This window comes from Aristolochia californica, unplaced genomic scaffold, assembly GCF_029961685.1.
Source record: "Aristolochia californica isolate CCGP_79_NKW_82.1479 unplaced genomic scaffold, dmAriCali1.0.hap1 SCAF_13, whole genome shotgun sequence".
NCBI lineage: Eukaryota > Viridiplantae > Streptophyta > Magnoliopsida > Piperales > Aristolochiaceae > Aristolochia > Aristolochia californica.
This window is the reverse complement of record NW_027181804.1, coordinates 27873171-27998910: the sequence shown is the minus strand read 5'-3', so window position 1 is coordinate 27998910 and position 125740 is coordinate 27873171. Positions and strand designations below refer to the sequence as shown.

The 125740-nt window shown below is 38.8% G+C and overlaps 14 protein-coding genes across 32 annotated transcripts; 9 read left to right on the top strand and 5 right to left on the bottom strand.

Annotated features, from left to right (window-relative positions):
* Positions 1-3040: 3040 nt before the first annotated feature.
* On the top strand, positions 3041-9903 carry LOC137948690 (phytochrome-interacting ankyrin-repeat protein 1-like). The gene is made up of 3 exons (XM_068794827.1): positions 3041-3735; positions 8611-8782; positions 9414-9903. Exons 1-3 carry the CDS (start codon positions 3616-3618, stop codon positions 9626-9628), a joined length of 507 nt encoding a protein of 168 aa, XP_068650928.1. The 5' UTR covers positions 3041-3615; the 3' UTR covers positions 9629-9903.
* Positions 9891-11790, bottom strand: LOC137948689 (F-box/kelch-repeat protein SKIP25-like). Its single transcript, XM_068794826.1, has one exon. It carries the CDS (start codon positions 11478-11480, stop codon positions 10356-10358), a length of 1125 nt encoding a protein of 374 aa, XP_068650927.1. The 5' UTR covers positions 11481-11790; the 3' UTR covers positions 9891-10355.
* An 8237-nt stretch (positions 11791-20027) lies between these two features.
* LOC137947989 (ATP-dependent DNA helicase Q-like 2) lies at positions 20028-29963 on the top strand. Its single transcript, XM_068793869.1, has 21 exons — positions 20028-20045; positions 20199-20314; positions 21037-21257; positions 22421-22567; positions 22665-22880; positions 23233-23337; positions 23425-23529; positions 23620-23742; positions 24356-24444; positions 24813-24849; positions 24926-24959; positions 25136-25188; positions 25279-25356; positions 25447-25512; positions 25973-26039; positions 26128-26181; positions 26937-27044; positions 28224-28306; positions 28447-28525; positions 28730-28947; positions 29073-29963. The coding sequence occupies exons 2-21, from the start codon at positions 20254-20256 to the stop codon at positions 29379-29381; spliced, it is 2253 nt and encodes a 750-aa protein (XP_068649970.1). The 5' UTR covers positions 20028-20045; positions 20199-20253; the 3' UTR covers positions 29382-29963.
* A 45-nt stretch (positions 29964-30008) lies between these two features.
* On the top strand, positions 30009-34041 carry LOC137948735 (uncharacterized). Its single transcript, XM_068794893.1, has 5 exons — positions 30009-30245; positions 30330-30379; positions 30480-30585; positions 30726-30784; positions 33727-34041. Exons 1-5 carry the CDS (start codon positions 30144-30146, stop codon positions 33776-33778), a joined length of 369 nt encoding a protein of 122 aa, XP_068650994.1. The 5' UTR covers positions 30009-30143; the 3' UTR covers positions 33779-34041.
* Positions 33765-38865, top strand: LOC137948734 (serine--tRNA ligase, chloroplastic/mitochondrial). 4 transcript variants are annotated; one of them, XM_068794890.1, is made up of 11 exons: positions 33765-33777; positions 34637-34849; positions 34937-35085; positions 35737-35830; positions 35914-36062; positions 36150-36242; positions 36485-36664; positions 36906-37072; positions 37225-37359; positions 37440-37533; positions 38384-38865. In XM_068794890.1, the coding sequence occupies exons 2-11, from the start codon at positions 34699-34701 to the stop codon at positions 38669-38671; spliced, it is 1500 nt and encodes a 499-aa protein (XP_068650991.1). In that variant the 5' UTR covers positions 33765-33777; positions 34637-34698; the 3' UTR covers positions 38672-38865. The 4 variants fall into 4 exon arrangements, with proteins under 4 accessions (XP_068650991.1, XP_068650990.1, XP_068650992.1 ...); XM_068794889.1 differs by lacking the exon at positions 33765-33777 and having other exon boundaries at positions 34624-34849; XM_068794891.1 differs by lacking the exons at positions 33765-33777; positions 34637-34849 and having other exon boundaries at positions 34999-35085; positions 35730-35830.
* Positions 38866-39921: 1056 nt separating this feature from the next.
* LOC137948612 (thylakoid lumenal 29 kDa protein, chloroplastic) lies at positions 39922-43229 on the bottom strand. The gene is made up of 11 exons (XM_068794709.1): positions 43095-43229; positions 42818-42916; positions 42377-42461; positions 42230-42264; positions 42040-42105; positions 41927-41967; positions 41675-41805; positions 41247-41353; positions 41032-41169; positions 40429-40563; positions 39922-40326 (listed from the first exon to the last, which is right to left on the bottom strand). Exons 1-11 carry the CDS (start codon positions 43191-43193, stop codon positions 40216-40218), a joined length of 1047 nt encoding a protein of 348 aa, XP_068650810.1. The 5' UTR covers positions 43194-43229; the 3' UTR covers positions 39922-40215.
* Positions 43230-43457: 228 nt separating this feature from the next.
* On the top strand, positions 43458-46935 carry LOC137948320 (protein LPA3). Of its 4 annotated transcripts, none has more exons than XM_068794368.1 (10): positions 43458-43520; positions 43932-44087; positions 44775-44822; positions 44916-44955; positions 45048-45148; positions 45234-45426; positions 45500-45598; positions 45799-45916; positions 46204-46357; positions 46592-46935. In XM_068794368.1, the coding sequence occupies exons 1-9, from the start codon at positions 43473-43475 to the stop codon at positions 46322-46324; spliced, it is 924 nt and encodes a 307-aa protein (XP_068650469.1). In that variant the 5' UTR covers positions 43458-43472; the 3' UTR covers positions 46325-46357; positions 46592-46935. The 4 variants fall into 4 exon arrangements, with proteins under 4 accessions (XP_068650469.1, XP_068650468.1, XP_068650467.1 ...); XM_068794367.1 differs by having other exon boundaries at positions 46487-46935; XM_068794366.1 differs by having other exon boundaries at positions 46204-46935.
* On the top strand, positions 46343-53886 carry LOC137948319 (autophagy-related protein 23-like). Of its 5 annotated transcripts, none has more exons than XM_068794362.1 (5): positions 46343-46357; positions 46942-47140; positions 50961-51206; positions 51334-51438; positions 52926-53885. In XM_068794362.1, exons 3-5 carry the CDS (start codon positions 51017-51019, stop codon positions 53675-53677), a joined length of 1047 nt encoding a protein of 348 aa, XP_068650463.1. In that variant the 5' UTR covers positions 46343-46357; positions 46942-47140; positions 50961-51016; the 3' UTR covers positions 53678-53885. The 5 variants fall into 5 exon arrangements, with proteins under 5 accessions (XP_068650463.1, XP_068650464.1, XP_068650466.1 ...); XM_068794365.1 differs by lacking the exons at positions 46343-46357; positions 46942-47140 and adding an exon at positions 49333-49682 and having other exon boundaries at positions 52926-53507; positions 53591-53674; XM_068794363.1 differs by lacking the exons at positions 46343-46357; positions 46942-47140 and adding an exon at positions 48512-48586.
* Positions 53887-54492: 606 nt separating this feature from the next.
* On the bottom strand, positions 54493-56404 carry LOC137948203 (protein CDI-like). 2 transcript variants are annotated; one of them, XM_068794201.1, is made up of 2 exons: positions 56115-56404; positions 54493-55697 (listed from the first exon to the last, which is right to left on the bottom strand). In XM_068794201.1, exon 2 carries the CDS (start codon positions 55631-55633, stop codon positions 54803-54805), a length of 831 nt encoding a protein of 276 aa, XP_068650302.1. In that variant the 5' UTR covers positions 55634-55697; positions 56115-56404; the 3' UTR covers positions 54493-54802. The 2 variants fall into 2 exon arrangements, with proteins under 2 accessions (XP_068650302.1, XP_068650303.1); XM_068794202.1 differs by having other exon boundaries at positions 56119-56404.
* A 1441-nt stretch (positions 56405-57845) lies between these two features.
* On the bottom strand, positions 57846-69323 carry LOC137948802 (cytochrome b-c1 complex subunit Rieske-4, mitochondrial-like). Its single transcript, XM_068794972.1, has 2 exons — positions 69000-69323; positions 57846-58743 (listed from the first exon to the last, which is right to left on the bottom strand). The coding sequence occupies exons 1-2, from the start codon at positions 69172-69174 to the stop codon at positions 58103-58105; spliced, it is 816 nt and encodes a 271-aa protein (XP_068651073.1). The 5' UTR covers positions 69175-69323; the 3' UTR covers positions 57846-58102.
* Positions 69324-70012: 689 nt separating this feature from the next.
* Positions 70013-95744, bottom strand: LOC137947848 (protein ENHANCED DISEASE RESISTANCE 2-like). Of its 3 annotated transcripts, none has more exons than XM_068793652.1 (23): positions 95290-95744; positions 94769-94974; positions 94455-94529; positions 93790-93843; positions 93142-93207; positions 92698-92804; positions 90353-90423; positions 88925-89068; positions 88804-88844; positions 88611-88711; positions 87890-87985; positions 87656-87720; positions 87490-87561; positions 87211-87366; positions 86358-86593; positions 86237-86276; positions 86008-86162; positions 71463-71564; positions 71265-71309; positions 70993-71133; positions 70811-70906; positions 70625-70726; positions 70013-70520 (listed from the first exon to the last, which is right to left on the bottom strand). In XM_068793652.1, exons 2-23 carry the CDS (start codon positions 94904-94906, stop codon positions 70413-70415), a joined length of 2211 nt encoding a protein of 736 aa, XP_068649753.1. In that variant the 5' UTR covers positions 94907-94974; positions 95290-95744; the 3' UTR covers positions 70013-70412. The 3 variants fall into 3 exon arrangements, with proteins under 3 accessions (XP_068649753.1, XP_068649754.1, XP_068649755.1); XM_068793653.1 differs by having other exon boundaries at positions 88925-89041; XM_068793654.1 differs by lacking the exons at positions 92698-92804; positions 93142-93207; positions 93790-93843; ... (1 more) ...; positions 94769-94974; positions 95290-95744 and adding an exon at positions 91046-91108.
* A 10128-nt stretch (positions 95745-105872) lies between these two features.
* On the top strand, positions 105873-110932 carry LOC137948941 (protein CYCLOPS-like). 3 transcript variants are annotated; one of them, XM_068795165.1, is made up of 13 exons: positions 105873-106032; positions 106241-106340; positions 106430-106769; positions 107386-107429; positions 107565-107702; positions 108043-108091; positions 108191-108243; positions 108404-109071; positions 109173-109219; positions 109329-109374; positions 109513-109561; positions 109828-109956; positions 110468-110932. In XM_068795165.1, exons 3-13 carry the CDS (start codon positions 106449-106451, stop codon positions 110589-110591), a joined length of 1668 nt encoding a protein of 555 aa, XP_068651266.1. In that variant the 5' UTR covers positions 105873-106032; positions 106241-106340; positions 106430-106448; the 3' UTR covers positions 110592-110932. The 3 variants fall into 3 exon arrangements, with proteins under 3 accessions (XP_068651266.1, XP_068651265.1, XP_068651268.1); XM_068795164.1 differs by having other exon boundaries at positions 106241-106354; XM_068795167.1 differs by lacking the exon at positions 105873-106032 and having other exon boundaries at positions 106236-106354.
* Positions 110933-112494: 1562 nt separating this feature from the next.
* Positions 112495-117745, top strand: LOC137948860 (uncharacterized). Its single transcript, XM_068795043.1, has 6 exons — positions 112495-112959; positions 113426-113556; positions 114622-114744; positions 116331-116353; positions 117181-117437; positions 117548-117745. The coding sequence occupies exons 1-6, from the start codon at positions 112776-112778 to the stop codon at positions 117706-117708; spliced, it is 879 nt and encodes a 292-aa protein (XP_068651144.1). The 5' UTR covers positions 112495-112775; the 3' UTR covers positions 117709-117745.
* A 92-nt stretch (positions 117746-117837) lies between these two features.
* Positions 117838-124211, top strand: LOC137948622 (uncharacterized). Of its 4 annotated transcripts, none has more exons than XM_068794722.1 (5): positions 117838-120294; positions 120390-120934; positions 121318-121409; positions 122009-122425; positions 123147-124210. In XM_068794722.1, the coding sequence occupies exon 1, from the start codon at positions 119078-119080 to the stop codon at positions 119507-119509; it is 432 nt and encodes a 143-aa protein (XP_068650823.1). In that variant the 5' UTR covers positions 117838-119077; the 3' UTR covers positions 119510-120294; positions 120390-120934; positions 121318-121409; positions 122009-122425; positions 123147-124210. The 4 variants fall into 4 exon arrangements, with proteins under 4 accessions (XP_068650823.1, XP_068650822.1, XP_068650824.1 ...); XM_068794721.1 differs by having other exon boundaries at positions 117838-120603; positions 120714-120934; positions 123147-124209; XM_068794723.1 differs by having other exon boundaries at positions 117838-120934; positions 121328-121409; positions 123147-124211.
* The last annotated feature ends 1529 nt before the right edge of the window (positions 124212-125740 follow it).

Below are 125740 nucleotides of genomic sequence, written 5' to 3'. Positions count from 1 at the left end.
ACGACTATACTAGTTTAAGGTTTAAGGTTTAAGATTTATGTAAGAGATTGGTGTATCGGTTTTTTATATATATCGAAAAACTAGATACCATCACTTTAGAATCAATTGTATCTTCCAAGGGAAATTTTGGTATATATTTATCTTTACACAATAGACATCGAGATATTCCTACTCCTTATTTATACCCGATTGCCCCTACGAACTTGGGGAAATTCGAATTCAAAACCTCTATTTAGAGAACCCCAATGAGACCATTGAAGGGTGAAGTTAAAGGATGACAGTGGCTAGCCAATACACCCAACAAACCGATCTATTAGGTGCAGAAAGCTACCACCTACAATAGTAAACGAAACCACTTTAATACCTACCCCGCCCATTATTGACCGCCTCTCACAGGATTCAAACGCGGGACGTGGCATACCCAACTCTGATACCATTACAGCGGCTAGCCAATACAACCCAATAGACTGATCTGTTAGGTGCGGAAAGTTACCGCCTACAAGAGTGGACAAAACTACTCTGACAAATGATTCTAAAATGGTATTTTTGTAATTAGATTAAAAAATAATTCTTACATAAATATTTGGAAACATTGTTACACAATGAGAGTTCACCTAATGCTTGAACTTGGTTTCAGATCCAATGTCACACTCTAGGTATCACCTTGTAGGTAAAATCTTGAAATCCGATAAACTTCGGAATATACTAATCAAACCAATAATCAAGTTTATGAATTTTAATGCACACATCGAATTTATCAAAAATATGTTTAAACAATGACAGAGATAGAGTGATATGCTCCTTAAGAATATATTTAAGAGTAAAATGGTAATTATAATTACATCAATATTATAATTTAGAATTTACTTAAATCTGGAAATACAAACGATTTTTCTCATATTATTAGAAAATACAAATAAATAAATAAATATCTTATTGGAATGGAGGGTAATTGTGGAAAATCGCCTCCGTGGGATCTCTACCGTTATTGGATAAAACGCGTTGCGATGCGTGATTCCCGTCGGCTGTGTGAACTGTGAATACGACCCGCTCGTCCCGCTTTTGACTTTGCGAGCGAAGCTGCGATTGCGTGCTCGTGGGTAAAGATGCCCCTCCCGGTGTGAACGTTCTGCTGCTTCCGTTTTTCGTCGAGGTGGTGAAAGCGGTTTGAACGACGGAACGTCGGCCACGATTTTGGTTTCTAGACGTTTAACAGCCGCGCTCGGCTGGCCCAGGGTTTGTCCTTCCAAATCTTCCCTCCTCTCCTCTTCTCTAACCAATGAATAAATATAAAATAATTAATATATATAATAAAATAAAATAATAAAACTTGTTTATAATATGAAAAATTAAAAAATAATATATATATAAAACATGTTGAATCTTTTGAGTTTGTTTCAATATGAGATGGAATTATCATTGGCGTTTATGTAGGGTATCGTATAAATTGATAACTCGGTTAGACTCGATGTTTAATAATAATAAAATAAACATCATAAAAATATATATTAAATCCTCCATAATTCTCTTTATCATAAAAGTCTCACATATATCATATAATTGAAATAAGAAGAATAAAGAGAGTGTACTTTTCATCTTTAAGAATATATAAAACTTGAAGTGCACAAGATAACCTTTGATAATTCGTTTACAAGTGATTAAGTTTGCTCCCGTTCAACCAGACTGGGTGTGCAAATAGCATTAGCCTTACTTGTAAGACCATGGAGGAATTCATAGATTTCCAAAAGGTGTGACACTAATGACTATTCATAAGGATATATCATTTTAAGAGAGATACATCTTCTAAGGAGAGATACATCTCCTTATTCCCAATGGATGTGTCCACTAAGTTAATGCACCCAATTAATCTACCTCTACAGGGGGGATGTGCTGGCCATTATTCCCTGTACTGAACATCCAATGACAAAACATCTAGAAGTGGGCCCCACGCCTATAAAATCATGGTAATTTTATTTCATAAATAATATATTTGAAACCATAATTCCAACATATCTTATATTCAAACGCGATTTAAAATATCTCATGACTATAATTGAAAATATTAGAGGAAATGACTTTTTCATTGAAGGCACTTCTTTTTTCCCTAAAAAGAATTGGAAGGGGCCAATAGTATTCTTTTGAGTGTACTTTGAAGTGTAAGGGGAGAGATTGCTTTGAAATATAAGTTGTATATAAAAAATGGAAAAAATTTAAATTATTTTCACTTAATTTAAGGTATCATGTAATTTTTTTACCCTTTAACTTTAATTTTTTTAATATATTAATTTAAATTACTTATGAACAAGCAGAGAGACCACTTCTTACCCTTTCGCCATCTTGATTTCAAAAGAGGGAGGGTCGAAGGGAGGGCGGAGGGACTTGCCCTCTCCCTTACTATAAGGGTTTGTTTGGAATCCTATGGTTTTAAAAATAATCATTATCTTATTTTTACTAACTATTTTTTAAATAATAATAGTCAAATTTTTATTTTTTATTTTATTTTCTAGGGTTTCCTACCCTAAGGGTAGTCATTGGAGAAGGGGAGGGATTCTACTCCTTTCCCTTAGGAGAAAACCTAGAAACAGACAGGCTTCTTGGTAGGGGTGGGCATCGATTCGGGTTTGATGGGGCAGAGAAAAAACCCATCAGTTTTAGGATGAAGAAAGATTTTTCGAACTTAACCTGTGGAGATGAGACGGAGATATAAAATAGGATAAGGATCGGTTAGGAGTGGGTCGGGTTTACGAGGATGGGGCGGGTTTATTGGGGATGGAGAGGGGATCAGTGGGATTTAAATTGGATTAATGGGAACAGGAGGGAGAGGGTTGTGGTGACAAAGTTTGATATTTGGAGTTTTTTTGTGGTTCGGATTTTGGGGTCGGGTTCATATTCGAGTTTGGATCAGGTTCGGGTTTTAAGAAACCCGACCCGCTCAATCCTCGACGGTGAATACACGTGTGGGAAACCGCGTGTGGCCTAGTTTTGGTATCGTACCTTTTAAGCCAATCTCGCCACTCGAGCCACCACCTCTCGTGTCTCGCTACCGAATTCCAAGCCGCCAAGGGTTTTCTGTTTCTCGCTTTGATTTGCGATTTTCTTCTCCATGAGCTCGCGGAAGTCCCTTCGCTTTTTCGCAGATAATCCAACCTTCAAGCTCGTTTTAATCTGATTTCCAGGGGTTTATCCTTCCCTTTCCTTCTCTTGTTTCCCTTTAAAATCTACTGGTATTTGTACTTTCCATTATGATACTCTCTTCTTTCTTCCGGCTTTTTGTGATTGTTGCACCGATCTCTTCTTTCCAAAATCTTCGTGTGTTGGGCCCTGGTTTGAATCCTTTCGCTCCGTACGGCATGGCGAATCATTCTTTCGCTTCTCCGTAATTGTTTTTGACGTTTTAGAACCCTGGGAGCATGTAAACCCTAAAACCTCTTTCCCCGATTTCACTCTTGTGTTTGCTTTCTGTTATTTGACAATTTCTGTTGTCAAGCCCAAGCTGGAAGCCGCTCTCCAGTATTCACTAGTTGATATTTTGTGTTTGGGTTTTCTGGTATCTTTGGGTATACGCTGAAGTTTGCTGTTTGTCAAGTCTTTAATTGGATAACATTTAACGGCGAAATGGCTCGGTTAAGGAGACAATGGTCGAGCAAACGATCATTCAAGGTTTATGATTCTGACACGGACGACAGAGGCTGGACTCTGCTTCACATCGGTGCTCGGAAAGGTGATCTGAAGGAGGTAGGATGCCGTGTTTATTATCTTCATTATTTACTTTTTAGATTGGAGCAATAACTTTAAATTTTCAAGAAAAGGATAATACACATCCCATCATTTGATGGAATGTTTTATTTTCTTTTCTTTGCTCAGCTGTAGTCATAGGTTCCATATATAGATATATGAATGTCATATATAAATATGTTTGGTTCTAATCTAATAACTGGCTTTTTTGCTGTTTAACTAAATGTGAACTTGCTTGATGGGATGTGTATTATCCTTTTCTTTGCTCTGCTGTAGTCATAGGTTCCATATATAGATATATGAATGTCATATATAAATATGTTTGGTTCTAATCTAATAACTGGCTTTTTTGCTGTTTAACTAAATGTGAACTTGCTTCGCTTGTCTGTCTATTTCTATTTTTCTTCTAATAATGAGGAAAGGTCTTCTAAGTGGTCAAGAGTTGGTGTTCGTAATCTTATGTCATACTATAGCTGCTTTCGAATAAATACCCCTTTTCCTACATTAGATTCAGCGTTGGAGTTTGTGTTGTCCCCTTGTGTAAAAATGACGAGTGGTTCTGAGTATAAATAAATTGTTCGTAAAGATTGAAATTAAACTTTCATTTTGATTGACAAATATGAAACTAGTAATGTGATATGCCTGTGGACTCAACCTAGGACATGAATGTTGGTTGGGCTGACTTAGATCTCGGTAGTGCACAAGTTTGGGCAGAATGTCAATTCGTTGGATAAGTGTGTAAAATGCATTAGAGCACGTGGACAGTTTCTTATGTAAAAAACGTGAATCACTTTTCAACATAAACGAAGTGAATGGCCCCCTTTATGAATTAAAAGAGAGTAATGAAAGTTCACCACCTTTATCAATTAAAAGAATGAAAGTGAAATTCCACCCACCTCAAATGGTGGAATTTCACTTTCTTTAAAGAATATCTAAGATGGCCATGTAAGATGAAATCATCCTTCATCTCGACAATAGATGTAATAGAGAATATTTAATTGTTCCCACTTGTTCTTTTACACTTTCCATCTGCACATGAACACAAAAAACACACCGCCTCAAGGGAAAGTAGATTACCTTGGAATTAACTTTTACTTTCTCTTCTCCACACCCCTATATGAGACCAGTTTAGGCTTTATCTTTTCATGTTCCATGTATTAGTTAGGTATTTGACATTTGTTATTAGAACAGCTATGTCTTTTGTTTGAATATAGGACAATGTGGCCTGTGAAAAGTGTTACATGGCGAGAGTCGTTAGGAAGGTGGAAAGGGCTACTTGGCCATTATAGAGTGAACTGTTGGGTGCAGGAGAGGGTAACTTATAGAAATGGCTAATTGGTGCCACTATGAAAGTCATCACCTGCATTGACATTAGCATGAAAGTGTGATGTAACGGTCTTTTTTTGTGCCTGAAGGGTCTCATGCGGGGAATAAGCATCGGGTTTGGCCAGTTTAACATGGAGTAGATTTAGGGGATTAATTTTTATGTATTTAATCTGTTTAAGAGCTTTTGGTGTATTGACTAAGTATTTGTCGATCGAGTCTTTGGCACAATGACCGCATGGGGGGTTTCTAGTGTGAGTTCACGGGTTCAAGTCTCTTTGGGACAAATGAGATGTAGTGTGCTTGTGTATTCAACATTCAAAAACAAGATATATAACAGGCAGCATAAGAAAAGCTCTTGCTTGCATGTAACCATGTGGTTGATGGTGAAAATCATACTGTCTTATGGTTAGTAACTTATTAGCTAAGTGTGACATAGCAAAGGTTATGGAGTCGGATCAACGGTCCTTAACATTTTAAGTCAAGCTAATGTCAGTGGCATGTTATCTCGAGTTAGTGCTTTCTGATGTTTGAGTAAGGTTTTTGTTGATTCTCTCATTCTATATCCTTTTATATAGTAGAGGGGGCTCTGAAAGTTTCCAACATTGAACAGATGGTCTAATGGCTTAGCTGACAAACTAGCCAATGAGGGGGTGTGCTAATGGCAATCTCTCATTGTTTTGATGCCCACCCCTCCTCATTGTAGCTTGCATCTTGACCTCATGGAATCATATTTGTTCAAGAAAAAGGTGTCCAACAAGGATCATCTTAGTGTCTGACAGCTTATTAATCTCATCTTTTAACTTGGTAATTCTTTAATTTTCAAAATGAAAAAGAAAAAAAACTTGTAATCTTATTTAATTCTAAATGATATCCTTAAACCCTGTTAAAGGCAAGTGTTTTTTATGGGTTCTGTTATGCATAATCGGCTAATTGATGCTAGACACTGTTAGCTTCAATTTAATACACCCTTTCTGGATTTGAGAAAGACCTATGCATGTTTTAGCCCAAGTGAGAATAGAAAGTATGATCTCTTTGATTAACCACCAACAGAAGAAGGAGCCGTGTTAAAAGTACTGTTGTTGCACTCCTACAAAAACCATGGAACTGTGGCTTAAGAATTTGACCTGTGTATGGCAGATTTGTTAGAAAGTCAGTCTGAAGATGGAGAGCAACAGTGGAGACGAAACTTGTTAAAGACAGCTCACCAAATAGAGAAGCTGAAAGGGTAATACAGCATAATGTGATCAACAGATTCTTCCTCTGTATTTCAGAACTTGCACAGTGAGTTCACAGTTGGGTCCCCTAAGCTCCTTGAGTTAGAAAGCAATTCTCAATTAATTTTTAGTCTAATTATGCTTCCCAGAACCCTTCTCAAAATTCTTAGCTGAATGCTATTCATGAGCCTTCCTAAAATGTGAGATATCTTTTTGGAAATGGCATACATACATTCCATCCTTATATGGTACAGTTACGCTCGTAACTTTTGGAGGGTAGGGTACTTGTTTGATGAAATCAGATTAATCTCCAGAATCAGGCAGGTGGAATGGAGCCATGTACGCGGATCAGCCCGCAGGCTTGCAGACCAATTAGCTAATGAGGGGCTCTCAAGGCCTCTGCTTGTTGTGGGGCCCTCACTTCCACAGTAATTTAGGACTGTTCCCACTCTACCTTGATGTGTCTATGAGATTGTGCTGTGAGCTTGTATTCCAAAGTTCTTATCAATAGAAAGACTCATTATTCTCACAAGAAAAAAAGACTACCTCGTCATTGCAACTCATCACATGTGAGGATTTTCTTGTGGGCAATACTCCAAATGAAATGTAAGATTTTTTTGTGTGGCTAATGACTTCCGTGCAAAGGCTGCCTTGCTTCTGTGAGGAAACACCCACTGACTGTCTTTAGAGAAAAAGCTGTTGAGAATTCACCTATAAATGTCCTTGAGGAACATAATATCGTCATTGCCAGGCTCTTGAAGTAGAATGATTTCAGCCTGTGCAATAGTTCTGCAATATCAGTGGTTTCCTGTGGTATAGCTCGCCTGGATTGGAAGATCCATGTAACTCTAGTTTCTTTCTCTTGCTTTAGCTATCGTATAGTGACATATTTACTTATGGATAGATCGTAGAGGCGTGGAAATTGATTTTTTAAATGTCGAATTGCCAAGCCAGAGGTCTGTCCAGAACTGTGTATTTGCTCTGTATCATACATGGGACCCTATAAAAGGTGAGAAATTTCTTGTACACCTGGTGATTGACTGCCATATGCTCGAACATCTGTTGGCTGGAATCTCGGTAGGCAGCCTGCAATGTGCACTGAAACCATATTTGGGATCTTTCTCCATTGTCATGATTTAGCCACTGCAAAGTGCCATAATCATTTTCCTAGAAAAAAACTTTTTCATTTGGTTCAGTCTTCTATTGCTCAGGTCCCCCCTCTTGTCTGCTTTTACAAACTTTGTTCCACTTGACGAGCAGGTATTGAAATTTCTCCAAAGATCCTCACCTTTAAAGAGGGAAAATGATGATGTAAATTAATGCTTGCTTTTGTCAGAAGCATAAAACATACCTTTATTTGTTAGTAGAAGGCCAAAACCTGTATATTATTAGAGAGATTGTATGAGTTAGTGAAGGATTAGCTTATGAAGTATTCAAATCTGAGTTGGTTTGTGCGTGAAGTTTCGTATATTGAAACCAGTCTTCATCAAATAATCATTGGAATATTTGGTGGGAGAAAATCAAGAGGTTCAAGAGCTGGGTGAGATCCTATTTGTGTCAACGAATTGGAAATTGGAATACACAAAAAAGGTCAAACAGTTAGAGACTAATTCACACTGAAGATTACTATTGACAGGATTTCCTTTAGGAGGTTGCCTTATTTGGGCTCATTATTTAGATTTCCTATTTAAGACTTTACAAAAATTTAACTTACATCTTATATCTACAACGATCCTGTTCTTCTTGTTAGGAGCTTTAAGAAACTTATTCAATATTTGTTATTTTTATACTTACTAAGACATTCCTTTCTCCTTTTTTTTTTCTTTTTTTTTTTTATATGAAGAGAGAAGTCTACTAGAATTTTACTAACCAGAGAAGAAGTGTGACCATGTTGTCACTGAAACTCAATAGTATTGGCTGATAACCAAAAGGATTATCATATTTCCTTTTTGCTGTAGTTGATATATCTTTGAGAAACTTGGATATCAACTATAATCTGTCTTTTTGCTATTGATCTAGGGTCTGAGACATGGTAGGCTATTGTCTTTTCTATAAGACGTGTTTTTATCCATTAGGCTGTGCTTCTTTTGTCCAGACGGTTGTTACCCACTCTAATTCTTTGGAGTCTTTTTCTTCAAATAACTGTGAAATTTCTCTCTTGTTAAAAACACTAACTGAACAATGACTGATAAAAATGGAATATTTTTTCTCACCATGAAAAAAAATATTTTCATAAATTATTAGGTTTTTCTTTTATATGTTGTTTTCTCTGCTCTGTTATTTAACAACGTGAAATATAATGTACAGTTGTTCGTTCCAAAATGCATTATGGCAGGTGAAACGACTCTTGGATGAAGGCATGGATGTGAATGTGCTTGCATGTGGTCCTAAATCTCATGGTGTTACTCCTCTGCATCTTGCTGCTGAAGGAGGCCACCTGAAAGTGATGGACGAGTTACTTGTACGCGGTGCAGACATTGATTCCAGAACAAAGGGTGCCTGTGGCTGTAAGTTGTAGAATCAATACTCTTGTGAGCTAAGTACACTTTTTTAAAGTAATACAAATGGAAAATGCATTTGGCTCCAGCTAGGGCCGGAGATGGGATGAGAGCTGCTGGTAGCTAGTCCTCTCCAATCAGAGAGGCAGGGTGAATGGCCTCCTTAGTCTTTATGGGTTTGGATTTGTTAGTCCATGCATCTTGTAGGAGAGAAAGGGCCCATTCACCCTACCCTTCTAATTGGTTGAGGACTAGTTACCTGTTACTCCAATCCTACATCGGTCACTAGCAGTAGAGATCGAGTTGGACTCTGTTCACTTGGAAGAGAGGGCTCAGATTTTCATTCTTTGTTCATACGCCAGCGTTGTGACTGATCTCTTCAAGTAAATAAAGAAGGTAAATGAGACCTCTGTCCCTAGATACATGGGTTACATTCACCCCTTTCATGTCAGCTCCCCTGCGTGGCAGCGATCCGAACCCTTGATGTCCTTATTCTTTATTGGGAGATTCAAATGACTCTGTATGATTTGCCTAGGCTAGATGACAAGCAGAAAATAGTGGGGTAAAAATAAATTGGACGTCTGCTGCTTGGAACAATCTTGTTAACTTCTCTTCAAATGTGTTCTCTTGAGTGGAGCAGGGACCCCTCTTCACAACGCTGCCAAGGTCCGGAACAAGGAAGCAATCAAATTCTTGGTCGAAAATGGAGCATTTCTGCCGGACGACTTGCATGACAGTCGGTTCAACCCACCTCTCCACTACTGCACTGGCCTCGGGTGGGCTTATGAAATTAAGCGTCTCCAAGAAGAAACTTCATCATCAGGTTTTGAAGGTTCCGACAGCTCTGGTAACTGAATTGCCTCTTTCAATCGTCAATTTACTTCATCAACTATGTGTAAGGTATCCGAGTCCGTTACTGTATTGCAATATGAGCATCTGCTCTGTTCTTAAGAACAACGGTGGGTAGTATAATCTTCTTTTTCTGTTGTAACACCAGTATACTGGTAAAGTATAGAACTTTCAGTACAACTGAACCTGTATTTTAATAGAGATTTTTAACTCTAGATAGTTATTATGGGTACTATATTCCTGAAATATAAGCATTATATGTGTACAGGTTCCTGATTTTTGAATTAGATTAAAGCTGTGAGCAAAAGTATACCTCTGAAAATGTGTCCTAAGTTTTAAGAACAAGTACTGATAAACAAAGGGTTCCCTCATCAGTATTGGCTACCAAAAAATCGGAATTTTCTCCAGAATTTTATCCGAACTTGTGGAGATAGCACCGTCGACAGCGAGAGAGCCGTTTGGATTTTTCCCCGTCTGTAACACAGCAGCGATGGTCAACATCCCTGAGCGCCCAGCCCCCTCACTCTTCTTATCTTTTACTAAAAACAAAATGACTAGGGCAGAGAGACTCATCTGGTATCATCGCCTTTAGCTGAGAGATCAAACTTCTTGATATTGATATTGGAGTTTGCCCAAATCGGAGAACCTCGCTGCTCTCTCATTCGCTTCTTACCCGTTCTTGTACCGGAAAAAAGTAATAATAATAAACAGAGAAGATCGTGGCACAGCGAGATCAATCCTGCGTGTCCGGCCTGCTCATTCTGGGCAGGACGTGAACGGCCACCACGCGGGTCCCGGACGGAGGCTCCACCACCCATATCCTCGGCGGTTGCGCTACCACGTCCACGACGGTGATTCCGGCACCCCCTGCTCGGACGGCGCAGAGCTTGCCGCCGCTGGCCGTCATCTGCGACGCCCCCTTGAAATGCTCCGATTCCATCACCGTCCTCCACTCGTCTGTCTCCCACTTGTACACTTTCAGGGTCCCCTCCGCCTCGTCCACCACGTAAAGTGCTTCCTCTTCCATGGATGCGGCGGGGCCCTTCCACCCACCCAGCATTCCTCTCGGCATCTTTTCCCACTGATCCTTCCCCACATTGTAGATGGCTCCTTCCTTGGCCGCGTTCCCGTTCACGTTCACCATGCAGAGTTTACCCCTGCAGCCCACTGCCTCCACGGCCTCTCTGCTGAATTTACCGTCCTTGAGCTGCGCCACCTCCTCCCAGTGGGGCTTATTCAGATCCCACCTCTCCGCTGACCGCGCCACCTGCGAATTGTATTCCGCCCCCATGCCGCTTGCCACGTAGACGTTTCCGCTGGCCACGCCGGTGGCGCACCATCGCCTCCCGGTCGACATTAAGGGACCGAGACGCCATTGGTTGGAAACGGGGCTGAAGATGACGGGGCGAGGCAGAGCGGGGAGGAGCTGGTGGGTGGTGGCGGCGAGCAGAAGGAGGTGGCCCGAGAGAGAGACGGATTGGATTGGGAGACGGCGATTGAAGAACGATGGGTGGCGGAGGAGGATGAGACCCAGTCGAGGGTCCGGGGCTGGAGAAGGGAGCGGATGCCAGGCGCCCGAAATCGGATCATAGGAGGAGAACCCAAGATGGGTCTCGTTCTCGGCTCTCTCCTCATCGGCCGCCAAGGAAGAAGAAGAAGAAGACAACAGAGCGTATACGGACAGAAAGGGAGGGAACGAAGGGGAATACAGAAGACGCCGCCACGAATGACAAACCGAAAACAGCACCCGCGCAGGAACCTGTGAGAGGCAGAGATAAGCCAGGTGGTCCGGTAGATTCGGCAGCAGCTGCTGCCCCTCTTCCTCCTCGCAAAGCTTCACCCTCTTCGTTCTGCTCATAGCAAACCAGAACTGCACCTTCTCCCCGAAGAACGGACTCACCACCTGCAAACCAGTCACACCTCAAAAACAGCCATACCCTTCAATTTCCACACCATCGATGCTTACTCAGCCCGGACCAACACCAGTCGTTTTCCGAGCAACGACCACTAAAAGCGCTTTCCTAAGCTGTTAAGATTTAAACCCTTCTGTCATCACCTCCCATTTTCGGAATCCACAACCCTTTCATGTCAGATTTCTGACGCGAAAGAAGCAAAAAAACAGGAAAAAAAAATGGAACAGGGACAATGGGAAGTCGGGGAAGAAGACGACCAAAGGGAAGCTGCTCATAAAGATGGCTTTAAATGCAAAAAAAGGTTGTGGGTGGGACTTCAAAGGCGAGCACGGGAAGGAACCCTTAGAATGGGAGGAAATTTGGAAAAGGATGTCATTGAGTGGTTGTGAGTTGCAGCCTTTTGCCTCACGCATCCTCTCGCGCTTCCCCGCCTCTCCTTTCTTCCCTGATATTTCGACACGGCATACCACAGCTTTTTGGTTGCCCTTTTTACCCTTACTCATCCCCCCAACTTTACCTCTAAACTATATTTCACATTTTCAATGATACATAATATATAATTTTTATTTTTAATAATTTTTAGCCTAAGATAATACAATTTAGTTTAATAAATGACACGTGTAAAAATTTAAAAGACCATGAAAAATATATTAATATGATTAATATCATTCATTGAATATAGTAATATATTAAAATCTTCAGGGGCATTCTCGTCAAATCAACGGAAATTTTAGGTAGAGGCAGAGAGCGCCGGTCGGGCATCCGAGAATTTGATTTTCAAGATATGAGAAGAAGGGTGGGCCCGGACAGTTGCTGTTGCCGGTGTAAGTTCTTGTAACTTTCACCAATGCATGAATGCCACGTAGGTGCCGCGTGATAATTGAAAAGGTCATTTTGTCGTATTCTTCTTAAACGACGAACCGTCCCGACACAACCTCCCTCGGCCTCCGTGTCACCATTATCGCCACTTTTCGCGCCGCGCCTCTTCGAGCGGCTCACCGCGTTCGCGATGACGAATTTTGGCTCAGGGTTGTCTCCATCACGGGTAAGTATCCGATATATAAGCAGATACATATCGGATTTTGGGTTAATATATAATATGTTGAAAATCCGATACAGACAAGCCTATTTTTAGATGTCCCGGTTACGTTACATGTGACATGTCTCATATATAATAATATTACCATGAAATAAGATGGATTTTATTGTCTATTAACCTTAGGAATTGTATAATATTACCGTGAAATTAAATGGGTTTTTATTGTAAAACAGAGTAAGCTTAACCCAGGAACGTCTTAATAGCAATCAAGAAGAAAGTCAACACTGATCTCTAATTAAATACAAACGGATTTCGTCCCACCACACGTTTTTAGAAGAGCTTAAATGGCTTATGAACTTACAGAAGAAGAAACTAAAATAAAACAAACAAGGAATAGGTATAATTCTGGATGTCATTCGTTGCTGAAGAACATCTCTATTTATAGGTGTTTTGAAGCACTCAATCGAGGAAGACAGCTACGGAAATGATGGTAGGAAGTTTCTCTTCTCTTCCGACGCTGATGGAGGCCTCTTTCCGCTGCGACGGTCAGTACAGAGTGCGCCTCTGTTTTTCGCTGCATCCATTAATTCCTGTTCACACTTGGGTGTTTTAATTTTCCGTTCGTACATGGGTCTCCCCGACCCCGCTGCCAAGGGGACCAACCCCCTTGGACCCCCGTCAGGGCTGACGCTCAAACCCCGCCTTCATTTTACAGTTTCTTCACAAATAAGCATTGCGGTCACAATTTGACCTCATCAGCGTCTAAGCCGGAACCGCTAACTAATTTACTCACTATCGACATTGGGGCTCCGGCCAGTGAATACATTACATTAACATTAACTTGAGAGAGGTGGGCATTGACACGCAAACATTTATTGTATATTGACTTTATTGAATAAGAATTAAAAATGTTTTTATTTGCATTTTAATCAAATTTTTATTATTATTACACTTAGAATTTTGACTTTCAAGCGATAGCCGGTGTTTGAGTGTTTTGGTATTTATTTCTTTGAACTGTGTCGGGTTTAATTAGATATTTTTTAAATTTCTTATAATATACATTATTTTCTTACGCATACATATGAAAGGTTAAGAATTACGAAACTCCATTGAGACTAAATACTCTTTTTTATTCATATGAAATCTATTTTATTAAATATATAAGATAAGATGAGGTAGTCTCACTAGGGGTGGCCAAAACCCAGACTTGATCCCAAACCCTGACCTTCAGGACTTACTAAATACTCTTTTTTATTCATATAAATTCTATTTTAATAAATATATCAGGTAAGATGAGGTAGTCTCACTAGGGGTGACCAAAACCTGACTTGATACCAAACCCTGACCTTCAGGACTTACTAAATACTCTTTTGTATTCATATAAATTCTAATTTATTAAATATATCAGGTAAGATGAGGTAGTCTCACTAGGGTGACCAAAACCTCAAACCCTGACCTTCAAGACTTACTAAATACTTTTTTTTATTCATATAAATTCTATTTTATTAAATATATCAGGTAAGATGAGGTAGTCTTACTAGCGGTGGCCAAAACCCGACCTTATACCAAACCTTGATCTTCAAGACTTATTAAATACTTTTTTTTATTCGTATAAATTCTATTTTATTAAATATATCAGGTAAGACGAGGTAATCTTACTAGGGGTGGCCAAAACCCAGACCTGATCCCAAACCCTGACCTCAGGACTTACTAAATACTCTTTTTTATTCGTATAAATTCTATTTTATTAAATATATCAGGTAAGACGAGGTAGTCTTACTTAGAGGAGTCTTCAACCTCACATCATGTCGAGACCTAGATATTTTAATGTCATAGTATTAGTAATCCTAGGCAGGGTTGTATCGGATTTCTAATATGTATAGAGACATCAAAATCCAGAACATATCGGCCTGTATCAGTTGATACGTAGTGTATAAGGTGGCCTAAGATCCGATATGTATTAGTGGATATACATTAAATATCGGCAATTAGAGTAACCCTGATCTTACTAATATCACAAGAAATATATCAAATTTTATGGCTTTATTTAGGGATATACACATAATAGAGACCAGCACTATCCCGATCCGGTAAATCGGTATCACACCGAGACAGAAACGCCGTTACGATGTTAAAGTCACATAACGTCAAGCCTAATGTGTGAGCGCATGCTCATGCGATAACGTAGGCAAAAACACGTTAAGAGCGCAAAAAGCGTGTACAGTTGTCTCGAATCCGCTGGATTTCTGAACATTTTAACTTTTCAGCTCACGATCTGTCGGCGTTGTTTCTACGGCTCCCGGCAACGCGGCGACCATATAAATGATCAGAGTTTTCGGCTTTTTGGCTCTTGCCTTTTCTCTTCTATACGTCAGTTAATGTTGATCATGAATGACGTCTCTCGTCTTTCCCACCAAAAAAATTCGTCAACAGAATTCGTTTTGGATTTTGCGCGGCATCTCAATTATAACCAGAAGAAGTGATGGATTGATGCTTTTAGCTGATGAGGCGAACCAGGTAAGTGTTAACTGTTGGATTTTAAGCGGCATTTGCTGATCGCCTTGATGTTTTTATGTGCATGATCTGTGCAGGATTGTTCTGTAATAAAGACAGGCGAAGAACGTTAAGGTAATGTATCAGTTGCGCTGCATTTACTTGAATGAGGTGAATCATGCGAGTATAGTTGGATTTTGAGCTGTATTTAGTGGATTGCCTAAATGTCTACTAGTTTATGTGCTTGATCTATGCAGAATTACTTCGTCAGAAAGACTGGGTGATGAAGAAGGTAATAAATTCATTTCGCGTTGTTCAGCTGTATGCATTTATCGGAATGAGAAGAATCAGGAGAGAGTAACTCCCAGATCTAATTGTTTCTTCAAATGGAAGTGGATTACTGGATTTATTAATTTGTTCTGGAGTTAAGTTGCTATGGGCTTATTTGAAGGAAAAAGGTAGGATTATAATTTTTTTAAGTCCCAGATATCTTTTCTATGTTCGTGAACGAAACTATAATTTATTACGCACAAAAGTTTTTCTGTCTTTCGTGCCAAAAGCGATCATAAATTAGTTTTGGATTTTGAGGACCATGTGGGCGTCTTTCTCCTTCTTTGTTCTTTTATTATTTTTTCTTGGTGTTTCTTCTGAATCTCAGATCACCATAGATCTTTAGGCAATTGTTGAAAGAAGGCATAGATTCGCTCTTTTGCTTACATTTTACTGATGGTCACACTTCAGTTTTTCTTTTCACAAGGCCAAACAATTATTACAGAAAGCAAAATCTTACAAATTTGGTACAGGATTTTGAGCAGCATTCCAATGGATCGACTAGTTTTCTTTCTAATATATGCAGGACTTTGAGCGACGGATACGGTAACTCCGGATCAAATTCGAGCAAAGAAAGAAGATAAATGTTGATTGAGGTGAGATTTAGTTGTAATCTATTTTACAATTTACGTTTACAAATAGGCAGACATGACAGAGATCATACGATGTAACACAGAATAAAGAAACAACAGAAAAATTGGTACTAATCTTCTGCCATAGTAAAAATCTACATATTTTTGTTCTTCTAAATCTCAGAGCAACTTCTGCAATTACTTCTCCAACTCAAAGTGATCTAATAAAATCTAAAACTTTAACCACAATTCTAAATGTGTATTGTAGATAAATGACATACCAAACTAAATTTTAAATTCAAATTAGAACTCTAACGTCACTGTCAGATCTAATTGTTCCTCGAGACGAAAAGGAATTATTTGTCATGGACGCAGCTGCTTATCAGCTCGGTTCAGGAAGCATAGTAGTGTTGTATTAGGAGTTCAGGAAACCTCTGTTATCAGAATCTCTTTCTGGAAGTTTGCTTTTTCCGTGACTTTCCAGCCAAAAAGTAACTTTTTATTTTTTTCATTTTAACAGGCATATGTGTGTGCGTGTGTGTGAAGCGGTGCATTTCCTTATCATTCTTTGTTAAAGAAACTGAGAAGAAAAGGAGCACTGTTAAATCTTATTTGGGGGGGTTAGTGCCCCAAAGTGGATTCTTGAAGATCAAGTCATGTCCAACATGAAGATCATGTCATGTCATGTACATGAAGATCAAGTAAGAATTTGTGTTAGTGTTGACGACTTCATGTGCACTGGAAAACAGTTTCCAGTGTTAGTGCCCCAACATGAGAAAAACATAAAAAACAAGAGAATTTCTAAACCTTTACAGTGCACTTAATTACAACATAATCCTTAAACCCCAAATTAGGTAAAACAACCATTATTACTACACGAATAAGTTATTGAAAGTATAATTAAATATACTAATATATTTATTAATTGAATTAGATATTTTATTGTACATTAATATGGTAATTACACGAGCCAATGAAATACGTATATGATTAATTACAAATAATAAATAAATAACATTATAAATAAAAAAACAAAAGTAATACATTAAGTTATTAATTTATTAATAACATATGATATATTTTAACCTAAAAATGAATAATTTAAGAGAAAAAATTGATCTAATCATAACTTTAACACACTATATATTTGTACATAATATATTTTATGTATTATTAATTAATAATATATTATCACAAAATTTAAAACCATTGGTTTAATTAACTATAACAATCGGATAATTATGCCAAAATAATTTATCAAATATTTATTTTAATAATATTTTAATTATAACTATTAAATCACTATTTTAATATAGTAATTGTAAAATAAAAATAATTATTTTATAAATAAAAATAATTATCTTATAAATAAAAATTATAAAATAATAATTTTTATGAAGATAGTTTAATTTTTCCTAACTTAGGAAAAATTAAACATCTTCGTCTTCCTCAGTAGCGAGCCAGCGGGGCGATGGCGACGGGGCCGGGAAAGGCAAAGGCAATGGCCGACGACGGCGGCGGGGGGCAATGCCGACAGAGGCGGCGCTCCGACGGTACGCCGAGAGGGAGAAGAGAGGGAGGCCGAGAAGCTCTGCAAATGTTTGACCTCCCATGCTTTGCGGGAATGAGAGAGGGCTGCGGAAATGAGAGAGGGAGCAGAGAATGAGAGAGGGCTGCGGAAATGAGAGAGGGAGCAGAGAATGAGAGAGGGTTGCGGGAATGGAGACGAGAGAGGGCTGCGGAAATGAGAGTGGGAGCAGAGAATGAGAGAGGGTTGCGGGAATGGAGACGAGAGAGGACTGCGGGAACGGAGAACGGAGACGAGAGAGGGCTGCGGGAACGGAGACGAGAGAGGGCTGCGGGAAAGGAGACGAGAGAGGGAGCAGAGAAAGAGAGAGGGCTGCCGGAATGCAACGGCAGAGAGGGTGTGCGGCAGAGAGATCCCCGAGAGACAGCCCCGCGAGAGAGTCATGTACATGATTCTCAAAATCGGGCGGAAAGCACTTTCCGCCCTTTACTCTTGAGACATGAACTCTTGATTCATGTATATTCATGTACATGACATGAATTTGGGTGTTCCCTAACGACATAAGGACATGACCTGCGTAATGCGCATGAAGATCATGTCCTGAGTCATGTGCACTAACCCCCCCTTTGTCTTAATCGATCTCATTAATTAGTCAGGAAGACGAGGACGGTCAACACAGGAAGCAATTCCCGAGTGCCGACGCCGGCGAACGCCAGCCAAAAGGCGTCAGCCAGCTCGGGGGACTGGACGGCGAGCTATACGGACGTAAGAAACAGCCAACAAGTTCCAGCTATTAACCCGAGTACTTTTTTACATTATCACTATCCTGACACGAGACAACATTGCGAGTACAAGAACCTGGCAAAGCTGAACTAGATTATGGGACTTGGGCAAGCTCATGCTCCCTGTGACCCACTCCACCGAAACTCCATTGCTTTGCAGAACTGCTGTGATGTAACTTGACTCTGTGCCTCGTCTCCATGAAATTGAAAACAAATCCTGCGGATAGAGATGGGCTGTTTCTGGTAAAGGGTTTTCTGATTTTTCTTTGCTTTGTTTTATACAGATCATATTTTCTGCTTTTAAGTTTTAATGCATTGGTAGCCCATAAATAATATGGTCAAATGCATGATAAAATTTACTTTTTGTTCTTTCCGACTCCATGCAACAACCTTTTGTTCCATCCCATCAGATATGGAAGGCTTGAAGCAAAGATGCCGCTGTCAAGTCACTTATATGTCATTCAACTTCGACCCAGTTTATTACAGACAAGAGCTAGTTCAGTAGGTTAACAGAGCCAAAAGATGAATTTAAGGTTTCACTTTATACGAGGTATGTACCGTCTGCATTTTCCAAAAGGCTTGAAGCAAAGATGCCGCTTTCAAGTCACTTATATGTCATTCAACTTTGACCCAGTTTATTACAGACAAGAGCTAGTTCGGTAGGTTAACAAAGAACCAAAAGATGAAGTTAATCTGCTTTCAACTGCACAACCAGACAGAGAAAAGAGGCAACCAACAGAGTTGATAGAATAATGTAAGTCTTACCTAACCCTCACTACTACTAACAAGCTTGTCTTTTCTCCCTTGTCACAAATACTCCAGTCTTGAAATGCTACAAAAGATACCTCTTTGATCGGTAACTCACTGCTAGATTTGATCTGTCCTTAAAGCTATGACTGTATGGGCTGGACTATAAGGTCCTCTACACAACCCACTGCTTAATCCAGTTGAATTTGAGGTACTCTCAGCCCAATTTAAGTATTTACTCACAATTCTCCCTTGAATCCTTAAGATACGAGTTCTCCTCTCTTCTGTTTCGTCCCCAACTTCCTTGAACCAGTCATGCATGTTATTGGAGATGGGTCCAAACCCACATATCTGAGGATAAGGCCCACATGGTAATATGATGGTAAATAAAGACTCATTTCATAAATATGACATTGATATAATTACATTAAAGTTCTATTCACGTACGAGGAGAAAGGCCCACATGGTAGAAAATCGTAGTTAGTTCATTCTTTAAATTTATTCACTTGTTTGGGTGATTGATTTCTCAACAAGTAACTAAAATGGGTAAAGAAGAGGCAAGAACTTGCCCCGATGGGCTTCGGGTAGCCCTTATGTATAGTGACAGGAAGTGGATCGTCATTCCACTAAAATCAAACGCAAAATTCTTAGTTGGGTTGGACCCTGGTTTATACACAGTCATAGGGAAGAAACCGGTTATATAAACAAAAAAATTTAGATGGTTAAGAAAGTGATATAAGAAAACATATCGACATTTATGTGTCATATTTTGAGGTCTCCATTGATAATTTGATACACCCCTTATTCATATAAAATGCAAATATAATATGGGACTCTATGCTCTTACATGTGTCCTATAATGAATGATAGAGGTATACTATTGCCCTTAACAATGACGAAAACCTCATTTTTTATTTCCTCCCGTACCAATTTAGCTGGTACGTGAAGATCATGTTCAAAGTATGTAATTCATATCCAAAATTTATAGAGAAGAGTTCTCACTGTGTTGTTTTAACCAGGTAAAATCTGGTTTTTGAACAATTATCTTTTCTTTGCCACCAAATTCCCAAAAACCATCATTAGGTTGATGGCTGATTGTCTGGAGAGGAAGTGAACTTCAAATCGGAAACCCTTTTGTGACCCACCTAACGCCTGCTAGTGTTCCCTTGCAGCTGCGGACAATGTCCGTTTCACTTGAAAGGGGTTAACTTCGTTGCTCTTGAGGCAATGGAAATTGATATCTTGGAAGAGTTACAAGTAGTGGAAGCAGAGCTGGAGGATGTTCAAGGTAAAGAAATATGAAAGTTTCAACCGGCTTCTTCTCATCGTAATTTCATCGAACGTCTAGCTCGCCCTGTCCCCTGGTCACTTTGCCTTTCGATTTTCTCTTTCGGATTTATTAATCAGTAGAACGTGAGCTAGACTTTGTTTCGTTAGAGCTTGTTAAGAGGAACTAAACTCTCTACATTTGCTAGTATTATCATAAGGAGTATTTGTTTTTTTGTTTATAATTTATGTAAACACTAAATAGCCTCAAAATTCTCACGTTGAATTTGTTGGTTCGTCTCTTAAGCTGTGGGTTTTTTACTACCTAGTTTCGAACGTAGCAGATGATCGGTAATGTGGTTTGCGGACGCATCGGTTTGTAGCTCTTCATATATAAATCTAACGACACTCATAGTATTTTCAAGGCGACTAAGTAAAACCAGAGTTAAATTTTTATCTGAATGCCTCTTAGAGTCGCAGTTTCTGGTCTTTGAAAGCATTATTGTATTGGAATATTTTGGTCCGCCTGTTCAGCTGCTTAAGTTATCTTTGTTTCCTAAACATATTGATGAACCCTTATCTATTACACAGTATCTAAATATCAATCTATTCAACCTCGACACTAAATTATTTCTTTCATTATCTGCAATGTAAACTAAGGAACTTTGGAAATTCTTGCCACTGCGATTCTCTGGATGTAATTTTTAGTATCTCATTTGATATTTCCTCTTCTTTGTCCTCCAGACCAGATAAAGGCATTGCTCAACAGGCAAGAGCACCTATTAGGCAGACAATCTGAACTCCAAGTACTGTTAGAAGAATGTGAAACATCTGGACCCTTAACCAATACTGGCATTTCAGTTACTCAAGATGACTTTACTGGGGCATTCGAGTGGGATTCTGAGGCTGAGGACATCAGGTTTAATGTTTTTGGCATCAGAAGTTACCGTGCTAATCAGCGAGAGGTTGGAGTTATCATTCATTGTTTGACTTCTTTCTTCTGCATTGCTGTTTTCTTTTGGTTGGGTAGGTATTGAGTGGAATATGATGTGACCATTGTAACTTGCACAATGTGAAGCATTGGGATTGGACTTTGTGTGAGCATCTCTGCTGATGAAATTAAGTTGTCTCCTGTGAAGTGGTTATAGCCTGTTTTATTATTTCTGTTGATTCTTATAGAATCATTAGTTGCTTTTATGTGGAGATTTATTGATGGGGATAGAAAAATTTCATAGTCGCTGATCTATCTAGAATGAATCTGAGTAGAATTTGCATTTAACATCACATTTACTCTATCAGTATCGGTAAGTTAGCTTTTTTATGGATCAAAGGCATTAGATTTGTAAAGTGTGAGTATTAGCTGTTTGGTTGTTTCCTGAACCATTTGGAGAAGACTGTTTTTGATCTATTTACAAAACTTGTTTGAAGACAGGTTTCCTTCTAAGAAGTTTCAACTACTATGACATAATTGCCTTTGGCTGAGTGATACTTGTTGGAAGATGGGCACCAACCCACACGACCAAGGAATACCCACATATCTAAGAGTATCATAAGATGGGTCACACGATCAAGAAAGACCCACAAGATGGGCCCAAACCCATAAGAAGTAGGACCCACCATGATTACCACAAGTTGACATCCTTATCACATAAGTTGGAAAATCAAGAAAGACTCACAAAGACGTCCTTATCTTATGGTCACGTCCTAGAAGAGTTATAGTTTGAGTTAGGTTTGTCTTTTATCTATATCGAGTTATTTAATTATGCTAGGACTTATCTTTAAGTGTTAGAGTTTGGGTATAATTGGGGCAAAGGTAGTTTTATTATAATTGGACTCTACTATATTCCTCTATTATAAATAGAGGTTCATGTACTCTGATTATGAGAAGTTAATGAAGTATTTTTCTTTTCCATAAATTCAACAATACTTCACATTAAAATTTTTGAAATGTTGAGTGATGTAAGGGCGTCATGAGGATAAGAAACCCTTGACTGCAATTTTCTCCTTTGTGCATTTTTTCATGTAAATTGAATTATATTCTTGTCTTTCAGATTTCATTTTCCATGTTGCGTGTTTTGACTTTTAGTTGATATTTCCATAGTTTAATAGTCGTTTTTTCTATGCCCAGATAGTAAATGCTGTCATGAGTGGGAAGGATGTTCTGGTGATCATGGCTGCAGGTGGTGGCAAAAGCCTTTGCTATCAACTTCCTGCTGTTCTTCGTGATGGTGTGGCTCTTGTTGTCAGCCCTTTGCTTTCTCTGATCCAGGACCAGGTGCTTGTATTGAATGCCATGCACCAGTTTTAAAAACTTGTTTATTATCTATATTTACTCCAAGTCGTTCATCTTCTTATATGTGTGATGGCTCCAGGTTATGGGATTGAGTGCTTTAGGCGTACCAGCTTACATGTTGACTTCAACTACTGGCAAGGAAAATGAAAAGTTTATATACAAGGCTCTTGAAGGAGGCAATGAAGAGCTTAAGATTTTGTATGTCACCCCTGAAAAAATATCAAAAAGTAAGAGATTTATGTCTAAGCTTGAAAAGTGCCATCGTGCTGGTCGCCTTTCTCTTATTGCAATAGATGTGAGTTTTTTTCCCTAATGTTCTTCAAGTTTCATTTTAAGAAACATTGGAACAATTAGTTTTTGGGAATTTGAGGACAGTATCGGATGTATGTTGAGTGGGAACAGTCCCACATTGAAAGATGTAAAGAAAAGTTAATGGGTTATAAGGTTGAGCAATAGGTCTCCTAAGTGGTTAGTCATTTTGGAATGGAATTGTGTTCAACCCAAATGTCCCATAATACATAATGGCTGTAGAAGGAAATTTGGTTATTTTTTGAAACATTCTCTTAACTCATTATACTCTTCTTGATTTCATCATTCAAATTGTTTCTAATTTTTAAACAGATGCATTTCTATACTTGCATGTCCAGGAAGCCCATTGCTGTAGTCAGTGGGGTCATGACTTTCGGCCTGATTACAAGAACCTTAGTATCCTGAAGACCCAATTTCAAGATGTTCCATTGATCGCTTTGACTGTAAGTGTCAGTTAACTAAATGAGTTTGTATTGGAGTTTATGAAGTAGCTTCAAATTTTTGTCTTGCTCGTATGCTTGTGTGTCCAGGCAACTGCTACTCAGAAGGTTCAAGCAGATTTGTTGGACATGCTTCATATCCCAAAATGTGTTAAATTTACCAGTACAGTTAACAGGCCTAATCTGTTTTACAAGGTACATTTCTTTTATTTGGTTGCTAATATTTGGTATGGCCATTTTCCTATATCTTCAAAACATCTTATACATCCAACTTTCATATTTCAGGTGCAAGAGAAGTCATCTGTTGGAAAGGTGGTTGTTGATGAAATTGCTGCTTTCATTCGAGGTTCATATCCAAATAATGAGTCTGGGATAGTTTATTGCTTTTCTAGGAAGGAGTGCGAGGAGGTTTGTGCAAAATTTGATGAAAATTGAGCCTTTCTCTTTATATTCCTAGTTCTTTGTTAATTGAGTCTCCTTACATATCTTAACATATTTTTAGTTTGAAGCTGATTGGTGTAGAAGTTATTGATTGATCTAGTAGTGGTAACTCAGTCAGCACTTAGGTTTAGACAAAACTATATTTTTGTCATTTAGCGTGGAAGAATTCATTTATTAATAAAAGAGTGGAGAAAGTCAACCATAGGCTGCAGTGCGAAGCCTACTTTCAATCTCTCTGACTTTTCTTATTGTTTCTTCTAATTTTCCATTATTTTTCATTCTGTTATTCATTTCTTTTACTGTTCTATCAATTTTCTCTTCCTTTTCTTCAATTGTCAACTTTTTACACAGTATCAGGGATTGGTTGCGCAAGTTATTAATTTAAGAAGTAGGGGTAACTTAGTAACAACACTTAAAATTTTTATTAATAAATACATAACTTCTGCAATCAGCAATTCACAGATACATTTTAATCTAATATTTGACTAACTGCTGTCGCTGTATTTGCTTGTTTTAAATTTCCTTCCTCTTTGTATTGAAGTAATTGTTATCTCTCTTTTTGCACTTGTTTGGAAGGTAGGTTGCTAGAGAATTACGTCAAAGAGGAATCTCTGCAGATTATTACCATGCAGATATGGACTCATATGCTCGTGAGAAAGTTCATATACAGTAATCTCTCTCTCTAGCATTCTATCAAATAGTAGTTTACAATGTAATTTCCCCACTGGCACTCTAGTAATCTTGCATTAAAAAGAAATACCCTAATGACCTTCAGTATGTTGCAATTTTTATTAGAGTTGACTATAGTATGTCATCTTGTCACTATTTTAAAGTTATAAATAACAATTTCTTCTTGTCCATGTCCACCGCATATTATGTAGTTACTACCAAATTGTTGATTGTTAATTTATTTTTTGATCCCAATCTCTTATCACTGCTACTTGCCTTTCTTCTTGAAGGATGAATGCATGTTGCAATGTAATGCTCATATTCTTTTTCTTTTTCATATGAACTCTAATTTCTAATTTGTGATGCAGATGGAGTAATGACAAGTTGCAGGTGATTGTGGGTACGGTATGTTATATTGACAATCATCATTCTTTTGTCTATATGTTGGTTCATCTTCTTAACATCTGCAGTGATATTGCAGGTCGCATTTGGTATGGGAATTAACAAGCCAGATGGTCAGTATCATCAATTTAATTTTGGACTCTCTCTCTCTCTCTCATATGCCCTGTGGATTATCTTATGTACTTGCTGTTGTTTTCTGTTCAGGCTGGTTGGACCATTTTTGTTTTCTTATCTTCATTTTGTCACTCATAATTGGATTGGTATTTGAAACTATGGCAATTGCTTGTAGTCAGGTTTGTGATCCATCATAGCCTAAGCAAATCCTTGGAGACATACTATCAGGTAATCACGGAGACATACTATTGGGTAACTGTACTTAATTTTCATGCTTCAAATACTTCTTTATCTTACTCTTTTTATTAATTAATTCAGGAAAGTGGTCGGGCTGGACGAGACGGGCTTCCCTCAGAATGTCTGCTATATTTTAGGCCTGGTGATGTTCCTAGGCAGGTAAATAGTTCTATGTGAAGACATTCCGACTTTAAATTGTAGGTTGTTATTTGCTCCACTCACAGGTTCAGGTGAAATGCTTGTATCCAGAGTTCAATGGTCTTCTACGAAAATGCTGGCCTGCAAAATCTCTATGATATTGTGCGGTACTCTCAGGTAAAATTATGGAGTTTTTCCTGTCTTCATGTGCTTTGAGACACTAGAATTCGGCATACGTGCTGTTTTGCTTTCTAGATCTTTCTAAACATTCTGAAGTTGTCGTTGGAAACAATTACCTTTGATGTGGCTGGAACTGTAACATCTAATTTTTCATTGTTTTCTTTTTTGTGTTGTGCATCTCTTTTCTGGTTGTCATTCAACTGTTCAATTTTGATGTAAGATAAGTGGACCTAAATTGACAAGCATAATTTTGTTCATCTGAGGATTACTAAATCCACAAATAACCTGTGCTTGTGTTCATCCACATGGTGGATCTTGAGGCTCTCTTGTATGGCATGTGCACATGTGTATGTCATCCCATAATGATTCCTAGCTGCATGCTGTTCAATGAGATATACAAAGAAGTGAGACAGATAGAGACTCTGAAGATTATAACATCTTGCAATCTTTTCTGCAGAGTAAAATAATCTGCCGGCGGAGTGCTTTTTTCCAACATTTTGGAGAGCCAATACAAGACTGCAATGGTACTTTTTTTTTTATCAATCAGTTCATGAATGGAATCCTACCAACCTGGCCTTTCTAAATGTATGTTTATCTCTGTTAATGTCTCAGGTATGTGTGATAACTGTGCCTATGACACTAAGCTCAGAGAAGTCGATGTCACTGGTATGATGTTCTCTCTCATTTTTTGTAGAAAATAGAAACATTTTATTGATAGCACTATTATCTCCTTTCTTGTTTTCCTTTGCATGGCTTTCTAATTAGTTGGCTTCATGAGTGTGCCCTTCAGCAAATCTACATTATTCATTTTTATGACCACTTTGTTTAGTTTGTAACGGGAGATTAAGACAGAAAATAGAGCAGATAAGTGACAAATATACCCTCTACTAGAGAAATATAAAAGCCAACAAAGTTCGTGTATCTCATTTGTCTGAATCATCTCTATTTACATGTCATTGCATTAAATTTTCATCTCCCATTGGTCATGTTTTCTGCTCTTTCATTTTTTCTGGAGTTGCTATCTAATCCAGCTTTTTCGCGGAGGAAGTACTTTGATGAAAAAAGGGAAGAGTTGGAGAGAAAGTGATTGGAGTTTATCAGTGTATCTGTGATGCTTGAAATCATGGTGGAAGTCATGCTGGGAACGTGCTTATTCCTGAAAGTAGCATTATTTTCATTAATAAGAATTGGCATCTTTTTCTGTACCATCAACTAACCTTTGCTTTGCATTCATCATCCATTATGGGTGTTAAATCTTTTGTCCACCATCACTTTATTAAATATATGCAACTGTACACTTCTTCTTTATGCATTAGAGATACATAACTTCGCATTTTTATATTTTCTTTAACACACGCCAAGAGATGAATAATGTTTGCAAAGAATGTAAATTAATATGATTCTATGAAGCATCTCATCAGATGGTGCAAAAGCTATTGTCTGCGTATTGCGAGATATGCAAGAAAATGACCAAAGAGCGACTATGTTGCAGCTTGTGGATAAGGTGAAGATCAAGTACAAGAAATTAGGTATATCCTTGACTAGCAATATCTCTTTTATAAGTTGAAATAATGGTTTACACAACTGTTCTGTGAGGTTTTATGTCGCTGCCAATGTTATTTGACCCCTTAAAAGAAAATGAGAGTCCTTTGGAAAGTGAAGGATAATGATGTGGGACAACTACGTGATTTCAATTGACGTATGTGATGTCAAACGCTTAGCCAATACAACCCAAAAGACCGGTCTGTTAGATGCGGAAAACACAACACTTAACCAGAGTGGACGGAACAACTCTGACACCTACCGTTCCTAGGTTCGGGACCGCTGCACTCCGGGATTCGAACGCGGAACGTGGTGCCCAACTTTGATACCATGTCAAACGCCTAGCCAATAGGACTTCCCAGGAGGTCACCCATCCTAGTACTACTCTAGTCCAAGATCGCTTAACTTCAGAGTTCTGAATTAGATGCCTAGCCAATACAACCCAAAAGACCAGTCTGTTAGATGCGGAAAGCACAACACTTAACCAGAGTGGACGGAACCACTCTGACATGTGAATATCTATTAGCTGCTGGAATTAGAAAGGGAAAGGAAGAAAATAGAGAAGAAAGAAGAAGGATTGGGAAAAAGAAGATTGAGGAAGACGTGAGGAGAAGAAGAAGGGGAAGAAGAAGAAGGGAGAAGGAGAGAAAATAGCCAGAGGATTTTATTAATTCATATTCAAAACTACCTTCAACATGCTGTTACAGCCTATTAATAACTAAAATTAAAATTTTATACACACTATTCATTAAAAAAAACTAAATTTAAAATTTAAAATTCTTAACAGATAAGATTAATATTTGATCAAATCCAATAAAATCTGGAAAAATAAACTAAAAATAAAATAAACTAAAAATAATTATAAAAATAATTTCAACTATAATTGGTGGGTCCACTGGAGCTCGATGGGCATACTGGTTATCCCCACCAGATAATTTTGTTGATAAAAGCAATATTTGCTTGGATGATTGAAATGAATGGATCTTCGTAAAGGGAAGTTTTTCACAACTTCATGACTTAGTAAAGCAGGACCGAATTTAAGTCGGTATTAAGCTTTTATAGTTTTTTTTGTGCCCCTTTTGCTTTCTGTTATTGTTATTGACAACAATCTTCTTCATTTCATATCTTGAGCCATTCTAACTTTGGGGCCATTTTTATTCTATCAGGTAGTTCAAATAATCAGAGTCCTAGCCTTAAGAGAGAGGAATGGGAGCAGCTGATTGTTCAGCTGATTTTGGACCGAATTTTGGTGAGACGGCATTTAGATCTTAAATGCTTTAATTTAAAAAACATGTTTTGTTCCAAAAATATTTCTGAATTACTTTTGGTTTGTATCAACCATTTCTTCTGGTATTTTGTTTTATTCATTTCTTGTTCAATTCATGGTAGAAAGAAGAGTTTCGACACACAAGTTATGCAACAAACGCTTATGTTACATTAGGACCACTGTGGAAACTGGCACTGCAAGGTAAGACAGCTAATCTTTGACAAAACAGTGACTGTGTTGAAATAGTTGCAGTATATCATTATAACTTTAATTGAGACATCTTCACTAACTTCCTGGAGTGTTTGTTTTAATGTTAATTTGGCAATGGCATGTCAGCAGATGTTCCACATCTGTCTGTGACAGAGCATTTCCATGTGCTAAGTTGGTCGTGTTGCTACCTTGCAGGGAACAAGAAATTCAAACTTGAGATTGGCTGTGGACAGAAGAGCAAAGCAGATGACAAGAAATCAAATGTACGTGCAGCTTTATCAGGTCTGGAGGTCAAGCTTGATAGATTTCGAAAAGAACTGTCTTCTGGCCATGGGGGCATATTCCCACATGCAGTTCTATCCACACAACAAATCAGTTTGCTAAGTGCCCAAAAGCCGGCCTCCATGGAGCAGGTAATCGCTGGTAGTGTTTGCTTCTCTTTTGTGGGGATTCTATTCTTATTATTGCTATTTTCACTCTCTCCTTTTCCTGGAAGTAGTACCATATGTTTGTTTGATCACTCATTTGCTTGTTGCAGATGGAGAAGCTAATTGGAAAACTGAAGACAGAAAAGTATGGAAGACAAATTCTTGATGAAATTAAAATGTATAGCGAGTCAGAGCAGCTTGATGATGCTTTACCAAGCAGGGTTGAAGAAAATGATGTTAGAAACAGGGTAACAACAAACAGCAGTGAAATTGAGGCAAATGAAACCCAAGGCAACAAGAGAGTCCGGGATGACAGTTTATCTAACAATGTTGACAAGGATGGCAGTCAAGCAAGGAAGAAATTAAAGTCTAAGAAGACTTTGGTTCTTGTTGAAAGCAGCGACAGCGGTAATGAATAAAGCTGCTACAGTTCGAAGCATGTTCGGGTACACTTGTAGATGGTCGGAGAAACTTTTGGATTCAACCAGCCATGAGCCTGTCTGCTGGTGCAATATGCTGTGCCATTAGCGGTCGCTGAATGGATTGATTTCGGTTTCGACTGGCTGTTCAGCCAAAACCCATAGGAATTAACAACAACTCATCTCAACTCAACAGTCAACACTGACTTTAACCATGCTAGCTTGTGCCATTCCCGGTTCTGTACAATGAAAAAGGCGATAGTTTCTCTTGTTTGAATACTGAAAAAAAAAGTAATATTTTAAAATTTTCTCATGAATTTTTATTTTTTTAATTTTTTTCCCTAATTCTATCATTTTGTGAGAGAAGTCTTTAGGTTTTGAATGTGCTCATTTAGTCTTTTCGGCATTTGGTTCACTAGTCACATGAGTTCTAATGCGAGGTTTTGAGTTCAAATCTTTTCTTTACAATTGTCTATTCTTCATCAGATTTTGGCCGATATACCTTCAGTCATACGTCCGATGTGTATCGGATTTTGAGGTCACGATACGTAACGGAATTCGATACGCCCATCCAGAAAACAATAACGGGGTTAGAATATCGAGTCATATGCCATGGAGGAAGACAGACGAGTTTATTCTCTCTAGTTTTTCAGTCGCACTGGACTCCATCAGCACGGGACAGCCTCTAGATGAATTTTGTGCTGTGTTCTGAGTTCTGACTGAGGTGAAGCACTCGAGCATCTGGGTCTCACCACTGTTTTCATGGCGAGAACGCTACGGTTCCTTGTTTTCTTATTATTTAGCTTCCTGCTCATAACGTGCTTTGCAGTTACCGCTTTGGCTAAATCTTCTCGCCCTGTCTCGGTGAGTTTTCTGGTCTTCTGTTCGATTAAATTATTCTTTTTTGTTTTTTTCCTCTCAGGTATACTCTTCTGCTTAAATTGACAGGACGAAGAAATCAAAGCGAAGAAAGGCTCTTGCTATGCGGACATTGAAAGGTCGGTTCGTTTTATGGGATCAAATTTTTGAATAGAGTTGATTCTAGCTTTTTGTGCTGTTCAATTTTTATGGATCCTGTTGTGGGTTGTGGCGATGAAGTGGACTTTGGGGATGGAAGTGCAAGTCGTCAGTAATAGAGAAAGAGAACTGCGCTTTGCGATGCCTTTCTCCAGAGTGTTATGAGTTCATTTACGAAAGCGATCCGGTGAGTAATTCTAATTTTTTAAGGAATTTCATAAATATTCGCGTTATCCCCTGTACTGAGCTGAGCTTTGAGCTATTGTTTTTTGCTTCATTAATTGGTTTTTCTTTTTGGATTTTGTTATCCTTCATTTATTTTCTCAGCTGGAAGAAGGTGAGAAAGATTACATTCGCAGGCAGGAGTACAAATATTGCATGTACAAGTAAGTGGCACTACTTGATGCTTCAGTATTTCTACTTTACTTTCTGATGGTTATGGAAATTTAAGCTCGCAAAGTGAGCTTAACACATTAAAGCTTACAAGTTTACCAGAAAAATTTCTGCTTTTTCTTCCCCTGGTTCTTGATCGAGATTTCAAGAACTCGAGTGTGTGGGGAATCCTACTTAACCAGTCCATCCTACTTCGGGAAAAAAAAGAAGCTCGCTTGGGGTTGGTGGGAGTGTTGAGGTATTTACTTCCTTAGGGTCATCTGGAAGCAATGAAAATGATCATCTTTAAATGTATTTTGGCTCGTCTGGCAAATCAGCTGTCGGAAATATTTGGCAAAGTGCATGCAATGTACAAAATGCATTTGTTATGTACAGTGTGTTCAACTTAAGTGTTTTTAGTTGATAGGAAGATTGCTAGAGATTGGCCTACTGCATCCTCTATTCTCTTTCTTATGCCTCTAAATTTGTCTCAGTGCCCCATATCTAACCTTGAAGTGCCCTCTGTCTGGTCAATTGACCTCTGATCAGATGTACCTGATGTAGCGATACAGTTTAGCAACTTCCAGATTTTAGATTTTAAAATAAGAGCAAGTACTATTTGAACCACATTCGAACTTGGAACAAGGGAAATGTACAATAGATACTGCTTTCTAGCCTCTGAAATCTAGGTGAAAGGATCACAAGTGAGTTTTTCTTACCAGGTGAGCATCAGATAAAAAAGAATATTGTACGGACAGAAAGAATAGCTTTATGCTTTACTGGTTTTCGTTAAAAACTTTTGCATATGAATTCTATAGAATGGCTGATAGGATCATTTATGTTACTTAATTATCTATAGAATGCTGAAGTGAATAATTTAGCCTCGAATGCTGTTAATTATTCCATGTGGCTTGCTTGGCTGCATTTATGAATCAAATATCTTCTGTCTAGTCTGGTTATGAGAATGTTAGGCCCTGCAGTAGGAGACTGCCCCCTGAGAATGACTCCAATGAACTGAGTAATGAGATAGGCTGCTCATGCTTGGTGAGTGTAAAGAAATGATACGAAAAAGGTTTCGAGTTGCAATTTGCACTGTTTGTTTTATATCCAGTTCACTCAGTCTGTGTTAACCAGCAACATTAATGGTGTCCCTGGCATGTGCGAAGACTGAAAGAGAATGGAGTACAGAAGGTTGTTCATACTGTCGTTATAGGAACACATTTATCTTCATTCAATTTTTAATTGAAGTTCAAGCTATCCAAGATGCTGGCTTACTCTTAGAACTGGTAATTGAACTGGTTAGAGAAAATTAGTTTCAAGTTTATAGAATTTTTTCAGAACAATGTTTTCACTATATTGCCCTGGAGTGTTAAATTCCTATCCCAAAATGACTAACGAACTTAGGAAACCTTTTTCCTAACTAATAAACTCAAAATCTTTGTACTCACTAATCCATGTGTGACTATTCCTTAACACTCCCCCTCACGTGTAGGCACTTGGATAATTTGGGTGAAGGCCTTCACGTGTAGACACGTAGATAATTTGGGTGGAAGCCCTCACGTGTAGACATGTGGATAATTTGGGTGGAAGCCCACATATGAGTACTTGCTCTGATACCATGTTAAATTGGGTCTAAGGCCTATCCCTAAATGACTAGCCGACTTAGGAAACCTCTTTCCCAACTAATAAACTCAAGATCTTTGTACTCACTAATCCATGTGGGACTATTCTTTAACATGGAGATGCACCCTTGATGAGGGTTGTGTGTGCTACGGGTGTTGCAGAGGCCTAATGACTGCCTAGTTACACAAAAGAATTTTGCACCTATATGGTTCAACCTTTGTAGGTGAGGGCTGTGCAAGGCGTATGCTGATGGCTGCGTCTTCTGGCTGTGAGGGTGCTGCACAAAACACAGAACTGAACTGTCCCTAAGTTGCTTTTGCTGGCATCATCAATGAGGACTGGTTTTTGTGTCTCTGTTCCATTAGAGCTTGGGATGTAAACATTGTTAACCAATAATAGTTGAAAGTCTGGATTCTCTAACCAGCCTACTGCTGATAGTGCAAAAACTAGTTTGATGCTTTAGATACTAAACCTATCTCCTAGCTGCTTGCTGCATAATATTAATGGTACTCTGAATCATGTTCAATTCTTTAGCAAATAAAGTCATCTTGTTCGATAGTGGTAGCATACTCTAGGCAAATAATGGTCCGACTCTTGAAGTATTCAATTATGTAGGATGCTATCTGCCACATTCTTGATTCGTTTCTGCAACCATTTATGGCAGGCTGCAATGTGCTGTAACTTAAGTGTCCAATAGGCTAATCTCCTATCATTGGCAAAACATTTTCATTAAACTAATTGCTATTTGTGAGTTTAGTTCCTTTGCAAGAGCATGCATACAAGTAACAGTGTTATAAAAATAAGACGGTCATCGGGTTGTTGGTAATGTGATACAGCCTCACCTATGTGTTTACCCAAAAAAATGTGTACCAAAGAAAAGGATTGTACAGTTTTATCTTCATTCACGTTAGATGATTATGTAATGTACTTTTTTTTTATGTAAGAGTGCAATTGAATTGTGATATTTAGTGATTGAAGCACCTGTCTTAAACTGTAGAATTTATCTCGTACAACAGATTTAGAACTTCTGTTTCCAAAAAGAAGAAAGGAAAAGCAAAAAAATTAAAATGTAGATCTTTGGTTACTTTCTGATGTGATCTTTCCTTGAAGTCTCCAAATATAAAATTTCAGGTTTTTATGAACATCCATCAGCATGAACTACAGCTTAAACTTTTCTCTGCATTAACTTCCGCGTCTCTCTTTCAAGTTATTGATACTTCTTTCTTCTCCCATATAGAGATCAACAACACCTCTTACATGTTTCTCTGTTCACAGAAAAGCTTATGTTCTTGATTTTATCGAATTTTCTTTTCATTTCCTTTGTTCATTTCAGGTTGTCATTAGGTGAAAGCCTCGAGGGAGTAAAAGGGACCTTCGACTTGTAGTGAGTACAAAGAAGTGAACACAGGAACAGTGGATTTTCGCCTCATTTCTCTTAACTTTGTAACTTCACTGCTAGATCATTGTAGTTCCCATCTTATAAATCTTCGTTTTAGGCACTTTTAACCATAATTTCTGGAAGAAGATATCAATAAGATGAAGGTCAGCGTGAGTAGAATGAAATTTAAAAGAACCAAGGGAATAAATGTAATATGCAAATGCAGCAAATGAAGTAATTTCATTGTTTCTCTACATTTCCTGCATTGAACATATCCTTTTGAGTTCACCATCCTCACCTCTTTGGAGTATCAGATTGAAATTTTTTTATTAATCAAAGTCTTATTTTTTAATAATGATTTGAAACAAGAGATTGACACATTTTTTTCCTAAGGAAACGAGTGCAGCCTTCCCTCTCTTCCATGAGGAGGATAGAGAAGAGGGAAGACTATTTCCCCTCTTAAAGATAGAGAAGGATGAAGCCTCTACCTTCCCATTTTTTCCCATTTCGAAAAAAATAAGATATTTTTTTAGGGTTTATATGTGTTGAAGCAAATGGTGGTTTTTTATCTTAATTTGCTTAGGTGATTGTTTTTTCATTGTAACAAAATGTAGTTCAAACTTCAAGTTTGAGGCCAAAATGAGAAAAAAATTTGATTCAAATCACTTTACTTAAATATCAATAAGTTCAGGGCCTGAAATGGAATTCTTAATATTAAGGACTAAAATGGAAAATAAGCCTATAATGGACAAATTCTGATAATTTCTCGAGAAAAACAGACTATATTGAAGATAATTTGCCGCTGAATATCAAAGACCAGCCTTTCGTCTCAGTCATCTTCCACTCGCTGGTATGGGCTTCTCAGGCAGTCTCGGCGGGACGACGTTCCAAACCCTTAAACTGGCTGCCTCCCCTTCTTCCATTTTCATGGCATCTCTGCGGATTCAATCCCCCAAAGCACTAAACCTGCATTTGAGCAAATTTTACTTCAGGAGGAAGACTTTCCCTTTCCTTTGTCGGGCACAGTCAACATCAGCCGTTCAAGCAGCAGTCTCCATCTCTGAACAAGCCGAGAAGGGTTAGTGTTCTACTCGCTCTCTTTCTCTTGCGATTGTTTTCTATGTGGGTTTGTTCTCACTTCATAGGTCTGGATTTCCGTGGACAGTATCTAAGACTCAATGGAAAGCTGCTATAGACTTCAAGTGGATTCGCGATAACAAAGATGTTGTTGCAGTGAACATCAAGAACCGCAATTCTGATGCTGACTTAGAGCTTGTTCTTGAACTTTACGAGCGGATGCTGAGTCATCAGAAGGTTAGATTCTCTCCCTCTCTTCCCATCAAGTTTGGTGGTATTCAGTTAAAGTGCGGTATGATTTATGCTAAATTTATTATTTTTTCCTATCCTTCTCTCTCTGGGGAGTTATAAAAGGATTATGCTTTTGGTGTTTATGTATTTCATTCGGCCAAAAAGAGATGCAAGAAGAAGGAACAGACTTTTTTCACCAACTTTATAGTCTTTTGGAGGTTACACGCTTAGATGATAAGTTGATTCCGACATAGAGTGGTTTTGGTATCAACAGACGAACGCATCGATCATTAGTTGTGGAATGGATAGATAGTACTTCCTGATACGGCGTAGCTAACAACTAGCTTTGAGAAAAATGGACGAGAATTATGTCAGTCAACTGGTAGCTTTCACATTCTTTTTCCTACGTTTCCTTTACCTTAAAAGTTACATCTTAGAAGATATCACGAAAGTATTTCAGGGGCTATATACTTTTTTTTTATTTTTTATAAAGATGTATTTATATATATACAAACAAGAAAAATTACAAAGTTCAGGTGCTCTATACTTGAGAATTGGCTAGAGCCCCCAGAAATATGTAGTACGTCAGGGGTGAAGCATTTATCTTATAAGCAAGAAAGACGACTGCTTTAGCTAATTTTTAGTCACAGATGGCAGGAAGTTGAATGGCTTCGTGGGGAAAGAAATGTGGTTGCAAATAAGATGAAGGGAAAGCTGGAAGCATCTGAACGGCAGGTCTTGATTGAACAAGGTACTTTCAATTGGGTTTGTATTTCTAGGTGCTTTCTGTTTTAGTTTTTTCACTTCTGAGCAGCTTGTATTGCACACCTGCAGGAAAGAAACTGAAAGAAGATTTGGTTACGTTGGAGGAAAACCTTGTTGAACTCACTGATCAGCTCCAACAAGAAGCTCAATGTATACCAAATACTACTCATCCAGATGTTCCAATAGGAGGAGAGGATTGTTCTGCATTAAGAAAGATGGTATTTTAATTCTCATGTGTCTTGTTCCCCTTATTAGTACTTGATTCCTTAACCGACTGTGGTTCATTCTTTTCTTTTCTGGCATAGGTTGGTAGTCCACCTCAGTTTAGCTTCACTGTCAAAGATCACTTGCAACTTGGGAAGGAGATGGATCTCTTTGATTTTGATGCTGCTGCGGAAGTATGTTCTCCATTTCCTTAATTTTCTGGCATTGAAGTTAGCAGGAATGGTGTTTTGAATTATTTGGTTGAACTTTTTGAAAATTCTGTCTGAACTCTGATCATTGCCCTCCTGGGTTGGATAGTTGTCCCGCATAATAGAAATTTTTTGGCTGGTCTCTGCTGAACATTTGTGTATTTGGTTACAGAATTATGCTGCTTGGATAAGCTTAATTGAGTTTCTGCATTTGTTGGTTTATGCAGGTTAGTGGCTCAAAATTTTACTACTTGAAAAATGAGGCAGTCTTGCTTGAAATGGGTCTTATCAACTGGGCCATTTCTGAAGTTATGAAGAAGGGATTTACACCTTTAACCACTCCTGAGATTGTTCGATCTTCTATTGTTGAGAAGTGTGGCTTTCAACCTCGAGGACAAAATACCCAGGTATATAAATTCATGAGTATGGTCCTGTACTATGGATTGAAAATATCCCACTAGTTCCTCTAGCTTGATAGAAAGCTAGGTCAATAAATGTTGCCCTTGATTTCTATTTTGATGAAAGGATATAAAATTATAAATGTTGCCTTTGATACTGAACAGTTTTTATAAATCTTTTGTGTCATTAGTCACTGCTGCAGTCACTAAAAACTATTGCAATTGTTTGATTCTGTACTTAACTGAGCAGGTTTATTCTATAGAAGGTAGTGATCAGTGCCTCATTGGAACTGCAGAGATTCCTGTAGGTGGAATTCATATGGATTCCATCATTCCTGCTTCTTCATTGCCATTGAAGTATGTGGCTGTTTCTCATTGTTTCCGTACTGAGGCCGGTGCAGCAGGTACAGCTACTAGGTAGGTAAACTAACATGTGAGGTCAAATAACATAGTCTAGGTCATATTGTTATAAGTTTTCTCTGTAAAACAGTTTGAATTACTTACTTAGAAATGCTAAGCATTTTGTATATTGCCAAGTCGTACTGAGAGAATTTTGTATATTTGTGCAGGGGCCTTTATAGAGTTCACCAGTTCTGCAAGGTTGAGATGTTCATTTTATGTAGACCAGAAGAGAGTAACTTCTACCATGAGGAGCTGATTGGAATTGAAGAGGACCTTTTCTCATCTCTTGGGCTCCATTTCAAGTACTAATAGAGCATTATGTTCTTGCTTTTCATTTAGCTTTATAACCTCTTTATATTATGCTTACCATGTATGCTTGCAGGACTTTGGATATGGCATCATGTGACTTGGGGGCACCTGCATATAGGAAATTTGATGTGGAGGCATGGATGCCCGGTCTAGGGCGATATGGAGAGGTAGGTCGTAATTCCTTTGAAGAGCCCATTCCAATACCACTTTAACAACTTCAAACCAGGATTATGGGTACAGTAGAGACTTGGCATCACTTGGACTGGGTAGGGTTGGAATTAAAGGCACGTTATTTCTTGCCACAATCTGGATAACTGAACGACCTTTACTTTACAGCCTTGAGGGCAAGTTGCTGCTATCTGTCAGATCTGACAGCAGTGGCTGCAAACAGTGGTTGGGCACAGACATTTGTTTTATATTTGGCTGATGTCTTTTGCAATTACTTGTCATTTGCTGTGTCTGGTATTGGAGTACAGAGGCATTGATGGCCCTACTGCATGGGTGGACTGGTATAAAAATTGATGAGAGGATTGCACTGTACAATCTGGTTTAAGACACTGAGATTCAATTTTTTAAGGCTTTTTTCTTCAAATGACAATTATGATATTTAAAGAGGTCTTAAGTAAGACTTGATCATGATGAGAGCTATTAAAGCGAATTTTAAGGTTTTTGCTTCAGATGACATTTATGATATTTAATGAGGTCTTAAGTAAGAGTTTGATCATGACGGGCTATTAAAGCAAACTGGAAAACTGAGTCTGCTAGTATTTCAGAAAAAAAAGTATGTTAGTGTAGGACATCTAGTTTGGTTAGGGCACTGTCATTCTTCCTATTTTGTCTGGTTTATCAATCGGAAGGAATGGAAAAAGTGCAGGGTATTTTTCCAGAGGATATTTCAGTATGGAAGTTTAATCAGGGAGTTTGAACTCAAAAGTTATCACTTGAAACTGCTTTTAGGCATCACAGAGAAGTCATCTTATTTGCAGTAGTTCTTAGACCGTGACTTACATTTTGCAGATCTCAAGTGCGTCAAACTGCACAGACTATCAAAGCCGTAGGCTGGGTATTCGGTACCGGCCATCTCAACAGGATCAGTCATCTGCTAATGCAAAGAAGGGTAAGGGTAACCAGAGCCCAACTCAGTTTGTTCACACCTTGAATGCCACCGCCTGTGCGGTTCCTCGCATGATTGTATGTTTATTGGAGAGTTTTCAGCAGGAAGATGGTAGTGTTATCATTCCTGAGGTATTGAGGCCTTTCATGGGAGGGCTTGATACCATCCACCCTAAATTCGGAAGAAACTAACAATTGCCATTTTTTTAGTGAAATGTTGTTTTATTTTTTTGTTAAAACCTGCTGTGGGCAATAAAGTTCAAGAGAAGAGCAGCTAGGTTCTTGACATATTGGCTTTGAAAGGGTGGTGTGTAATCTCTGATCAAGAAGAAAATATTATTTATGAATTTGATGCAATTTTAGGAGAAGAGGTGGATTTTTAGTCTCATGGTTTTCTTATGCTACTCGGCTGAGGCAATCCAAACTAGTAACTTGTAATCTTGTTATTCAGATTTTTTTTTTTTTTTACAAATAATTGATTTAACTTGGTGAAACCTTGTATAGTGTTATCATGAATTTTTCATATTTAAGCATGTTAAAATGAGCTTAAGTGAGCAATGATTTCATTAAGCCACTTCTAATACAAATGCAATGATGAAAAATATCATTTATACCATTAAAATAGTGATTAACATTGTTTAGCACCACTCATGTCTTTTGATTTCATCTCTAAATAGATGATTTAAGGTGTAAATTTAAGGCCTTGTTAATGCCCTAAGTTGGAAATTTATATCTCAGGAAAAGTTAGAAATGTTTTTCCTAAGATATACGTGTTCAGATAAAATCTTATTAGTGCCTTATTAGGAATTTACATGGAAATTTTTAAATTTTTTTAAAGAAATTCAAATGGACCCATTAGTGCCTTTTTTAGGGAAATAATTGAAAATTAATAATCAATATCATATATTATCTTATTTAATCGATAAATTTGCAGTAAAATAAAATATTAAATACAAAATTGCCATAAAAATTTGCTGTGTGGAAATTATTACAACATTAATTATCAAATGCTTATTAAAAAATTCATATATTTTTCAGTCATTCTCGGCTAGAAAATCTTACTTGAAAAATTATATAATTTTCTTAGTAAGAATTTCTAGCTAAAAAAACGTTCTCAGGAAACATGAAGCACTAATGGCCCCTAGAAACATATTTTTACTAAAAATACAATTTCAATATTTCTTGGAAAATGCACTAACAATTTTTTTTTTTTAAGTATGAGAAAATTAGTATTAGTTGTTAGTTTGTTAGGTTGCAAATTTAATATAGTGTAATATATAGATAACATGAAATTTTTTATAAGATTGAAAAGTAATGTTGTGAACTTTCAAGTCCATGTGATATAAAAACAGTGTTAATATTATATCAATGGATTAGATTCTTTTTTTGATGTTATTTTCTTCTGATTTTATGTGCCTGAGTCTCATATGGGTCAAGGAAGAAAATTAAGGAGCTCATCTATCAGATATCTTAGTTTCATAATCATAAACATGGTTTTCTAGTTTTTTTAAAAAATAAACTCAGAACTCAGGATCCAACTCAGCTCTGGGTTAAGTCACCCTAGTTTTCCTGAATTTAGAACCAGGACTCGGAAGTTTCACTCATGTCTGACTTCTTGATCTAACCTGCCCATGCATAACATATATGGATGTACTTGACTTCTATGGACTTTAGAACACATAAGAATGTGCTATAGTGAAGTCAACTTCATCAAAACTCTTGCGCCAAAACTGTTTTTAAAGTTTTAGTTTGCTCAAATCAACTTTTGCAACAGGATATGTGTAAGCCTCATAGTTTATTTGCTGGCCTAGACTGCTCAGCTTTGTGAGGGTAGTGATCAGGTCAACCTGAGAAGAACGCAGAACAGAATTTAAGTACTTTTTTTTGGAATGAAAAGCGTGATGAAACCAAGTTGAAAGTAAATAAGGAGACTGTAGGGATTGAATCACCTCATAGTCAGTCCGTGACACAGTTTCTCTGCTTCTTTGGTACTTCTGAATCCACGGTAAAACCTCTGGGTCTGAAGCCAGTAAACTCTCAGTTGCAGATTGATCAGGACCCAGAAATGCAGACATAACAGCCAACTGCAAATAAAAAGAAATTCCACAAAGGTTATGACCTCTGAAAATTAACAAGAAATCACACAAACGTCTGAAATTAACTTCTTTCAACCAGTTGCCTGTCCAGTGGCTGATTCTGAACATCACTTGAACCTTCATGGGCACATCTAACATGATCTCAGATTTTTAAATGGGCAATACGATATTGTTATAATTATATGACATTATTTGTAATCTGTTACACTTACACGAGACACACACTGTATAGTAGTGATATCAGATTTTAAGGGTTTTCCTATACGGTACATGATACCGATATATGCACCCCTGGGGAGAATCAATATCAGAAGCAACCCTGCACAAAAATGAAATAGCTTCCTAATGTTGAGAAAACAACCACTGTGCTTGTAACCCATTTGGGACTACAGCAGTGGGTCCTGTTGAAGTCGATTGCAAGTATCAACTAAGTCATGGAAATCAGGAAGAGAGTACCTGCCGAGGACCGAAACCTACAGCAGAGAATTTATCTTTCATTTGCTGGACAGTGGCTTTCTCCCATTGTGGAGTCCTGCCTTCAGGATCTGGCTCTTGGGCATCAGAGCGGCCAAATTGTCTATCAAACAAGCCCCACTGAACACGAAAGTGCAAGACGTTAGATATATCTCAATAATTAGTGTTAGGAAAAGAGAGTGAGAGTGAGAGGAAACCTGGCCATTAGAGCCGTATGCAGTATATAGTATTCTGCCTTTTTGTTCATTTCCACCACATTTTCGAATTGCTGCCGCCAGAAATGTACTTTTCAAGGCACTTTGTGCTACATAACATGAAGAGGAATTGAGAAGAAAACCAAGACGACCATGAAATATAAATCTGTTAGTAGTAACAGGTCACAATGCTTCCTTTATTTTGTCTGGTGTGGTCGTTCGATACACAACTAATTGAGAGTGTCTAAGAATGACTTTTCCAACTCTTTTTTAAGTAAAATACAGATTCATCACATTCAAAATCAAAAGTTATTTGATGACCATTCAGTTAGCTCACAGTGACTACAATGACTTAATATAAATTAGATAAGCATCTCCATCACCATGAGATAAGGATTAGAATCAAAAGATGTGTAAGAAACACAATGCACCTGCAAACTGGAAGAGATCTGCATATGAAATAGGTCCCCCCTTTGAGTAAGAGTCAATTTCCTTTTTAGTTTCCTCAAGAAGTCTTAAAGCTGCTGAGAGCCCACTATTTTCAGGTCGGTTAATCTCCGGGCTACACACAAAAAAAAAAAAAAAAAAAAAAAAGGAAGCAACGAAAGAGATAAAGAGGGTCAGTTCATGACTTAAGATGAAAAGCACTGAACCAATAGTTCGTGCATGACTGAAGAGAGTACCTCAACCGGATAGATCCATTGGGCCCTCCAGATTTTGTGGCCTACACATATAAGCAGCAATTGGGAGGTTGAACATGAAAATGCCCAAACCATAGTCAAATAATTTATCTCACCTTGTCATACGTCACGGCATCATTTAAAGCCAATGTTAATATGGATGAGATGAGCTCGGGATGTGCCTGTCTTGCAAATTGAAAGAGCATAAACATACATGCTGCTGCATGAACTCCTAAACTCGGCCTTAGTAAGTATGGTTAATAGGGTTGCTTAACATCAAATGTAAAGAAAAATGGTGAGACTTACCTCTAAAGCTGTACTCAGGGTGCCCTTGATGCTCGCTGTTAGTTTCGGAAACAACTTATATTACCATAGGAGCCTTGAGAATAGCTCTGTTTCAATTTAATGAACTGTCGTTTGAAGGGCACAAATACAATATTCACTAAAACTTACATTGGAATTCGGAGCGTTGTCTTCTTTGGATCAAATCTGCTGCCTTTGCTGCTCCTGTTAATGATCCTGAGCCTGCTATGACTTCCTGAGGTATAAAAACTGGTAGAAACTCATCATCACATCATCCCGATTTGCATTGATGATAAAATAAAGAAAACAAGTTTTATATAAAATATTAGCAAATCTTCAGGATGACATCGTGAGAATTTTTAAAAGTTTTGCTGCATAAGGTTCAGTATGAAGAATTTCTTCTTATAGATTCGGAAAATATTCTACTTTCTGCATCCAGTAGCTAGAATTTCTCACTGAAAAATTCCAGAAGCTGAATTGTACGCAACAGGCAGATTAAAACGCAGCGTGCATTCATCAAGCTGAACAATTATCAGTTTCAAACTAAATGCCAAATATGTCAATGAGAGTAAATCCTGATTCTCCACCTACCATGCCAATGAGAGTGCCAAAGCCTTTCAAAACATCCCTCCTTTGGAAAAGATCTTCCTGTGAAGAAGAAACCTCCAGTTTGCAACAGCAAATCGTGCTCTGGTTATACACAATAAAATGATAATCTGTCATCTCGAAGGATCTCGGTTTTATTGAATCAATTACGAGCAGCGATACGGCGATTCCTTACTCCAAACACGTAATTTTTTCAATTATAAAATGTAGCTTCGATTTTTAACCCTACGATGAGACGGAACGATGAAACTGAAATACTCACAGGAACGCCCTTGGATTTTGTTGCGATAGAAGGATGAGATGATGCAAGAGGAAAGAGAGAGGGGAGGGTTGATACGAAGGAAAGCGAATTTACCGCCATTCGCAAGCTTCTTTTTCTTTCGATTTCAACAAAGAAAACGAAACGCAGGAGACTTTTTAAACGTACAAAGCATACGAAGAAATAGCATTATCTTCTCTGGATAGATGAGCGTTGCTTATTGGCGGGAGCGTTCAGCACCGTTCTGCAGGGCTCCACAGAGAAGCGCCACGTGGCTATTCACTTTTTCCTTTTTTTGCGCTGCATTGGATCAAATTACTGCGGTTCTCTTCTTCCAAAGTCCAAACTCTTGATTTTTCTCGATTTCTCTCTCCCTCCAACATGTTTCTGTCTCCGTTATTCAATCCTCCGCCGCCTGATGCAAGCCAGGTAACGAAACTTTCGATTGATGGCCTGAAGTTCGCCTTGGTTTCTCCAATTCCTTTAGACAATTTAATAAACAACATATTTTGTGAGTAAAATTCTATGCAAAACTGTTCAGATTCGCTATTTCTCAGTTTAGGATGTTTGGACTTCGGAGTTGTTCCATGTAAGTGCCGGTGTAACTGTAAGATTCGACTGCAACACATTGTAAATTTGATAGTTTTCGTAATTCTAGTTCAAAATGGTTTGATTGTGTTGATCTGTTGCATTTAGTATGGCTATCTTCCTTCTGTTTGATTATCTTAGTTTAAAGTTCGGTCTCTACGAGAAAAGAGTGCTTACTGCAAAATGAATTACGGATCGTAAATTCTGATGCTCGAGTCTCTGTTCTCTGTTCTCTGTTGTGTAACATCTCAGATGTCGAAGACCAGCAGCTGTTATTGTTTAAGGTTCGCTTCATTGAAGCAGAGAAGAAAGTACAAATTCTCACCGACAGCAGCCTCCGGGGGTGATAGCGCCGCTCTCGGCTTGGATGCAAAGTTTCCTGGTGACTACTTCGAGCTTCTTCAACAAGTAATCCACAGACATCGTTTTGTTTATCTGGCTAAGTCCGGCTTTTGGACTTCACTGCTTATCAATGCCTCGCTCTAAGAGAGACGCTTTCTGCTAGAACCTTGAAATGCTTGAAGAAAGTTGGAAATTATTTCCCACTGCATATCAATACTTCGTTCTATGACATAACCTTTTCTACTAAAACCTGAAAATGCTTGAAGAAGTTCCAAGCTATTGAGAGGCTAAATGGTTAGTCTCTTTGGATTAGCTTTTTGCAATTAATTTTCTACTTGCAGAGACATGACTCCGAGTTTCAAACTGCTGAACTTGAATCTGTACCGGGATAACACAGTTGGTGTTTACCATTTTACAAAGTAGAAAAGGAGAAGTGGAAGCTCAGACAATTCAAATGGTTCTTTGAAAATATGAGTGCTTACAGCAGTACCCTTTCTAGTTTCAGCTGTTTCTGACTAGTGAAAGTAGATGGTGGCTGCAAAAATGATTTTAATAGATGAATGAACATAACCTCATACATGGGTTACATATTACTTAATTATCTTCATGAATCTGAGATGCAGTTTAAATTTAACAAGATGAAATCTTGTAAATTGGCTGTTCCATAACCATCATTTACAATTGGAAAAAGGTATTTCTTGTGTTTTGAGTAGTGGCTAATGTTGCTAATGTAAATGGGTTAGTTATCCACAGGCAAAAGAAGCAACTCAGTTGGCCTTGAAGGATGGAAAACAGTTGATGGTGAGTTGCATCTGAGTAATTAGAGCATTAGGTGATGATGCTCATTCAGTTACAGGAGATTGAATTTGTGATGATGATACAACTTTGTTACAGGAGATTGAGTTTCCAACTGCTGGACTTGAATCCGTACCAGGTCCTTCATACCAGCTTTGTGTCTCCATCATTTGCACATCCATGTTTCCTGATGGACTCAAAAGTGTCTCATTCAGTTCATTATGGCATTAGGTGATGGAGAAGGAGGAATTGAAATGACAGAAAGCATGCAACTGATCCGAGAGTTTTGTGATTGTTTTGTAGTGCCAGAGAAAGCAACAAGGACCAGAATAGTTTGTTTCCTGAACTATTTCGTGTCAAAGTTTCTTCTTTTTCACATTCATCGGTTATGAGTTAATGTGAGATAAATTCTTTCAGTTTTTCCCGGAGGCCAATGAAGTTGAACTTGCAAGAAATTCAGCATTTTCTGGAGCTTCACTAAAGCTGGATTATCTTACAAAGCCATCACTTTTTGAAGATTTCGGTTTTGTTGAAAAAGTCAAGATGGCAGACCGTGTTAAACCTGATGATGAAATGTTCTTGGTTGCATATCCATATTTTAATGTTAATGGTAGACCCTTTTATCCCTTGTCTGGCATTTGAAGTGCTGTTCTAGAGATTCTAAACATGGTAAGACTTTCCAGAAATGCTTGTTGTGGAAGAGCTTTACAAAGAAGCAGTACTTGGCACAGCTCGGAAACTGATCATATTCAATGGGGAACTCGATCGTATAAGATCCGGCTGTATCCTCCTCTTAGTCGAGTGTTATTTTTTTTTAATTATAGATATTTTTGGATCAAGCAACAGTATAAATATTCCTATTTTTTGAGTTATGTGATCTTGTTCTAGACGATCTGAGCAACAGGATTCAATGTAGCTTGAGGTTCAGCTCAAGTTACTTGTTCTGTTCAGAGTTCAGGTTATAGCACCTTGACAAATCAAGATTATCCGCCATTCTTCTATCCAAAGCTTGGGGCACTTACTAAAACATTCCTACCCAAGTTGGAGACTGTATATTACATTCACAATTTCAAGGGACGCAATGGAGGAATGCTTTTCAGGTCAGTATCTGATTTGGGTATATTTAACAAGATTGTACATTCGATATGTCAAATACAAAAGATTATTAGAAACTCATTCTGAAAATTGAAACAGTATCCGAGTTTTTTCTTGTCAAAAATGAAAAAAAAAAAAAACTCGGGCAGTAATCAAACTTCAGTCCTTTAAATGGGCTCAAGTAACCACTGAACTTCCACCATCAATTCATTCATTTTTCTTTCTTCTTGTTTGGAAAAAAATATGGCTCATTTATGTGGATGGAGAACTAAACAAATTTGATGCAATTCAGATCATACCCTGGTCCATGGAAGGTCCTAAGAAAAGTAAATGGCAGATATCACTGTCTGCATCAGCAAGAAACTATGCCATCTCTCAAGGAGGTTGCCTTGAACATTCTTCCGTCAGCCTGAACCTTCCCAATTCAGAATATTTGTTGCTGAGAGGTTGGTTTTTATATGAATTATTATATATTATTTGCTTGAGTTTATGGTGGCAGGTGGCTGTTGAGACTGGGTTAGACCATAAATTAATTTAAAATCACGAACATTGAAAGGTTCTCAACTCTCTTTTAGCTGTTATCTGAGCATGTTCAAGCTGGGAGAGTGGATTCTTGTATCTTGGGACATTATGGAGATTTCTTACCGAATGCTGGGAACTGAATTGTGAAACTGGCTCAGGCAGGACCAGAAGAGTCATTTTGGAATACGTTTATAAATATGCATTCAGAACTGCACTTTCATAGTAGGCAAGACGATCATATCATGGAGATATTCGGAATTTTAGGCCTGATTCACAATTATGGTGGCTCTGTTATTAGTCATGATATTTGAAGGATCTTCGATCATACCCAGGTCCTATTATTTCTCGATCTGCTGTTTCTTACCGGGGCTTTGGTTTCCCGTCCAGTAATTGCTTTTGTACATCTGGATAATCAAGTGATGGACCAAATATGGCCAATTTCAATATGATTTTCTTTTAACCCAAATATATTTCTGCATTACTTCAATCTATTCCATGACCAAAGCAGGAGGTCCGCCATGGTTTTGTGGCTGTTGACCCAGATTTAGGAATGGATGGCTTGGGTAAGGGGGCCGCAGCCCTGGATTTTACAGGAACTTAATCAGATTCCTGAGTTCGAATCAGATTGCCATGGTTACAGGATCACTAGCAAATGGCCGATGAAGACGATCAGCCTAAGGGATGTGTTTTATACACTTCTTATCCAGGTAGCTACAAAAGAATACATTCGCATAGTGATCCTTTCTTTCCCTCGTAGATCATTTGCTCATAAACCAATATTTTATGGCTTTCAATTGACATGTTATGACTAGTCTAAATGACAACCATCTTTGCTGTATGCTCGTTTTATTAATCTAAACTGCACCCACATGAAATGGTTTCTCTCTATAATGTGCACTAGTGTCAAATTAAATTTACTATTTGGGTTTGGTGATCAATCTTAAACTTACTATTAGATGTCCAATAGTTACTTCAATTATTCTGAATATCTTTTGTCAGTTCAATATACCATTATCCTCATTTTCATCAAGGTTTAGGGTTTAAGTTTAGGCAATCAAAATTTATTACTGATATTTATTAAACCGTTCAAACACTTGGGTCTGTTTGGAACCCCCAGAAAATAAAATAAAATAAAACTTTGATAATTATTATTCCTAAAAATAGTTAGTGTTTTACTAAATATTTTTTAGAATAATAATGGTCAAATTCTCATTTTCTTTTCTTTTCTATTCTTTTCCGTGGGGTTCCCAACAGACTTTTATTCTCATCGGACTCACCAAATGGACTCATTTCAAGTGATTGGTTCGGTTCAAGTGGTATCAAATTTGCTCGACTCATCCCTGTTTGAATTTGATTCACTCAAACCAAGTTTCTTACCAAGAACTAATCCCAAACTTTGTTCAATTTGACTCGTTGGATAGTGAATCTGTTCAAAATTGTGTTCTCATAGAAATACCATTTGTGCATATCAGTTTAGGTTGTTCCATATCAACCTCTATTATACCCCTGTATCTGCCATGGTGAATCCGATATTTATCATTGATATACCCAACCTTGTTCTTTATTTAATCAATGATAGCATGTATTGAATAATCAAACTGTTAACTCATTCTCTGTCCTCTTTGATCTGCTCTGTCGTCTCCTACTCTTCTCCACGTTTTTGCTGTTGAGGTCGGTACCCAGAAACCCATAAAGATCCCTCCATCTCCTTTCTTTATTCCACCCTTCACAGAGCGGCCACAGAAAAGGGAAAAAAAGGGAAAGAAGAGAAAAAAACATAGAGGCGATGCTTCTGGATCCAATCCAGGCAACCACCTTCAGTTGAAGATCATAACTACCAAGCCTTGGCAGATAAGTCACCTCCACGCTTGCCGCTCTCTCTCTCTCTCATTTTCTTTATTCTCTGGGCCCCTTCCGTTTCTGTTTGTGGAATCGTTGCTTTCCCCAAAGTACATTCAAGGCGAGCTTGTCTGTCAATCGCAAATCTGCTGTCGTCTTCCCTTGTTCCTGCAGCAGGTTGGTAAGGAGAGTAATTTATCAGATTCGGATGGGAATCAGGACGACCCTCTGTCTTTCATTTTACTTTCTGGCGATTCGAGGTGGTGATCGACATCTCTGCTGCGAGTCTCATCTTCTGAAGAGATTTTCGTGGAGTATGGTTTGATTCTGGATTCTCTAATTTTTATTAAGATCTATGAATCGAAACTGCGGAGAATGAGAAAGAGAGAGAATTCAAACCTCTGAGAATGAGAATCAAAACAACCAGTCTCGTCCATTCTTAAATGAAAGAGAAACGGAATCATGAACTACTCTCATCTATTTTGAAATGATTTATCAGCTACTACTATTTGCAGAGTGATCTGCTTGATGACCAGGCGTTTCCCGGGTTAAAAATTTAAAAATCCATCGAGATTTTTCGAGTCGAGATGGACGATCTTAATTCTATCTCGTCAACAATTGGAAAGTTTTTCGTTCCTCCTTGAGAGCGACGGGTGTGTATCTGAGAGAGGTCCCTTTTGTGAGAAGCACTAACAGAGTACTTATCCTTTGTGAAAAAATATCCTCATTAATAAAATGGAAATATGTTTATTATGAAATATATTTAATTAATTTTAAGTTCATTGAGTGTCCAGTGATCAATTGAATATTAAAAATAATGTTAGAATATATGCTCTTAATTATAATTTTTTTAATTTTTTATATGCAAAATATTTCAGCATATGTATAAGATCTTAGGAAATAAAGTCTCGTTCTCATGAGCTTCTCACGTGAAGACCTGTCATGTTACTCGCTCCGAAAAAGTTAAAAGCGAAAGAAAGAAAATTCTTTGTTTTTTTCTTTCTTTGTTTTTTCGCTTTCGCGGTTTGTTGGAAGCTGAGGCGCGGGGCCGGGAAGCATCGAAATCGAGTGATCAGACGCTGAAGAGCAGAAGACACAGCGCGGGGAGAGGGAGAGCAGAGGAACTGCTCTGCAACGGAGATACCCGTTCCTTTAGGGCAGACTCTACGCGTGTCGACTGACGTGGAAGAGATTTTCGAAATCCTCGCAGCTGAAGCCGCCAAATCAAACAGAGGGTTTTACTTCTCAATAAGCGCTAACAGGCTAAGGACGCTAAATGAGAAGGTTTTTTCTCCTTTTTTGATGCTTTCCTCTTGGAGGAAAGTCTCGTCTTCTCCGCTTCGTTTGGTGGTTATCACCGAAGGGGAGGCGAGAGGAAAGGATCGCAACCATCGTAGTGACTTGAATGAGGTCCATGTTTTATCTTAATCTTTTCTATAGTGTTGTTTTTTTATTTTATTTTTTGCCTCGTGTCGATGGGGGAATGTTTGATGGTTCTCATTGAGGTTCTCAGGCGGTCGGTTTTATGGATGGCTTTGATCGGCTTCTAGGGTTTTTGAAATGGTATGTTTGGTTAACTGCGCACTTTTTGTTGCGTTCGCCTGTGAGAGTAGAATGCGCTTGATGATCTGAGTGGTTTGGTTTTGTGAGTTGTTCACTAAGAACGGGGAGACGAACTAGCAATGCGGTAGAGGTTGTCTTATGATTTTTTTGTGTTGGTTTATGATACATAGTTACCGTGAGAATGGTGGTGAGGAATGCGTATGGGTGAAGTTAAATCTCCTGATGCTCAAACGAGAACGCTAGTGGCAGCAAAGCGAAGGATTGTGGCAGCTGGTGAGCTATTGTGAAAGCGACACTTGCGCACAGGAGATTCGGTGGCGAAAATATGTCTCATGCAAGATACTGAGCTGTGATTTCAGGAAGATTCAGATAGATTATGGGAAGTAGAAAGTATTGTGGGGAGAAGACACAACCAAAACCGCCAGAGTGTGGGAAAGATTATTGGAATGCGATGCATGGATAAAATTGCAAGATAGTAATAGGTAGATGAAGTTTTAGAGTAAGTCACTTCAATTTGGCCTACAAGGGGTAGAGGAAGAAAAATTCTGGCTCTCGGAGCTTGGTGGCAAGTCTTCCCTAAGCCACAGTCAAGCAGGAGAACTTGATCTTGATATAGATTAGATAATTGGATTTAGGAGCTATTTGTTTCTGATTTCAGTAGTTCCTTGAATGGGCCTACAATGGAAATGGCCTCTGGGAAACTTGTAATTAGAAATTAAATTATAATAGATTAAATATTCAAAAAAAGTGAATCAAAAGAAACTTGCAAAAATGAAATAGATAGTTAGCCATCCCTGGGCTCACAATAGTCAAGTTTAATGCTAAACTAACTTTTTCATTTTAGACATCTCATGAGTATGAGTGGGTAATAGTTAATGTTTATGTGTATTTTTTAAATCATTTTTCTTTAGTACTCCTCTTGTATTATTTGGTGCTCCTGAATTTTCTAACTCAGATGCGTTTATGTTTCTGTTGTGCATTTATTTGTAGCCTTTCTTATCCTAGAATGTGGGAATCATTAAGGTGTCCTGGCTGTTTGTTTTCTAAATTGATAATTTCTGATATTATCAGGCCTGGACATTGTTATAAGTATCTTATCTTGGCATCTTCTGTTTTTTGTTATAGGCCACATTTGCTTCCTCCAGAATACTTCATTTCAAGTTCCACATTGACAATTGAAGATGAAATCAAAGACAGATAGGACCATACCAAGAAATCTGAGAACAAAGCACATTCAGGGGGAGGGGCTGAATTGGGTGTTTGTTGCGGGTGGGGCCTTGCTGAGTTCATTATCTGTTGGCATTGGTTACAAAGTGAAGCAGATTTTGGATGCAAAAAAGCCAGTTAATAGTGCTAATCATGACTTGAAAGGTCTAATTAGATTCTGACTTTTTTAATCTGATTATCTTATGTTATTGTTAAATTTAGAGTTGCTAATCGCCATTTGCTGTGACAATAGTAATTGTGCCTGTGAGTATTGACATTGCTGCTAATTTAGGAAATAGGAACTCTACTCTCAAAAGAAGGGCTGGTGCATGCCCAATACATTCAAACGCTTACTGCTTTACACAGGATGAAGATGGTTGTTACCATTGCTTATCAGGTATGGTGCGACTTCATCCCTATGTAATAACTTTGTTGTTGTTGCTTTTCTAGAATGTGTTTCTCTTCTCCTAGGAGATGTCAATCTGGCATGAGCTTTCTGTCTTATTGACTACATTAATGATGTAAGCTGGATTTTTTTTAGAAAGCTCAAAAAACCATGGTTAATGCCAGTTGTATTGCAAGAAAAGACTTGCTTTAGGTGTGCCATCTGATTGGTTGGATGTTGTGTTTGAGACAAGGGAAAATAGATGAGAAGAAAACGACATCCAATCACCGGTTCACTCATCATCCAAGTGACAACTTTGTCTTACAAATGTGTAAGTTGAGGCTGCATTGTCCTGCCAAAAATGTACTACATGTGGTAAATTTGTTGAGTCATACAAATGAAAATTTAGTCTGTCTCATAGTCAAGTATGTCTGGTTTGCTGCCGGACATTCTCTCTCTGTTGAAGAGCTATTTTCTTTAGTTTTCTGCAGCTGATACTTTTCCCCTTCTGTTTCTGTTTGTCCCTTTCGGGAGTCTTCTTAATGAAATCCTACTTCTTTTTGTTATTAGGAAGAAAAAAAATTATGAGTGCCAACCTTTTTCTGCTATAATTTTTATTTGTTAGATGTGAAGATAATTTTCTTTGCCTAATTCAGAAAATGCATTAGATGAGGTAGCATGTCTATTGTTGCAATCTTCCTCAACATCGGAAAAGGTGGTTGGTCTGTTCCATAGCCATGACCAAGGCTGTATATTTGTTTTTATGGAAAATGACTGTCTGAGGAAGAGATTGTTTGATTTCATCCATACAAGACTGAGCCACTTGAATGGATTTTGTTAGTAAGCAGCAAGTGAAAGGAATCTAAAATGGATTACCACTATATAGGGCCAAGAAAATTTTGATTTACGTTTTTATTTCTTTCTTTTTCCATTTTATGGAAGGCCTGAAATTACAATAAGAATCTTGAGGAATTATGAATAAAGTCATAAGCCATTGATACCATGCCAAGTAATGGGAACTTTTAAAACCTTTACTACTTTTTGATGAACCAATCTGGCTTAAAGGTGATCGTAAGGAACTAAAGCTTACTGTCTCTATTATCCAGTGATGTGCAGATCAAGATTGTTATATGTGGATGTGAAAGTTTTACTAGCACTACAGTTGATCTAGTTGCGATCATTGAGATTTTTCTAAATTGCAGATAGTATTTAAACATTGGGTGCTCTCTTTAATTTTCTCTTATTTGCTGTTATCCATGTCCCAGTTGTAGAGTTATTACATATTCTTTGCTTGCTTATGAGAGGATATAGGATTTTTATGAAATCAAGTCGGTTCTGTTTTCAGTATCCAGTTGAGATTTTGTCATTTAATTAGTTATGCTATTGAGCTTTTCTACTGCCACTTTTGGTTTTGAGTAGTGAAGTACTTTTTGGCACTGAGCTGGGACAGTTAAACATGTGGAGTATTCCTACTTCTAACCTTGCTTAACTTTGGTCAGGGATCTCAGAAGGCATGGAGTCTAAGCAGCATCCACGTAGTCCATTCTCAAAAGAAACAGATTTAACACTTTCTCTTGTCACAATTCCCCCAACAGAATCTAACAAGGATAATGGCATGATGTGGGGATCATCTCCTGAACGCCTTGAACTCCCTCCTAAACCATTTCACCATTCAAACAGTTCCGACTCACCGTGTGTCTCCGAGTCTGGTTCAGACATCTTCAGCAAGCGGGAAGTGATACACAAGCTTCGACAACAGCTTAAGAGAAGAGACGAAATGATACTGGAAATGCAGGCACAGATTACAGACCTTCAAAATTCACTTAACACACATACATCCCAATCTGCGCATTTGCAGTCTCAGCTTGATTCAGCAAACCAAGAGCTGTTTGTGTCGGAGAGAGAGATCCAGAGACTGAGGAAGGTCATAGCCGACCACTGTGTGGGTGGAATGGACTCCCCTGAAAAACCCGCATTGGCTAGAAACCAGCGTATTGAGGCTAGAAATGGACATGTGAATGGTTTTCTTGATGAGGCAAATAATTTGGAGGTGCAATTTAGTGGTATTGAAAAGGGAACAGGTAATTCAAGTAGATATAAGATGTTGAAAAATGAAGTAGGGGAACTAAAAGAAGTTATTGAAGGTAAGGAATTTTTGCTGCAGAGCTATAAGGAGCAACAAATGGAGCTATGCTCAACAATCAAGGAGTTGCAGCTGAGACTAGCGTCTCAGGTACCCAATATTTTGTAGAGTTTACTGATAGTTTCCTTCTTGTATTAGTTGGTTTTAAGATACCACTCTAGAGAGAAAAGCTGTTCTCTTCGTTCTTTGTTTTTTTTTTATTCTCTCAAGTTGAAATGTTTTATCGTAGATTTAATTGCACTTCGTCTTACAACTGCATCTGTAGAGAGGCAAGTCACTTTGCCTTCAGGGTTGTTAGAGAGTGCTAAAGGGATCAAACCCTGGTTAACCAACAGTTGAACCCAATTAAACCCCACCTCCATTCATGAATCCTGGTCACATAACTCGGTCGTTTTAGTAACATTAATTAATATTAACGTTAAAATTATTCTCTTTCCGGTCCTCCTTCCCATAAGCTGAGAACATGGGGACAAACCTTTCTCTTATTTTCCCCCTTTTAACAGTTTCAGGGTTGTTGTCTATTTAAAAAATGCGGCTAAGTAGAGCTTCAGGTTGAAAAGGTATATTCAGAACAATGGCCGAAAGGCATTTTACCTTTTTAAAGTATTGCTTGATTCTTCACTTCACGACCACCCCAAGTAGGAATATGATCACCACTAACTGCAGTGATTGCATGGATGAACATCATGGAATGGGACCATTTGTCCAAACATGTCTTACATGGCCCAACAATCAAACTCAATTAACACAAACTATAGGAGCCACATGTTGGAAACATACACTATGCTTCTCTTAAAAGGAAATTCCTATTCCAATCTTAGAAACACCAAAGGAAAATAAAGGGGCATTTATCACAATCTGAATGGGGTAACAACGACATCAATAACTAATGGATCAAAACATATCTTAATCATAAGAAAGGCTGGGAGAAGATAAATTCATAGACTGGTAAACTGAGCTTACATTGTACAGATCTCAATTCACAGACCCAAACAAGAAGGGAGAATAAATGAGCCTAAAAGGTCCAACTGATAGGAAAATACAATACATGTAAATGGGAAGACCAGACTGTGGGACAAAATATATTAGTGGTAAGCTTCAAATCCCTTCACAATCTAAATCACAAGAATATGGACCTTAATAAAGATACAACAAAGAATTAAACTGACAGAAATATAGAGACGATAGACCATCTACTTACGAGGGAACATTTTCCCAGTATCTGCTGGCTATCTATTTTGCCATCTCCTCCTTCTTTGACTCCTTTTTGTACTCCTCCATTTCATTCAACCAAAGATCTGCAAAATCACAGTTCTTCCATGCTTCAAACCAAGGCCCTCCACTGGTGTAGTGAATAGCCTTTGGGGTGGTGGTTCGATCAGTCTCATCGACCTTGTTGTGACCAACCAAGAAATTCCAGACGAACGGAATGTCGCCAATTTCATGATCCTCAAGCCACATGAACCGATGAAGAAAAGCACCTGTTTGGGAGTTGACCAAATCAGGCGTCAAAACTTTGTTTTTTGGATGACCACAGTTATATAAAACCATGGAAGACCAGTTCTTCCTTGGATAAACAGTTTGTACCACGCCATCCATCTTTGTGGTCTCCTTCGGCTTGTAATCATGTTGAACACACATAAGAGCATACTTATCATCTAGAAGCTCTGTAAGCTCCTTAATGTCAGTTGTGTAAAGAAAATCACAGTCCACAAACATTGCCCAACCTTCATAATTTGCAAGATAAGGGGTCAAGAACCGACTAAACGAGAACTCTGTGCTCTCCGTGGCACCTCTCTCACGCCAGTAAAGACCTTTGTTCCTCAAATCAGACTGTTTAATAGGATGAATTTCCACCGGAATGGTTGCCCGCTTCAGAAGAGAGTATCGGCACACCTCATAGGCAAGGTCTTCACGAGGATCATAGCCTATGAATATTTTAAACACTTTTGCATTTCCATTGTTCAAATTTGACTCAGAAGATCCGTTTGATACGTGTTCATAGACCGAATCGGCGCAGACAGCGCCGTTCGCACTCGAGTTATCAACCATGATGAATGACATTCAAAATGCAAGCTCAGGTCTGATAGTATGTATAGCAGTCAAAATAAGACGAATGGACCCAGATCTGCCAGCATAAAACAAACCAAAACGATTAGATCAATCTCCACAACATTTCCTCAAACAAACAGTCTTTACGAAGCAATCTTTAATCCAAATTCCAGAAAAGCAAAACCAAGAAAACAGAGTCTGAACATTTCGTCGTCATTGGAAACCATCACAGATCCGGAAACAAGCATTATTTTCCAAACAAGCACAACAGAAACGGAATAAAAAAATAAAAAAATACGTTCCAACAAATCCATATCATCCGAGAGTAACATCCTCCAAAATCAAGAAAAGCCAACAAAGCCCTTTCACATCCCAACTTCAAGTAAACAACATTACAACTACAGAAACCAGAACAAGCAACAAAAAATCAACAAATTCCTCATCATTTTTCTCCCAAAAGAAAAAAATAAACAAAATAAACAACAAATCGTACCTACCACTTGCAATCCGATGCCGACAATCCGTACCTCCAGAATGAACAACGACAACCGGATCTAGGGCTTCGAGAAAGCACACCTTTCGAAATTCCAACTAGGGTCTTTAAACTCTTTTTCCACCGCTGGATAGAGGTGGCATTGATGCAAGAATGGGAGGCGAAGGCCACGCTTAAATAGCGGAAAGCCGAAAGGAACGATGGAAAAATTCGAAATATCCGTACATATTCGTGAAGGGTATTCACAGCGGATATTTTAATCGGCTTTCCCGCGGCGGAGATTTTGCCCACCGACAAAAGCAGCCGTTTGATTTCGGCACCGGGGTCGTCGCAGGTCTAGCGCGGGAAGCTGCGTGGGCCCCGGTAAAGCGGGGCCCGTGGGCATCCGTAGAGGATTCAGGACCGTTCGTCGTTTGTGAGTGGGGCCAGTCCCTCCCCAGCGCGTGGGATTCGAACACCGGATAGTGGGAGTCTCGTGCAGGACGGTATAGCTGGGAAACAGGGAAAGACAGCTCATTGCCGGAAGGCTAGGAAACAGATTCTGCTGAAGTGCAGGGTTCAGCAAATCAAATGAACCGGACCAATTAACTTATTCCGTCTAGAAAAAGACCAAAAAACACATGTAAAAATAGAAATAATTTTTTTAATAAATAAATAAATAAAATATTCTTTCTTTAATATAAACCGTCCAAGTATTATGGACCATCTCCTGTTCTCGATCGATCTCGTTGGATATCAGGAACTGTAAGGGAGAAGACAAGAATAGTGAAATACTGGAAAAGGGTTGGAGAGATTGAAAGAGACGCCTTTGTTTTCGTGCTCGTTCTCTCCCTGCACCGATGGGATTTCCCAGCTCTTCGTTCGGGTTCGCCAGATTTACTGGGAACTTTCAGGTAAAAGCTCAAAATGATGAATGACTTCAAAAAGAGAATCCGTGGCTTTTAATTTTCTCTTCTATAACCCAAGAACCAATGAACAACAGAGACGCCTTCCTGTTCGATGAAATGCTTTAAAGAACCATGCCATCTACGAAAAACAAGCCGGTTAGAACTTCCCAATGGACTTTTTTTTTCCTGACATTATGCGTTTCCAGGATCTGATATACTATTGATTCTTGCAGGCTCGATACACGGCCAGCGATCTGGTTTATTATAGCATTCATCGTGGAGGGAAGATCTCTCACACACTCAGACTCGAGCAGAAGGTGACACAGCTAAACCAGTAAATACTAGTTTTACTGGCACAATGTACAGCAGCGCTTAATGTTCTGTAGAAGGTAATTGAAGAAATTTCGTTCTATGATGGCACCGTTTAGCTTCTATCGGAGTTGAAATTGAACTTTTCTGGAGAGTTGGTTTCACTGTTTGGAAAGAGGACGCGTCGTTATGGTCAGATAAAACTGAATCATCCTGTGCCATTTTCTTTGAGGGCTTGTTAATGGGAGGAGCACAATCACTTGTAATGAATCGTTAAAGCCCTAATGAAGTTATTGTTCCTGATGCTAGTTCTCAGGCTTCTTCTTCATCCTCTGTGGACTACTTCTCAGCTTCTTGACCAGCCTCTTCCTAAACGATAAACTAACTTTGGAATCATAAACCAAACAATAGAAAATTTTAAAGGGACTCGTATGACAGAAGCTTCAACATATCCAAGCATCTATTACAATCATCAGACATATCAGACTCGTTTTGATCTCGACCAAATTCAGGTCCACAGGAAATTCACCTTGCATCAATTTTAACTTCATAACCTTATTATAACATCCCCTCCAGGACTTTAATGCAACATGGAGTCTAACAAGTGAGCAGAATTATTCAAAAAACCTGAGCCAGGGTAGTTACAGGTTTCGAAAGAAAACATGAAAAATGAAAACGTGACCATACTAAAAACTGGACCAAAAATATCTTGAACAAGTCTCTTAACTAAAAAGAACTTTGGAAATGTGAAACCCAGTCTATCTCTGCACATTTCAAACACAATAGCACCTCTCATCCGATCAGTAGCTTGTTTTCATCCATGAAGGAATAAGTTGGTACTTCAAGGTTGAATGGAGCAGGTCCTTTGCGTATCCTACCAGAAATATCGTAGTGAGATCCATGGCATGGGCAGAACCATCCACCAAAATCTCCAGCGTTGGGCAAAGGAATGCAACCAAGATGGGTACAAACCCCAACAACCACAAGCCACTCTGGGTTCTTAACTCTCGCAGCATCTTCCTCTGGGTGTCGCAGGGATGTCACATCCACGCTGTTGGCAAGTTTGATGTCGTCTTCTGTTCGGCGCCTGATAAATACAGGCTTCCCACGCCATTTGACAGTTACAGTACTACTGGGCTCAATGTTGGAAAGGTCAACCTCAATGGAAGCCAAAGCCAGAACGTCCTTGCTAGCAGACATGCTCAAGACGAACTTGAGAATCAATAACCGGATCAAGGATGCATAAACAAATCTCCCACCAGTCAAGACAAAGTATGCAAATGCTCGCTTACTGGGGTCACCAGGTGGAAAGCGCTCATGGTTGTGTTCATCATAAACAATTTTGGGGGTTGGGTTCTTCACAGCGGCCACTGTCGCTGGGAGGTCAGACAACCCCATATCAGGATGATGAACAAGTGAGTCTGAGGCAAATCCTGCCGTATTAGCCAACAAACAGAGAATGTTAGAAACACCACTTAAGAAGTACCAAATTGCCGATTTCAAGACTATGTAACTCAAGTAAGAAACTGCTTGATAGGATGAATTTTTTCAAGTACCCTACCAAAGAGCAGGAAACTGTCCCCTTGGCATGACTGCACATGAAGCCAACCTTTAACTCTACTTTCACAACATGAATAAGTAGACACATATATAAATGTTTCCTGAAGGGCACTAACAAGAAACAAATTCAATACCCAATGCGGACGCAAGTGATTGCCAACTACCATGCACCAAAATCAAGATGAGCATCTGTTACCCAGACTAAAGAGCCAACAGAAGGACCTTCATGAATAACCATCGAATCAAGATACCAATTAAACCTACAGGCATGTTCTCCTTCTAACACGCATATAACACAGGATGCCCAAGAATCTCATATATTCCCAGCATGCGCTTCTTTTTTTCTTTTCTGAAAGTGTTTACAAATAGAAGCATGGATCCACATTAGCACATCAAACAAAACTAAAGAAAGCAAAGTATAAATTGTAAGGACTATGGACACTATCTATCTCCACATTGGTATGATATTATCCACTTTGGTCCTAAGCCCTCATGGATTTGCTCTTGGGCTTTACCCCCAAAAGGCCTCATACCAATAGAGATAGTGTCTACACTTATATATCCATGATCTTCACTACGTTTAGTCAATGTGGGACTTTGGTCGTATACCCAATAATCCTCCCCTCGAACAAAGAACTACCGAGCCTCCCCTCAAACATTCATCCATCCATCCACTCTCTACCAACCCGGATTTTTTCACTCCAATGCGTTGGAAGCACACGCCTTACATGGAATACCACCTGTCTCGAGAGCATGCTCTATCCAGATCAACTCCTCTTCACCGTGTTGGGACCAAGACACATCCATGAAGAATTCGGAACATACCACCTGTCTAATAGAGCACATCTACAGATCTTATTGCGATCTAATCGAGGCCCACTACCTTCGTTCGGCATTCAGAGGATTCATCCACCATGGCTAACTTCGGGGCATGACTATTATACCATTTGTAAGGACTATGGATACTACCTATCTCCACATTGGTATGATATTGTCTACTTTGGGCCTAAGCCCTCATGGATTTGCTCTAGAGCTTTACCCCCAAAAGGCCTCATACCAATAGAGATAGTGTCCACACTTATATTTCCATGATCTTCCCCACTTTTAGTCAATGTGGGATTTCAGTTGTAAACCCAACAACCCTCCCCTCTAAACAGACTACTGTATTGTGATTCCCCACTTTTAGTCAATGTGGGATTTCAGTTGTAAACCCAACAACCCTCCCCTCTAAACAGACTACTGTATTGTGATTCCTCCATAGAAATAAAAAATCCTCTGCAACTCCCGTGGACGTAGGCAATTTTCTGAACCACGTAAATTTGTGTCGTGTGTGATTACCTGTCTCTTGATTGTCGTTTTTTCATAACAACTGGTATTAGAGCTGAGGTTTGGGTCTGAGGAAAAACGATGGCTGGAGACGAAGTAAAAATATCGGGGATCGAGAAGTTTGATGGCACGGACTTTGGATACTGGAGGATGCAGATAGAGGACTACCTCTATGGGAGGAAACTCCATCTTCCACTGTTGGGGAAGAAACCGGAAAAAATGGAGGAAGCCGATTGGAATCTATTGGATCGACAAGTTCTGGAAATTATTTGGCTAACCCTGTTGAGATCCGTTGCACACAACGTCAGCAAGGTGAAGACGACTGCGGGTCTCATAGAGGCTTTGTCAGGTATATACGAAAAGCCTTCAGCGAATAACAAAGTTTATTTGATGAAAAAGTTATTCAATTTGAAGATGGTAGAAGGTACATCTGTTGCACAACATCTGAATGCTTTTAATACTATCACAAATCAATTGTCGTCTGTTGAAATTGAATTTGATGATGAGATACGTGCATTGATACTATTGGCTTCATTGCCAAATAGCTGGGAAGCCATGAGAATGGATGTCAGTAATTCTGCCGATAAATCAAAGTTGAAATATGATGATATTCATGATTTGATTTTGGCTGAGGAGGTGCGCAGAAGGGATTCAGGCGAGACTTCGGGTTCAAGTTCCGCATTGAATGTTGATTATCGGGGGAGATCACATAGCAGGAACTCAAACAGAGGCAGATCAAAATCAAAGAGTAGGGGCAAGAGCAAGTCAAGGCCTGGTCAGCAGCCAACTTCCTGGAATTGTGGCAAAGTTGGCCACCTGAAGAGGAACTGTAAAAGCCCTAAGAAGACCGAGAATGATAGTGCTAATGTAGTTACTGAAGAAGTACAAGATGCACTATTGATTGCAATTCATAGTCTAGTTGATGATTGGATATCGGATTCAAAGGCTTCCTTCCATACATCTTACCATCCGAAGATAATGCAAAACTATGTTGCAGGTGACTTTGGGAAGTTGTACCTGGCTGATGGAGAGGCTTTGAACGTGGTGGGGATCGGAGACATTGAAATTGCACTCCCCAACAAGAACATATGGACCTTGCAAAAGATCAAACACATTCATAAGTTGAAGAAGAACATCATTTTTGTTGGGCAGCTTGATGATTGTGGCCACTCAGTGGTGTTCTCATATAGCACCTGGAAGGTCACCAAAGGGGCATTGGTACTGGCTCGGGGTAAGAAAGCTGGTACTCTCTATTTGACTACCGGTTTGAATAACACTATTGCTACTACCGTTGCAGAAAGCACAACAGATTTGTGGCATTGCAAGCTTGGCCATATGAGTCAGAGGGGCATGACAGACTACTGTCCAGAGGCAAGCTACCAAAACTAAAATCAGTTGATCTCAGTATGTGTGAAGAGTTGCATTATGGGAAACAAAAGAAGGTCAATTTCTTGAAGAGTGGCAGAACAGTGAAGAAAGGAAAACTGGACCTTGTGCACACAGATGTGTGGGGACCTTCCCCAGTAGCATCCCTTGGAGGTTCTCGTTACTATATCACGTTCATTGATGATCACAGCAAGAAAGTATGGGTCTATTTTTTGAAGCATAAATCTAATGTATTCAATGTGTTCAAAATCTGGAAGGCCATGGTTGAGATAAAGACAAACTTGAAACTGAAATGTTTGAGGTTTGATAATGGTGGTGAGTATATTGATGGCGGGTTCAAGGAATACTGTGCAGCTCTTGGTACCAGAATGGAGAAGACCATCCCTGGGATACCACAACAAAATGGAGTTGTTGAACATATGAACAAAACCATCAATGAGCGTGCTAGAAGCATGAGGCTGCACACTGGATTACCACCTACTTTTTGGGCAGATGTAGTCAGTACTGCAGTTTACTTGATCAATAGAGGACCATCAGTTCCGTTGGATTGTGGATTGCCAGAGGAGGCCAGGAGCGGGAAAGACGTCAAATTTTCTCATCTTAAACTTTTTGGTTGTCTTTCTTATCTTCTTATTGATTCTGATGCTCGTAGTAAACTTTAGGGTAAGTCGAGAAAATGTTATTTCATTGGCTATGGAGACGAGGCATTTGGCTATCGTTTCTGGGATGATCAGGGTCGGAAGATTATAAGAAGCAAGAATGTGATATTCAATGAGAAGATTGTGTACAAGGACAAGTTCAGTACAGTTGCTAAAGCAGCTCCTCAGGAGTTTGAGTACGTGAGATTGGATGACCTACCAGAGGCCACCGTGCAGTGCAGAGATGTGAATGACGAGGAGAGTGGGTCCAGTGCACCCATTCCTATTATTCCGCAGTCAGATCCAGAGTCGTCCACTCCTGCAGCTGCAGTTCGCAGGTCAGTTAGGACTATTCGGCCTCCACAGTGTTTATCACCTACTTTGAATTATAATTTGTTGACAGATGGTGGAGAACCACAGAGTTACGAAGAAACCTTGCAAGATGAAAATTCTAGCAAGTGGGAGCTGGCCATGAAAGATGAGATGGATTCCCTATTAGAGAATCAAACATGGGAGTTGACAGAACTTCCACTAGGGAAGAAGGCATTGCACAACAAGTGGGTGTACTGGGTGAAAACTGAGCATGATAGTAGTAAGAAGTACAAGGCTAGACTTGTTGAAAAGGGCTTTCAGCAGAAACAGGGTATTGATTACTCCGAGATTTTCTCTCCTGTGGTGAAGATCACAACCATCAGGTTAGTACTGTCCATGGTTGCTACTGAAGATTTATTTCTTGAGCAGTTAGATGTGAAGACAACCTTTCTTCATGGAGACCTTGAAGAAGACATCTATATGCACCAACCTGAGGGGTTTGCAATACAGGGAAAGGAAGGTTCAGTTTGAAGACTGAAGAAGAGCTTGTATGGCCTGAAACAAGCTCCTAGACAGTGGTACAAGAAATTTGACAACTTGATGTGCAGTGCAAGTTACATGAGATGTCAGGCAGATCACTGTTGCTATGTCAGGTATTTTGACAATTCTTACATTATTTTGTTATTGTATGTGGATGATATGCTTATTGTAGGGGCAAGTATTGATGAGATCAGTAATCTGAAGAAGCAGAAGTCAGAGCACTTTGCAATGAAGGATTTGGGAGCTGCGTAGCAAATCCTTGGTATGAGAATTGTCAGAGACAGAGTCAGAGGTACGTTGAGACTCTCGCAGGCTGAGTATGTGAAAAAGGTATTCAGCAGGTTCAATATGGATAAGGCCAAACTAGTTGGCACACCTTGGACAGTCACTTCAGACTCAGCAAGGATCAGTTACCCAAGTCAGAGGAGAAACAAGATTACATGAGTAAGGTTCCTTATGCCTCAGCTAATGGTTCACTTATGTATGTTATGGTTTGCACGGCCGGATATTGTCCATGCAGTGGGAGTTGTGAGTAGATACATGAGTAACCCAGGAAAACAACACTGGGAAGTTGTGAAGTGGATTCTGAGGTATCTTAAAGGCTCCTCAGAAACGTGTTTGTGTTTCTCAGGAGAGAGCTTAGAGGTGAGGGGCTATGTTGATGCTGATCTAGCTGGAGATATTGATAACATAAAAAGTACCACAAGATTTGTTTACACTCTGGGTGGTACTGCATTTTCATGGTTCAAATTTACAGAAAACAATTTTTTTGTCTACCACAGAAGCTGAGTACATTGTAGTATCAGAAGCTGCAAAGGAGATGATCTAGCTACAGGGCTTCGTGGAGGAATTGGGCAAAGAGAATCAGAAGGGTACTCTCTACAGCGATAGTTAGAGTGACATATTCCTTGCCAAGAACCTAGCATTTCATTCCAGGACTAAGCACATTCAGATCAGGTATCACTTTATACGATCATTGTTAGATAACGGACAGTTGGTACTTGAGAAAATTTGTGGAAGTAAGAATCTTCTGATATGTTGATAAAGGTGTTACACTTGAGAAACTGAAGTTGTGCACAACTTCAGTTGGGCAGAGAGTTGTAGAGGTGGAGGATATCCTGTTTGAGGAAGAGGGCGATACAGTGGGTGTACCAGTCTCCAAGTGGGAGAATTGTTGTGTAGTGTGGAGTCTGGTCCACGAGGGGGGGGGAGCATGGAGGTCATTTTCCATGTTCACTTTATGTGCTTTTGCGTGTGTAACACTCAAGGAAAAATATATCTCCCTCTTGCTGGTTTTATCACATATTTTACAGGACTTACAGAGAGGTGCTGTTTTTTCGGAACAGTGAAGCCCTCGGTACTGAAACAGAGCAACGCGGGAAGAGAAAAAGCCTCTCGGGACTTCGGGATTTTTCGCGTCGTCGTCGCTGCTTGTAGAGGTAGCAAAGAGAGGGATATTCCGGGTGTTGTTGTGCGACGCCTTTGCCGGAAGAGAAGGTGATGCTGTTGTGCGACGCCTTTGCCAGAAGAGAAGGTGTTGCTGTCTATGCATAGCCATTGCCAGAGCAGAGAACAGAGCTGTTGTTCGACGTTGCTGTCGAAAGAACAGAGACTCGTCGCTGAGGGAGAAACAGAGAGAAGACTCTCTCTCGGTTTGTATTTCTGTCGTGAGAAACAGACTACTGTATTGTGATTCCTCCATAGAAATAAAAAATCCTCTGCAGCTACCGCGGACGTAGGCAATTTGCCGAACCACGTAAATTTGTGTCGTGCATGATTACCTGTCTCTTTATTGTCGTATTTTCATAACACAAATCACAACATTTTTCTTGAAAACCACAACATAAATCCAAGGTCTACAAGTAACTGTCAGGAATTACTTTATTATGGACAATATATTAACTTGGTGATCAATTGAGGCCAGAAATCCAAGCTATATGTGACACAAAAATATCATTATCTAATATTAGCAAAGTCAAAGAGCCTGCAAATGAAAAATGTCATGCAGATACCTAAAGCAGATAAAGTTTTACATGATCTAGACCTGAACTTCATCAGCATATTGTTTCTGAAACTGATTAAGAACCCAACTAATTACCACATCGAGCATTGATGTGATCTAAATGCACCTGCTATCGAAACAGTCATGACAAGACCAGCCTGATGCACAGTCAGTGAAACAATTTCATCGCATGAGATAGAACATTAAAGGCTTAAATGAACCAGAACAAGCATTTAACATCATCTATTGAACTCAACCAATAAAAACATCACATGACAAACCTAGAAGCTCAACACCACAAAAAATACTAACCACTTAATGTCTACTTGCAAAGTACCACAAGACCCACCTAGTTCATGCTGTTTTCTTCCAAAAATACTCTCTTTTTTCTCTAAATGCAGTAGATGTAAACTTTTTTGAGTCTGTTCTGTCTCTTTCCTAGCAGCAGTAGCAACCAACAATAACATGCATGGCAATAGCATCTATGTGTGTAACGTACTATTTGTCATTTGCTAAGGAAATTGTAATGCAATTTTTTTTTTGAAATGGGACGTGTAAAGCAATTGCAAGGCAACTATGTTCAAAGCAATAGTAGCATAATCTGTAATGCTAAAATCTCCACATCTGAAGCTTCCAAACTGCCACCAAATTCTGCTAGTTCTGAAACAAGGAACAAGTAGCAAAAGAACTGTTTCTTAATCAGAAAAACCACATGATAGTCAGCACCATAGTTCACCCAGACAATTCAAATGACAATCGCTGCACACATAGGAGCTAACTGTAAGAAATCTGCACACGCCATAGTTCCATCCCCCCTCCTCTCTCCTCTCTTTCAAGAGAGTCAATGATAACCAAACAACTAATCATAGAAGTTTAAAAAAAAAAAAAAAGATAAAAGATAAAAGAAACAGCCACCAACACAAAAACACTAAAAATGCCAGTCTATGGCATTTACCATACAAGTGACCAACTGAACTACTAACAACATTGATAAAGGAAAGTTGTTTTGGCAGTACAAGGCGATGTATATCCTACACAGTTGAACAGCAACAACAGGATCCTAGCAAGAGCAAAATAACTAAATTTGCATCCCTCTATATGTGTGCCACATGTATTCAGTGCACATTTAATCAGCTGACAAATAAGACAAACTTTTTTTTTCTTTTTGAAAATGTGGCTTTTATTGCTGATAAAACACGAAAAGCCTTGCAAAGCAAGGGGATAGAAGCTCCCTACAACAAAAGATTGACGAGAGACACCTTTCTTGGCAAGAAAAACACCATTTTAACCAGATACATAATTTGCCACCTGAATTTTAAATGGGATGAGACCTACACCTGGCCATAGTGGTTAAACTAAATCAACTTTTCAGGCGTTCAATATTCTTTTGCATGTGAGACAAAAGAACTGATATGTGAAATTGATTATACAGTCATTACATCTAAAATCAAATACTGGCCCTTTTTGCACAAGCACATAGTTCAAAATTCTAACTAACAAATCATTTCCTAATTAGTTGCTTTAGATTTGGTAAAGGTAAAATTTCATAGTTATTGATTTTGAACTAACCTCATGCCTTGAGTATATCTAGCATCCTGAAGTCATTTATGGGCTTTATAAGATTGAGTTCAGCAAGAAGGCAGGACAAAGCACCCAATCTTGGAATCCATTTCTCTTCTTCCTAACAAAGATGAGTGCAAATAAGTATGAGGAGTGAGAAACTACTGGAGTGGAGACAGTAAAAACGAACACAGCCCAGAGAATTTGCATAATAAAAAAGGCAGTTACCAGAGTTTCTCGCAGACAATCTAATAACTGGTGTAGCTAGGTTATTTCTAACATTGGAACACACTTAAAACTTAGATTTTTTTCCTATGATGATAACATACAAGATTATATAAACAAAAAATCCATCACAGGAACCATGCTGTTTGGAGGCCCATGGTTGACTCAATGGTGGACTTGTGGGGGATCATGTTACAATTTCTCTCCTATTTGGCACTCTATTTTCCTCCCTCTGAAAACTTTTGAGGCAGCAATAAGATACTTTGTTGGGAATGGGTGTCATATCCGCTTCTGGAGTGATTGCTGGAGAGACTCCGACCCACTCAAGGACTCCTACTCCTCACTACCTAGCCTCAGCTGCAAACCCATCCATCTCTGTGGCTGACTCATGGAGACCAGGTGCTTGCTGGAATCTCAACCTTAGGCAGGGCCTCAATGATGCTGAAATTGATGAAGTCTGCTCCCTCTTGAATGACCTCGGTTCAATCACTATTTGAAGTCATCTTGAGGACAAGCTCGTTCAGAGACACGCACATAGTGGAAAATTCTCAATGCCTCAGCATATCTCTACCTTTCTACTTGGACGTTGGATCTTAGACAGCACCATGCAGCTCTTGCATGGCGTCTTTCAGCACCTCCCAAGATCAGGTTTTTCATCTGAAGCCTTGCACAACAAAATGCAGACTGTTGACAACCTCCTAATGCGAGATAGTACGAGACCTTCTATCATCTGCTCTCTCTGTGGCCTGGACAAGGAGAGTCTCCCACATCCTTCTCCACTATTCTTTTGCTTGGAGAGTATAGACTAAGTTGCTCAGTCTCATAGGCCTTCCTTCAACTTTGCCTTCCTGAGGACCTCATCTCCATTTGTCACCTGCTCCTTGGGATCCCCCTCCCTCGCCTAGGGAAAGCACTTCTCTCAGCCAGCATAGGCCACAACCCTTGGGGCCTCTGAAGGGAAAGGAAGAACCGCCTATTCAGTCTCAAGTATGTCAGCGTTGATAAAGTTGCTTCTAGCATAATTGACCAAATCTCTACATGGATCCAGACAATGAAGGAATTCACTCGTCTTGGCTACATCCCTCTCCGCAACAATTGGCAATGTATGCAGCATCATTTCAAAAAAAAAAAAAAAAAAATTGGCAATGTATTGCCCAGATGTCCACCCCAACCGTCAACCCCCTCGTGCAAGACTCCGGGCTTCCTCAAACTCAATTTTGATGACAGCTCTGTTGGCAAACCAGGACCGGCCAGAATTGGAGGAGCTATCTATAATTCTTATGCTACCACCCTCCTATTCTGCACCTTTGAGGACTTCGGACTCGACTTCTGCAGAGCTCATGGCTCTCCCCCTCGGACCCCTTCATCATCAAAGGCGCCTCCAGAGTGGTAATCACTTGGTGCTCTTCCCTTTCTTCCAAACCCCCTTGGCACCACTAGAATACCTTTCAGGTTGTCAAGGATATCTCCTCTTTTCTTTCCTGTATTTGGACCCATGTACTGTGGTTAGTCAATTCTTTGGCCGACTCTCTTGTTAGAAATGGTGTTTCCTTCCAATCTCTTACTGTAATGGTGCCCCATTCCTGATTCTGTATTATTCTCTCTTTGTGCGTAATAAAACTCATCAATTTAAAAAAACTTTAAGCACGTCACTAGGATACCAAATTACTAGAAGCTTGCTCTCAAAAAAGGGAAAAAAATAAATTCCCAGAAGCTTGTGATGGAAAGTAGGAAATCACCTTATCTTCTTCATACGGAAGATTATATGCTTATCATAACGCTCTCAACTTTGAGAGGCGAAAAACCATATTAACCTTAATTATTTTTGTTTTCAAATAAATAGTACCCGCATGGGCCCATTACGTTCCCCCTCTTATCTATTCCGCCAATAACAAAATAAATAGAATAAAAAATAAAATCATATGAGAAGCTCTTCAGATACAAGTCGCAAAGAAATCAATTGCAAATTTATCAACCGAACATCTCAATATAAAGAAGAAGAAACAAAAAGTTTAATCGCCGAAATAAAAGGGGAAAAGAAACAAGACACTGCACTCTTCCTCCAAAATCATCACCGGAAATTGAGAAGCCAAAAACCCTAATTTATAAATGCAAATAGATAAGCCCATAAAATCCTAACCTCTGATCAGGTCGCGAAACGACGATCTGTCGAAGATGCCGTGCGGAGAGGCGACGGATCTGGAATCATCAGACGCGTAGTCACCGTTGAGGATGTTCCTCGAGACCACGGCAGAGGCCGTCGGACTTGATCGCCATGAGAGAGAAGAGAGTCTCCTCCCTGCAACTCTCAGCATCTTCGCTGTGCCGGTGTAGGGCTCGGTAGGGTTCAACGGACGCAAGGTGTCCCTGGAATCTGCGGTCCGTGAGACTGGGAGAGAGAAATAGGCCACGGAGAGGTGAAACAGGAGAAATTTGCGTTCTTGTCAGCTCTTTGGAACGTCAAATATACATAATTAAAAAGACATGAAAAATACAAAATGATTCAAATTTGCTAAATATGAAAAGAAAAAGGCCTGAAAATGTTGGACTCCGGCATCTCTCTAATTTATGGGCCTCCAAACGTCATCTTCTGGCCCACTAGATATTTAAGGTCCGTGGGTATATCCTGATCCAGAATTTTAGGAATTTTAGTTTGAACTCGGTCTTAACTATTAATCAGGTTGGGTTACCTGAGTCAGGTCACATCATCCCGAGTCAAGAAGAGCCACCAAAGTAAAAGGCAAATCTGACTCCCTGACCCGACCTAACGCGCACCCTTAAGAAACCTAGTCAACCAACCAAATCAGAAAACCTCGCTGTTAATGGGGTCACCAAAGATTAATAATAATCGCTTTATTTACCTCCATAATCTTCTTTAAAATATGTTCTAAAGGTATATAATGGGTAAAACTACCTGTTTAGTCGTATACTAGGGCATGTTTTACCTGCTTATCAAATTAACCAGTTATATTAGGTAAATGTGGGCTGTCTGAACTGTGACGAGACTGAGAAGCGCGAAGCCTGTAGTAGAGCAGGGCTTCACCACCCACCAGAAACCCCCTGGTTGAAGCATGCAAAAGAATGCCGAAACTGGAACTGTACAGAAAATATATGAACGTATTTCTTGCTTTCTGTTAAGCAAATATTGCGCTTTCAATCTCCAAGACGTTTTACCATTTTCTGTATGATCGATCTTACCAGGATCTCATATTACATGGCCCAAAAACATTTTAATACATGCCGCACATACAAAAAGAATGATATTTACAACCCCCCGCCAACCTAAAACTTTATCAATGTGTTCTGATGTCTGAAATGCTTTCTCAGACATTAATCAAAGCTAGAAATAGTCTCTTTCTGCAAATTCCAGTGTCAACTGAGAGATTTCCAGGAAAAATGGATTGGTCATTCATTGAAAGCATGAGAATCGGACCATTTGGAGATCCCTGCAATGACAGCTCTCAGCACTACATGCAGTGTGAGTAGGCTGTAATGCTAGACGTCGCGAAGCCAAATAATGGCAAAAGAATATCAGTAATTGTTACAGTGGTTCTCAGTTGTTTGAATCTTCAAGCTGTGGAACTACTGCTGAAGACAGCTCTATATGTGACACACGAACAGCACCAATAAGACGCTCAGGGAGCTCATCAATTGTATTTGCCTGCAAATTGTAACACCCACAGACTTCCACAAATGAGAAACTTTGTGACTTTAAAAGATAAGAGATTAACAGGTTAGAAAGAAGTTTATGATGGCTGTACATGCCTGTACGAGAAAAGCCATGTCAACAACCAACGTTGTAATTACTCCGCACACAAGCCCCAAAACCCCATTGGCGACCGTCGAAGAACCAATATCAACATCTATCTGCATCACACACAATGTGTGTCAGCGTATTTCATTAATTTGCTACTGAATATCATCCTATCTGAGAAAGGAGGGATGTCATACTTCCAAGTACTTTGGTCCACGAATATAATTACAATCAACAGCTTTTCCCAGCAAGCAAGGGGTGCTTCCAACGCTTTGCCGCACAATCCAAGAGCCCTACACAATTTGTCAACAGAATCAAGGAAAGAAACACAAAAGATATTACATTAAGCTAAAACAGGGACCAAGACTGAGAAAAGAACCTTGGGCACAGATGGTATAAGCTTGAACCTACTATTGCGGAACTCATCATCCCCATCGACAAAACGCTGCATCAATGAACCAGGTACTAGCTGTTTTGTTACAAAATTAAATACCATGCTGTAATGGGTTGATCCAGGAACCTACACAAATAGCAATATCAAGTTTTTAGGCTCATTCAACAAATTGAGTTTAAACAGGTGCTTGTGAACCATATCAAACTAAGCTGTTTGCAACTTATTTCAATTGGAAAAGGAAAAAAAAAACTCTTCACCTGAAGATTTATAACCAATGAGAAGTATCCTTTCTCTGATGCTACCTGCATCAAGATGGCAAACTCAATACACTTTTAACAAAAACAAACAGTCATGTTCTTTCTAAGCACATTCCAGCTTCAATAAAACTGATTCGTAACTTAAATATCATGGTGCAAATAGCAAAGGATCTTCAAAAGTTCACATAAAAGACTTACCTGAGCAACACAGCCTTTGCGTCTTGCAACATGGTCCATTCTTTTAGTGTCTTTGAACCAATCTACTGCCACAAGTTCCATCAAATGCTTTCCAGCAGGAATCTGCGAAGCAGCACGCAGATATTCATTACAGGAAAAGCATAACTAAGATATGCGGATAAACACATTGTCTATAATTGTTATGTGATACCATTATTGATATCACAAAGTTAGATATTTCTCCAATAGGTTTCGGTTGACCAGCGGATGCATACACTGCCGATACCTTACCTTTATATTGGGTCTTCATGCCACACAAAACCAAAATATAGACACAAGAAGCTTCACTAAAATAAAAAAAAATGAGACATAATCGTGCCAACAGTAAAGTACCATCAACGCATAGACCTCTTCTGTTCTTTTTCCAAATGACTTGCTAATAACAATGGGTTTGTCTTTCTCTAGAAAACTCATCAAATATATTGGATTTCTTCATTAATTTTGGTCTTACTCCCTAAATAGATATGAGGAAGACTTGCACTTGACAATATTTCGTAAACATTAATCATATGCTATTGTTTTAATTACCATATTAATTAGGTCCATGAAAGACTGAAGACAAGGCAAAAAGTTTCCATATCTTGAGCTTGAAAACAATCAATTTCATGTCCTATAAACAAAATGGAATTAGACCAGCCTTGAATTGAACGTTAATAGAGTAAGTGACCTTCAGGTTTCAGAGTAGATGAACTTGAGGCCAGCCTTAAATCTAATACTGCCAATCCCAACATCTAATTTGCAACCACAATAACCTCCTGCAAGACCACAACAGTTGTTCAGTGCTGCTCTTCATTCCTCTCGCCACCGTGTCATCTACATCAATGCCTGTTGACATGAAGCTTGATCAACTGGTGGTCATCATCGATCCAAGTGGCAGAAGATCAAGATTGGTCATGCTTTAGTGGTGCCTCGTAGACATCAAGAAAACAAAAAACCAAGGCGAGATCGTTTCGGCAGCCATGCTTCAATGCACTAGGCTTCAATCTTTGGCTCTAAGATGCCCAACATTTTTGGGATAAACCATACAAGACAAGATGAATGGTTAATATCTCTCCCATCTGAAGAAAAAAATGTATTTTGGCATTTAGAGAGATTAGCCACAATGATGGACCTCTGACAGCTCAACTCATCACAAGCACAATGAAGCCAATTGATCTCAACCAGGGGGCCTTCATTGGAGACTGTCTTGATTACATCTGAGCAAAGATCGTGATCGACATGGAAGCTCCATATTTCATGTCTCTATAGCTGAAGACCCACCCTTTGGGTAGATTCCACCGAGCAAAGGCTCCAATACCATCACGCTCATCCCCAAACCCGCACTAACCTCAAGGTAAAAGATGAAGATAATAAATAGCAATTGCTACATTTACACTCTAAGAGACACACAAGGTCCAGTGAAAAAAGTCGATCAAGGCCATAAATGTCACCTTAATCACTCTGCAACTCTGAACAAGCATCAGGCTGAACAGAGACTCTTCCAATAGAAAATCAAATACTGATCCTAGCCTAAGCCCATGCACCTCGCTTGATCAAATTCACCAAAATACCCAAACTCACTTGCTCAACCCAGCCCCAACACCAAATACAGAAAACCCAGCCCGGTCAGGCCCAGCCAAGCAAGCTGGCCTACCACCAAACTCAAAACAAGGCTCACCAGCCCTTGCTCTTTAAGCATACGTTCATAATTGGGTAAAAGTCAAACTCACCAAAGCAAATGTGAACCCCCTAAGGCACCGCTCAAGCCCAACCAACCCATACCCATCCCCACCTCTCTTTCTCAGCTTCAAACCCTACCCCTCGCACCTGCTCCCACCTCCTCCCACAGCATGATACGACTTCAGTAAACCAGCTAAATAGTGCATCTAAGGGAGCATAAACCAGGGACTCTAGGACCTGCTCCAGTACCATGTAACATCCTGGAGTCTCATATTATAACTTTGTTAAAGGGTAAAACAAAGAGAAGAAGGAAGTATTGAAATCTTGGTTTGCAGTGAGAAGGGAAGAAAAAACGTTTAAATTAGAGAGAGAGAGAGAGAGAAAGTTGAGAAGAGAGAAAAGACTTCCAATCTGATGAATCCTCGACCCTTTCAAGCTTTATTTATTATGTAACTTCTATCAATAAAAAATACCCTAACCTCAACAATATAAGGTTAATCAAGTAATCTGATAATAAAGATAGAAATTTGACAAATCAAAATCAAGGGACTGACGGAACAGTCCAAACATCCACAAGAGAGAGCGTAGCTCCCTGGTTTCACGGCGAAATGAAGCAAACGAGAGATTAATCCAAAAGTTTCCGTTGGGGATTTTCCCCCTTTCATTAGGTATTTAACCTTTAGGTTTTCCTGTTACAAAATGGCCCGTGGGCCCAAGACAATACCCCCCCCCCCCCCCCAATCCCATTAAGCCTAATCAAATAACCCTATGTACATATCCCATATTATACAACAATTATGAACATAAATTACATTTAATATACGTTTTAACATATCGTAACATCCCCCCTCAAATTGATGATGGTGAGTCAACCAGCAACAATTTCCCAACCAAAAAATTATGTCAGGATTGAGACAATGCTTTGGTAAAGACATCGGCCACTTGAAGATCCGAAGAAATGTACGGAAGAGATATTACCCGGCGCTCCAAAGTGTCACGGATGGAGTGACAGTCAACCTCAATATGCTTGGTACGCTTATGAAAAACCGGATTGGCTGCAATCTGTATAGCACTTGTATTATCTGCATGAAGCGGTGTAGATGAGGGTTGAAGAAACTGGAGCTCAGCAAGAAGACCACGGAGCCAAATAACTTCCGAACACGCAGTAGACATAGCATGATACTCGGCCTCGGTAGATGACTTGGACACTCCATCTTGTTTCTTACATTTCTAAGAAATCAGTGCATCGCCTAAAAACATACACCAGCCTGTAGTAGAGAGACGGGTATCGGGGCACCCTGCCCAATCAGCATCACTGTAGGCAACCAGATGTAGCGCGGAGCCAGTAGGAAAGAATAAACCACGAGCAGGGGAGCCGCGCAGATAGCGGATGATGCGCTGAACAGCCGCAAGATGAAGGTGTCGAGGAGATGCCATAAACTGACTGACCTTATGAACAGCATAGGAAATGTCTGGACGAGTGGTAGTCAAGTAGATGAGACTCCCGACTAGTCGTCGATAGATAGTCGGATCAACAAGGAGAGTCCCTTCATCTTTCCGATATTTGACATTGACCTCCATAGGGGTAGCCACTGAAGATGTGTCCTCCAACCCAGCGAGTGTGATAAGATCTTGAATATACTTATGTTAGTTTAAGAAAATACCTTTGAGTGTGTGATGGACCTCCAGCCCTAAGAAGTAGGTGAGGCATCCAAGATCCTTCATATGAAAAGTGGCATGCAACACCTTCTGAAGTTTGGTAATCAGTCCAGAGTCAGTGCCAGTAATGATGATGTCATCCACATAAACCAAGAGAATGCCCGCAACAGACTTATGATAAAAGAGAGAGGAATCATACTGACTCTGGGTAAACCGGTGGAGGATAAGTGTGCTGCGAAATTTCTCAAACCAAGCCCGGGGGCTTGTTTAAGCCCATACAAAGGACGTCGTAGCTTGCCGACATGATCAGGAGAGGATGTAGACATACCCGAGGGAAGCTTCATATAGACATCTTCCTGCAGATCACCGTGGAGAAAGGCATTCTTCACATCCATCTGATGCAATGGCCAAGATTGAGAGGCTGCAATGGCTAAGATAGTACGGACTATGGTCATCTTGGCAACTGGGGCAAAAGTTTCCTCATAATCAATCCCATATTCCTGCCTGTTCCCCAGGGCCACAAGGCGGGCTTTGTACCGATCCAAAGATCCATCAGAACGCAGTTTGACAGAGAAGACCCACTTACTTCCAAGAGGCCGAATAGTAGAAGGGCAAGCCACAATGTCCCAGGTGTGATTCTCCTCTAGCGCTTGTAGTTCAGTTTGCATGGCCTTTTGCCAACACTCATGTGCTATAGCCTGTTTATATCCAGAAGGAATGGAAATAGAAGACAAAGTAGCTACCAGAGATACAGGGGAGGGAAAACCATACCGGTCAGGAGGGTGAGAACTACGTGTGGATCTGCAAAGATAGAGGGGAGCAGGAGCAGGAGCAGAGGGAGGATCAGGAGTAAGCGCTAGTCAGAAGGAGGAGAGGGCAGCGAAGCAATGGGTTGAGGCTCATCAACGCTCGGCAAACTAGACAAAGAGGTAGACGGAAGTGTAACTTGAGAGGGAAAGAAATATTGGTTTTCAAAGAAGACCACATTCCGAGAAACACGGACTCGACGCGCCTGAGGATCATAGCAAACATAGCCCTTTTGAGAACCGGCATACCCAAGAAATGCACACATAACAGATTGAACTATAAGTTTATGTCGTTCATGATCAGGTAAATGCACAAAACAAACACAACCGAACGTCCGAAGATCTGTGTAGGACGGAGAATAACCGAATAATTTAACAAAGGGAGAGACATGATGCAAGACAAGCGAGGGCAGGCGGTTAATTAAATGGACGGAGGTAGAGAGAGCTTCACACCAAAACCTAGGAGGAACGGATGATTCAATGAGAAGGGTGCGGACCATATCAAGAAGGTGACGATTTTTGCGTTCAGCAACACCATTTTGTTGGGGTGTCGAGGGACAAGAACGTTGAGAGATAATGCCTTTGCTTTGAAGAAATTCTTGGAATTCTGCCGACATGTACTCGCCTCCAGAGTCAGAGCGGAGTACTTTAAGGTGAGCGGAGAACTGGCAATGAGTGCAAGAAACCTCTTAAAAACAACAAAAACTTCAGATTTAGCCCGTAGGAAGTAGACCCAGGTAAATCGACTAAAGTCATCGATAAAGGTGACAAGTACTTAATTTGTACATGCGAGATAACGGGAGCAATTCCCCAAACATCACTATGAATGAGGTCAAAGCAGTGGGAGGCATGCGAGGCATGATGCGGAAATGATAGAGTTTTACTTTTGCCAAGTTTACATGATGAACAATCAAAAGACGTATCACGAGAAGTACAATCTTGATTGCCTAATAAACCTGATTTAAATAATGTACAAAGTACAGCCGAGTTTGGGTGGCCTAGACGTCTATGCCACAACTTAGGGCCAGATCCAACAACATTACAAGCAAAAAAAATTACAGGAGCACGTGGAATAACAGTGGATAGAAAGACTTTAAGTGGAAATAGCCTGCCCACTTTAGGCCCCTTCGCGATCACCTTCCCCGACGCTTGATCCTACACAACACAGACAAAAGGTTTGTCGACAGGTCAGGAGACACAAAGACATTAGCTAAAGATGGAGAGAGATCACCAACAGCACTGATAGGCAGAGTGCTGCCATCAGCAGTGTTGATGTGCAGATTGCCATCATACTTTCTAACATTCGAAAGAGATACCACATTATTGGTCATGTGGTTAGAGGCACCAGAATCAAAATACCATGGTTGAGTAAAAAGGTTCTGTTTACCTGAGATACCAAAAGTAGAAAAGGCAAAAATAATCATCTGTTGTACCATTTCAGGAGTGAGAGTGGTGGAACTGGCAGGTGCTAGTGGAACAGGAATGATAGGGACCGAAACGGCAGGCGGCAATGTGGCAGAACTAGATGTACCGATGGATGCATGATAAGCGGTAGGCTTCCTCCTTGCAGGTCGTGTAGGGCAAACGGTGATGTGATGACCCGACTTTTTACAGTAGCTACAGAACAGAACCGACCTCTTGGGGCAGTCCCGAACAAAGTGATCATAAGCTTTGCAATGGAAGCACTGAACAGAACTGGTGTCCCGACCCTGAGGTCTTCCTTGTGCTACATAAGCTACAGGAGCCGAGAGATCAGCCTGAACGCGAGGTTCCATGCCAGCCTGAGTAGTAAGGCGTTGCTCCTCCCGGAGAAGTTCACTCAAACAGGCATCCAAGGATGGCACTGTATGACGATTCATCAGATGTGATCGAACAATCTCAAACTCGGGATGAAGCTTCATCAAGAATTGATCCCGTTTACTGGTGTCATGTACAGCTTGCACAGCAGAGAGAGCAACAGCAGGGACATCCTCGTAAACAATGTCAATGTAGTTAGCCTATAGATTTTGGAAGCCCGAGAAATATTCTTCAATCGAACGACTGCCTTGGGTGAAATTTGCAAGTTTATATTCAACTTGAAATCGACGGGTTGTGCTGGTTTGACGATAAACCTTGTGGAGGTAATTCTACATATCGGCGGCAGTTTTGTAGGGCCTCAGATTTGGGACTAGGTGAGGCTCAAGAGATCCAAGTATCCAAGTCATGACTCTAGCATCCATGATGATCCATTTTGACAATGCATCAGCATCGCAAGGTGCTGAATCACTCCCATCAATATGACCCCATAAACCTCTTCCCCGAACAAATAACCGGAACTGAAATTCCCAAGTACTGTAGTTCTTGCCCGTGAACCGAATAGGAGCGAAATCGGACTTGTCTGCTGGCATTATCGAATCTAGCAAAATTCCTGATGCACTCCCGCAAGATAAGAAATTCCAAATATACTCCCACTTTTCGGAAATTTCAAATAGACCCCTACACTTTCAGAAATCCAAGATTTGCCCCCAGGTTAACAGAAATTCGAATTAAACCCCCAAACTGTTAGAAATTCGAAAAACACCCTCGCACCTTCAGAAATTCCAGAATGGCCCCCAAAACTTTCAGAAATTTCAAATCGGCCCCCAAAGGTTCTCAAATTGCATAACGACCTTATGCCAAATAATCAATCGAACGCGCGGGAGAAAAAAAAAATTTGTACCTTCGTTCCCCCTTCCGACGAGTTTCCCGGCGAGAACCCCCTTCCGGTTGTAGCTTCTCCGGCAACGAAACCACCGATGGAGCTTTTCGGACGACGGAACCACAACTTTTCCAAGCTCGGACAAGACTTTCCGACAACCCCCGAAAACCACCCCTTTCGTTTCCCCTTACGGCGAGAACCCTCTTCCGTTCGTTTCCCCTTCCGGCGAGAACCCCCTTCCTGGCAACGGAACCACCCGACAAGTGTTTCCAACGACACCCGAAATCAATGCCGAAAGCGAAAAAAAAAAAAAACTCGTCGGACAACACAGGTTGTCAGACAAAAATGCGTCGGACGGTTAATCTTCAGAGCTTTGACACCATGACAAATCAAAATCAAGGGACTGACGGAACAGTCCAAACATCCACAAGAGAGAGCGTAGCTCTTTGGTTTCACAGTGAAACGAAGCAAACGAGAGATTAATCCAAAAGTTTCCGTTGGGGATTTTCCCCCTTTCATTAGGTATTTAACCTTTAGGTTTTCCTGTTACAAAATGGCTCATGGGCCCAAGACAATTACCCCCCCCCCCCCCCATCCCATTAAGCCTAATCAAATAACCCTATGTACATATCCCAAATTATACAACAATTATGAACATAAATTACATTTAATATACATTTTAACATATTGTCACAAAATTAACTCATCCTCCTTTTTTTAAACATAAAAAGAGGGAGCAAATACTCCAACAGATTTTAGACCCATAGATCTGTCTCAGGCCTGTATAAGCCCATCACCCAGGTCTTTGCAAACAGATTTAAAAGGGTCCTTCCCCTTGTCATCAGTGATCAGCACAGTGCTTTCGTTGGTAGGCAGACAATCTTGAGCCTAGCATTGACTGTTGATAAAATAATTGGTCTTCATCATGAATACAGAACCGAGGAGATGATAAAATTGGAAGTGGAGAAGGCATTTGACCGTGTGAACTGGTAGGTTCTCGCTTTATTCTTAAGAAGATGGGATTTAATTCTAGATGAAAGGAATGGGTATCGAGTCAGGTTTTAAGGGGAACCCGACCAAAAAAACCCGAGTTCGGGTTTCTAATTTCACCCCACGGGTTGGGGCTGGGGCTGGGCAAAAACCCCGCTGGGTTTCGGTTCGGGAATGGGTTTTCCCAAACCCGACCCGAACTTAACTCACAGACGAGACAAAGATATAAAATGGGGTTGAGACGGGTCGGTGTCTATAGGAACGAGGCACTGATGTGTCGGGTTTACAGGAACGGGGCAAAGAAGGGGCTACAAAGATGGTGATCAGGATGGGATCAGGTTTGGTGATTCGGGTTTTTTTTTGGGTTTTTTTGGGTTCTTTTCGGGTTCGATTTTTGGGGTTGAGGATGGGGTCCGGGTTTTGGTAAACCCGACCCGAACCCACCCCTAGTCATTAAGAACCATGAAGGATGCATCCTCTCTATATTTTCTTGTTTAATTGGCTGGAAGAATTCAACTAAAGTAGAAATAAGAGAACAAAGTTGAGGATTGAAGCTCCAATTTGATAATTCTTTGGTTCCTTCATTAATAGAAAGTAATTCTGCTAGTGTTATAAGTTAGATGAAAGAGAGTTCTAAGCCTCCTTGGCGTTACAGTATACCTATAAAGAAATCAAAGATATTTGAAGTCCTTTAGATGCATACATTAAGGACTCCAAATTCCATTGCTGATGTCCTAGCTAAAGAGGGCATCTCTCACCTGTTCTCTTGTATTTGGAAATTCCTTTCCCATTTCAATAGAAGGGTTCCCTATATCTGTATTCTTTTTCAGCAGTCTAGGTGAAGATGCAGTCATATGGAGCCCAAAATCTTCATGTGAATTCTCAGCAGCATTTAATAAATTAATGACTCCACCACAGGTTACAGACATGGACATCAGAGCAGCAAAAGCTTGGCAATTGATTTCCCATAGACAGCAGCATTGAAAAAATTACTAACCTGTGATGAACTACAAAGTAAAGAACAGCCAGTAATTAACTTCCTATGTAAACTTTTTGGGCAAGAGAAAGAAACAGCAAAGCATGTTTTCATTCATTGCAAGATCAGCCACGAGATGTGGGTAGCAACTTCAACTTGAGAATTTACTTCCCTCAACAGATATCAGAACTATCAGAGTAGAACACCCACTATCTGTTTCTTAAAAAAGGAAGATCTATGTGGAAAGTAGCCATAGCTGCTGTTTTTTGCAATATCTGGAAGGGATGAAATAACATAACCTTCCAAGGAGTCTCAAAGTCAATTGGAGGAATCACAGAAGGAATACTTCCACCCCCACACTCACATGGGAGGCATGCTTTCAACCTCCTCCCCACCACCACCACCACCACCACCACAAAAGTTGTAGTGCACAGGAATGAAGCAGTACCAACAGAACCAATGCAATGAGTGTGGAAGGTGACTCAGCTCTTGTAATCAAATCGCTAGAAAAAAAATCCCCTTCCCCATGGAGAATTCAGCATATGTATGATGAAGTCATTGATTTATGCACTTCCTGGCAGATGATATAGCATATCAGCTAACCAAGGATGGTGTATCCCGTCAATCTTGACTTTGGGAATTCTCTCTCCCTTGAGGGCTGATTCTTACAGTTTCCCTCAAATCCTTGTATCAATCTTCATTCTTTAATAAATAAAACTTCACTAGTTCAAAAAACGCATATACCATATCCTTGTTCAAATGAATAAAAGCTACTAAGCATTCCAAAAAAAAATGAACAACTGCGGTAAATCTAACATATTTGGCATCAAAATTAGCTCATATCAGAACGCGTGGTTGGCTCAATTATTCGGGTATGGCATGCTATTACTATGCTCGAAATATCTTGGGCTTCCTATATTCTTGGGCCGCCCTCAGATCTGGAATCTCAATAGTGAAAGATTTGAGTAACACCTGACCACAGGGAAAGGGAAATTTCTCTTGCTTGCTGGTTGGTCCTTTAATAAAACTTAAATTAGCAGGTTGAGCCAAGTAGTTCTTATCACTAATTCCACACCCAGCTTGTGCAATTAACAAGTTGGAAGCAGTAGAGAGAAAATTCTTCTGGAAGTTTCCGATAAATTCAAGTTAGTTCTTTGAGATTCATTTTGTAGAAATAATAGATTGCCAGGTGACTGGAAATTAAGCAGCTCAAGCTCATGAATTGCTGTTTAAATGCTTTGGCAGTTCACTTTACAAAGAAAATTCTTCTGGGAGTCTCTGATAAATTCAAGTTAGTTCTTTGAGAATCATTTTGTAGAAAAAATAGATTGCCAGGTGACTGGAAATTAAGCAGCTCAAGCTCATGAATCATCCATTTCTGTCCAAATGCTTTGGCAGTTCACTTTATAACTGCATGCTCTTTGTGCAGAATGCAAAATGCAACTTTTTTTTTTTTGATAAAGATGTATTTATATTAACAAGAGAATTACAAAAGAGGAGGGATCAGATCCAATGCAAAATGCAACTTTCTTCATCTTTCTTAGCTGCCATGTGATGTTTCACTCTAGTAACAACATACTCACACGCTGCCAAGTAATGCTTTGGTAGTTTGCCTTGGAGAAGGTTCAAAATAACACGAATTTTTTTTTTTTTTTTAAAATGGTGATAGATTGATTAATCTACTGAGCATTAGTGGTGCAACAAAGGGTCAAACTCTGGGTTACAACCACACAAGATTTCATATTTTCATGTACAAGAAGGGACACTTCAAATTCTGGACCGATACCTAAGTGGGAACCAGCCCACTTTCCTCTGACTTCACTAGACTATGTTAGGAATTAGACGCCCTAATTCAATACTACCAAGAGCAATAATAATCGCAGAAGAAGAAATAATCAAGCACGAAAAACACAAGATTTATACAGGTTCGCCTCAAAGTGAGATTACGTCCTGTCTACAGCCGCTGCAATAATTCACCATGATGATGAAGTAGTTTACAAGAGAAATCGCACACACTCAAGTGTTTTTCTCTAACCTCTCTCAGCCGCAACTGTAGATCCTTCTTGATGATAACCCTAACAACGGCACCCCTGAATATAAAGAGAAAACTAGGGCAACCGTAATACAAGTGTGAAATCCCCAAACTACCCTTAATGAAACAGCAGCCAATATAATTTGCAGGCTTTGATTTCTCCCTGGGAGACCCAAGCCCAAGAATTCCATTAATACAATTTGCAGACATAAGTATCCTATGTGGAGAGCAACAACAAGAAATCATCAATGTAAAAGCCATGCTGACACAACGAGTTCATGTCTGGCCAGAAGAGTGATTGGGGCAAAATCTGGTTTCTTCAATGTGTATCTAAACACAGAAGAAGAAGAAATTATGGCTCGAATCTTGGGTTGTAGCATGATAGCTCTTCCAAAGTTGCACCATGGGTTGCCTCTTTCATTGGAAAATCCTCAACGAAGTTGTGGCAACAAGTTCTTCAGAAGTGTTTACGGCTTACAACTTGGAAGGGCCAATCACTCTCCCCTACAGGAAAATCCCCACTTATTAAAACAACCTTGACTGGAATTCCCAACTATTTTCAATCATTACCACCATGTCCAGAAAGCATTTCAGCACAACTGAAAGTTTTTTTTTTTTTTTTTTTTGAAATGTTGATAATTTTATTTCAAAGAAAGAGAAGATACATCAAGGGAGACAGCATAAGTTCCTATTGTGTGGAAGTTCAAGCCAGTCCAAATAACTACTTGTCTAGTGGGACCAAGATTGCCAAGTAAGAAGGAAGGAGGGTGACTCCAAAGTCGTCATTGGCTGGTACGACACCGCCTCCTTCCCCCTGTGGCTTCACTGGCAACTTTTTCTTGATATTATGGACATTGTTTCCACTACCTCTTGTACTTGGTCCCATGTTCTTAGATCAACCAATTTGGCTGCTGCTTCGTGTGCTAAATTGGCCCCCCCCCCTACAATCTCTTGTTGTTAGGGGAGGCCTCCCTTAATGTATTCTTTTACTTTTCTTCGTAATAAAATCATCACCATTTCAAAAACAAAAGGAAGGAAGGAGGGTTGGGGATTAAAAGTGTTGCAAAAATGAGTACAACTTTGTGGGCGAAATGGTTATGGAGATAGAGAACTGAGGAGAAGTCACTGTAGAGATTGGTGATATGCAGAAAATATGGCTCCGACCAAAGTAGATGGCTACCTGCTAACTGAAATGCTAACCAGGCATTTGGATGACAATGCTAAAAAATAAAATAAATAAATAAACTCATTCAGCATATCAGAATACACATGAGGGGTAAGTCCACAGCACACTTTGGGTCAGATACCTGAATAGGAGAAAGCCTCTATATCTGGCCTTCCCAGGGCTGTTTAGACTGGAAAGAAGCCAGAACATCAAAGTTGTAGGCCAAAAGAGGCAGGTGAAAATAGGCAAAGCCGGAACCTCAATATTAGAATGAATCTAAATGGTCAAGAAAGTGAAGGAGCTGTCCAGCCTAATGCCACTGCTAAATCCACATACATCTCTGAGTATGGAGCCCATGCACCACAGGGATCTTCTCTGTTGCATCATATTGCGCACTTGATCAGTCTCAACAGCTCTAAGACAAAGCAGCAGGAGCTAGCAAAGTATGGGGTTTAATTGCCCCAAGAAAGGAAGGATGCTATCCTTCAGACAACAGTGCTGGAAAAAGTGCTTACATGTTATAAGCTGATGAAGAGGGGGCAAGCAGTATTAAAAGAGCCTCTACAAACCATGTGGGGAGGTAGAAGAAACTAGCAATTGCTTCTTCTTACATTCCAATTTCAGTAACAAAGTTTGGGGAACGATCTTCACCAAAGTTGGAATACCAATTTGCATGCCAAGCACATTCTCAAGCTTCAACCAGCAATGCCACATATGAGCCTTAAGCAAATAAGGTATATGGCTCTAGAAAGCTGCAACAGCCACAATGCCATGACACTTGTGGCTGGAAAGAAACAGAAAGAACATTTGAGAGAACATGAAGCTCACTGGCAAGGATAATTGAAAAGGTAATACACAGCAGTCTTGTAGGGGCCATCACCTTACATAGCCTTCCCCCATTCCCAAGCTCACTAATCAGGAAACACTGTAGAATAGTTATGAATATCTCCAATAAAAATCCCACATGTATGGTCTTATGGGAGTCCCCTCCAGACAATTGGCTGAAGATAAATTTTGATAGGTCCTCCCTCAATAACCCACACCCTACAGGGGTTGGCAAACTAATCAGAAACGGTGTGTGATCTGTCCTCCTGCTTTCTTTGGGCCAGAAGGGCACTGCAGCTCCAGTGAAGCGGAATCACACAGCAGGATTTTTCAGCACCCTTACTAGTTGACGGAGATTCAGCGCTACTAATTGGTTGGATGAGAAAAAATACTCTCTCTCTCTTCCCCCTCCTTGGAGATTTAGGCAGCCCTCAATAAAATATCTGACCTCATCACCAATGTTATAAAAACCAACCCGGTCATTGACCCGAAGAGGTACTGGGTCCAGTTGAACCCGGTTCAACCAGGTTTGACCACTGGTTGAACGGAAAAGACATCATGCTGACATTATTATTTTGAATAAAATTAAAAAAAAACGAATTTGATCGAGGAAGAAATCTCCCCTGATGTGCGGGATGAAGTTGCAAGAAGACGTAGTCCGTTTTCCCTCCCCCATCTCTTGTGGAAAAGGGGGGCCTCTATAAATCAATCGATTTATGGAGGAGACAAAGAGGTTGTCACCCTTCCCCCATTGCAGCTGCCTGCGCAAGAGAAATCTTCCCCTCCTAGATTTTTTTTTTTTTTTTTTTTTTTTTTTTTTTTTTTTAAGGGTGAGTTTTATTAAGTGAAGGGGAACAAACAAACAATCAAATAAGTATTCCTGCAACAACAAGAGATCGGAGGGAAGCTCCTTGTTTAGCAAGAGAATCAGCTAAGGAGTTGGCTGATCTCGGAACATGAAACCAAAAACAAGAAAATAGTGAGGAAATGTCCCTAATGTCATGGAAGGTTGCCCAATGCTGCCGAAGGAGGCTCGGGGAAGGAGGAAGAGCACCAAGTTATCACCACTTTGGAGTCATCTTCGATAATAAGAGGCTAGATAAGTGGTCATGGAAAATAGTAATGCCTTGGAGAAGGGACATGAGCTCAGAAGAGAAAATGTCCTTAATGTTGTGGAATCTTGCCCTCCTTGTTTTCAACCATTTGCTCATCATCCACTCCTCCCCGATCGTTGCGAGTCTTTGTTAAGACTACTCTCTACCACAGCAGGACTCGACTGCCCAACAGGATCAGCCAGTTCAATCAGGAACCAACCGGCTCAGTCGAGTTTCTCCACATCTCCAGTTTTTGGGTATATATGACCCTGACAAGGGAATGGATCCAATTGCACCCGGTTCAACCGACCAGTCCTATTCAGGTTTTATAACACTACTCATCACCTCTTGGCAGATTGAATAGCACCATGTCCCAAGATCATCGAATTGGGATTCAAAAATCCTTGCAAAAGCTGGGATCACTAAAATTAATATTGTCTTTGGTCCTTCTTTGCTCCTTTTGCCATTGTCTCCATTCTTGTACTTTTATGGTGTAATTTCATGTACCTCTTTGAGTTTTGTTGAATTAAAGCACATCACCATTTTCAAGACAAAAAAGAAAAAAAGAAACCAGTATAACATGTTACACTATATCTTCATATGCATCACCAAAATATACCAACCTTGCTCTTATCAAATGTAAAATGCTGGCTACGGACTCGAAAGTTGTTCCCATCAGATATTCTCCAACAGTCACGACTATTATCACGGTCATCTCGACGTAGATTGCCAGAAAAGCAGGACAAATCAATTTGATGTGTGGGTTCCTCATCAATAACTACAGTTAGATAAAGATGTTACTGTGGAGACTTCATTAATAACAGTAACGAACTATGAAGAATTTTAACTCACCTAACTTCTTGCACTCATTTTCAAACCTGACAACCTCGACCTGCAACTAAAGAAAATTAATATTTTGAAAAAGGAGTCCGATATGATTGAAAATATTAGAGAGCAGAACCAGCAAATGGACCTCTGGCTCAGTATCAGCAACTTGGAATTCATCCTCGTCATCCGAATATTCATCCATCATATTGGAGTTTCTGCTAGCAGAATTTATCTGATCTAGTGGCAGTGTAGGCGGAACAGAAGGGTCTTGGGATTTCTGATTCTTCTTGGATCGAACAGAAGCTGAGTTCATGTTGACCATCACCGGAATCCTTGAAGCTGCAAGGGTCTCATCAGTCTGGGAAAACCACTCACGCAGCCCTGCATTAGCAACAAAAGATGAAAGACCAGTTCAAAAATATTACACATGCACTGATACATGAAACACAATCATGCATAAAGCAGCAGCAGACACTAAGCAGTTTTTTTTTTTTAAATAAATCCTAATGTTTGATTTTCTTTTTTTTTTCTTCAGTTTATATTCAGAATAACAAATTTGAATCAACTAGAAGAAATGAAGCATTTATTCACTTCAAAAATTTTGCAGATATCATAAAACATATAACCAAAAAGGATGGTATTGTAGTTGTTGTCATCAAAGTCCTCACAAAACTATGTGAGGGAGGCCTTTTGGAGACCTTCCCCATGATTTCCATCCATGTGATTTATGCCACATAAATTTCTTCCAATCCACCAACCAACATCAATAGAATAAATGAATGCAATATAGCGCCAGGTATTTCTGCAACATGTGAATCTACCCATAAAAACATAATACTATTGAAAAATTTCAAATGGTCACAACTTCTCAATTTCATTTATAAGTTAAATCATATGATTCACTGGAAAAGGAAAGAAGTAGACTGTGAAACCACATGAATGTTGCAAATATGCAATGACACTCCAACAAAGCACAGGCAAAGGTAAGAAGAACTTACCAGCAACACTATTCAACATGTGAAGAAGGCAATGTTGCTGAAACGAAGGTGCATAACCTATTCCCCAACCTTTCAGATCAATTTGCATAAGATGCTGAACTTGTGTCCTAGGCCTCCCATTTCTAGGTTTTAGGGGTGAAATGTTAAATCCACCACCTGCCAAACGTTTCAATTCAAAAACATTTTACTACATGGAAAAATATCAACAGAAGGTTTATGGTGGTAATTACTAATTATATGTAAGATTCACCAAATTTAGGAGAAAGATAGTGACAGTACTCTCAATGTGAGCACGCACAAATCCAGGTTGTGGACCACAGTCTTTGTGCTCCCTAGAGCGAAATAACACAACTGCAACATTGACAATCACACAAAACTGCTAATTTAGAAACATAAAAGCACAATAGAAACCTCAATAATTTGTATTCTCTGTTATGAGACTCACCATAGCTTCCATCATCATTACGCCTCCAGTAACGCACATAACACAGGTCACGGGGCCATATGAACCTAGAGAAACAATTACTGGTTAGACAAATTACTATGAATTTATTTATAGCTATCAAATTTACACATCAAAAAAATACATTGAAAGCCAAGCTCTTAACTCAAACAAAATGATAATTTTCAATGTCATAAGTTTAGTCAAAGTAAGTGGTTCTATAAGAAAGAACGTTACATTGGGAACCAGTCCAGCTGCAATCTATGATAAAGTATAGCAGTATGTCCGTCTACCTCCTCAACCAAGCTACCATACTGAAAACTGCAATCCCACCTACAAATTATAAAAAAAGAAAAAAAAAAGCTTAATGAAACCAATAAAAAAAACTGCAAGGCACGAACATCTACATTTCCTCATGATTTACTGTTTTACAGATGAGGACATAACACAACCCAGAGTAAGAAATTATCAGAATCAGAGTATGTAAAAGAAGGTATGACATTAATGAATAGTAGAACATGTATAATCATTGAACACCAAAGAAGACTGACATAAGAACCAAATTAACTCAATAAAATTGAGAAAGGTGCCTCAATTTTTAAGCTAGCAGAACTACCTTCCAGGTGAAGAATGTCAAGCTCAGATGGAGGAACATAGTTTAGAGCATCAGAAAACTATGTCTATGAAGAATACACGGCGTTACACATGCTACAAAAACAAATGATAAATTCGGACACATTTCTTCTTAAAAATCCTACACAAAAATATTCACAATCATGCATAATCTGTCACATGCCCATGGTAGACAGCCAGAAAAGCTCCATGAAATAGTTTTTGTTGAAACATGAGAGGGCCTTTTTTTCTGGAAGCAGAGGTACAGGAAACTGTATCTCAACCAGTCACTTAAATCAAACATTTAAATCGCAGAATCTGTAGCTGACTTAAGAAAAAAACTCACTCAAACCGTGTCCCATCCATCCCCATTACAAGCTCAAATATAGCTTCACAGGATGCCTCCACCACCCCTACAGCCTTCATTGCCCTACTACAGCTCCTTGGCTGCACACATGAGCACATCTTTCAATTTAGCATCATATATGGCAACAAAATGAATGAAAAAAAAAGAAAAGAAACAAGGACTCATCACTTACTAGATAATCAACTTCAAGAAGCTCTTCAAAAATCCGAAGTCCTGCAAATTAACATCACAATTAATTATCAGTCCTCCCTCCTTAAAAAATCCAGTCAAAAAGGGCACAGAAGAGCAAGTACCATTCTGACATCGGACCAGACGCCAATGCTTCCTAGAGAAGACTTGATCACTGTTATTATGATTCGATAATCCTGAATCAAGTTCCCGGGTCCAGTCAAGTATTGATTCTGGAGGACCTGCCCGGAGAGAGAAGCTTGATTTTACTGCATAAGATAATAGGCACAAAAACACATAAGGGGGATAAGTGAGATGTCAAGGATTCGAAAATCCTCAGACTTCTGCCAGATTTATAAGTCAGGGGTTAGTGAAGGAGTTCACCCTGACTTTGCAAATCCACAGCAGACAATCCATCCACAAACCCCTCAAACAGTTACAAAAACAAAAAAGTCAGACCTCTAGAGCTCAGCCTGAAAACAATCCAGTACAGACTTCTCTATCAAGGAAGAGGGCTGCAACCCCCTCTTTCCTCTCATTCTGCATGGCTCCCTCCTACCCCATCCCTCTTCTCATTTACTTTGGTTCCCTCCTCCTATCTATCCTGAGCCTTCCATCAACAGCAAATATCACTGAGAGGAGAGGGAGAGGGCTCTGCCCCTAACCTCTCCCAACTTCTTTTCACACGAGGCGGTAGAACAAGAGTTCCTCGCCACATGTGACACCTCCTTCCGCCTCCTATCTAACAGATAACTAGGAGGGGGAGGCTCCCACCCTTCCAACCATCTCTTCCATGTGCAGTGAGGAAGAGGTTACCACCTGTGGGTTTTTAATTAATTATTCTAATAAATGTTTTTCTTATTTTTAGTGTTCTTTCTAAAACTTTCACTTAAAGTAACTTTAAAACAGATTTATAAATTAAATAAGTTTTACTTTTGTTAGATATCATCTAATTTTCCTGTCTTTTAACGAAGAAGATAAAAATGCAAAAACAAATATTCACAGTTTTTAGTGAATTTTGTTTAGTTTCTCATTTAAATTTAATAAAATTTTAAACCAAAAAAAACTAATTTTTTATTAATTATAACTTAAAATAACTATGATTAAAACAAGAAGATAGAAATCTTTAGTTACAAATTTAAGTATAATTTAATTACGATTTAGTTACAACTTTGCAAATTCATTCGTAGAAATCCGTTTATCTCACTAACTCAAGAATTTAAAATCCTTTGATTTAGCACTATTTAAAAAAAATATCATTTGATTTAATTTAAGTTTTATTGACTATTGAGTTTTAAAATCCATGGAACATAAAATTTTCACAAATCCAAGAATTTATAAATCGCCCCTGAATTATGAAGTTGATTGTCGCTAACCCCTCAATCTCACATACCAGAACCTTCTTGGGAACAAGGACGTACAAACCCAAGATACACCAGGCAACTGGGGGACTTGAACTAAGACTGTGTTTTAAGAAACCTGAACATAGGCATTGAGCCAATGTCTCGACGCGGAAAGTTGACTAAAACTTTTACTCGTGAATCTTCAATTACCATTTCCAATTGTTGTTCTCCGCAGTAATGAAGGATGGTTGCTTTCATCGTCATCCTCCTGAGCACTACACCTACAATAGTAATATAATAGATAAGAAATAAAAAAAGATTATGCAAAATATAGAAGAGAAACTAATCCAACTATTGCAAAGACCAAAATAGAAGAATCAAGTCTTATGGGAAATGAAGAGAAAAATTAAGAAATGAATATCAGAGTTCAGCTCAGAGTTCAGCCAGGAAAGGTTGTTCAACAATCCTGAACAGTGCTACCCAACGAAATAAAAATAACAAAACCTTCTTAAAGGAAACTTTAATGCAATGTTTGCAGAGAAAAGTAATTACTCCTTTCAAAATCATAAGATCAAAAGCAAGGCTATTTGACAGATCCAATATGGGTCCATCTTGGGTGTTTGAAAGATTTTTTCAGGTACTATAACTTTTTTTAAATGTCTTTTAATATAATATACAAGTCACCCACAGACAGCTTCTGTCCCTGATCGCTGTTGCCTTTTCAGGGAAACCATCTCACCAGCAAGACCTTGTTCACATTTGTTAGTTATAACCACATCCAATTGGCATAATTCAAACCATCTAAAATGACCATTATAACCTCTATGTACCAGTGTATGAATTAAAAAAAGCCTAATTTTGAATTCAATTCAATGTTTTGCATAACTTTGGAACAGAGCATACCCCAAATAAAACAACTTTGATGCAGGATATAAGAGAATCATCTGCATAGTGTTAACTATAAGCCTTAATAGCCCTCTCTTGCTTCGCATTATACATAAGAGGGAGCAAAAAGGAGTATTAGTATCCTTGGTTACTGAATATGGATTAATCTAAGTAGGAAAACTTGTCATTACTTATTTCTACTTATAATTTTATTTATATCTTTGTCATAGGAATAAAAATATTTTTTAATTTTGAAAAATAACCACATATTAGCAGTAAAGGAAAAGCTATTTTGACCCAGAGGAGATGCTCCTTCCCTTACTTTCTCCACCATAGTGTCGTGCATTTTTAGTGTTTTTAACAATTAAATCACCCTGGAGGACAACGAGTATGAGATTTAGTTTGTTGGATTTTTTAAGTGCTAACTCCGATGCAGTCCCTCCCACTGGTTGTCCATAACTTTTTTTTTGAAAAAGATGTGTATATATATAAACAAGAAAATACAAAAATTACAAAGAGGAGAGCATCTCCCTAACAACCAGGGATTGTAGGGTAGCTCCGTTTTTAGCAAGCGCATCTGCTGCCGAATTTGCGGATCTCGGAATGTGAGACCAAATACAAGATAATAATGAGCAAATTTCAATAATATCCCAAAAAATGTCTCAATGACGCCACGAGGGAGGGGATGCATGCTCGCACCATCCAATGACCACCTTCGAGTCCCCTTCGATATGGAGGGGACCAGAGCACTTATCTCGAAAAACGTGGAGCCCATTGAGGAGACTGTGAAGCTCTGCCGACATAGAGTCTGTGATTCCTAAAGGGCCGACATATGAGTAAAGTTGGTTACCTAGGTGGTCCGAGATAACCCCGTCGAATCCTGAGAATCCGGGGTTACCCAGAGAAGAACCATCAAAGTTCAACTTAAGGTAACCAGGATCAGGAGGGATCCATTCCTGCATAGTTCGGGCATTTGTATTCAAGTGCAACCTAGCCAAATTAAACCAGTTATCACGGATAGAAGTCCCCACAAATGAGGAGATTCGTCAGGAGCGAAGAGGAAATATGCCCTACCACTCGGTCCGCCACCCGATCCGCAGATTCGATTTTACCTTCAAACTTCTACGGTTGCACTCATTCCATAAACCCCATGGTATAAAGCTAGCACAGGCCGAGAGCATCACCTTGCCGAGACCAGGAAGGGACATACCAAGAAGTGATTTACTGAATGAGATCAAATCCGCCGCCATACAGAATTGAATCCCCATCCTGCTGAGAATGGATGTCCACACCTTCCATTAGAAGATGCATTGAAGCAAAATGTGAATAGTGGACTCAGCTTCAATATTGCAAAGAGGACATAAGAGGTCTACTGAGGGATGACCTCTTCTGCTAAACACGTCAACCGAGAGAATCTTGCCGTGACAAGCACTCCACATAAAGAATTTAATCTTAGGATGAGCACATAGACGACAAACAAAAAAGACCTCATGACTTCCCTAGCCCTTGTTCCCCATCTCTATCATTCCTTCTGCATCAACTCCATTTAACACTAACTCTAGTTTTTCAAACTTAAATTTGGTTATAAGTAAGATGATTCCTTACAATGTCAGCTATCTTGAATTAAGCACCTAATAGACAAAATGAGAAAACAAAAAGTAGTTACTCACTGACTTTCACGATCTGATGAGGAAAAATTCCTTCCATGATCAAGTCCAGATTTGTATTCAAAAGAAGTATAACTCTTGTTACCATTAGGAACCATTGAACCCTGATGCTGCAACCAGTACAAGCATGATTAGCTCATCTGAAGAACACGTGTCATTTTGCATTTGATAGAAGATAAATTTTCTTTTCTTAGGAGAGAGGGTATTGAAGAGACTCCCCACATTCTAGGCATGAACAAAAGTAAAATAAGATAAAGAAAAGGTAAAAAAGAAAAGGAGGGGAATATTGAAGAGAAAATCCAGTATTTTAGGCACAAACACAGGTAAAATAAGATAAAGAAAAGGTAAAACAAATCTTTAACAGGAATATCTTTTTGGGAAATATCACAGACTAGGAACTCTCAGAGAACACAAGAAACAGTCTCTCACAATGTAAAAGCACTACACCTGATCAATGATGGATTCTATCTTTTCCTTCCATAACAAAGCCTCCTGTATGTTAAATGCCGCCATCTAAATCAAGGGAAAACAGACACAGAAAAGAAAAACCAAGAGTTTAGCTAGAATAGAACCACAAACAAATTCAGCATGTGCAAATATTTTATTGTATGAATGTTGGTTATCCACACATTACAACCCAATCCCTGGAGAGACTTGAACCAAAGATCTCACAGTATAGACCATCCTATGTAGCCATTGAACCAAAGACCTTATCACAACAACTTATCAGTCAGGGGTCAAAGAATAGCTATCAATTCATTTTATTCTTTCACCAAACCTCTTGATTGTGTTTCTTAGATTCATGACCCTATTCTTAAGGCCAAAGATCTAATCATATATTTGCTCCCTCTGAAATTTTACCATGATCTTCTATTTAACCATGAAGCAACTTTTCAATTTGCGAATGTCCTAAGTCTTAAAGTTGCTTAAAATTTTCATGTGAGAGAGATAAAGAGCATGTGTGTGGAAAGGGAGAGAGAGAGAGAGAGAGGCCAAACAATGGCCAGTAGCAGCCAATACTGTGATTAAGTCAAAAGTACAGAAACGAAGAGTTTCTTAAAAATACTAGAAAATGTTTGAGTAAGGCCCACACACCGTAATTCGATGGTACTTCTCTTTCTTGTTGTAAACACACAAAACATAAACCATCTGCTAGAAAAAAAGAATGGTCAGACAGGGCAGTGTAATTAACCAACCAACTGCCATAAGTAAAATTCAAATATTAGCAATTACTCAAAAGAGATTGTTGATTGGTATTCACTGCTAGCATAAGGATGAAACATATAAAATCCTTTTCCTTTACCAAGCCACATTTGCATCCAGCAACCTCCCTGTCTATCACATTTTTTATATTGGATATCACCATGCAAGCCATAAATTGCAAAGATTTTTCTATAACCTGTCAATCCCATGATTATATCTAAGTAGCAAATTTGTTAAACAAACCATATGCAGTTATTAGTTCCTTAAAAAATAAAAAGTAAAAATAAAAAGAAGTATCTACTAGTTCACATCCAAGGCTAAAGAGTGAACTGCACGTGCTATTTATCTTCAGAAAATGGACAACCTTGCATCAATTAAATCAAGTCAAGGTCAAGTTACAGTTCAAACAACCATCATTGACCTCAGCTGCTAACAAAAGTTCTGTCTTCAAGCATAAAATAGAACTCAAGGCATCGGAGTGATTGATGAACTTAATATACAACAGACATGTGTAAAAGGTAAAGAACATGGAAAACGAAGTAGAAGATAAAACTCACATGTCCATGATGCGTCTTCAAGCCTCTATCCTCCACCCTACAGTTTCCGTCTATGAGAAGTGTTTTAATCGGAACCTAAGTATGACCAAATGTACGGTTAGTAAAAGAGAGGAATCTGAGTAACATTGCTTCTTCTCTAAGTTTTAGCTTATACAACCCACTATTGAATCGCAATAGTATGTCGTTTGACCCAATAAACTGAAAATGTAAATTAAAGAACCTTTACCTCCTAAAATGAAACTTGCATATTTTTAACCAAAATAACGAAAAGATTTATAAAAAAAGGAGATATGCGTAAACATTTTGAATCTTACCACGTTATCCTGAGGTTTCCTTTTGTAATAAGCAAGCAGGCGAGATTCAAGAACAAAATATCGCATGTGAATGAACGAACGACCGATCTTTCTCCGCCCGTATCGAACCATCCATCCTTCATAGACGACCTTCGACATCTCAATTCCTCTTTCCAGAACCTCGAATAAGGTTCACTTTCATACTAATGCATCACAAAATTTGGTTCCTGAAAATACGATCAGCCAAATTCAGCACAGCGCCACTTCCACTTTTTTATGAACGACAAGAAACCTCGATCCTTGCTACAAATAAAATTATTAGACTAATACCAACACCTAAATATCGGAAGATCTTTAAAATCCAGTAACGTAATAGGAAAAACTTCTCAATTCTTCGAAATCCACAGGCGTTCGAAGTAAATCCGAAGTAAAGCAAAATAAACAAGTAAATAAACATTATCGAGTCAAATAGAGCAAGAGCCTCGACGATATCAATCTCAAAGAAAAGGATCTGCGTTCGAATGCTTCAACCGTCAACAAACCTGAACAGCCTCATTTCACCGAAAAATCCAAAATCAGACGAATCCGGGGAGCCCGCAGTCAGTCACGCCGCGAGAACGGTGCAATTTCGTCGAACGACTGTCTTTTTTTCCCGGCTTACTCTCGGCGGAGAGACTATTGTATTGAAAAAACCGCCGTTCAAGAAGAAAAACTACGAACAACAAAATAAAATAGGGAGAGATCGGGTTTGAAACTAGACGGTGGACAGAGGAATGCGTTTTGCAGACGTGGGGTCTATCAAAGTGATGGCCAGCCGTCCGATCCAAGGACCTTGACCACAGGATCAACCGACTCCAAGGAAATCGACGATTGGCATGAGGCGTGATGATCATTAACGAGAGATCGTTTCCAATAGAGCCTAAGATCTAACCAAGCGCCACCCGGCAATGACAGGGTCGTGGCCGATCAACGACAGACGGCGGCCGGTGGCGGATACAGACTCCAATGGCGGGAAGTACTGACATCTCGAGACCCGGTGTGGTTGACGTTTGAAAGTAGTTCTCGTGTCCATTTTTGCGACAGCAGACACAGAATTTTCCATTTTTGCCTCGTGAAATTACTGTAGTACCCACATTCTTTTAGAACAATTACAATTCCATTACTAAATGGCAGTGGGCCCCACAAGAGTGAGCCGGGAACTCTCATCTTTTCGCGAGTATCTTTTTAGCTATATAGAACAATTACAATTCCATGGAAGTGGGCCCGGAGGCCGGAACGGTCATCTTTTCGCAAGTATCTTTTTACTTAAAGATGATTCTCGTGCATGGGGGCCCTCATGAAGAAGTCAACAACGACCGCAGAAACGATCCCACGAATAAAAAATTATATTTTTTTATAATATATTAATAACTTTTTATTAATATTAATTTTATAATTTGACATACTCTTCAAAATACGCTAGTATTTTTTATAATATATTAATAAATTTTTATTACTATTTATTTTATAAATTGACATACTCTTAAAAATACGCTAGAATCGATTATATAAAATAGGGACCGAACGCGAGTTGAACCCCATTCAATCGGACTCGATCGTTTGTTCAAGTTAAAGAGTTATGAAAGATTCAAATATAGATTAAAACCTGATTGATCAGATAGAAGATAGAAAATAAAATAATAAGAAATTTATTTTTCCTTTTTAATAAATTTCCTTGTTGGAAAATTTCTCTATTGGAAAAAAATATCGTTTTCTTGTGTTTGTGACATTGTAGGAAACAATGGAAAAATTAGTTATTGTGTTTGTATTTATACTGGAAAAAAATTAATTTAGTTATAAATAAAAAAATAAGGTTAAAATAACAATTAATTGATGAAGAATCACTTAAATGTTTTTTGGTTTATTTTTTCAATAAATTCTTATTTAAGCAATAAGAGACTCCTTTTCCAGTGTTTTTTAACATTTATTAAAGGCAAGACAAATCAAGAATAATTAAGAGAAATTTTTTTCCGTCTCCAAAATTAGCACAAATACTGAAAAATTATGTGACATTTTTTCCTACACTTTCCTATTGGTACAAACACACCCGACGTAGGAAAATTGCACCTTCTTTCTGGGTGAGAAGAATAAAAATCATTAAAAACCATGACATGAGATGATATTATCTCATATCAAGCTAGGTTGAATTTACATACCTCTCTAATGTCATCAAAAGCTACATTAAATTATGTTATTTAACTCTAACTTTAGCTTTTATACAATTGAAAATTCTCTTGGGTCATTATATTAATTTTTTGCATTTTAGTAGGTGGACCTCTAGGTCATGTTTATGAAGTCAAGTGTTACTTGTTTGAATGTGTTGAACCTACTTCAAATATCCTATTTTAACTTATTTTTAATCGATTTGATTTGGATTCAAATATTTGTAATTTTTGTGCCATATTAAATATAAATAAATAATTAACTGAAATTAAAAAAAATAGAAAGAGAAAATGGGGGTTTATGGAGGCAAAGCTAATTTTCTAACATTTAGCCATGCATTGGCTGCTGACGTGGCAGTAGAGTTGTAGGCACCTTTACTTTTTTGCGGTACTGACTCAAGAAAAACAGAGAAAGAGACGAGTTAGATCATAGACAGTCCAAAAGCCAATAATTGGGCACACTTGGATGTCTTCATTCTCATGTCTCATTCGTTTGTTCTAAAGCAAGCTGGCTAATTCCCGTGATAGCATTAGAAATTGGAAATGAGTCCATGTCACGAGTAGATTCTTGTATAGTGGGTAAAATTAGTGCAGTTAAATTCAATACGATTTGTTCATTCTTAGGCTTCATTCATCGACTCGTCTCTCTCCCTAGTCATTGAAATTGAAGAGGGTGGAGTCTCGCCTTGCCTCGACCAATCAGTCTCTTCTTCATCAATTTGTTTTTTTTTATTCTAATATTTTGATTTTTAAGTTTGAAAAAGTATAATTATTCTATGAATAAATATGGACCGAATTCAGTTTGACCTATGACTTTGGACTAGCCACATCGAGTTGAAGTGAGGCTTAGACTTGACCTTTCTACAATAAGTGAGTCTCCCTCAACTTGGACCTAGTCTGGCTACTAGAATTGGGAGTCACAATCCGAGTTGCCCAATCTAACTTGGAAATTTGGGAGCTTGAATCAATTGATTAGGTAGAGTTCATTGATTTAATTGATTAAATCGGTGAATAGATGATCAACCACAATCAAATAAGTCATGAAAGGAATTTTCTTTTATTATTTTTTTACTATTTCGTATTAAAATTTCTTATGGGAATAAAAAGATTTTTTTTTTATGAAAAATATGAGAGGCCAAAAGTCCATCTTTATACAGTATATGAAAGAGCATAATAGGGGAAGAACTTTTTCATTAATATTATTTTTAAAAAAATATAAAATTATTATGGTATTTAAGTATATTATAAAAAGTTATTCATTCTCTTATTTATATTATATTTTTCATTTGGGGACACTAACACTGAAATATGTTTTTCAGCCACTTGAACTCGTCTACACTAACACCCAAACATGAGTTGAAGTTGAATCAATTCATTTCACTTCAATTTAATTCTTTTTATACTAATTCTATTTTTTTATAAACTAGGTAATGCGGGGAGAATTCATTTAACTTTATTGTGGACTAACCCCCCTACTTCAAGCATGATTCAAATAACAGGACCGGTAAGGGGGTTTTTCCCCATCGATGCCAAAATAGAGAGACGGATGATGTGGTGATGAACCGCCAAACTGGACCAGGTGATTAATCAAATGAACGAAGTCATTGGATCGGTCCAACAATTCCTGGACCAGGTGGTCCCGAAGCGGTCCGCGTGATCATCTCAGAACACTTCGTTAAAGATGCAAACTGGTCCCGTTGCTGGCCAGACACCCCTACACAGCACCAGAAGCTGCAGTCATCACTCGCTTCTCCACGCGCTGCAATCGCGAGGGCCGAAGAGGCCTGCAACTATTTCGCAAGGACTACTTCGCGGTAATCTGAACCTCCTTGAAACGCGCAACTCTTTTCAGTCCACGTTCACGCAGGCGGCCGACTTTTCCCTCTCCACCTCGCTTTACCCGGTTCTTTCTCGACAAGCAAAACAACTTCTGGGTAAGATCACCGCTTTTCCTTTACTATTTCCCTTTTCCCAAAATTTCAGAGGCAGAGGCAGAGGAGGCAGACCGGTACTTTGTAAGAGCTTGGAAAAGAGAGACCGAGACAGCAGAATTGGACTAGCGTCACTTTCTGTTCGAGGAAATGTCTTGTGAGTATGGTAAACTGTTCCTGTTCAGTTAAACTGCAGATTCGAGGCAAGGTTTGTTGGTTTCAGAACAGGACGCGTTGCACAAGAAAAGGGACCAATCATTCTGTAGCAATCTCCTGTACGCAGTAAATTAAATAATCGTTATTCCGATAGAGAATTAATCTTTTCATGTTTTCTGAACATGAAGCTCACTTTTTGCAGATTGAAGCGGCAGCAAATGTTGATGAGATGGTTTCTCAAGACGAATGAGGTTGTAGAAGTTGACCATGGCCAAAAAGAGAGGAAGGATTGTTGCTACAGATATCCGCCATTAAAGGCCCAAGCTATTACAAATGAGATTCAATAAGACTCAACTCCTGCATAATTACTCTGATATAACTAGCTCTCTTAGGTATTTGAATATTTCCCAGCTGTTCTAGTCCATTTACTCTTATTGCTTATGTGACCATATAAATGATATTCTTGTAATAAAATAATATTTATTATTAATATTTGAGAAAAAAAATACAACCAAAGCTGTTATCCATAAATTATATCCTGAAAAAGGCCTAGAAAATCTCATCAAATAGGAAAAAATAATTTTCCTACGGAAGTTATTGAGAGTCTTTTGTCGGGTCTGTAAGTTTCCTGGACCAAACGGTCCAGGTGATCTCATGTCCTTTAGGGAGGGTTAGTCAATAAATTGGAAATTTGATCTTCATCTTCATCTTCATCTTATGCATCTACATGATCTTCATCTTCAAAATTCGTGTTAGTGTGGACAAATTTATCTTCGAAATCTTTGAAATAGGGTGTTAGTGTAGACAAGTTCATCTTCATCTTCATCTTCGAAATTTAAAATCATTAATTTTATTAATTATAAAAATAAGTTAATTAAACCAAGTGTTTGAATTAACAATATTTTAATTACCACTATTAAATCACTAATAAAATAGAGTAAATAAAAAATAAATATAATTAATGAATAAAAAAGTATTATATTAATAACATAAGATATATTTTTTACATGGTATTAATTAATAATATATTTTGACAAAATTAAAAGTAATTAATTAATCAAATGCATACTTTAATTATATTTTATTTACTAGAGACTTAAATATGAAATTTAATATAGTAATAAAATTAAACAAAAATAATAAATAAATACATATACAACTTTATTAATAACCTAAAAAAAAGATTATTCTAATAACGAGTTCGTGCCTTTAATATTAAAATCATCAAGTTACAAGTTTATCACATATAAACGACGCGTGTTCAAAAGTAATATGATACAACCATCATTTATAGTTCCACATGGAAGTCGATATGGCATCTCGAAATTGTGCGACTCTTGTGGATTCTAATGCACTCTGCCTCCGAAAGCATGTTACTTGGCTACTTCTACATAAAATTAGGCATAACCTATATATATAATATATGTATAAGATTGGGCATAACCTTTTCTTAAAATTGAGCATAATCTATGTATATAATACTTGTATAAAATTCGGCATGACCTCTACTTAAAATTGGGCATAATCAATATACATAATACCTGTATAAACACTCCATAAAATTGTCTATACATTCCATAAACACTCCATGGAATTGTTTATATACACTCCATAAAATAGTCTAAATATTCCATACACTGCATAACACTATAAATAAACTCCATACAATAATCAAACACAACAAAATTAAATGAAATATCACTATCAATTTACAATCGCCCAAATAAAAACTATAAATCCATTATAAATTTACAAACTATAATTGTTTCTCTTCATGCTAGTTGTTCCTCGCCCATTTCCCCCTATGAACTGATCTCCAAATCTTCCCCTTGATTGATCTTTCTCTTGTAGAGGAGGCAACTCCTTCAATACAGCAATTGTTACATCATCCGCATTGCCCTGGCATGCAAGTAAGAACATCTAGAATAAATCCGTGATTATGGTAAAAAAAAAAGGGCCAATTCTTTACTAGTTTACTTTTAACAATCTAAAAATTTTGAATAGGGATATAAATATTGCCCTGATGAGACATTCTCAAGCAGGCCTCCGGACTCAAAAGTCTCCTACTCCAAAAAAATAAGATTGGAAAGCAAAATCTTAGAACAATGGTTGAAATGGCATTGGTCAACAAGTTCTCAACAATATCAAAAGTAGGATATATCAATCACAAGTAACTGTCTATAAGGCAAATCAAATACAACACTAAATTAATAAAAGAAAAATAGAGTTTAGACTTACCTTATGAAATTTGAGAAAAATCAAAGCCGAAGGGTTAAATTGAAACCACAAAAAAAAGAAAATACCATGTGGTGGATATGTATAACACCCTAATCTCCTCACCACATGGCAAAAACATTCCATAGTACTTCAAAAATCCTCAACAACATTCTAAAATATTTCAAAATTAATTAAACTATTTTCACTACTGCATATACACTAAACAATGAGAAAACACACACATCAAGTCCAAATTCACCGAACACCCCTGGTAGAGCCCCAGATAACTTCGCAGTCACTACGAACTGTACCTTGTCAGTGATGGGGGTCAGGTTTGGTTGGCTAATGGACGCTCGTGTAGGCGACTCAGCCTTGTTTGAATTGGACTAAAAAATCCCTAATAAAACCTAAACCATAAACCATCAAACCCTAAAGTCAATCACCTACTAAACTCTAAACCCTAAACACTAATTCCATAACACTGTACCCTAAACCTTAGAAGCCCTAAACCCTAACCCTACACCATAATTCCAAACTCTAAACCCAAAAAACCCTAGAGCTTAAAAACACAAAACCCCCCAAAACCTTAAAAACCCTATCACCTACTAAACTTTGAACCCTAAACACTAATTCCATAACTTAATACAACAAAAGCCCTAAACCGTACACCCTAATTCCAAACCCTAAACCCAAAAAACCTTATAGCTTAAAAACACAAAACTTCCAAAACCTTAAAAACCCTAAACCCCCTAAACCTTAAAAGCCCTAATCCCTAAAATACCCTAAACCCTTAGCCTAAACCCTAAACCCGAAACACAAACCATAAAAAAAATACCATGTGGTGGATATGTATAATACCCGAATCTCCTCACCACATGGCAAAAACATTTCATAGCACTTCAAAAATTCTCAACAACATTCTCACACATTTCAAAATTAATTAAATTATTTTCACTAATGCATATGCACTAAACAATGAAAACACACACACATCAAATACAAATTCACTGAAGACCCCTGGTAGAGCCCCATATAACTTCGTAGTCACTATGAACTGTACCTCGTCAGTGATGGGGGTCGGGTTTCATTGGCTAATGGACGCCCGTGTAGGCGACTCAACCTTGTTTGAATTGGACTAAAAACCCCTAAACACTAATTCCAGAACTTTATACCTTAAAAGCCCCCCCCAAAACCTAAAAAACCCTAGAGCTTAAAAACACAAAACCCCCAAAATCTTAAAAACCATAAACCCCCTAAACCTTAAAAATCTTAATCCCTAAAATACCCTAAACCCTTAGCCTAAACCGTAAACCCGAAACACAAACCTTTAAAAAAATACCATGTGGTGGATATGTATAATACCCGAATCTCCTCACCACATGACAAAAACATTTCATAGCACTTCAAAAATTCTCAACAACATTCTCACACATTTCAAAATTAATTAAATTATTTTCACTAATGCATATGCACTAAACAATGAAAACACACACACATCAAATCCAAATTCATCGAAGACCCTGGTAGAGCCCCATATAACTTCGTAGTCACTTTGAACTGTACCTTGTCATTGATGGGGGTCGGGTTTCGTTGGCTAATGGACGCCCGTGTAGGCGACTCAACCTTGTTTGAATTGGACTAAAAACCCCTAAACACTAATTCCAGAACTTAATACCTTAAAAGCCAAAAACCCTAAACCCTAACCCCCCCCCCCCCCCCCCCCCCCCCCCCCCCCCAAAACCTAAAAAACCCTTGAGCTTAAAAACACAAAACCCCCAAAACCTTAAAAACCATAAACCCCCTAAACCTTAAAAATTCTAATCCCTAAAATACCATAAACCCTTAGCCTAAACCCTAAACCCGAAACACAAACCATAAAAAAAAAAACTAAACCATCAAACCCTTAGCCTAAACCCTAAACCCGAAACACAAACCATAAAAAAAAAAACTAAAACATCAAACCCTAAACCCTATCACCTACTAAACTCTAAACCCTAAAAACTAATTCCAGGACTTAATACATTAAAAGCCCTAAACCCTAAACCCTACACCCTAATGCCAAACCCTAAACCCAAAAAACCTTATAGCTTAAAAACCCTAAACCCCATAAACCTTAAAAACCCTAATCCCTAAAATACCCTTAACCATATACCCTAATTACGCACTAAACCCTAAACCCTAATTTAGACTATAAACCGTAACCCTAAATCCCAAAATAATGCACAAATAACCCCCAATTACACACTGAAAATAAATTTAAATAAAATAAAACACTAATTTAATGAAAACAAAAATTCGGGTTTAGGCATACCTTCTGAAATTTGGGGAAATCCAAAGCCAAAGGGTGAAGCCGAAGGGTGAAATCGAAGGGGGAAATCCGAAGCCGAAGGGTGAAATCGATGCCTAATCGAGACTAGCCAGAGAGAGAAGGAAGTGGGAGGCCGAAAGGGAGAAGAGAGGGAGAAGACAGAGAAGAAAGGGAGGTCGGGAGGGAATAGAGAGAGAGAAGCGAGAGAGAGCTTGTCCGAGAGAAGAGAGGGAGTCACGAAGACGAGAGAGGGGGTGCGACAGAGAGGGCGAGGCTGAGAGAAGACCGAGAGTTGAGGCCGGAGATGAGAGGGAACTGAGATGGTGGCCGAGATCAACGTTGGGGATGCAGGGAGATGAAGGACGAGATCAATGTCGGGGGCGCAAGGAGACGAGAAAGGGAAGGGAGTGCGGGAGAGAGGAAGAAAAAAGAAAAATGACGACGCGCGATGGGGGGGTGCGACAAGAGAGAGCGAGGCCGAGAGTGCCCGTCCTTAAATTCGAAGAAGATAAAAATGGGGGGGGGGGGGGTGCGACGAGAGAGAGCGAGGCCGAGAGTGCCCGTCCTTCAATTCGAAGAAGATAAAAAAGGGCTTTCTTCCACATGATTGAAATTAAACCGTGGAGATGAAGGGTCCTTCATCCCCTGCATCAAGATGAAGCTTCTTCTGCGCTCCACTAACGACTTCAAGTGTTGAAGGGTGTTATGTGGTTGAAGATCATTTTGTCCTTCAAGTTGACTAACCCCCCCTTATTCTGACGTTGACTTCATGCGGTTTCCCTCTGTAGGCAAAACCACCGGTTCCAATCGCCGTTCTCCACTAAGGGGGGGTTAGTGTCTCAGTGTCCCAAATGGATTCTTGAAGATCAAGTTCATATCCAACATGAAGATCATGTCAGTCATGTACATGAAGATTATCTTCGCATTTAGTGTTAGTGTTGATGACTTCATGTGCACTGGAAAACAGTTTCCAGTGTTAGTGCCCCAACATGAGAAAAACATAAAACACAAGAGAATCTCTAAACCTTTACAGTGCACTTAATTACAACATAATCCTTAAACTCCAAATTAGGTAAAACAACCATTATTACTACACGAATAAGTTATTTAGTGTATAATTAAATATACTAATATATTTATTAATTGAATTAGATATTTTATTATGCATTAATATGGTAATTGCATGAGCCAATGAAATACCTATATGATTAATTACAAATAATAAATAAATAACATTATAAGTAACAAAAACGAAAGTAATACGTTGAGTTATTAATTTATTAATAACATATGATATACTTTAACCTAAAAATGAATAATTTAAGAAAAAAAATTGATCTAATCATAACTTTAACACACTATATATTTGTACATAATATATTTTATGTATTATTAATTAATAATATATTATCACAAAATTTAAAACTATCGGTTTGATTAACTATAGCAATCGGATAATTATGCCAAAAATAATTTATCAAATATTTATTTTAACAATATTTTAATTATGACTATTAAATCACTATTTTAATATAGTAATTGTAAAATAAATATATTAAATAAATAAAAATAATTATTTTATAAATAAAAATTATAAAATAATGATTTTTATGAAGATAGTTTAATTTTTCCTAACTAAGGAAAAATTAAACCATCGTCGTCTTCCTCAGTTGCGAGCCAGAGGGCAACGACGATGGCGACGGGGATGGGCTAGTAGGCAACGGCGACGGCGGCGAGCAACACCGAGAGAGGGCTATGGAACGAGAGAGGGCTGCGGCAACACCGAGAGAGGGCTGCGGAACACCGAGAGAGGGCTGCGGGAATGAAATGGCAGAGAGGGTGTGCGGCAGAGAGAGCCCCGAGAGAGAGCCCCGTTTGCCGAGAGACAGCCCCGTGCTTGAGTCATGTAGATGATTCTCAAAATCGGGCAAAAAATACTTTCCCCCGTTTACTCTTGGGACATGAACTCCTGAGTCATGGATGTTCATGTACTTGACATGAATTTCAGCGTTCCCTAACGACCTCAGGACATGAACTGCATAATATGCATGAAGATCATGTTCTGAGTCACGTGCACTAACCCCCCTAAAATCATGTAAGTGGCATGAGCGACTTGTAACGGCTGCCGTCGCGCCATTATCAGTCTCCATCCACCCCAATTTCAAATTATTTTCTTCCGTTTGCATTCGAGGAGCAGCTCTGTACGCATTTCTGGAATGATTTCCGCTGTACTTTATTGGATTTTGCCATTCACTATTACTCAGTTTATCCCACCTTCGTCGATCTGCAAATTCGATTTCGAGCTTGGGAGCGTAGAATCGCTTACCTCTGCAGAAAAAGACATTCTTTGGCTTCGGAATCTCAAGGACAGCAAAATGGAAGATTCGTTTGTTTGTTTTCTTAATGCTTAAAATATGTGAAAATTCGGGCGAGTTGATTGATTGGATTGCGTATGCGTGAGGTTTAATGATAGTGAGAGAAATTTCTCGTTTTTGTTTGTTGCTTTTTGAAGGTTTTTGTTATTTGTAGCTTTTCTTCGTCTGCAATGTGCAGTTTCTGTTTTGATAGATGAGCAATTTGCATCGGCTTACAACTGTAGTTTAGTTTATTTTTTTGTCGATTTTTTAGGAGCAATTTTGCCTCGATCATTTTATCAATCTTCGAGTCGTTCATGTGGCAGTTGTTCGCTGTGTTGGATTTCTGTTGCCTTTTTACTCCATTTATTCATGTTGAAGACGAGAAGAGCTAACTGGAAGTTGGGATTGTAGACGAAATCAAATGTAACTTCTGTTGGGTTAGTAACTTCAGTGACATATCTTTTTAGTTCCTTTGAGTTCTCTAAGTGGTTTTTGTTTGTCATATTGTGAAGAGGCGGATCATCGGAAAATATGATTGAAGACGGAAGCGAGAATGAATTAGTAGACGATTCTTCACAGCTAGCAGGAATTAATCATCAGGATCTAAGCCCACTACAATCTCAGTCATCTCAGAGGAGTGCTGCCGCAGAGAAGATTTTCATGGAGACGGTTGGGAGAACTTTTTCGGACTCGTATAGGAATTCAAGTGAAGAGATTTTTTTGAAAACCTTGATTGAAGGTTCAATAGGTCTGGCAGCACCAACCATGGAGACTCAAGGGTTTAAGAATCTGTCTCAGACATTTCGAGCAGATAGTGAGGAACTCTTCAATAGTTGGCTTACGAATGGAGAGGCAAGAAATCTTCACTGTGCCTTTGTTCTATTTAAGTTCCTTGCTCCTTAAAGTTTACTATGATGAAATTTTTTGTAAACAACGTTAAAAGAGAAAGTTCTAATTGAACCTACTAATAGCTCCGCTCGGCTTTCTTTTGGCACTAAACTATACCCTTCACATGTCTTGATCAGGATGACGCCAATCAAGTGGGCTTTCTTAATCAAAAAGATTTTCTTTTTGTTTGAATCTTAGCTTCATTTGGAAGATGATTGCCGTGAGCTTAGTACTTTACTGCAACTGCTGTTTATTTCTTTCTTTTTGTATTGAAGAGGTTGTTTTTCCCACATGTACCTAGTTTTTTGTGTGACAGCTTCTTTATTTTTCTACTTTGCCAAAGCCATTTTCAATGCTTCCAATAATCTTGCTTATAACTGAATAAAGGACTTACATGCATAATTACACAGGCATACACTTACTTTGAAAATCAAATTATGAGTTCTCAGTCCTATCAACTCACAATTCTGATAATCGCCGGTTGTTGTTTATGCCTCCTACTAATATGCTTGAAATGCTAATTAGTTGCTACTAGATTTTTTCCCAGACTCAATCTTTAATAGAGTTGCTATCCTTGCAGATTAATGGAAGCATAGCACAACGTACATGGCAAGCATCAAGAAAGTGAGATGCATTTTTGTTTAAAGTTCTACTTAAGAATTGAATTATTTGTGACAGTAGTAGTTGATATCTCTAGCTTTGTATCAACCATGTGCCTAATAAAACTTTCTTATGATATCCATCCATGAGAAAATGCAGGCTGTCCTCTGAACTTGCTGCTTTATCTACTCAACAAAATGGGGCTACGATTCAAAACAGACGAGGCTACAGCAATTTATCTCAACAAAACATGAACATACTTGAGGAAACTTCAAAGGATAACCAGTTGCCACTCAGGTAGCTACATGAAGTTTGTACCAAATCTTCAGACATATCATGGTAGCCTTGGGATCCTAATGTAGTATGTGCCAAAAAGTTAATTGCATCTTTGTCCATGCTCAAGATGCATTTGTCAAGTTAGCTGATGATAATTCCTTTGCAGAATTTTCATTTGGAAAAAGTATGACTGCCATGCACACGATATCTTCTAAAGACTCATCTGTAGTGAGATTTGAAAATCCTATGCAGTGTGTTCAGAATAATAACAAACAAAATTTCTTGTCAAGGGGTAGTTATCTAATGCAGTGTTTCAGCTCCTTTTTAATCTGTAATTAACTATATTTCCTATTTTTATCAGAAATGTGGTCGAAAAGGGTGTACAGGCTAGTAACATGTTCTTGGCCAAGGTTTATTTATCATCTATTCTTCCTCATGGATATCAACAAGGTAGTAGATGATTGATTTTGTTCATTTGGCTAATAATCTCATTCCTTGTCATTTTGCAGGCATGGTTTCAAAGCTCTCATCCAATGACAAGGAGCAGATCCTCTGAATTACGGTAGCTTTATTCCATTCCTTGAACATTAAATCAATTTGAATAATCATAGATCAATCCACTCTGATGTACATCTCAAGTGACATTACCGCATTTTTAATCTTGAATTAATGATAGACTTTACTGCTGTAGAGCCTTCATATGGATATCTCATTTCTTTCAGGAGGAGGTATGCTGCAATGCAAATACAAATGTCAAATGCAGTGGAACCCATGCCTAACACTTGTGGAGGCAGCCTCAATACCATGGATGGCTCTTCTGATGCTCTAATAGGTCAAGTGCCAGGCCAACCAGGGACATTCCTGTCTCCGTCCAATTCATCTTCATCACCTTTCTGCACTTCAACAATACCCCCTCAAGATGCTGTTTCTTCTGTCGTGAGTATGTTGAAGGGTACACTCGAGCGCAAGAAGCTCAACAACCATGTTGACAAGGAGGCTGTCGAAGCTAGTTCTTTTGGATATTATGGATCTCAAGAAGGCGGTGCCAACATGAATGGTGATCAAGAGGCAGAAAACTGGATGCCTAGTTCATTAGGAAATTTTCAAGCAGCATCTCTCATGCAACTGAAGGATTTTGGAAATCTACAAACAGTCGAAGAATGTGTAGAAATTGATATAGAAAATTTTGTTGCTCCCATAAATCCTGTGCAAATGACTTCAATATCCCAAGAACCTTCACAGAGTGAGTCATCTGCTGCAGCACCTGTATTGTCTACTGGTGTGGATGTATGTGATGGACCCACAAGCTCAGGACAAACATTGTCTGTCTGTGAGAGCTCTAGGAAACAAATAGGGAATGGCCATGCTCATCATGGTTCTAAAGCCAAAGGTGTGTAGTAAAACTTACAACATTCTCTAGCGTGCTGTCTTGGTCTGCAGACTATGTCAATAAACTATTCTCTAGTGATGTTACTTTCTTCTGCATCGCAGAGTTCAGGGAAAGGATATTTGAGAACAACGAAAAGGATGAGCAGAAGGTAGGTCCGATGAACATTAAATTTCGGAATAATTGCTTCATTTCTGCTGGAATATTTTTTCTTTTGAAGTATTCATTCATTGTGCCCCATGCTTATGCCATGCTAGCAGAGAGGAAGTCTAGTTCAGATGGGATCTTTGACATCAGGAGGTTCAGGTATTCGCATTAACATATAAATTTTTTTTTAGAATACCCATTTCCTAAATTAAAGTTTTCAGAGGACAAAAATCAAATTTTGCTTGTCTTCTGTAATTTACTTTTTATACTTTATGTGTCTAACTTCAATTTCTGCAGTGGACAAGGGGGACCCTACAAAGAAACGCAGGGTGGAGCGATCGAGAAAGTATGTACTGTTAACTTGATAGCTTATCCTAATGGAAGGAATTGGATAAAGTTCAGTAACATGTTTACTGTAAGAATTAGAAACTAAGATTTGAAACTGTTGGGTCTTATAAAGTTTGAATTAACTCATTGCTGGTTTCTGTTTTGTTTTCTGGAGTTTTGCAAATGAATTTGAGAAAGAAAGCTGTTGGGGACAGTTAATTGAAGACTTCACTTTTGCCTCTGATTGTTTTTCTGTTGTTTTATTTTTTATGTTTTATAATTCAGAATGGCAGAAGCCAAGGAAAGGAACATGACACCAGCAATTCCATCGGATATGCAAGCTGTTCTAAAGCGGTGTGAAATTCTTGAGAAGGAAGTGCGGTCACTCAAACTTAATTTATCTTTTATGAATAGGTTCGTACCATAATTTCTTTCACTAAATAGAACTATAGTCATGTTTTGCCTCACTAATAAGGAATTTTTTAAACCTCGGGTCTCTCCCTCTCTCCCTCCCCTTTCTTCTTCTTCTTTCTTCTCTATTCTCCTTCTTCTAATTATTATTCTCTATTCTCCTATTTCTCATTCCGATATGTTATTCCCGCACCAGATTGGCCAGGTTGCAGAACTTTCCTGTTTCTTAAATTGATTGATATTGCTATGTAATGATGTCGATGAACATTAATTTTCTACTATCTGCTAGTTATTATCTTCAGTTTTGTTTCATAATATTTTGCCAGTAGTATTTGTGACTCCATATAATTAGCATGTTGCCTCCATATTAAGAGTATCCTGTTTAACCCCTCAAGAGGAGAGTTTACCATGCCCCATAAAAGTTCTAGTTGGACCACTAGAAAACACTGACTGACAGCCCCTGCACATTCACAATTACTTCACCTTCTTAATCCAGTTTACTTTTTTATTTCAGGAAGGATTCTGAGCAAACAAAACAGATCGAAGAGCTTCAGAAGCAAAACAATGACTTGGCAAATGAAAAAGAACGCCTTTTAGAGGAAATTGAAAGGATCCTCTCTGTGTCCGGCAAGATGTAAGACAAACCAATATCTTAGTCTACTTGCTGTTTCGATGAACAAAGCGCATACATTGACTTACTTTTCAGAGATGTGAAAACATACTCCCATGGCTCAATTTCTATTGTTGTTACAGAGCCCTACTTATGCAGCTAACATGTAGAAACGAAGCTGAGGTAGTATCAAATTCACATCTTCTTCTTCCCATTCAGCTACACAACCCCCTTGCAGGGCTCTACTTCACATTCACTACATTCACTAGTTATGTCTTGCTTGATATAAATCACAGGCTAATATGTGTTTGGACTTTGTCTTCATGACAATTTATTGGTCAATATGTACTGAAAATCTTTGGGACCTTTTAGAGGCTTAATTTCACCTTCTTGTTAAAAGAACATGGGATCACAATTTGCCTGACAAATCCAATATTAAACAAGCTTGGATAGTCTTGTAGAAAATCCAAATTTGCAAATGTGTATGTAAGAAGATCTAACAATCATGATCTGAACTCCATTGTAGATTTGTATATTGTAGCTCATGGAATCTGTTTTAACATATTACCCACTTACATTCTTCATGTTATTTTTAAACACAAACATCTCAGTCATTTTTAATTCTTTGAGACGGTTGTTTACACCCAGAAACAAATAACTTTACAAAAAGGCAACTGTGCCAAAAACAAAAAATAAAAAAAAATCTGATCTATTACACCCAAGATTTCGGGTTTTTCTCTCTCTCTCTCTTTCTCTTTCTCTTCCTCTTTTTCTTATTTGGAAAGAGTCCTATTCATGGAAAGCAATAGGAGAGGTGTTGGGTGGAAACTCAATTAAGAGTAAATAAACATGGTTAAGAGAATATTTTGGTCTAGTGATATAAGATTTGTTAAAATCGGTTTAAATCCATCACAACATTACCAGTTGAAATAAAAAAAAAAAAAACTTCTTATAACTCAATGACTATGGAATTTTTCTTCGCTTTGGGATCATGGGATTATTCTCCGGGAACACTTCTCCTAAGGTGAAATTCTTGTAACATAAACCGGATATAAGCTAAATAAAATCAAAATGTGATTAAAGCTTATCCCAAAATGATTACTCGAAGTTAACAAGATATTTATCTTAAATTAATAAAAAAAATTATTATATTAACTAGTATATGCATATATAATTAAAATAAAAAAATAAACCAAAAATAGAGCAAACACTATATTTTAATACAATGTTAAAATTGGGTTAAGTTATGGTTCTTTTTAAACTAGTGATTATAAAATTTTATGACATCAACTTACATTATTTTTCATTAATAAATTCGAGGGATCTGGGCATTTGTAATTAATGTTTAAAAATATACAATTCAAAATAGAGAAGACACTCTACTTTAATAAAATGTTAAAATGGAATTCGAATTACTTAAAGAATGACAATTTGAAGTAAAATAAAAATTTCCAACTAACAATTATTATTTTTATATCAAAATAGGCAAAAAAAAATTGTTAGTAATCAAGAAGGGGTGTGGGCATACGTAATCAACATTTAAAAAAAAATACTCGAAATACAACAAACAATCTACTTTAAAATAACTATAAAGTTAAATCCAGGTTTATTTCAAAATGACTTGTCGAAGTTAATGAATTTTTTAAACTAATAATTATTTTTTTATATGAAATTATGTGAATTATTGTCACTAATCAATAGGAGTGTATGTATACATAATCAATATTCAAAAAATAAATTAGCTAAAATAGGAGTGAAGGTTTAGGGTTTATGGAGGATTTTTAATGAATAGAATAGAGTGTATTAAATAATATTAAAAAAATTATAGAATTTTATTGATATTATAAAGATATGTGATCATAATAGAAGTCAAGCCTGTAGGCATTTAAAAATATTAATCGAAAGAAAGATCAGAGGTTTGATTCCCGCGAACGATAGTCTGTATTTGTCACCATTTTTCGTTTTCTTCCTCCACGCAGATGTCCCAGTCTATCCCTCCTACCAGTTTCCCACTTCAAAACACAGTAAAAGGTCTCCTGACAAAATCCAACCCAGCGCCCCTCTCCCGCAACAGCACCGTATCCGGGTTCGTCACCCCGATCCTTCCCTTTTGCAATTCTTCTCTCCCTATCCCCGATTGCTGCCTCGCTGTACGGGAGAGTCGTGGAGGGAAGGATAAACCTGACATGGGTTCGGCTTAGTTTGGTTGTTCATGGATTACCCTGTGATAAATTGTGGCAGGAGGAGCTTATTCCGGTTTTGTTTCACTCTTATTTTCTCTTTGATCGTTTCCTTCGTGTTTTCGTTCCTATTCGGGTTTGTGGCGGTCGTGATTGGCAATTTGTTTGACTCTGGTCCGGCTGCGTTTGATGCACAGTGCAGGATCGTGTCAAGCAGTGAGTTGATATCTTTTATTTCTTTATGAATGGTCCTTTTATTTTTTCCGAGGCAATTTATTCTTAAAATTTGCTCTTAATGTTAGATTTTCTTCTGTTGAGGAGCTGTTTAATTAAACTTTGGTGCAGACAACTATTTTAATGAATTCTGTCGTATTATTTTTTTGAAGTGTTTGCTTGGTCGATGTTAAGTTGGTTGGTTATGTTTAATTTGTTTGATTTTGGGAAAATTGACATCGTCAGTTAGGAGATGAAATTTTGGGTTCAAGCTCCTCGTGAAAAGGTTTGAAACTGTAAGAATAACTGTCATATGGAAGTGATGCGGACATTTTTCTTCCCGGCAGTATGGCCATATAGGAAGAAGAAAATTTTCCTGGTCTTCATCTACAATCATTATTTCTGCAGTTGCTTATTCTAGATATTTTATCCTTTGGATTTAAAGAAGACGATATTTGATGTTGTTCAGGAGTCGATCTGAGGTCAACGAAAGTCTGTGCACTTGGTGTCCGAAATTATAATGCTAAGCATGTGTTTTACCCTACGGAAAGAAGAAAGTTTAGATGTCGACACGATTACTACTGGGCTTCTGTCTTCAAGGTAATACCCTGATCTTTTATTAGGTCTTATGAGAAAGGCCACAGCTATAAACTCTATAGACTTAGGATAGTGAAGAAGTGCGTCTAGATTTGGCACCTTCTGTTCACTTGTTAACACCTCAGTGAGCTGGGGAAGCAAAAATAAGCTGGTTATTGTCTTATTTTGAGAATAATATTTTTTTTGGGTTTTCCTCTCTATTGTTTTGAGTTGTTTTCAGCTCTTTAATTTTGCACTGTTATCTTTGTCCACCATGCCCCCTTCTTTGTGTTCCATTCCTGGTGAAGGAACATAATTGCTTTTCTGCATGTTGAGGAATAGAAGGTTTCTGATCCTTTTTCTTCTTCCCAATTCTATGATGTCTTTCAAAGTTTCTTGATAATAATTTTTCTTTTTCTTTTTCTTCCTAACAAAATGACAAGAACCCAACTTGTGCTTGCTAACCATTGAGAGATGTATCTCCTGCTTTGCATATCCATCATCATCATCTGAGCCTTGTCACAACTTTGATGTGGTTTGCCCTCCTCCTCTCTGATCTATCAGTTGCTGGTTCCATTGCTAGGTTGGCCTTTTTAAGTCTTTCCTCACTACTTCATCCATACAACTTTATATCTTCCTCTAATTCTTGCTTTTTACTCACTCTATGCTTGCAAAACTTTTCTGACAACTTCGTTATTGTGTCTTCTCCAAACATGTGCAGACTATCTCAAAAACTCTTCTTTATTTTCTTGTATGTTGGTGCTACTCCTTGCTATTCTCTAAAGACAAATATCTCTAGCTATGTCACAGCATGGTTTCCTATGCTTCGATATATATGCTTCTTGCATAAATTTTCCCAACCTACTTACTTGCTGCTATCATCTTTATAATTTTACATGATGCTTGATGAAGTTTTAGGTTTCTCTCTCTCTCTCACTCGCTTCCTCTCTCTTATCATCCTTACCACCCCATCCCCAAAAAAACAATGAGGTCCATTATTGCATGAATTTTCACTCAATTAAATGGTATATCTAAAATATCTGCTTGGATGAGGATTCCTTGTCTAGCTAATTTAAGCTCATGGTGCAGGTGGAATATGAGAAAACTTCTGGTGAGGGACGATATGCAGTGGTGGAGGCTCCAAAGGAAGCTCTTCCTCTTGATTGCAGGCCTGACTTTGGCACTGCATGGTTAATAAAAGATAAATTTAAGGTATTTTATGCAAATTGTGGCAACTCTTGTCCTGTTTTGCCAATGCTTGTGTAACTTGAAGCGCTTTTAAATGTTGTTTTGGATCCATAAAAAATTCACAATTTGCAAATTAATGTTGAATTCCCTATTTTAATTGGAAATATGACAAAGAGCTTTTATGTAAAGATTATAATCAAAATTGGATCATTATTTTTCATTATGATGATTGTACATACTACAGATAATTGTGGAAATTTTATGTGGTTCTTTTATCAAAAGTTGAAAAACGTTGTTCTTAAGTGTAAGCTTCTGTATGTTGTTTTGGATCCATACAAAAGTCACAATTTGAAAATTAATGTTGAACACCCCCATTTTAATTGAAAAGATGACGAAGAGCTTTTTTTTTTTTATAAAGATTATAATCAAAATTGGATTATTATTTTTCATTAAGACGATTGTCTGTACTACAGCTAATTCTTTAAGGGTGAAAATTTATGTGGTTCTTTTATCAAAAGATGAAAAATGTTGTTCTAAGTGTAAGCTTCTGTAAGTTCACTTTATCCACGTGTTTGTACTTTAATTATCTCCTAAGGTGAAACTATCAGCAACTTCCATACTGATGATTCATGCATATATATGTTCTTTCGTTTATGGTCTCCATGGCAGGTCTCAACATTTAGTGTTTCAGAATTGTAAGGCCTAACCTTATTCAGAATTGATCTTTTCCAGATCTGTTTTTATGTTGGGATGTATATGCTTTCGAGGAGTATCAGAATAATGATCCGTTAACAAACAATGCTATTAGATTCAAATTCTGTAGATGCTTAACAGAGAAATAACAGACCATTGGAAGTGTGTGGAGTACTTATGCTTGTATGCAGGGTCAGTTGATTAATTGTGTTGTTGAGGAAATCATTGACAGTCCACTATTGTACACATGATTTTCTTCTTAGGAGTTAGTCTTGAGGTGCATTTCAAGTTTGTGCATGATCACAGGATGAGTTGATTACATCTAAATCAATGCACACCCTTAAGAAATTTTTAGGAAGATTTACAGTTTAATGTGTGAAAGGTTGGAAATTTGGCTTTATTCTTCTCAAATGTTTTTAGAAACTGTTAAAATTGGGTTTGGTTTGTCCCCGAAATGGTTAGCCAAAGCTGGGAAGCATCTTCCCAAGTACTAAAGATTGGATAGTTCTAATCTTGGATTTATGTTAGACTATTTTAACACCCCCTCTCAAGTGTAGACCCTCTTCATGGCTCCTAATCTTGGATTTTTTTGGTGGAGGTCCATGTTGAGGTATATGCACTGATGCCATTTTACAATTGGGTCCATGTCTATCACAAAATGACTAACAAAAGTAAGTCTTTTACCAAGTACTAAGTACCGGATCTTTCTAATGCGGGACTCTTCCAACAGAAACTTAATGGACTATGTATCTGTGATATCAACCTTTCCAAGCTGAGAGTCATATTTGTCAATTGTATGAGTATAAATTGCTTGTCATATTTGTCAATTGTACGAGTGTACATTATTTTATCTGTTTTACTTGTTGTGGTTCTTGATGGTTAAGAGAATCCTCCTAATTAAAGTGCCTTCTTGTCAGGTGAATGAAACTTATGACTGCAGGTATATGCCCAGCAATTCCAAAGTAGATATCTTCTCTGACAGTCTTTTCAATTGTCAAGCAGAAGATCCTTCTGTGCTTGAGATGATAAGAAGAACTTCCATTTTGTGAGTTTATTGAAATTTTTGGGATATAGCTTGCGTATTCCTTGTCTTTGTTGCACATGAATATAGTTAGGATAAGGATCCAATCTAGGTTAACTACCTAATAGCAGGGTATGATGGGCTGAGAATTTGAAGTGTACCTTTGCGCCCCCCCCCCCCCCCCCCCCCCCCCCCCCCATAAGGTTCCAGCAGTTCTCATGGACCCTTACATTAGGTTCAGCATCATCGCCGAATCTTTGGCCTAACTATGTTGTATCTGCAATGTCTTTCTCCATTCTGCTTAAACTTTTGCTAGGTCTATTGTGTGGTTCTATTTGCTGAATCTTTGGCCTAACTATGTTGTATCTGCAATATGTCTTTCTCCATTCTGCTTAATCCTTTGCTAGGTCTATTGTGTGGTTCTATTCAAGTCATTTTGTGTAAATTTAATCCATGTCATTTTTGGGCTTCTATTTCTTGTCAGTGTCTTAATTAACATTTTGAAACCATTCTAACTGGTGTACTTCTTGGTCTTGATTTGACATACCCAAACTCCAAACTCTTCTCAAATGATTCTCTTGTTCTTTTGTCAATTATCTCACTCTCTAACATGGCCAATTCTAATTTTTCTTTTTTAGTCTAGCCACATATGATATATGATGCATGATGCATTTATAGTGTAAATTATGTTTTTTCTCTTGCCAAAAAGTAATTGAACCCTTTTCATGTATCAACAACTTCACAAGCTTCGTGGACTCCTTGTCAACCAATAGAGAAAGTGCTAGAAACCTCTTTCTGGGTGCAACATCAGGACTCATTTGTGGGATACTGATCTCGGTCCTTTTCATCATCTTCATAAGACTTCTTCAAGTGACCAAACTCAGGTTGGCAGCAAAATGGAATTCTTGGAAATCTCATTTTGCAGTCTGTGCAACTCAATTTAGGGGAGCATGTCTGCTTGTCGCATATTTCTCTGCCATGGGCTGGCTAACTGTTAAATATGGTAAAATGCTCGGGCTGTCTGAGCTTTTCAATCAACTATTAATTTCTGTGAGAAAACCTGAAAGGTGAAGGCATGAAGCTTATGCAAGCCTTTTCCCCTTGATATTTCAGTTTTGGTTGCTTCTCTGCTGCTGTCTGTAGCCTCTTTTGCTTCTGAGTGTCTTTGCCATCCATATGTTCTCATTATCTATAATATGGGGATTGCTGATTTTGAGAGATTATGCAAGTCTACATCAAATTTGATTAGCCTGGATGTGTCAAAGTTGAGTTAAATAGATGATTGAGTTTCTAAGTAATTAATGGAACTAATATCGGATACTCGTTTGTCAGTTTTATTTGTATATATAAATCCCCATATTATAGTTCTTTAGAAAAGCTCTTTAGAATTTGTCACTATGGGTGAGGGAAGGATTCATATCCTCTAGCCATTCATGGCCACCCCTCTTCCTTCGTCGGAGAGGAGAACAGGGGAAAAAGGAGGAGAGGTGGAGAGGCGGAGGAGAAGGGGTATATTGGCCGACACATTTTCCCCTCATTGGGTGTGTCGGATAGCCTAAAATCCGATATTTATCAGCCGATATGTGACAAGTATCAATAGGAGCAACCCTGGTCAAAGAGCCTTATAACGTATGAAAAATCAAAATGTTCTTAACTCTGCTCTAACTCTAAACTCCGAATTCAGGCCAGGTGCTCCCTGATCGCTGTTGCTTCAAATTTTACTCCACCCTTCACGTGTGGCAACCACAACAACAGAGAATCACAGATCATCCGTTCAGCCATTCTCTGAAGCGAGGCGTTGGCCACAAGAAAGATAGAGCGGTGTTGCCAGCTGCCATCTTTCTCCCTGGCCCTATGGAGTTTCTTTTCCTTCACTTTCATAAAAGAAATAGATCCCTGATTGGAAAAGCTATTTGGAGAAGATAATACCAATAGTTTTAGCTTTTCGCTTCTTCCCCGTTCCTTATCCAACAAGATTAGACGACACTCTGTTGCGCTTTAAACCAACATATCGCTATCTTTGGAAAGGAAACAAGCATTCTGGAGGATAAGGCAGGGGGGGGTCTGTTATCTATGATTCTATATAATCGAATAACAGAATTTTTTGTTTAATTTGGCTGCGGAGGAGTTCTAACAGGGAATGAACGTGTATCTGGACGGTTTCTTTAGCGTGAACTTCAGGGTAATTATTCGATGAGAGATGAGAGAGGCCAGAAAGTAATGACGAGGAAGGAGGAGCAGCTGGCAGAGTGAAACTGGGTTACGGTTACCACTTACCAGAGTGTAACGTGGGAAAGTGAGTTGGTGGGGAGATACGGAGAGACAGAGAGTAGGTTTGTAGCTTGAAGAGGACGAAGGATTGACGTGGGTGCGACTCATATCTCGGTAGGCGTTCCCCGATCCATGAAACCCATCGGGCCATCGCCGGAGGAACGGTAGGAAAACGAGACGGGCTGTTCTGTCCTGGGGACTGACCCCGAAACGCCAGATACCTAGTATTGGAAATTGAAGCTGGGAGTAACCCTCTTCTCGTTTTGTCTGGGAGTTGCAGAGCTTTCGGTTCCCGTTGTATTAATTGGGGCGTAACATAGAAGAGAATGGGAGAGTGGTGTTAGGGCTTTTGTTTGTGGCTGATCGAGACCAATGGGTTCAGGTTTCATGGTGATGTGTCTTCTCCACTCGGCGATTACCGTCACCTGCGGAGCGCTCATGATGTTCTACCAGAATGAGATATCTGTGGTTGGTCATGGCACGGAGGCCGCCAGCAAGCTCGTGGGATCCACTCCCCGCGATCAGCTCCTTCTCCAGACATCTGACGCCTTCTCCGGCATGCTGCTCTTTGCCATTGGCTACTTGCTCTTCATCGTCGCTTTTGTCAAGGACAGAGATTTCCAGAGCTTCTTTGCCAGGGGATGCTCGCTTCTCCACCTCGCATGTGCTGTCTGGAGGGTTTATTTTGAGCGGCGCTTGGAAGAGCTTGCCCGCGATTTGCCTCGTCAAGTCGTGGGAGATATTCTATTGAGCATATCTTGGATTCTCTTTCTTGTCTACGCATGGAGGGAGAAGTACGACTAGGTTAATCTAAAACTACCTGTTCGGTAATTTCCCTATGTGGCCAAAGTTAGATTAAACTACACCATTGATTCTGTCGGTGGGAAAATTTAGTCACTTGTCTGCTCGTGAATGGCTTCAACTTCTTTCAATTGAACCAGACCTCTCGATCGCTTGATGATTGCCTTGGCCAAGAAGAAGAAAAGGAGAATATGGAGGTTTCTGTTTGTCGAACTCACAAACTTCACCTACTGCAATGTAGACCGAATTATCCAAGGTGACAGAGCAGAGCATTTGTAGCGGCTTGGTTTGCTTATTTGTTGTTTTGTTTCTGATAGAGTAACTGAGTTCTGTTTTCTGGGTGTTGGCTTTGTCTTTGGCAATATAAACTTTCTTGTAAATGTTTATCATGAAATTAATAATATAAAGATTTGCATAACTTGGTTTACATTCTTTTTTGAGTTCTTGTCTTAGTCAGCTTTCTCCTGTCCAAGAGAGATAATGGTTTCAAATGAAATTGAAGCTTGAAACTAAAGCTGTAGAGAATCTGATTGAAACTTTATGTTGGTTAAGTCTTGGCTTATCTGGTATGAACTTCACTCTTGAGTCCATCCTTTTTTGTTCATAAACCTAGAAATTAGAATAAAACGAAGGGAACAAAAGGCATTTTGAAGAGTATTGCTTCTACAAGATTATGGTGAGTGGAATTATTTTTTCATACTATACTTGGTTAACTTCTTGTTGACTGATGTAGAGGGAACCGACATCGAGGGGTGCCTATGGGAAAGATCAACTGCATTCTTCAATTTGTATCCTAAGAGGCAGAAAGGACTGAAATTGGCTCTTCTCCCTCTTTTTAAGTGTGAAATGTTAGTTTTTCTCAATTACTTCCCATGCATTTCAGTTCCTTGTGTTACTAATCTAACCTCATTGGCTAGTCAGAGATCATCACGATAAGCTACAAGGTCTACTTGCTGAATCTGAGAGCTTGCCTGGAAAAGGGACCGCTTGCCTCCAGAGTTAACAATGGGAACTGATGACTGTCTGGTGAAAGTTCACAAAAGTCAGTTCCCTGCTGGGATTGGTTTTGATCAAGCTCTTACATAGCTGATACAAGCGTATTTTCCAATCCTGAGTGGCAGTTTCATTCTCGTTAAATAAAACCCTTGTATTGGAATCCCAAAACAAATAATGATAATACCTTCTATTGATGTTGTCTATTTGCCAGTGGCGGTTCTCTTGATCAACAAATTCTCTTAGGTATCCTCAATTTCAGCACTCTCCTTGGCAGCATCGTTCCAAATAAAGCTATTCAAAATTTTGACTTTGAGAATTGAGAGACCAAGATAAAGCTGCCTGAAGAGTGGGCTTAGGTCTTTTTTCTGAGGATTCGTTTTAAGGCATTGGCGATGTTTGCTGGGGAACTGTTGTTTTGTCTATAATTCTGAGGTAAGGTGCAGTTTTTTTTTTTTTTTGCATGGGTTCTTTAGCTCCTTTGTATTCGTTCTTTTATCTAGTTTTGATCAATCTTATTAGTCTTCATGTTTAGGTTCTACTTGTCCTTAATTGTAGTGAGTAGTATTCCTCATGTATTTCGTTCAATATTTGTCTTTTGACAAACTCATACACAATTCCTCAAATTTCCATGAGACTTGAACCCAAGACCTCGCCTTCTTGTGCCATTGAGCTAAAGCCTCAATATATATGTTAGGTATCAAAATAATTTCCTTGTTTTGGAAAGTTATGGAATTATCTTCTGCATTTTTGTTCCATTAGGAATGTTGATTTATTCATATCTTGGAATTCTAAGTCTTATGTCAATTACGTTGTAGAAAATTGCAGATCAGATGTTAGAAGATGGTCAGATGTGGGATTTGTCAAGACCGGAGACTGGGAATTCTTCATAGGGTCAAGATTTTGAAAGGTACATTCACTTTGGCCAAAGCAAATCTTGTGATCAGCCCTGTGAAGGAGTGTTCAACAAGGACGAAACTCAAATGTCTTTAAATATGAATTTCTTAATGCCAGAAGCACAGAAGTTCTGTTGCAACCTTCATTTGTTTGATCCACCTCACCAATTATGCTTGGTTTATCTGGTGAGAAGAACAGCTCTCTGATGCAACCTACTCTGAAAGAATTACTAGTATCAGGAGTCCTATGCATGCTATTGTAATTCTCTGTTACGGTATGACTATGGAAGGGGTAGTTGTAATCTGGATGCCAGTGCTGGAGAAAATTTCAATTTTCCGCGGCAAATGAATGCTAAGAGTGGATAAGATGTCATGTCAATTGGCATGAATAGCCTTAGAACTGATCACAGGGTAGGACAGATAGCCGATCAAGCATCTGTGGACGGTGATGAATCATTAGTGGTTTTATGTGGTTCAGTTAACTGTAACCTGGATCAACTATGGCTTCACAACGAGATAAACCAGCTCCAATTTTTTTTGGAAATTTAAAACCGGATCCAAGTAGGAAAATGACTTGGTTTTGTTGCTTCACACTACCTGTTTTGTCTTGCAGGGGCAAATGAGAAAAGATATGGTGGGAAACACCCCTTCTGTACAAATATTGGAGGTCCGGATCCAAGTATGAACATGACTTGGTTTTGTTGCTTCACACTACCAGTTTGTCTTGCAAGGAACATAGGAGAAACGAAATGGTGGGAATCACCCCTTCTGTACAAATATTGGAGGTCCGGATCCAAGTATGAACATGACTTGGTTTTGTTGCTTCACACTACCTGTTTTGTCTTGCAAGGATATAGGAGAAAAGAAATGGTGGGAATCACCCCTTCTGTACAAATATTGAAGGTCCGGATCCAAGTATGAACATGACTTCGTTTTGTTGCTTCACGCTACCTGTTTTGTTTTGCAAGAAACATAGGAGAAACGAAATGGTGGGAATCACCCCTTCTGTACAAAAGGTCTATGAGAAAAGGCAAGTATCTTGTCATCCTGTCCATTCATTAAGAAAATTACATTTTCTCAACTTCATTAAGCTCTCCTTATCCTGTACAAATTCCAACTATGGCTTCTGTTATCACTAGTTTCTATCATCATTGAATATTTTTCTATCACTTCAGCTTCTTCTCTTACTAGTTTTAGTACTGCAAATCCTCAGTATAGCTGTCTTGATTGCATCTTCAACCCAAAACTCCAAACCAATTCAAAGCTTTTCATGAATAACTTGATTAATGATGAACTCAGGCTGGTTATCCAATTGAAGCTTCTGCTGACACTGCCATTAAAGCTTCAATTGGAGACAACTGAAGGGGCGATGGCTCATCAAGCTTTGAATGTTGTTAGCAATTAAAAACTTGAACCTGGCTGCCAATGCCGGCCCCTAAAATCCAATATGATAAGCCAATACATTTTGAGTGCCGGTGTCTTATTTGGCCTGTGTCAGGTAGAATGGATGATAAAATTTTTTTAAATCTGGTACATAATTATATTGGCATCTGATAATAACGAATCTAACTCGTTTTATCTCGATTGCTTCCAATTAATTACGGATTCAAGGTGGCTTGTTGTTTTGAAGCAAGCTGACCTAGGTTGGATTTTAGAGGTTTTTGTCCAGTTTTTCATTCCAGGTTAGGAGACTGCTAATCGATGTTAAAAAAAAAGTTTTCATTTTAATGGAGTTTGGATCTTCTCCACAGGCATTCGAAGCAGAGAATTGAAAAATTGGTTTGATACAGAGGAGCTTGGCCTGTAAACTCAATCGACCTGCGGAGAACATGGAAAAGACAAGCCGAGACAAGAACTGGTCTGAAACAATTCCACAAAGTAATGGAATGATGATTTAGAATTGGTTTGTAAGCACTTTGAATGTCAGCATAGTGATTCAGTCTCACGACAATCAAACAACAAGAGAATTCAAGGAAGAAGGGTGAAAAAACCTTTTAGACTAATTTCAATGGCAGTGAGAAGAACAATTCCCTCTACTCCCAGCACATGGGCCTCTTCAGGCTTCCAAGCAAGAGAAACAGCGAGTAAATCAAACATGACGAAACAATCAGAAGATGTTCATGACATAGAAGCAATTTTTTGCAAAAAGTAAAACTTTACCTTTCCAGAGCATGGCACCAGGCCGGAGATTAAGCCATGTTGCCGGAGCTTTCCATAGAAGTCATGTAGCCGGAGATTAAGTCGGAGCAGGAAGACTTGATTCTGGACGAAAACCGCAGAGCGCGCTGGGCAAATTATCATGCGGAGTTCAGTAAAGTCGTAAAAAATGTTTAAACTAGTTATCAAACGCATGAAATATATGTTCTATGTAGCAGCCAAAGCCTGAAGAGCAAGAGACAGGGCAGGTAGCTTGTCGAAGGAAGGCCATGGCTGTTGACTGTAGCAAGATTGGAGCGTGCTCATACACATCGAAGTCATCGATTTAATCTTCGAAGTCCTTCTGCAATGCAGGGAGAAAGCGTCTTACAGTAAAAGGTGATAGAGATAACACCTATCATGTAATATAGTGACCGATCCATCTGAATCTTCCTTCCCGTCGCTGAAGAATCACAGCCTCAGCTCTCTGTCCCTCCCTTTCTGCAACTCTCGACTCTTTCTCCTCTCAGCAACTCTCGACTATTTCTCCTCTCTGTCGTCGCAGACTGGTGCTCATCCCTACAACAGCGCAACCTCTTTTGCCGCTCGTCTGAATCACCGCCATCAGGTGACCCAACACCGGTGGAGCCTCAGAAAGCTGCTGCCGACCGCAGCTGAGCCACCGACTCGGCTTCCGACGCCCCACACCAGCAGTCCCGGTGACGATACGATTCCAACTCCGCCGATGGTCGAAATTATACGACGCGCGAAAGTTGAAGACGGCACGCTCCGTCCGTGTGAATCTCACACGTGCAAGAAAAAAAAATAGTCACACTATCCTCCTCTCTAGAATACTCAACAAGATTTACGAGGTGCCTCATATTTGATTTTGACGATCTTCAACTCTTATTATGTCCTTGTCATCCGAGTTTGTACTCATAGATCCTCAAACCACTATTCGACCTCTTACGGTGATCAACATCCATAATTCAGTCAAAATCGTATTCAACAATTATCTTTGTTGGAACTTCCGATAGAAACCATTTTTATTAGTTATGATTTCTACAAGTTTGTTGATGGTTTCCATCAGCCATAAAGACTATCAATAATCTCTCATTCCGCTTACAACTAAATCAAGGACTTTTCATGAAGTCTAGAAAATTATGGCCCATATTTATGTCCCACTTTCGCAAAGTCACATCAAAGACAAAGACAACTCAAGTATGCTACTAAGGGATCTCAATCAATTAATGATTATATATGCAGTTTATTAAAACTCGTGCTCATGAACTTGCGACACTAGGAAAACCTATGGACGAAGAGGATCTAACTGAGATAATTTTGGAAAAGACTTGACGATGATTATAAACGACTTGTAGATATTATCAATGGTTGTGATACGCCTAATTTTTTTTTTATGAACTGTATTGAAAACTCATCAAACTCACTCGTCTCCACTTCCAACTTTAGCAAATCTAGCTAGTTCTCACTCCAATTCTAACAAATCAGGTAATTGTAATCAACGACAATTTAGGGTGTCTTCTTACTGCCTACCGACAACTCCAGTCTCAGGTCTCACCAACACCATCACACCAAATAGTCGATCTCAACCTCGACCCTACCTCGGTTGTTGCCGGTGGTGTAGTGGAAAAAGACACATCATTCCACGATGCCTTGTCTTTCGTCAAATACGACCGCTCTTACTACTGCCCCAGGCTCCTACCCTTGGTACCATGGCAACCACAAGCCCATCTTGTGTTGATTGATTTCGCTGACTTCTTGTGATCTAAAGATCTTAGTTCGTGTGGATGGAAGATCCAAGTTCACTCAGATATCTCATAGGCCAAGGTCGCACCTTACTTGTTTTTTTTTCTATAGAGTATAGATAGCCCAAGTCAACTCGTAACTCAACAACATATAATCCGAGTCAACTTGGTATCATACAACAATAATCGATCCAATTTGGTTTGACTCAACAATCGTATCAGTTATATTGAACAAACAACGTTACAGTGCTATTATGGAGCGATCGGAAACTCAATTCTAAGTGGTCATATTCAGAACTATAATATCTAATAGAAATTATTTCCATAATTACCTTATTATAAAAATATATATTACAACTAATAATAATATATAATAAAATGAAAATAAAAATACGTACCCTATCTTGGTGGTTGGCTCGTTTGACTTACCTGCTAAAGCATAT

Coding starts and splice junctions, on each gene's coding strand:
- LOC137948690 (XM_068794827.1), top strand. CDS start 3,616: ATGGCTCGGTTAAGGAGACAATGGTCGAGCAAACGATCATTCAAGGTT. Junction 3,736..8,610: donor GGAAAGGTGATCTGAAGGAG/GTAGGATGCCGT, acceptor GCATTATGGCAG/GTGAAACGACTCTTGGATGA. Junction 8,783..9,413: donor AACAAAGGGTGCCTGTGGCT/GTAAGTTGTAGA, acceptor TGAGTGGAGCAG/GGACCCCTCTTCACAACGCT.
- LOC137948689 (XM_068794826.1), bottom strand. CDS start 11,480: ATGAGCAGAACGAAGAGGGTGAAGCTTTGCGAGGAGGAAGAGGGGCAG.
- LOC137947989 (XM_068793869.1), top strand. CDS start 20,254: ATGGAAATTGATATCTTGGAAGAGTTACAAGTAGTGGAAGCAGAGCTG. Junction 24,960..25,135: donor GGGAATTAACAAGCCAGATG/GTCAGTATCATC, acceptor AATTGCTTGTAG/TCAGGTTTGTGATCCATCAT. Junction 25,189..25,278: donor CCTTGGAGACATACTATCAG/GTAATCACGGAG, acceptor TAATTAATTCAG/GAAAGTGGTCGGGCTGGACG.
- LOC137948735 (XM_068794893.1), top strand. CDS start 30,144: ATGGCGAGAACGCTACGGTTCCTTGTTTTCTTATTATTTAGCTTCCTG. Junction 30,380..30,479: donor TGCTATGCGGACATTGAAAG/GTCGGTTCGTTT, acceptor GTGGCGATGAAG/TGGACTTTGGGGATGGAAGT. Junction 30,785..33,726: donor TACAAATATTGCATGTACAA/GTAAGTGGCACT, acceptor TGTTCATTTCAG/GTTGTCATTAGGTGAAAGCC.
- LOC137948734 (XM_068794889.1), top strand. CDS start 34,624: ATGGGCTTCTCAGGCAGTCTCGGCGGGACGACGTTCCAAACCCTTAAA. Junction 34,850..34,936: donor CTCTGAACAAGCCGAGAAGG/GTTAGTGTTCTA, acceptor TTCCGTGGACAG/TATCTAAGACTCAATGGAAA. Junction 37,360..37,439: donor TCTCTTGGGCTCCATTTCAA/GTACTAATAGAG, acceptor GTATGCTTGCAG/GACTTTGGATATGGCATCAT.
- LOC137948612 (XM_068794709.1), bottom strand. CDS start 43,193: ATGGCGGTAAATTCGCTTTCCTTCGTATCAACCCTCCCCTCTCTCTTT. Junction 42,462..42,817: donor TTGGCACTCTCATTGGCATG/GTAGGTGGAGAA, acceptor TTTATACCTCAG/GAAGTCATAGCAGGCTCAGG. Junction 41,968..42,039: donor ATGCCGTGACGTATGACAAG/GTGAGATAAATT, acceptor TTATATGTGTAG/GCCACAAAATCTGGAGGGCC.
- LOC137948320 (XM_068794368.1), top strand. CDS start 43,473: ATGTTTCTGTCTCCGTTATTCAATCCTCCGCCGCCTGATGCAAGCCAG. Junction 45,149..45,233: donor AAGCAACAAGGACCAGAATA/GTTTGTTTCCTG, acceptor AAATTCTTTCAG/TTTTTCCCGGAGGCCAATGA. Junction 45,917..46,203: donor AATGGAGGAATGCTTTTCAG/GTCAGTATCTGA, acceptor GATGCAATTCAG/ATCATACCCTGGTCCATGGA.
- LOC137948319 (XM_068794362.1), top strand. CDS start 51,017: ATGAAATCAAAGACAGATAGGACCATACCAAGAAATCTGAGAACAAAG. Junction 51,207..51,333: donor TGCTAATCATGACTTGAAAG/GTCTAATTAGAT, acceptor CTGCTAATTTAG/GAAATAGGAACTCTACTCTC. Junction 51,439..52,925: donor TTGTTACCATTGCTTATCAG/GTATGGTGCGAC, acceptor AACTTTGGTCAG/GGATCTCAGAAGGCATGGAG.
- LOC137948203 (XM_068794201.1), bottom strand. CDS start 55,633: ATGTCATTCATCATGGTTGATAACTCGAGTGCGAACGGCGCTGTCTGC.
- LOC137948802 (XM_068794972.1), bottom strand. CDS start 69,174: ATGCTGAGAGTTGCAGGGAGGAGACTCTCTTCTCTCTCATGGCGATCA. Junction 58,744..68,999: donor GTTTCGCGACCTGATCAGAG/GTTAGGATTTTA, acceptor CTAATACGGCAG/GATTTGCCTCAGACTCACTT.
- LOC137947848 (XM_068793652.1), bottom strand. CDS start 94,906: ATGTCGAAGGTCGTCTATGAAGGATGGATGGTTCGATACGGGCGGAGA. Junction 93,208..93,789: donor AGAAGTACCATCGAATTACG/GTGTGTGGGCCT, acceptor CCCTTGATTTAG/ATGGCGGCATTTAACATACA. Junction 88,845..88,924: donor TCTGGTCCGATGTCAGAATG/GTACTTGCTCTT, acceptor GTTAATTTGCAG/GACTTCGGATTTTTGAAGAG.
- LOC137948941 (XM_068795165.1), top strand. CDS start 106,449: ATGATTGAAGACGGAAGCGAGAATGAATTAGTAGACGATTCTTCACAG. Junction 107,703..108,042: donor GATAACCAGTTGCCACTCAG/GTAGCTACATGA, acceptor TATTTTTATCAG/AAATGTGGTCGAAAAGGGTG. Junction 109,072..109,172: donor TCATGGTTCTAAAGCCAAAG/GTGTGTAGTAAA, acceptor TCTGCATCGCAG/AGTTCAGGGAAAGGATATTT.
- LOC137948860 (XM_068795043.1), top strand. CDS start 112,776: ATGGATTACCCTGTGATAAATTGTGGCAGGAGGAGCTTATTCCGGTTT. Junction 112,960..113,425: donor GTGCAGGATCGTGTCAAGCA/GTGAGTTGATAT, acceptor GATGTTGTTCAG/GAGTCGATCTGAGGTCAACG. Junction 114,745..116,330: donor TAATAAAAGATAAATTTAAG/GTATTTTATGCA, acceptor CCTTCTTGTCAG/GTGAATGAAACTTATGACTG.
- LOC137948622 (XM_068794723.1), top strand. CDS start 119,078: ATGGGTTCAGGTTTCATGGTGATGTGTCTTCTCCACTCGGCGATTACC.